This window comes from Haliotis rufescens, unplaced genomic scaffold (assembly GCF_023055435.1).
Source record: "Haliotis rufescens isolate VD_foot unplaced genomic scaffold, xgHalRufe1.0.p SCAF_41, whole genome shotgun sequence".
Lineage (NCBI taxonomy): Eukaryota > Metazoa > Mollusca > Gastropoda > Lepetellida > Haliotidae > Haliotis > Haliotis rufescens.
This window is the reverse complement of record NW_025964124.1, coordinates 2057463-2201641: the sequence shown is the minus strand read 5'-3', so window position 1 is coordinate 2201641 and position 144179 is coordinate 2057463. Positions and strand designations below refer to the sequence as shown.

Here is a 144179-nt window from a genome sequence, read left to right as displayed (position 1 = left end):
GAGACAATACAATCCTTACTTTAGGCTGAACCAATTAGATAGTCAAAATTACTAATTTAAAAGAATAACAAAACAACTTTATGACAAAATTGCTTACAACTACCAAAAGATTACTGAATTGAAGTTATAAACGTGTTGAACACTTGAGAGATAAAATAATATTAACATCGGCATTCAAAAATATGAGTTAACCAACATTTGTGTTGCTTTATACTTTGGAGAATGTAACAGTGGTCCTAATAAGATGGGGAATAGACTGATTATGTAGGGGAACATTTGCTTCTTAGATCATGTGACATGAAATGAAATTGAGGTTTAAACAAGTTATTAATTTATCTGCAAAAGTTTACTGAGAAATGGGGATTTGAACTCACAATCTCTAGGTTTCAAATGTCATGTGACATATTAGGACGAAAACACTTTATCCACCAAGCCAAACTGAGGAGGTTCAAATGAAAATGACTTTAAGTGGACCGAATATTTAACTAAGAAAACTGTTTTTTAAAAATAAATGAAACTCAAACCTTTACCAAAATAAGAAAATGAACTTTAAACAAAACTCTTGAAACAGATGAAAAACACCATTTCGGCATTAAAAAGTGAATCGTTTAAAACCTGTGATAAACTGTTAAATCTTTATGCTGAACAATGTGACAGACAAGATACTGCTTTGTGGGGCACCCTGATACTGATTATAATGGTCAGACAGGGTTGTACCCAAAGGAACTTGAAATTGTCTAACTTTCAAAAACTGACATATTAATAGATGCAAACGGCCCCTAAAACCAAAATCATGAAGATCTTTTAAAATAACATACTTCCATGTGGTATCATATGGCTTTTCAAAATCGAAAAAATAGATAAAGCATGTTGTTTATTCATCATGGAATTTTTTACTAAATGATCGATGGTACTACAATTGTTTAGGAAACCACATTGAATGTTAAAAATGAGATTGTTGGTTTTCAAGTACCAAACTAAACGATTATTTATCATACGTTCCATAGTCTTACAAACACAGCTAGTAAGGGATATTGGTCTGTAATTCGAGGGATCGGTATGATCACGACCAGGCTTAGGTGTAAAAATGACGGTAGCATTTCACCATAATGATACCAAAATACCAGAAGTCCAAAAATTGCCAAAGATATTTAGCATTGTTTCTAAACACGATACAGGTAAATGTTTAAGGAGCTGACCGTGAATATTACCAGGCTTCAATACAGTATCATGAGCTTGCCCAAGGGCGATGTGGAGATCATGAACGGAAAAGATTTCATTATAATCCTTAAAATTTCTTTTCTTTTTTTCTTGAAGTTCCTTAAATTTCTGAAAGTTGAGCACATAATTTGATAAATGTTTAGCTAATGTTTCACCTAATTTATCAGCAATATCAGATTTATCTGTCAGAAGAGTGTCACCCTCCTTCAGATGGCGAACACTGAATTTGGTTCCTTTTGCTTTAATTTTCTACACCATATTCCAAGAAAAAGTTTTTCGTGATTTGTTTTAGAAACGTACTTTTGCCATGACTGTCGTATATTTTGCTTAAATGTGCGACGAGCCTTGGCATTTGAAATTTTAAATTTATTTAAGTTATTGACTGGGGGATAACAATGAAAATATTTTTCTGCCTTCTTTCTAGCCCTTCAAGCGATATGGCTGAAATATTGCCGATGTGACGTAAAGCATAAACTCACTCACTCACTAGCCCTTCTAGCTTGTTTGCAGTCAATATTGAATCATGGTTTACGAATATGTCGAACTGTAGAGGACGTTGGGATGCATTCATCAGGAATTATATTTCATCAGATAAGGCTTGAATGGGATCATTTACGCTCAGAAATAATTCGGGTTTTAATCATTCTCTGCATCATGTGTGAAATAGAGACCAATTGGCCTTCGTAAAGCTCCATCTTGATGATGGTTGGGTATCAGTCGGGTTTACAGTTGAAATAACTGTGGGAAAATGGTCACTTCCACAAAGGTCATTGTGGACTAACCATTCGAATTCACTCGATATATTGGACAACGGACAAATCAACAAAAGAACTTGAGCCAGTTTCAAGTTGTAGATATGTGCTAGAGCCATCATTATAAATACATAAATCATTATTTGAGAAGAAATGCTCGAGTATCTTACCCTTTGCATTTGTGTTATTACTGCCCCAAAGTGGATTATGGAAATTGAAATCTCCCATGATAATGTAGGGCTTGAGGAGTTGGTCATTAAGGGCCTGAAGTTCAGACTGACGTAGAGAAGATGATGGCAGAATATATAGTGAACACAAAGTAAAAACAATGTGCATGGTCACTCGGACATCGGACAGCTACAGCTTGAAGTGTAGTATTCAGTGGAACAGGGCTGCTTCGCTAAGACTGACGGCCCTCCAGTGACAGTGAACCTCTTCTGACGCACTGGTGTTGCCTGGCAATACGCTGTCGACGACCTGTGTTGCGGACCTGAACCTGACGGATAAGTCTCTCTCCTCTTATGCACAGTAACACACTACTGTGTAGTCAGTTTACAGTTGTTTATCGCCACATTCAGCAATATTCAAGCTTGTGACCGCCGTCAGTAAATAATCGAATCTGGACCAGACAACCCAGTGATTGATATTATGAACTTTGATCTATGCAATGGGGATACGATGACAGGCATCAACTATATAATGTGGAACGAGATACCATATGACAGAATATACCGTATACATGACAGTGTGTGACCTGTGTAATATCATCAAACTGTACAAACATGTAATTTAGTTAATGTGGAACCCGATACCATATGACACAACATACGGTATACATGACAGTGTGTGACCTGTGTAATATCATCACCCTGTACAATATGTACGTTAGATAACGCGGACCGAGATATATAACTGATGTACGGTATACATGACAGTGTGTGACCTGTGTAATATCATCACCCTGTACAATATGTACGTTAGATAACGCGGACCGAGATATATAACTGATGTACGGTATACATGACAATGTGTGACCTGTGTAATATCATCACCCTGTACAATATGTACGTTTGATAGCGCGGACCGAGATATATAACTGATGTACGGTATACATGACAGTGTGTGACCTTTATAATATCATCAGACTGCACAATATGTACGTTTGATAGCGCGGACCGAGATATATAACTGAATATACGGTATACATGACAGTGTGTGACCTGTGTAATATCATCAAACTGTACAAACATATAATTCAGTTAATGTGGAATGCGATACCATATGACAGAATATACCGTATACATGACAGTGTGTGACCTGTGTAATATCATCAAACTGTACAAACATGTAATTTAGTTAATGTGGAACCCGATACCATATGACACAACATACGGTATACATGACAGTGTGTGACCTGTGTAATATCATCACCCTGTACAATATGTACGTTAGATAACGCGGACCGAGATATATAACTGATGTACGGTATACATGACAGTGTGTGACCTGTGTAATATCATCAGACTGCACAATATGTACGTTTGATAGCGCGGACAGAGATATACAACTGATGTACGGTATACATGACAGTGTGTGACCTGTGTAATATCATCAGACTGCACAATATGTACGTTTGATAGCGCGGACCGAGATATATAACTGATGTACGGTATACATGACAGTGTGTGACCTTTGTAATATCATCAGACTGCACAATATGTACGTTTGATAGCGCGGACCGAGATATATAACTGAATATACGGTATACATGACAGTGTGTGACCTGTGTAATATCATCAAACTGTACAATATGTACGTTTGATAGCGCGGACCGAGATATATAACTGATGTACGGTATACATGACAGTGTGTGACCTTTGTAATATCATCAGACTGCACAATATGTACGTTTGATAGCGCGGACCGAGATATATAACTGAATATACGGTATACATGACAGTGTGTGACCTGTGTAATATCATCACCCTGTACAAAATGTACGTTAGGTAACGTCGCCCGAGATATATAACTGATGTACGGTATACATGACAGTGTGTGACCTTTGTAATATCATCAGACTGCACAATATGTACGTTTGATAGCGCGGACCGAGATATATAACTGAATATACGGTATACATGACAGTGTGTGACCTGTGTAATATCATCAAACTGTACAATATGTACGTTTGATAGCGCGGACCGAGATATATAACTGATGTACGGTATACATGACAGTGTGTGACCTTTGTAATATCATCAGACTGCACAATATGTACGTTTGATAGCGCGGACCGAGATATATAACTGAATATACGGTATACATGACAGTGTGTGACCTGTGTAATATCATCACCCTGTACAAAATGTACGTTAGGTAACGTCGCCCGAGTTATATAACTGAATATACGGTATACATGACAGTGTGTGACCTGTGTAATATCATCACCCTGTACAATATGTACTTTAGGTAACGTCGCCCGAGATATATAACTGAATATACGGTATACATGACCGTGTGTGACCTGTGTAATATCATCAAACTGTACAAAATGTACGTTAGGTAACGTCGCCCGAGATATATAACTGAATATACCATATACATGACAGTGTGTGACCTGTGTAATATCATCACCCTGTACAATACGTACGTTAAATAAGGCGGACCGAGATATATAACTGGATATACGGTATACATGACAGTGTGTGACCTGTGTAATATCATCAAACTGTACACTGTCACCCATGTGTGTGACCCATTCAGCAACCAAGTCAGCGAGCCTGACCAGGAGGTCACATTACAATATACCAACATGTTGTTCGGATAACGTGGGTCAAGATGCCATACAGATGATATATACCGTATACATGACAGTGTGTGGCCACTGTACTATCATCACTCTCTGCCATCTCTTCGTCATGAGTCTCTGTGCCAGCATGTCACGTGGATGTTCGTACTATCATCACTCTGTACCATGTCTCCGTCATGAGTCTCTGTGCCAGCATGTCACGTGGATGTTTTTACTATCATCACTCTGTACCATGTCCTCGCCATGAGTCTCTGTGCCAGCATATCACGTGGATGTTTGTACTTTCATCACTCTGTACCATGTCTTCATCATAAGTCTCTGTGACAGCATGTCACGTGGATGTTTTTACTATCATCACTCTGTACCATGTCCTCGCCATGAGTCTCTGTGCCAGCATGTCACGTGGATGTTTGTACTATCATCACTCTGTACCATGTCTTCGTCATGAGTCTCTGTGCCAGCATGTCACGTGGATGTTTGTACTATCATCACTCTGTACCATGTCCTCGTCATGAGTCTCTGTGCCAGCATGTCACGTGGATGTTTGTACTATCATTACTCTGTACCATGTCTTCGTCATGAGTCTCTGTGCCAACATGTCACGTGGATGTTTGTACTATCATCACTCTGTACCATGTCTTTGTCATGATTCTCTGTACAAGCATTTCACGTGGATGTTTGTACTATCATTACTCTGTACCATGTCTTCGTCATGAGTTTCTGTGTCAGCATGTCACGTGGATGTTTGTACAATCATCACTCTGTACCATGTCTTCGTCATGAGTCTCTGTGCCAGCATGTCACGTGATGTTTGTACTATCATCACTCTGTACCATGTCTTTGTCATGAGTCTCTGTACAAGCATTTCACGTGGATGTTTGTACTATCATTACTCTGTACCATGTCTTCGTCATGAGTTTCTGTGTCAGCATGTCACGTGGATGTTTGTACTATCATCACTCTGTACCATGTCTTTGTCATGAGTCTCTGTACAAGCATGTCACGTGGATGTTTGTACTATCATCACTCTGTACCATGTCTTCGTCATGAGTCTCTGTGCCAGCATGTCACGTGGATGTTTGTACTGTCATCAGTCTGTACCATGTCTTCGTCATGAGTCTCTGTGCCAGCATGTCACGTGGATGTTTGTACTATCATCACTCTGTACCATGTCTTCGTCATGAGTCTCTGTGCCAGCATTTCACGTGGATGTTTGTACTATCATCACTCTGTACAAACATGGTATTTTAAAAGATTTACATGATTTTGGATTACGAGGCCGTTTGCCTCAATTTATATCAAAATTTTTATCAGATAGACAATTTCAAGTTCGTGTGGGTTCTACCCTGGCTGATCATTATAGTCAGGATCAGGGTGTCCCACAAGGCAGTATTTTGTCTGTCACTTTTTTTAGTATTAAAATAAATAGCCTTTCCAAGGTTTTAAATGATTCGATTGATGGATCACTTTTTGTTGATGATTTTAACATATCTTGTCGAGGTAAAAATATGCATACTATTGAAAGACAGTTGCAATTATGTCTAAATAAAATAAATAAATGGTCCTTAGAAAACGGTTTTAAATTTTCTAAATCAAAAACAAATTGTATTCATTTTTGTAGAAAATACAAACCCCATAACGACCCAGAACTAGTTTTAGATAACACTCCTATTAAAGTTGTGAAAGAGGCTAAGTTCTTGGGCATAATATTTGATCATCATCAAACACTTAAAACTATCCTTACAATACATTACGAAACTGTTTTCTAATCCATATAATCCAGCTTATCACTGCGTATTTAATCCACTGTATGAGGATCTCTATCTCAAGAAACAATCCGTTATTCCACCTCTTGGCATACGGATAAAGCCTCACGTTTCTGCTGCAGAAATTGAACTTTCTAACATATCACCCACCAAATTATTGTCGTCTCCCCCGTGGCAACTGGTAAAGCCAGAGGTTGATCTTGAATTAATAAAACAATTTGTCATATTTTCTGATTCTCTTTCCTGTCTTCAGGCCATTCAAAATAATGCATGTCATAATCCATTTTTATTAGAAATTGTCGAATTATATAATGATCTTGCTACTGGCCAATACGACATCGTTTTCTGTTGGTTACCCAGTCATGTTGGCATAACTGGTAACACGATGGCCGCTGCTGCTGCAAAAGCAGCACTCAACAAATCTGTGACACCACTTCAAATTCCATTCAGTGATTATATACCAGTGATCAGATGTTACATTCGAAATCTGATGCAAAAGAAGTGGGACACCCAAGTAGGTATCATTATGCGACGATGTCGTATTGGCCATTCAAGATATACTCATGAATATATATTGAAAGGTGAGGATCCTCCATTTTGTATCCCTTGTGATGAAGGAATCACAGTCAAGCATGTCTTGCTTGACTGTATTGATTTTTCCATCACAAGGGATAAATATTTCAAAGTTTCATCCTTAAAGGGTCTTTTTAATATCAGTGCTCATTTAATTATTGCCTTTTTAAAAGAAATTGAATTGTTACATAAATTTTGATTGATATGTTTTGTACATAATATAGTTTATATAATTGGTAAAGTAAATTTGATCACTGAGATTGTTAGTGGCTGTATCCTCGAAGGGGGTTGAAGTGATGTAAATTATTGTCCCACTGAGAGGGTATGTAAGACCACGTCTTTCAAAGTATTTTTATTTCTACCACGTTCTTAATAGTAGTATATATGTTCATTTAACTTTGGCTAAATTTGTCAAAATCGCCAACAGCTGAAGCGATGATGTAAATCCAGCTGGGGTCCATGCAGGTAGCAAAAGAACTGTAAGTCCCCATGGACCTTTGCATGGTGATCTACCTTCAGCTGCTGGCGATCTATAGCCTGCTATTCTCTTTTATAATTCCGTACTAGTTTTATATCTTTTTCTGTGATGAATCTAGTAATTTTACTTTCCTTCGTTGGCAGGTTTTTATACAAGTTTCAATGTATGTATTATATTTAACTATTGATAGTCACGATATGGCTAAAATATTGCCGATGTGACTTAAAATTTAACTCACTCACTCACTCATCAGTCTGTACCATGTCTTCGTCATGGGTCGTTGTGCCAGCATGTCACGTGATGTTTGTACTGTCATCACTCTGTGCCATGTCTTCGTCATGAGTCTCTGTGCCAGCATGTCACGTGGATGTTTGTATTATCATCACTCTGTGCCATGTCTTCGTCATGAGTCTCTGTGTCAGCATGTCACGTGGATGTTTGTACTGTCATCACTCTGTACCACGTCTTCGTCATGAGTCTCTGTGCCAGCATGTCACGTGGATGTTTGTACTATCATCACTCTGTACCATGTCTTCATCATGAGTCTCTGTGCCAGGCTGTCACGTGGATGTTCGTACTATCATCACTCTTTGCCATGTCTTCGTCCTGAGTCTCTGTGCCAGCATGTCACGTGGATGTTTGTACCTACGACAAGGTACATATGAGTCATAATTCCGCCATGTAGATAATCTTGGAGGTCAATAGAGAGGTCAATCCACATGATATTTGTGGGTAAAACAAATGTCCTGGAATATTATTGACAGTCTCATATTTTGGCACAGGGGGCCATTTGATATGATTAAGCCAGTGGTGACCAGCATTATTAGGTAATCAGCATCAACCCAACACTCGCTCATTGACAGAAAGTCGTTAAATAGCTGGAATAGTGCTGAATGCGGCGTTAAACAACAAACAAACAAAACTAAAGGGAAATAAATCTTGATAACTTTATCGGATGAATCAGCTTTGTTTTTGTACAGGGAGTATGAAACTTGTTAGACATACATAACTACTATAATACTGTCCAGGTTCATATGATTTACTTGTTAGTCAATACATAACACTGTTATACTGACCCGGCAGGTTCATATGATTTACTTGTTAGTCAATACATAACATTATTATACTGACCTGGCAGGTTCATATGATTTACTTGTTAGTCAATACATAACACTGTTATACTGACCCGGCAGGTTCATATGATTTACTTGTTAGTCAATACATAACACTATTATACTGACCACGCAGGTTCATATGATTTACTTGTTAGTCAATACATAACACTGTTATACTGACCACGCAGGTTCATATGATTTACTTGTTAGTCAATACATAACACTGTTATACTGACCCGGCAGGTTCATATGATTTACTTGTTAGTCAATACATAACACTGTTATACACACAGCAGCGGCTCATAGGACCTTGAGTCGTGGTTATGGTTACACGCATCTAGTTTATAGGGTGCAAGGGTTAGGGTTAGGGTTACACGTTTAGTTTATAGAGTGCAAGGGTTAGGGTTAGGGTTACATACATCTAGTTTATAGGGTGCCAGTAATATGCAAATATGTAGTAGTTATTTACTCAAGACAGAACTTATGTACAAGGCCGGGCAGTGTGGTATCTGAGATTTGTGTATGTACAAAGCTATTCACTTTAAGTTTCCAAACCTGACACTCAACAAAAATAGACCTTCAAATGGAAACTATTAATGCAATTTTCGATTCGCGGCAAAAAACAAAAGCAAACCTGTGAAACCAAGTTTCTAGAAATTGGTTGCAGAAATAGTAACAAACAAACTCTTAACTAATTTATATCTCAACAAACTTTATTTAGTAACAGTAGTAACAGTAGTTTAGTTATTTTGCAATTCTACTTGTGTCTCAGTGGGTAAGAAATTCTCCTGCATAAGTTCGGGCCGGGTTCGATTCCAGACATGGGTACAAATATTTCATGTTGCTTACATCGCGGGCACAGCTCACTACAGTCAGTGGCCGCCAAAGTAGTTATGCAAACGTTTTACCTTCGTCGGGTGTTGACATGTCACCATCAAACCAGTTGGGGTTGAGTGCTAAGAAGTTAATATCGTCGCCACAGAAAGTCAAATAAAATTCTGATATCGAACTGATAGATTTGTGATGGGCTGACGGCAGCCTGCTCTCTGCCGTCTGCTATGGGTTGAGATGTAGGCTATCTACTTCTTTATACGCGCTTCTTGTGAGAAAGGCAAACAGCCAAGATTGCCAACAAAGGCAATGCAACACCTCGCCATTGACTGCATGATGCGTGTCAACACTGGAATTAAGGATACGGCGCCATTGTTCCACATAATTATGGGTAAAACTATACGGTACCACGCTCCTTCAAAGTCTGCGGGAAGCTCCTGACAGTACGCAGATGTCTTCCCGGCGAAACAGAAAGGTGCTCAATTGGATTCTTGTCGAACAACCTGACATGTCGTAGATGCCCGCGTTCCTCAGTAACAATGTCGTGTAGAAATATTTAGACTGGAGCTTGAATGGATAACAAAAAGTTAAGAACGGCCATTCGCACAGAAACACCCCAAAGAATGACCCTTGCGCGTCCGAAATATTCATTTCCTGTACTCGACACAGCACGTGACGTCCACCACGCCGCCTGAAATCCCCAGAATGGATCCCAGTTATCCTCGTGCATGAAGGTGAGTGGTTCGAATTCCGTTCAGGATCCTTTGCACAGGCACCAGGCCTCTATAGTCTACCTGATCTGGGACGATCAGCTGTTGTGCACGTTTATTGAACTTCCTTCCACAGGTAATAAACTGTGCGTCCATGCAACCATCGCACTTGCAACGTCGGCTACACACGTTCCTGTTTGCAACATGCCGACGGCACGTTCACGTTTCACATTTGAGAGGTTTGACTTAGGAAGTGGTCGTGACGATTATCGTTTCAATGTTTGTTTGTAAAAGTTAAAGCACCTTGAACGTTTTCGCATTTATAATTCTCAAGTTTCTAGTTTGAAGAAGTACATATATGTGTGCAGGAATCAATCGGAACAATTGAAATAAGGATTCCAATAACCACGTGAAACATAACATATATTAGTTCATATATTGTTACTAGGTGTGTCCTACATTGTTACTGAGGTGTCCTACATTGTTACTGGGTGTGTCCTACATTGTTGATGGGTGTGTCCTACATTGTTGATGGATGTGTCCTACATTGTTGACGGGTGTGTCCTACATTGTTACTGGGTGTGTCCTACATTGTTACTGGGTGTGTCCTACATTGTTACTGGGTGTGTCCTACATTGTTACTTGGTGTGTCCTTCATTGTTACTGGGTGTGTCCTACATTGTTACTGAGTGTGTCCTACATTGTTACTGGCTGCGTCCTACGTTGTTACTGGGTGTGTCCTACATTGTTACTGGGTGTGTCCTGCATTGTTACTGGGTGTGTCCTACATTGTTACTAGGTGTGTCCTACATTGTTACTGGGTGTGTCCTACATTGTTACTGGATGTGTCCTACATTGTTACTGGGTGTGTCCTTCATTGTTACTGGATGTGTCCTACATCGTTACTGGATGTGTCCTACATTGTTACTTGCTGTGTCCTTCATTGTTGCTGGGTGTGTCCTACATTGTTGCAGGGTGTGTCCTACATTGTTACTGGATATGCCCTACATTGTAACTTGGTGTGTCCTTCATTGTTGCTGGGTGTGTCCTACATTGTTACTTGGTGTGTCCTTCATTGTTGCTGGGTGTGTCCTACATTGTTGCAGGGTGTGTCCTACATTGTTACTGGATGTGCCCTACATTGTTACTTGGTGTGTCCTTCATTGTTGCTGGGTGTGTCCTTCATTGTTGCAGGGTGTGTCCTACATTGTTACTGGATGTGCCCTACATTGTTACTTGGTGTGTCCTACATTGTTGCAGGGTGTGTCCTACATTGTTGCTGGGTGTGTCCTACATTGTTGCAGGGTATGTCCTACATTGTAACTGGGTGTGTCCTACATTGTTGCAGGGTGTGTCCTACATTGTAACTGGGTGTGTCCTACATTGTTACTGGGTGTGTCCTACATTGTCACTGGGTATGTCCTACATTGTTACTGGGTGTGTCCTACATTGTTACTGGGTGTGTCCTACATTGTTACTGGGTGTGTCCTACATTGTTACTGGGTGTGTCCTACATTGTTACTGGGTGTGTCCTACATTGTTACTGAGTGTGTCCTACATTGTTACTGAGTGTGTCCTACATTGTCACTGGGTGTGTCATACATTGTTACTGGGTGTGTCCTACATTGTTGATGGGTGTGTCCTACATTGTTCCTGGGTGTGTCATACATTGTTCCTGGGTGTGTCATACATTGTTACTGAGTGTGTCTTACATTGTTACTGGCTGTGTCCTACATTGTTACTGGGTGTGTCCTACATTGTTACTAGGTGTGTCCTTCATTGTTACTGGGTGTGTCCTACATTGTTGCTGGGTGTGTCCTACATTGTTGCAGGGTGTGTCCTACATTGTTACTGGATGTGTCCTACATTGTTACTTGGTGTGTCCTTCATTGTTACGGGGTGTGTCCTACATTGTTGCTGGATGTGTCCTTCATTGTTACTGGGTGTGTCCTACATTGTTACTTGGTGTGTCCTACATTGTTGCTGGATGTGTCCTACATTGTTGCTGGATGTGTCCTACAATGTTGACGGGTGTGTCCTGCATTGTTACTTGGTGTGTCCTACATTGTTACTGGATGTGTCCTACATTGTTGACGGGTGTGTCCTACATTCTTACTGGGTGTGTCCTACATTGTTGACGGGTGTGTCCTGCATTGTTACTTGGTGTGTCCTACATTGTTATTTGGTGTGTCCTACATTGTTACTGGGTGTGTCCTACATTGTTGACGGGTGTGTCCTACATTGTTACTTGGTGTGTCCTACATTGTTGACGGGTGTGTCCTGCATTGTTACTGTGTGTGTCCTACATTGTTACTGGGTGTGTCCTACATTGTTGACGGGTGTGTCCTGCATTGTTACTGGGTGTGCCCTACATTGTTACTGGGTGTGTCCTACATTGTTGACGGGTGTGTCCTGCATTGTTACTGGGTGTGTCCTACATTGTTACTGGGTGTGTCCTACATTGTTGACGGGTGTGTCCTGCATTGTTACTGGGTGTGTCCTACATTGTTACTGGGTGTGTCCTGCATTGTTACTTGGTGTGTCCTGCATTGTTACTGGGTGTGTCCTACATTGTTGCTGGATGTGTCCTACAATGTTGACGGGTCTGTCCTGCATTGTTACTTGGTGTGTCCTACATTGACACTGGGTGTGTCCTACATTGTTACAGGGTATGTCCTGCATTGTTGCTGGGTGTGTCCTACATTGTCACTGGGTGTGTCCTACATTGTTACAGGGTATGTCCTGCATTGTTGCTGGGTGTGTCCTACATTGTTACTGGGTGCGTCCTACATTGTTACTTGGTGTGTCCTGCATTGTTACTGGGTGTGTCCTGCATTGTTACTGGGTGTGTCCTGCATTGTTACTGGGTGTGTCCTGCATTGTTACTGGATGTGTCCTGCATTGTTACTGGGTGTGTCCTACATTGTTACTTGGTGTGTCCTGCATTGTTACTGGGTGTGTCCTGCATTGTTACTGGGTGTGTCCTGCATTGTTACTGGCTGCGTCCTACATTGTTACTGGATGTGTCCTACATCGTTACTGGGTGTGTCCTGCATTGTTACTGGATGTGTCCTACATTGTTACTGGATGTGTCCTGCATTGTTGTTGGTTGTGTCCTACATTGTTACTGGGTGCGTCCTACATTGTTACTGGGTGTGTCCTACATTGTTACTGGATGTGTCCTGCATTGTTACTGGGTGTGTCCTACATTGCTACTGGGTGTGTCCTACATTGTTACTGGGTGTGTCCTACATTGTTGCCGGGTGTGTCATACATTGTTGCTAGGTGTGTCCTGCATTGTTACTTGGTGTGTCCTGCATTGTTACTGGGTGTGTCCTACATTGTTACTGGATGTGTCCTACATCGTTACTGGGTGTGCCCTGCATTGTTACTGGATGTGTCCTACATTGTTACTGGATGTGTCCTGCATTGTTGTTGGTTGTGTCCTACATTGTTACTGGGTGTGTCCTACATTGTTACTGGGTGTGTCCTACATTGTTACTGGATGTGTCCTGCATTGTTGTTGGTTGTGTCCTACATTGTTACTGGGTGTGTCCTACATTGTTACTGGGTGTGTCCTACATTGTTACTGAATGTGTCCTGCATTGTTGTTGGTTGTGTCCTACATTGTTACTGGGTGTGTCCTACATTGTTACTGGATGTGTCCTACATTGTTACTGGGTGTGTCCTACATTGTTACTGGATGTGTCCTACATTGTTGACGGGTGTGTCCTGCATTGTTACTTGGTGTGTCCTACATTGTTATTTGGTGTGTCCTACATTGTTACTGGGTGTGTCCTACATTGTTGACGGGTGTGTCCTACATTGTTACTTGGTGTGTCCTACATTGTTGACGGGTGTGTCCTGCATTGTTACTGTGTGTGTCCTACATTGTTACTGGGTGTGTCCTACATTGTTGACGGGTGTGTCCTGCATTGTTACTGGGTGTGCCCTACATTGTTACTGGGTGTGTCCTACATTGTTGACGGGTGTGTCCTGCATTGTTACTGGGTGTGTCCTACATTGTTACTGGGTGTGTCCTACATTGTTGACGGGTGTGTCCTGCATTGTTACTGGGTGTGTCCTACATTGTTACTGGGTGTGTTCTGCATTGTTACTTGGTGTGTCCTGCATTGTTACTGGGTGTGTCCTACATTGTTGCTGGATGTGTCCTACAATGTTGACGGGTGTGTCCTGCATTGTTACTTGGTGTGTCCTGCATTGTTACTTGGTGTGTCCTACATTGACACTGGGTGTGTCCTACATTGTTACAGGGTATGTCCTGCATTGTCACTGGGTGTGTCCTACATTGTCACAGGGTATGTCCTGCATTGTTGCTGGGTGTGTCCTACATTGTTACTGGGTGCGTCCTACATTGTTACTTGGTGTGTCCTGCATTGTTACTGGGTGTGTCCTGCATTGTTACTGGGTGTGTCCTGCATTGTTACTGGGTGTGTCCTGCATTGTTACTGGATGTGTCCTGCATTGTTACTGGGTGTGTCCTACATTGTTACTTGGTGTGTCCTGCATTGTTACTGGGTGTGTCCTGCATTGTTACTGGGTGTGTCCTGCATTGTTACTGGCTGCGTCCTACATTGTTACTGGATGTGTCCTACATCGTTACTGGGTGTGTCCTGCATTGTTACTGGATGTGTCCTACATTGTTACTGGATGTGTCCTGCATTGTTGTTGGTTGTGTCCTACATTGTTACTGGGTGCGTCCTACATTGTTTCTGGGTGTGTCCTACATTGTTACTGGATGTGTCCTGCATTGTTACTGGGTGTGTCCTACATTGTTACTGGGTGTGTCCTACATTGTTACTGGGTGTGTCCTACATTGTTGCCGGGTGTGTCATACATTGTTGCTAGGTGTGTCCTGCATTGTTACTTGGTGTGTCCTGCATTGTTACTGGGTGTGTCCTACATTGTTACTGGATGTGTCCTACATCGTTACTGGGTGTGTCCTGCATTGTTACTGGATGTGTCCTACATTGTTACTGGATGTGTCCTGCATTGTTGTTGGTTGTGTCCTACATTGTTACTGGGTGTGTCCTACATTGTTACTGGGTGTGTCCTACATTGTTACTGGATGTGTCCTGCATTGTTGTTGGTTGTGTCCTACATTGTTACTGGGTGTGTCCTACATTGTTACTGGGTGTGTCCTACATTGTTACTGAATGTGTCCTGCATTGTTGTTGGTTGTGTCCTACATTGTTACTGGGTGTGTCCTACATTGTTACTGGATGTGTCCTACATTGTTACTGGATGTGTCCTGCATTGTTGTTGGTTGTGTCCTACATTGTTACTGGGTGTGTCCTACATTGTTACTGGATGTGTCCTACATTGTTACTGGGTGTGTCATACATTGTTACTGGGTGTGTCCTACATTGTTGATGGGTGTGCCCTACATTGTTACTGGATGTGTCGTACATTGTTACTGGGTGTGTCCTAAATTGTTACTGGGTGTGTCTTACATTGTTACTGGGTGTGTCATACATTGTTACGGGGTGTGTCCTACATTGTTACTGGGTGTGCCCTACATTGTTACTGGGTGTATCCTGCATTGTTACTGAGTGTGTCCTGCATTGTTACTGGATGTGTCCTACATTGTTACTGGGTGTGTCCTACATTGTTACTGGGTGTGTCATACATTGTTACTGGGTGTGTCCTACATTGTTGCTGGGTGTGTCCTACATTGTTACTAGGTGTGTCCTACATTGTTACTAGGTGTGTCGTACATTGTTACTAGATGTGTCCTACATTGTTACTGGGTGTGTCCTACATTGTTGTTGGTTGTGTCCTACATTGTTACTAGGTATGTCCTGCATTGTTACTTGGTGTGTCCTGCATTGTTACTGGGTGTGTCCTACATTGTTACTGGGTGTGTCCTACATTGTTACTGGGTGTGTCCTACATTGTTGCCGGGTGTGTCATACATTGTAACTAGGTGTGTCCTGCATTGTTACTGGATGTGTCCTACATTGTTACTGGGTGTGTCCTACATTGTTACTAGGTGTGTCCTACATTGTTACTAGGTATGTCCTGCATTGTTACTTGGTGTGTCCTGCATTGTTACTGGGTGTGTCCTACATTGTTACTGGGTGTGTCCTACATTGTTACTGGGCGTGTCCTACATTGTTGCCGGGTGTGTCATACATTGTTACTAGGTGTGTCCTAAATTGTTACTGGGTGTGTCTTACATTGTTACTGGGTGTGTCATACATTGTTACGGGGTGTGTCCTACATTGTTACTGGGTGTGCCCTACATTGTTACTGGGTGTATCCTGCATTGTTACTGAGTGTGTCCTGCATTGTTACTGGATGTGTCCTACATTGTTACTGGGTGTGTCCTACATTGTTACTGGGTGTGTCATACATTGTTACTGGGTGTGTCCTACATTGTTGCTGGGTGTGTCCTACATTGTTACTAGGTGTGTCCTACATTGTTACTAGGTGTGTCCTACATTGTTACTGGATGTGTCCTACATTGTTACTGGGTGTGTCCTACATTGTTGTTGGTTGTGTCCTACATTGTTACTAGGTATGTCCTGCATTGTTACTTGGTGTGTCCTGCATTGTTACTGGGTGTGTCCTACATTGTTACTGGGTGTGTCCTACATTGTTACTGGGTGTGTCCTACATTGTTGCCGGGTGTGTCATACATTGTTACTAGGTGTGTCCTGCATTGTTACTGGATGTGTCCTACATTGTTACTGGGTGTGTCCTACATTGTTACTAGGTGTGTCCTACATTGTTACTAGGTATGTCCTGCATTGTTACTTGGTGTGTCCTGCATTGTTACTGGGTGTGTCCTACATTGTTACTGGGTGTGTCCTACATTGTTACTGGGCGTGTCCTACATTGTTGCCGGGTGTGTCATACATTGTTACTAGGTGTGTCCTGCATTGTTACTTGGTGTGTCCTGCATTGTTACTGGGTGTGTCCTACATCGTTACTGGGTGTGTCCTACATTGTTACTGGATGTGTCCTACATCGTTACTGGGTGTGTCCTGCATTGTTACTGGATGTGTCCTACATCGTTACTGGATGTGTCCTACATTGTTACTGGATGTGTCCTACATTGTTACTGGGTGTGTCCTACATTGTTACTAGGTGTGTCCTGCATTGTTACTGGGTGTGTCCTACATTGTTACTGGGTGTGTCTTACATTGTTACTGGGTGTGTCCTACATTGTTACTGGGTGTGTCCTACATTGTTACTGGGTGTGTCCTGCATTGTTACTGGGTGTGTCCTACATCGTTACTGGGTGTGTCCTGCATTGTTACTGGGTGTGTCCTACATTGTTACTGGGTGTGTCATACATTGTTACTGGGTGTGTCCTACATTGTTACTGGGTGTGTCCTGCATTGTTACTTGGTGTGTCCTACATTGTTACTGGGTGTGTCTTACATTGTTACTGGGTGTGTCCTACATTATTTGTTGGTTGTGTCCTACATTGTTACTGGGTGTGTCCTACATTGTTACTGGGTGTGTCCTACATTGTTACTAGGTGTGTCCTACGTTGTTACTGGGTGTGTCCTACATTGTTACTGGGTGTGTCCTGCATTGTTACTGGGTGTGTCCTACATCGTTACTGCGTGTGTCCTGCATTGTTACTGGGTGTGTCCTACATTGTTACTGAGTGTGTCCTACATTGTTACTGGCTGTGTCCTACATTGTTACTTGGTGTGTCCTACATCGTTACTGGGTGTGTCCTGCATTGTTACTGGCTGTGTCCTACATTGTTACTAGGTGTGTCCTACATTGTTACTAGGTGTGTCCTACATTGTTACTGGATCTGTCCTACATTGTTACTGGGTGTGTCCTACATTGTTACTGGGTGTGTCCTACATTGTTGTTGGTTGTGTCCTACATTGTTACTAGGTATGTCCTGCATTGTTACTTGGTGTGTCCTGCATTGTTACTGGGTGTGTCCTACATTGTTACTGGATCTGTCCTACATTGTTACTGGGTGTGTCCTACATTGTTGTTGGTTGTGTCCTACATTGTTACTAGGTATGTCCTGCATTGTTACTTGGTGTGTCCTGCATTGTTACTGGGTGTGTCCTACATTGTTACTGGATCTGTCCTACATTGTTACTGGGTGTGTCCTACATTGTTGACGGGTGTGTCCTGCATTGTTACTGGGTGTGTCCTACATTGTTACTGGGTGTGTCCTACATTTTGGACGGGTGTGTCCTGCATTGTTACTGGGTGTGTCCTACATTGTTACTGGGTGTGTCCTGCATTGTTACTTGGTGTGTCCTGCATTGTTACTGGGTGTGTCCTACATTGTTGCTGGATGTGTCCTACAATGTTGACGGGTGTGTCCTGCATTGTTACTTGGTGTGTCCTACATTGTCACTGGGTGTGTCCTACATTGTTACAGGGTATGTCCTGCATTGTTGCTGGGTGTGTCCTACATTGTCACTGGGTGTGTCCTACATTGTTACAGGGTATGTCCTGCATTGTTGCTGGGTGTGTCCTACATTGTTACTGGGTGTGTCCTACATTGTTACTGGGTGTGTCATACATTGTTACTGGGTGTGTCCTACATTGTTACTGGGTGTGTCCTGCATTGTTACTTGGTGTGTCCTACATTGTTACTGGGTGTGTCTTACATTGTTACTGGGTGTGTCCTACATTATTTGTTGGTTGTGTCCTACATTGTTACTGGGTGTGTCCTACATTGTTACTGGGTGTGTCCTACATTGTTACTAGGTGTGTCCTACGTTGTTACTGGGTGTGTCCTACATTGTTACCGGGTGTGTCCTGCATTGTTACTGGGTGTGTCCTACATCGTTACTGCGTGTGTCCTGCATTGTTACTGGGTGTGTCCTACATTGTTACTGAGTGTGTCCTACATTGTTACTGGCTGTGTCCTACATTGTTACTTGGTGTGTCCTACATCGTTACTGGGTGTGTCCTGCATTGTTACTGGGTGTGTCCTACATTGTTACTAGGTGTGTCCTACATTGTTACTAGGTGTGTCCTACATTGTTACTGGATCTGTCCTACATTGTTACTGGGTGTGTCCTACATTGTTACTGGGTGTGTCCTACATTGTTGTTGGTTGTGTCCTTCATTGTTCCTAGGTATGTCCTGCATTGTTACTTGGTGTGTCCTGCATTGTTACTGGGTGTGTCCTACATTGTTACTGGATCTGTCCTACATTGTTACTGGGTGTGTCCTACATTGTTGACGGGTGTGTCCTGCATTGTTACTGGGTGTGTCCTACATTGTTACTGGGTGTGTCCTACATTGTTGACGGGTGTGTCCTGCATTGTTACTTGGTGTGTCCTGCATTGTTACTGGGTGTGTCCTACATTGTTACTGGGTGTGTCCTACATTGTTACTGGGTGTGTCCTGCATTGTTACTTGGTGTGTCCTGCATTGTTACTGGGTGTGTCCTACATTGTTGCTGGATGTGTCCTACAATGTTGACGGGTGTGTCCTGCATTGTTACTTGGTGTGTCCTACATTGTCACTGGGTGTGTCCTACATTGTTACAGGGTATGTCCTGCATTGTTGCTGGGTGTGTCCTACATTGTCACTGGGTGTGTCCTACATTGTTACAGGGTATGTCCTGCATTGTTGCTGGGTGTGTCCTACATTGTTACTGGGTGTGTCCTACATTGTTACTTGGTGTGTCCTGCATTGTTACTGGGTGTGTCCTGCATTGTTACTGGGTGTGTCCTGCATTGTTACTGGGTGTGTCCTGCATTGTTACTGGATGTGTCCTGCATTGTTACTGGATGTGTCCTACATTGTTACTTGGTGTGTCCTGCATTGTTACTGGGTGTGTCCTGCATTGTTACTGGGTGTGTCCTGCATTGTTACTGGGTGTGTCCTGCATTGTTACTGGCTGCGTCCTACATTGTTACTGGATGTGTCCTACATCGTTACTGGGTGTGTCCTGCATTGTTACTGGATGTGTCCTACATTGTTACTGGATGTGTCCTGCATTGTTGTTGGTTGTGTCCTACATTGTTACTGGGTGTGTCCTACATTGTTACTGGGTGTGTCCTACATTGTTACTGGATGTGTCCTGCATTGTTACTGGGTGTGTCCTACATTGTTACTGGGTGTGTCCTACATTGTTACTGGGTGTGTCCTACATTGTTGCCGGGTGTGTCATACATTGTTGCTAGGTGTGTCCTGCATTGTTACTTGGTGTGTCCTGCATTGTTACTGGGTGTGTCCTACATTGTTACTGGATGTGTCCTACATTGTTACTGGGTGTGTCCTGCATTGTTACTGGATGTGTCCTACATTGTTACTGGATGTGTCCTGCATTGTTGTTGGTTGTGTCCTACATTGTTACTGGGTGTGTCCTACATTGTTACTGGGTGTGTCCTACATTGTTACTGGATGTGTCCTGCATTGTTGTTGGTTGTGTCCTACATTGTTACTGGGTGTGTCCTACATTGTTACTGGGTGTGTCCTACATTGTTACTGAATGTGTCCTGCATTGTTGTTGGTTGTGTCCTACATTGTTACTGGGTGTGTCCTACATTGTTACTGGGTGTGTCCTACATTGTTACTTGGTGTGTCCTACATTGTTACTGGGTGTGTCTTACATTGTTACTGGGTGTGTCCTACATTATTTGTTGGTTGTGTCCTACATTGTTACTGGGTGTGTCCTACATTGTTACTGGGTGTGTCCTACATTGTTACTAGGTGTGTCCTACGTTGTTACTGGGTGTGTCCTACATTGTTACTGGGTGTGTCCTGCATTGTTACTGGGTGTGTCCTACATCGTTACTGCGTGTGTCCTGCATTGTTACTGGGTGTGTCCTACATTGTTACTGAGTGTGTCCTACATTGTTACTGGCTGTGTCCTACATTGTTACTTGGTGTGTCCTAAATCGTTACTGGGTGTGTCCTGCATTGTTACTGGCTGTGTCCTACATTGTTACTGGATGTGTCCTGCATTGTTGTTGGTTGTGTCCTACATTGTTACTGGGTGTGTCCTACATTGTTACTGGGTGTGTCCTACATTGTTACTGGGTGTGTCCTACATTGTTACTGGGTGTGTCCTACATTGTTGATGGGTGTGCCCTACATTGTTACTGGATGTGTCGTACATTGTTACTGGGTGTGTCCTAAATTGTTACTGGGTGTGTCTTACATTGTTACTGGGTGTGTCATACATTGTTACGGGGTGTGTCCTACATTGTTACTGGGTGTGCCCTACATTGTTACTGGGTGGATCCTGCATTGTTACTGAGTGTGTCCTGCATTGTTACTGGATGTGTCCTACATTGTTACTGGGTGTGTCCTACATTGTTACTGGGTGTGTCCTACATTGTTACTGGGTGTGTCCTACATTGTTGCTGGGTGTGTCCTACATTGTTACTAGGTGTGTCCTACATTGTTACTAGGTGTGTCCTACATTGTTACTGGATGTGTCCTACATTGTTACTGGGTGTGTCCTACATTGTTGTTGGTTGTGGCCTACATTGTTACTAGGTATGTCCTGCATTGTTACTTGGTGTGTCCTGCATTGTTACTGGGTGTGTCCTACATTGTTACTGGGTGTGTCCTACATTGTTACTGGGTGTGTCCTACATTGTTGCCGGGTGTGTCCTGCATTGTTACTAGGTGTGTCCTGCATTGTTACTGGATGTGTCCTACATTGTTACTGGGTGTGTCCTACATTGTTACTAGGTGTGTCCTACATTGTTACTAGGTATGTCCTGCATTGTTACTTGGTGTGTCCTGCATTGTTACTTGGTGTGTCCTACATTGTTACTGGATGTGTCCTACATTGTTACTGGGTGTGTCCTACATTGTTACTAGGTGTGTCCTGCATTGTTACTGGGTGTGTCCTACATTGTTACTGGGTGTGTCTTACATTGTTACTGGGTGTGTCCTACATTGTTACTGGGTGTGTCCTACATTGTTACTGGGTGTGTCCTGCATTGTTACTGGGTGTGTCCTACATCGTTACTGGGTGTGTCCTGCATTGTTACTGGGTGTGTCCTACATTGTTACTGGGTGTGTCATACATTGTTACTGGGTGTGTCCTACATTGTTACTAGGTGTGTCCTGCATTGTTACTTGGTGTGTCCTACATTGTTACTGGGTGTGTCTTACATTGTTACTGGGTGTGTCCTACATTATTTGTTGGTTGTGTCCTACATTGTTACTGGGTGTGTCCTACATTGTTACTGGGTGTGTCCTACATTGTTACTAGGTGTGTCCTACGTTGTTACTGGGTGTGTCCTACATTGTTACTGGGTGTGTCCTGCATTGTTACTGGGTGTGTCCTACAACGTTACTGCGTGTGTCCTGCATTGTTACTGGGTGTGTCCTACATTGTTACTGAGTGTGTCCTACATTGTTACTGGCTGTGTCCTACATTGTTACTTGATGTGTCCTACATCGTTACTGGGTGTGTCCTGCATTGTTACTGGCTGTGTCCTACATTGTTACTAGGTGTGTCCTACATTGTTACTAGGTGTGTCCTACATTGTTACTGGATCTGTCCTACATTGTTACTGGGTGTGTCCTACATTGTTACTGGGTGTGTCCTACATTGTTGTTGGTTGTGTCCTACATTGTTACTAGGTATGTCCTGCATTGTTACTTGGTGTGTCCTGCATTGTTACTGGGTGTGTCCTACATTGTTACTGGATCTGTCCTACATTGTTACTGGGTGTGTCCTACATTGTTGTTGGTTGTGTCCTACATTGTTACTAGGTATGTCCTGCATTGTTACTTGGTGTGTCCTGCATTGTTACTGGGTGTGTCCTACATTGTTACTGGATCTGTCCTACATTGTTACTGGGTGTGTCCTACATTGTTGTTGGTTGTGTCCTACATTGTTACTAGGTTTGTCCTGCATTGTTACTTGGTGTGTCCTGCATTGTTACTGGGTGTGTCCTACATTGTTACAGGGTGTGTCCTACATTGTTACTGGGTGTGTCCTACATTGTTGCCGGGTGTGTCATACATTGTTACTAGGTGTGTCCTGCATTGTTACTTGGTGTGTCCTGCATTGTTACTGGGTGTGTCCTACATTGTTACTGGGTGTGTCTTACATTGTTACTGGGTGTGTCCTACATTGTTACTGGGTGTGTCCTACATTGTTACTGGGTGTGTCCTGCATTGTTACTTGGTGTGTCCTACATCGTTACTGGGTGTGTCCTGCATTGTTACTGGGTGTGTCCTACATTGTTACTGGGTGTGTCCTGCATTGTTACTGGGTGTGTCCTACATTGTTACTGGGTGTGTCCTGCATTGTTACTGGGTGTGTCCTACATTGTTACTGGGTATGTCCTGCATTGTTACAGGGTGTGTCCTGCATTGTTACAGGGTGTGTCCTGCATTGTTACTGGGTGTGTCCTACATTGTTACTGGGTGTGTCCTACATTGTTACTGGGTGTGTCCTGCATTGTTACTGGGTGTGTCCTACATTGTTACTGGGTATGTCCTGCATTGTTACTGGGTGTGTCCTACATTGTTACCGGGTGTGTCCTACATTGTTACTGGATGTGTCCTACATTGTTACTGGGTGTGTCCTACATTGTTACTGGGTATGTCCTGCATTGTTACAGGGTGTGTCCTGCATTGTTACAGGGTGTGTCCTGCATTGTTACTGGGTGTGTCCTACATTGTTACTGGGTGTGTCCTACATTGTTACTGGGTGTGTCCTACATTGTTACTAGGTGTGTCCTGCATTGTTACTGGGTGTGTCCTACATTGTTACTGGATGTGTCCTACATTGTTACTGGGTGTGTCCTACATTGTTACTAGGTGTGTCCTGCATTGTTACTGGGTGTGTCCTACATTGTTACTGGGTGTGTCTTACATTGTTACTGGGTGTGTCCTACATTGTTACTGGGTGTGTCCTACATTGTTACTGGGTGTGTCCTGCATTGTTACTGGGTGTGTCCTACATCGTTACTGGGTGTGTCCTGCATTGTTACTGGGTGTGTCCTACATTGTTACTGGGTGTGTCATACATTGTTACTGGGTGTGTCCTACATTGTTACTAGGTGTGTCCTGCATTGTTACTTGGTGTGTCCTACATTGTTACTGGGTGTGTCTTACATTGTTACTGGGTGTGTCCTACATTATTTGTTGGTTGTGTCCTACATTGTTACTGGGTGTGTCCTACATTGTTACTGGGTGTGTCCTACATTGTTACTAGGTGTGTCCTACGTTGTTACTGGGTGTGTCCTACATTGTTACTGGGTGTGTCCTGCATTGTTACTGGGTGTGTCCTACAACGTTACTGCGTGTGTCCTGCATTGTTACTGGGTGTGTCCTACATTGTTACTGAGTGTGTCCTACATTGTTACTGGCTGTGTCCTACATTGTTACTTGATGTGTCCTACATCGTTACTGGGTGTGTCCTGCATTGTTACTGGCTGTGTCCTACATTGTTACTAGGTGTGTCCTACATTGTTACTAGGTGTGTCCTACATTGTTACTGGATCTGTCCTACATTGTTACTGGGTGTGTCCTACATTGTTACTGGGTGTGTCCTACATTGTTGTTGGTTGTGTCCTACATTGTTACTAGGTATGTCCTGCATTGTTACTTGGTGTGTCCTGCATTGTTACTGGGTGTGTCCTACATTGTTACTGGATCTGTCCTACATTGTAACTGGGTGTGTCCTACATTGTTGTTGGTTGTGTCCTACATTGTTACTAGGTATGTCCTGCATTGTTACTTGGTGTGTCCTGCATTGTTACTGGGTGTGTCCTACATTGTTACTGGATCTGTCCTACATTGTTACTGGGTGTGTCCTACATTGTTGTTGGTTGTGTCCTACATTGTTACTAGGTTTGTCCTGCATTGTTACTTGGTGTGTCCTGCATTGTTACTGGGTGTGTCCTACATTGTTACAGGGTGTGTCCTACATTGTTACTGGGTGTGTCCTACATTGTTGCCGGGTGTGTCATACATTGTTACTAGGTGTGTCCTGCATTGTTACTTGGTGTGTCCTGCATTGTTACTGGGTGTGTCCTACATTGTTACTGGGTGTGTCTTACATTGTTACTGGGTGTGTCCTACATTGTTACTGGGTGTGTCCTACATTGTTACTGGGTGTGTCCTGCATTGTTACTTGGTGTGTCCTACATCGTTACTGGGTGTGTCCTGCATTGTTACTGGGTGTGTCCTACATTGTTACTGGGTGTGTCCTGCATTGTTACTGGGTGTGTCCTACATTGTTACTGGGTGTGTCCTGCATTGTTACTGGGTGTGTCCTACATTGTTACTGGGTATGTCCTGCATTGTTACAGGGTGTGTCCTGCATTGTTACAGGGTGTGTCCTGCATTGTTACTGGGTGTGTCCTACATTGTTACTGGGTGTGTCCTACATTGTTACTGGGTGTGTCCTGCATTGTTACTGGGTGTGTCCTACATTGTTACTGGGTATGTCCTGCATTGTTACTGGGTGTGTCCTACATTGTTACCGGGTGTGTCCTACATTGTTACTGGATGTGTCCTACATTGTTACTGGGTGTGTCCTACATTGTTACTGGGTATGTCCTGCATTGTTACAGGGTGTGTCCTGCATTGTTACAGGGTGTGTCCTGCATTGTTACTGGGTGTGTCCTACATTGTTACTGGGTGTGTCCTACATTGTTACAGGGTATGTCCTACACCCACCCACACACACACACACACACACACACGGATAGAGAGACACACACACACTCACACAGACAGACACACACACACACACACACACACATACTGAAATGAAAAAAGATTGGCTTCATCCCCTTCTGTAGACGACGTATTCCCGCTCTTATCACAAGTACTGCATCAATGCTAGTGTAGAGGGCTTACGTGTTACTGTGGATATTGCAACTAAACAATACTAAGAGCGTGTCAGAGTGTCAACATCGAAATCAAGTAGGACCTCACGGGCATGGAGGAATTGCATGGTCCACGTGCAAAGTGTTTGGTGGGTTCGGGAGTTAGGTTTTGGTTCCGAAACCCTTCTCTCTGGCAGTCATTGTTCACATCAGATCTTTCTTCTGACGGCGATCATAACATTTAGATTTCAAGAAGCCCTACTTTGTCAGGATAGTATATAATATAACAGTAAAAAAGCAGTATGCAAAGGCTAAGTCGTTTTATTTTGCCAGGTGATCATCAACTTTCAAATATACTGATTCGCCAGCAACAATGATTCTTCTAAGGAATCCCTAACAATGTCGGACATTCTTTAAACTGCGACTCTGTTGACCGCCCGTGTACAGTTCTGCGCCACCTGGTGGCCGTATTGAACAGGGGCTTGACACCACTTGGTGGCCGTATTGAACAGGGGCTTGACACCACCTGGTGGCCGTATTGAACAGGGGCTTGACACCACCTGATGGCCGTATCGAACAGGGGCTTGACACCACCTGATGGCCGTATCGAACGGGGGCTTGACACCACCTGGTGGCCGTATTGAACAGGGGCTTGACACCACCTGGTCGCCGTATTGACCAGGGGCTTGACACCACCTGGTGGCCGTATTGAACAGGGGCTTGACACCACCTGGTGGCCGTATTGAACAGGGGCTTGACACCACCTGGTGGCCGTATTGAACAGGGGCTTGACACCACCTGATGGCCGTATCGAACAGGGGCTTGACACCACCTGATGGCCGTATCGAACAGGGGCTTGACACCACCTGATGGCCGTATCGAACAGGGGCTTGACACCACCTGATGGCCGTATCGAACAGGGGCTTGACACCACCTGATGGCCGTATCGAACAGGGGCTTGATACCATCTGAAGGCCGTATTGAACAGATGCTTGACACCACCTAATGGCTGTATTGAACAGGGGCTTGACACCACCTGATGGCCGTATCGAATAGGGGCTTCACGCCATCTTAGTTTTAACCTGTTTTTCAATCGCCTTTTGACAAATAAAGAGAAGTGCGAGGCCGACCCGTCACTGCGTGTATGCTGCCAAGATGACATTACATGTTTTGCGGGGAGGCCTAGACCTGGGTTAACTGGCAACTTCAGTCATATCAAGTAAATCCACGTTATCACTGCGTGTATGCTGCCAAGATGACATTAAATGTTTTACGGGGAGGCCTAGACCTGGGTTAACTGGCAACGTCAGTCATATCAAGTAAATCTACGTTATCCCTGCTTTTAATACTGGTAGGATGACATTACATGTTTTGCGGGGAGGCCTAGACCTGGGTTAACTGGCAACGTCAGTCATATCAAGTAAATCCACGTTATCCGTAAAATGTAAACACTTTAATATATCAAGCAATAAGCGCACACCTCAATTACACTTGGCATTAGTTACAACATGTAGTTCTAGACAAAATATCAACACCAGCCAAATTGTCTGGCACCAACAGTTTCGATATGTCGTCCTCCTCTAGCTCTTCCGACGTAACATGAGAGAAGTACTTTTACAATCGCATTAAAGCAACTTAGTCAATGTTTACTGGACATTTAGAACCTCAGGGAATGATCAGTCTCAGTAATAAGCCGACACAAATTCCGCAGGGTGCAAACGACAAAATAGTGATGAAAAATACATGAATGGATCACCGAAAACAGTGCTGACACCAGGTGTTCGTGCCAAGAGTAGGCAGGTCGTGCCAAGAGTAGGCAGGTCGTGACAAGAGTAGGCAGGTCGTGACAAGAGTAGGCAGGTCGTGACAAGAGTAGGCAGGTCCTGCTAACTGGAAGCACCTGCCACTTACATCATTTCAATTAAAAAGTAATTGTCTGTCTGTTGCCTGACGCCGTACCCAGCAACACCATTAATCTCATCCAGCAAGGAACACGCACCATCAACTGCGCATGCGTGTGAGGACCACGTGGCTTAAAGTGAGTTTATGTACAGTAGAGTGTGACGTCATGGCATGTATACACAATATGTACAGTGTCTATGTACAAGACTCGGGCACAGGTCTGTCGTTCACTCCAGCCTCATTCTGACAGCGATATCTTCCTCCCGGAAGCAGCTGACGTGGCAGCGACATCTATCGTGGTGTACTGTGTAGATGGAGCTGCTCTCCGGACATCAGCATCCGGGTTCTGCTGCTGCACCTCCACCTCGATGTAGTTGAGAGTCTTTGTCTGAAACAGCAACAGACTCAAACAACAACAGACCCAAACAACAATAGACACAAACAACAATAGACTCAAACAACAACAGACTCAAACAACAATAAACTCAAACAACAACAGACGGAAACAACAATAGACTCAAACAACAACAGACTCAAACAACAATAGACTCCAACAACAACAGACTCAAACAACAATAGACTCAAACAACAACAGACTCAAACAACAATAAACTCAAACAACAACAGACGGAAACAACAATAGACTCAAACAGCAACAGACTCCAACAACAACAGACTCAAACAACAACAGACTCCAACAACAATAGACGCAAACAACAACAGATTCAAACAACAATAGACGCAAACAACAACAGACTCAAACAACAATAGACTCAAACAACCACAGACGGAAACAACAATAGACTCAAACAGCAACAGACTCCAACAACAACAGAGGGAAACAACAATAGACTCAAACAACAATAGACTCAAACAACAACAGACGGAAACAACAATAGACTCAAACAGCAACAGACTCAAACAACAATAGACTCAAACAACAACAGACGGAAACAACAATAGACTCAAACAGCAACAGACTCGAACAACAACAGACTCAAACCACAACATACTCAAACAACAATAGACACAAACAATAATAGACACAAACAACAATAGACACAAACAACAGATTCAGGCCTGAAACTTGGTGAGATGGTTGGGTTGGGTTATAACATATTTGTTGATGACATTTTGATCAGAATTCAAATATGGCTGCCAGTGGCCATATTGGAAAAAAAAAGAAGTGCAAACTATGCATAGAGCCACTGCTGTGGGATTGGCTGTGCTTACGAGAACTATCGGCCTACCTTGGGAGCCGCCTACCTCTGGCTTTGCTGAAATCTCTGACACCATAGTTGGACCGGAAGCGTCGTCATCAATCTCGATCTCGTCATACTCTCGCGGCCGCCTCTTTGGTGGTGTTTGGTTGGGCTTGAGATCTTCCTCTTTCACCTCGTCGTACGGGTGAGTCCGCGGCGTCTTAGCTACAACACACAACAGGCCAGGTAAAAATCACAGGTAACAATTACAGGTAAAGTGAGATGCGAGTCGAGTTCCTTTGTTGTTAAACGCCGCACTAAGATGATCCAAGTTCCGACCTCTGATGCGCACGTACAATCTCTGTAAGGTGATCACTGTGCACACAGGTCGGTGCACATCGCTTTGAGGTAAATGTTCTACTCAGAACGAGTTAAAGTATATCCACAACTGAAAGGCCGGATGTTGCACTATCAACAAGCTGTGGGAGAGAGCTCAGCTATTCTCATATGGTAAACTCTAGAGTTCTTTAACTTCTTGCGAGTTGTGTATATTGTACAGTAAACTACGGTTATAACGAACACGCTTATAATGAACTGGCGGATATAGCGAACTTACTTTTTAGTCCAGACTATTTGCTGTAGTTATGCTGTTTTTATGCTTATAACGAACTACGGTTATAACGAATTAAAAATAGTAGTCCCTTTGAGTTCGTTATAACCGAAGCTTACTGTTATGTCAATGTTAGCAAGAGGATTCGGCACAGTTGTGTCACACTGATAGAGTGAGCGAGTATTGTTTTACGCCGCTTTTAGCAATATACCAGCAATATAACGACGGGGGATACCAGAAATGAGCTTCACACATTGTACCCATGTCGGGAATCGAACCCGGGCCTTCGAGCGAACGCTTCGAGCGAACGAGCTTGTGACGAGCGAACGCTTCAGCCACCAGGCTATAGCCCCACCACATTGAGTGAGTGAGTGTGGTTCTACGCCGCTTTTAGCAATACTCCAGCAAATATCAAGGCGGGTGAACCCAGAAATGAGCCCAGCCAGATTTATAGAAACTTGTACAAATAACACTCAATGCACAGTATGAGACCCGTGACGATCCGGGGTAGAAAAGGTCTTCAGCAACCCATGCTTGCCGTAAAAGGTGACTATGCTTGTTGTAGGAGGCGACTAACGCGATCGGCTGGTCAGGCTCGCTGACTTGGTTCATGCATGTCATCGTATCCTAATTACGTGGATCGATGCTCATGATACCAATCACTGGATTGCCAGGTCCAGACTCGATTATTTACAGACCGCCGTCATATAGCTGGAATATTGCTGGGTGCGGCGTTAAACACCAACAACAATAAATAAACAAACAAAACACAGTATGACCACTTTAGAAGAAGAAGAAGAAGAAGAAGAAGTATTATCTTTATGATAAGCATGGAAGTTGTGAGAATAATCTGTTAGATTTCATGTCCCGTTATTTATCAAGCCTGGAAGTTGGCCTCGGGAGACACGTGAAACTGAATCTAGGCAGTTGCGGAAGTTGCGGAAGTTCACGTGCCGTATTCCTGCCTGCATGTGAACGATGTATCCATGATTGCTATTACAAAACACAAGTATAGTAAACTACGGTTATAACGAACACGCTTATAACGAATTGACGGATATAACGAACTTACTTTTTGGTCCCGACTACTTGCTGTAGTTATGCTGTATATGTGCATATAACGAACTACGGTTATAACGAACTAAAAGTAGAAGTCCCTTTGAGTTCGTTATATCCGTATTTCGACAAGAAGAACAAACAACGGCTTGTCTCTCCCTGCAGGGGTTTGAGAGAGTTTTAAATACGACCGTTTATCTCTTGGTGCCATTACGCTAAGCATGTTAAATACATATAACATATGTCAACCTCTTTAAAGGGATCTACATTCACTAGATATTCTGTATATTTATTTCATTTTATCCACTGACATTATTAATAGATTTTATCCATCTTAGTTTGATTGCTGGGGGACTTGATTCCTTGTTCGTGTATTTTTTATCTATATCTGATCACATTATTGTCCTAGCGTTCCGGATATTTCAATAACAGTTGTTCTATAATTATTCCTCATATGGTCAGGACGAAATTCAGGAAGTTGTTTATAAGATCTCCTATTTTATATGATATAAATATTTTCTGTTATTTTGTTTTTATTTCCACTGATTTGAAACATTCCCCACGTTTATACTTTTCTCAGTAAATGTAGTAAATAATGTTTGAAGTAATATTTAAACGTCCATTGTACCCCCTGAATACACGTATCGCCCAATCTGGGTTTATAGTACATTCCTGGTGTCCCCTGCCGTGGCATTGCTGGAATATTGATAAAAGCGGCGTAAAACCATACTCACTCACTCACTCACTCACTGGGTATATAGTATGACACATTTTCATCTTCAGTAAAACGAGAGACGGGAGTGCACGTGCACCGTGACGATCTGAGAGAGATCAGGAAACAATGTCACGAGACGTGAACATACCATAGAAAATGAACCGGAAGTGACAACTTCGGAAAAGAAACGCAAGAGGCCGGATGCAAATGGAGGGGTGGGATCGTCCGGGAATATCTCTGTTAACGTTGAAACGGAGAAAACCACCCCGGCCCCTATCCCTGCTGCACCACGCCCGGTACAGAAGGCCAGGCCGCCCAAAGTGAAGAAGGCTCCACCAGTCGCCGCCATGGAGATCCAGGAGAGCCTACCCATCCACCCTCCGCCCCCAACAGCAGCATTGGAACTCGCTCCCCTCGAATCCAGAGGGGAGGAGCCCTTTCGCACGCCTGTAGGGACAGGACACGGAAGGAAGAAGAGAAAGAGGAAAAGTATCTTCTCCCCTGCCCCCCCCCCCCCCCCCCCCCCCTCCCATCACCACCTACAAGCAAGACAACGGAAACCCAGACCGCACAAGGTCCACCCTAACCCCGGCTTCTAGCATGAGAGCGGCAAGGTCTACCCAAGCAACTGCCCACGCCCACCCATGGTGTTGGTGCAGTACTGGGGAGAAGAAAGGTTTAAACATGAAATCCACATCTACCAGGATCTCTCGGATTTCCTGGTCGACTGCGATCTTCAAGTCAGCCCCCTCCTCATCACCCACGCCTGACCCCCCACCCCCACCCCCCACCACCTAAGCCAAGCTTTTCCATATTATTAATATTTTTTTTACCCCCCCCCCCCCCCTCTCCCCCCCAGCCAAACCCCCCCCCCCCCTAGATTATCATTTTAGGTTTACATAATTTCCATTTTTTGGGGTCGCACTTCTTATTTATTCATTACGCTTTTTTTCCCCCTATTTAGTATAAGTGCTTCCCCGTGTGCGAGATACGCTAAATGTAATTTATTACATGCGGAAAGTGCACGTTAAATCCCCGAATGAACGAACGAATGTAGTTGCTGTAGTTGTTGCAGTTGTTGTTGTCAGGTAGCGGTCTTCCTGATCCAGATACATAACTACTGACGAACTGACGGAGAGACAGTCATTTGACACACGTACTGACGGAGAGACACACACATTTGACACACATACTTACGGAGAGACAGATACATTTGACATACGTACTGACGGAGAGACAGATACATTTGACACACGTACTGACGGAGAGACAGATACATTTGACACACGTACTGACGGAGAGACAGATACATTTGACACACGTACTGACGGAGAGACAGATACATTTGACACGCATACTGACGGAGAGACAGATACATTTGACACACGTACTGACGGAGAGACAGATACATTTGACACACGTACTGACGGAGAGACAGATACATTTGACAAACATACTGACGGAGAGACAGATACTCACTGATGGAAAGACAGGCAGACTCGACACACGTACTGACAGAGAGACAGACATTTGACACACGTACTGACGGAGAGACACACACATTTGACACACATACTTACGGAGAGACAGATACATTTGACATCCGTACTGACGGAGAGACAGATACATTTGACATACGTACTGACGGAGAGACAGATACATTTGACATACGTACTGACGGAGAGACAGTCATTTGACACACGTACTGACGGAGAGACAGATACATTTGACACACATACTTACGGAGAGACAGATACATTTGACATACGTACTGACGGAGAGACAGATACATTTGACACACGTACTGACGGAGAGACAGATACATTTGACAAACATACTGACGGAGAGACAGATACATTTGACATACTCACTGATGGAAAGACAGGCAGACTCGACACACGTACTGACAGAGAGACAGACATTTGACACACGTACTGACAGAGAGACAGACATTTGACACAAGTACTGACGGAGAGACAGACATTTGACAGACGTACTGACGGAGAGACAGACATTTGACACACGTACTGACGGAGAGACAGACAGATTCCACACAGGTACTGACGGAGAGACAGGCAGATTCGACACACGTACTGACGGAGAAACAGACACATTTGACAGACGTACTGACGGAGAGACAGACATTTGACACACGTACTGACGGAGAGACACACACATTTGACACACGTACTGACGGAGAGACAGACACATTTGACACACGTACTTACGGGGGCACAGACACATTTGACACGCGTACTGACGGAGAGACAGACATTTGACACACGTACTGACGGAGAGACACACACATTTGACACACGTACTGACGGAGAGACAGACACATTTGACACACGTACTGACGGAGAGACACACACATTTGACACACGTACTGACGGAGAGACACACACATTTGACACAAGTACTGACGGAGAGACACACACATTTGACATACGTACTGACGGAGAGACACACACATTTGACACACGTACTGACGGAGAGACACACACATTTGACACACGTACTGACGGAGAGACACACACATTTGACACAAGTACTGACGGAGAGACACACACATTTGACACACGTGCTGACGGGGGGACAGACACGTTTGACACACGAACTGACGGAGAGACAGACACATTTGACACACGTACTGACGGAGAGACACACACATTTGACATACGTACTGACGGAGAAACAGATACATTTGACACACGTACTGACGGAGAGACACACACATTTGACATACGTACTGACGGAGAGACACACCCATTTGACACGCGTACTGACGGAGAGACAGATACATTTGACACGCGTACTGACGGAGAGACAGACACATTTGACACACGTACTGACGGAGAGACACACACATTTGACACACGTACTGACGGAGAGACACACACATTTGACACACGTCCTGACGGAGAGACAGACACATTTGACACACGTGCTGACGGGGGGACTAACTGATCAGACTAGTGAGCTGACACGCTCCGCCTAGCGCAGCTCGGCACTGACTCCCGTTAGTCCCTGTTCTTTGTATATCGAGGTGATATCTACTTGTAGTCACTAGCATAAATAACAGAGTGACACAGCTGTGAACACAGCAGGGGACGCACAAACCCGCCACCCCGTCTACTCCACGCACTGGCCTCTCAAGAGTGAGTTGTACACGCAGTGTAGCAGAGTTGCTCATTTCCATCAGAATCGGTCTTCAGCAACCAATGCTTGCCGTAAAAGGCGACTATGCTTGTCGTAAAAGGCGACTAATGGGATCGGGTGGTCAGGTTCGCTGACTTGGTTGATGCATGTCATCGATCTCAATTGCGTGGATCGATGTTCATGCTGTCAATCACTGGATTGTCTGGTCCAGACTCGATTATTTACAGACCGCCGTCATATAGCTGGAATATTGCTGAGTGCGGCGTAAAACAACAAACCAACCAACCAACCATATGCAGTGTTGACACGCATCAGGCAGTCAATGGCGAGGTGTTGCATTGCATTTGTTGGCGCTCAAAAGTTTATACACTTGGTTTATAAAGAACATATTCCCAGCACTTGGTTTATAAACAACGTATTCCCAGAACTTGGTTTACAAACTACATATACCCAACACATGGTTAACAAACTATACTGACCGCCAAAAGAAATTCAACCATAGAAACATATAGAGAAGTATGAACGTTAAGATGAGATGTGTCCAATGTGTACAGCGTAATGACAAAACTAACAATCAAGTCAAAGAAGTTTATTGTACAAAAGGCCACCGGCCCATATACAAGAAAGAGTTACGCATGTAGATACAATTACATTTGTTACACATTGGGATATACACGTTGTTTGATTAATTCATTTCTTTTGGCTAATGCATGCTTAATATAAAGAGAAAGATTTAATATATTTGATTCGTTCTTTGTCGTCAGCATAACTACAAAGGCGTTTATCGGTGACATTGCTATTAAATAATCTTTTATATATTTCTTTCGGAGATCATTGTAAAATGGACAGACAAACACAAAATGAATTTCATTTTCTATCTCTAGCTTACACAATGGACACATTCTTTTTAATTTTTCAATGGACAGTTTTCTTCCTTCATTTACAAATAGGTCTAGCAAACCAAGTCGATATCTAATTAACTGTTTTCTTAAGTTTTCCGTAGTGAGTACTGATAAATATATTTCTGGTTGAAGTAAAGTCTTGAAAGTTTTGTAATATTCATAACGCGAACTATCCTCTAAAGTGGAGTGCCATTCTTGGTAAAACATATTTATAGACCGATTCCGAAATTCATTAAGAAACATATTTACATTTCCAACTGACTGACATAACCATATAAAACCAAAACCATGCGAAAATAAAAGATTTCTTATATGCGATGTCCAAGTATTCTTTCCCGTGTTATCTAAATGTAGAAGCATGTTATAGGCTAATTTGGGGAGACGTTGTTCATGCATATGAAGAATTTTAAACCAGTATTTTAAACATCTGATCTGAGAATTAATATATAATGGGTATCTACCACATTCACCATAAACCATGCAATTTGGTGTAGAAGATCCGACACAAAGAAACTTTTTACATGCTAATAAATGAACCTTCTCTAAACAGTCATAACGTTGAAATCCCCATACTTCAGAACCATACAATAAAATTGGTTGTATCTGGGTATCGAAAAGCTTAAAGAAGATATTAGGTGACATCGATCCCACTTTATGAGAAATAGACATTACACTTATTAAAGCTTTCTTTGCACGCAAGGACAAGTCAAGGGCACATTTTTTCCAATTCATTGTGTGTGAGAACCAGATTCCTAAATATGTGTAGTGATCTACTATATTGACTAACTGACCATCGAATGACCATCTCTCTTTCGACGCTATTGGACCACCTTTTCTGAAGATCACAATTTTAGTTTTTTCCAAGTTTACGAATAATTTCCATTCTTTGGTGTACGTACTTAAAATATTTAATTGCCTTTGAAGACCGACAACAGTATCTGACACTAAAATGACATCATCTGCGAAAAGTAGCATTAGTATTTCTATCCAATCTGGGAACATTTGGATACCATGTTTACCACTGGCAGCTATTTCATAATATAATTCATTAATGAAAAATGAAAATAAGATCGGACTCAAAATACAGCCTTGTCTTAAGCCCAAAGGACAATCAAAGAAATCTGTTAAACTATCCCCACAACGAACACATGATCTCACATTAGAATACATTGATTTTAGAATAGTAAACATTTTCCCACGTAAACCAGCTTTTCGTAGACATGTCCATAGCTTAAAGCGATTGACAGAATCAAAAGCCTTTTTAAAATCTACAAATGCTACATACAGTTTATGCTTACGCCGTGACAAGGTTTTTTGAATAAGTGCATATAGTGTAAATACATGATCTACGGTGGAATAACTTTTTCTGAAGCCAGCTTGAAATTCAGGAATCTTATCACGCATGGTCGCCCATTTAGAAATTCTATTGTTTAATATTGTAGTAAATACTTTTCCTAAAATGCTCATTAATGAAATGCCTCTATAGTTATCTGGGTCACTCCTGTCTCCTTTTTTATGCAGGGGGATTATTATAGAACATGACCAATTGCTTGGGAAAACACCATTTTCAAATAGCTTATTAAAACATTTGCAAAGAAAAGGCATAACTTCAAACTTAGAACACTTCAACATTTCGATAACTACATCATCAGGACCAGCTGCTTTTCCCTTCTTGAGGTGATTTATCGCATCTAATATTTCGTTTTCAACAATGGGTGAATCTAGCAGAACTTCATCAACATCCGTGTAGCTTTCACTAAAATCATTTTGCATATCATCAGTTGCCATAGTGAATATTGCATCATTTGAAAAAACCTTCTTAAAATGACTAAGCCACTGCGACTTTGTTATGTCATCTGTAGCAGAAGATCTATTCTTAAGAGATCGTACTTGTTTCCAGAACGCTGAAGGGTCGTTAATAGACTTTTTCAGTTTGTTTTGTCTATGTCTACGCATATCGAATTTGTATTTCCGACAGCAACCTTTATATTTATTCCTGCTTTCGCAATATTTTTTTCTGTCAAGACTAGTACGGGTTGTTCTAAATCTTCGCAGCGCTTTGCGGGCGTTACGCCTTGCGATTCTACATCCAGTATTAAAAGTTTTAGTTTTATCCATGTTCAGTTTAAATTCTTTTCTCATACAAGCTGCTGAAGTTAGCATAATTTCAACAAAGTTATCAATTGCCCCCTCAATATTGTTATCAAGTTCTTTGACTTGACAAAACTAACAATCAGTCAAGTGTTACCCAGGAGTGCCTTTATACTTATCACGATATGCTGCAAAGATTTCCAAAGTTTACACACTAATCCTGCACGAGACATATGGTGCATGTCGAGCTATGGGTCTATGACGTCACATGTGATGCGTTCATGAGCATCGGTTCACACAACATACCAGTATGTTCGTTTGTGCATCGAACCAATCTAATATCTCTTGAATATGAGTCAGACTTCATATATTAACCAACATGTATGGTATTCGCGTATCTCTTGGTGGTGAGTGTACATAGTCCCAACACCTGGTTCACAAACTAGATATTCACAGCACCAGGATCACAAACTACAAATTCCTGGCACTTTTCCGCCACAATTACTCCTACCTTTCTTTTTCCGGAAACACGCGAGAAGCGACGTAGTAATTTTCCTGGGCATGGTCACTAGGTCCACCCTACTGGAGGTGTGCGGTCAGTGTGAGGTCCGGCCACTCTCACAGTGGTCACTTCCGGGTCTCGTGCCACGTGCCGTGTTCCCAGCCCGCGGGCGGTGATCAATATCCCAGGTATGTACAACACCGAGGTGTCAGTCACACTTCCTGACGTGACGTCATCGCCCCGGGATGTATACGGTATATTTACCTACCTACGTCACGTGTCTGTAGATAACATTGTGCGGCAGTGATCCAAACACAGGTCACAAGTTTGTCAATACAATAATAATGTCATTGTGTATCGACTTGTTCACTCAACATACTCCACCCACCCATACCTTACCCGGACTGCTCGACGTCACGTCACAGGTTGTGTGTGGGGTAGTATGCTCTGCGTATGTCGATATGACATGAGGCACAAGTTCCAGACGGACATATAGTATGTGTTAGGTTTTGTTTAACGCCGCAACCATCTTCTTGTTGGTTTTTTTACGCCGCACTCACCAAAATTCCAACTATATGACGGCGGTTTGTAAATAATCGAGCCTTGACCAGCCAATCCAGTGGTTGACATCATGAGCATCAATCTACGCCATTGGGATGCGATGACATGTTCAACCAAGTCAGCGAGCCTGACCACCGGATCACATTGAGTGAGTGAGTGAGTGAGTATGGTTTTACGCCGCTTTTAGCAATATTCCAGCAATATCACGGCGGGGGACACCAGAAATGGGCTTCACACATTGTACCCATGTCGGGAATCGAACCCGGGTCTTCGGCGTGACAAGCGAACGCTTTAACCACTAGGCTACCCGACCGCCCCCGGATCACATTGGACGCCTCCTATGACACGCATGGGTTGGTGAAGACCTATTTTAACCCGGATCTTCACGGATCCGCCGCAGTCTGGACCAGACAAACCAAGGATTGATATTATGAGCTAATACATATGCCGCTGGGGTACGTTGATACGTCATCAACCAAGTTACCGAGTCTGACAAGACCGACCCCTTCAGTCGCTTCTCCCGACTGGGAAACCCGGAAACAAAACGGTGCATGTGTTTTAGATAGATGACAGATGCACATGGAAATGCATGTTTGATGGCATATTTATCCGACTAGGCGATACAGCACGTGGTTCCTGCGGGGGACGAGATGATGCATGGTTTATTGGAGATCGTAGACACACTTTTCGATACACAGATAATCTCACCAAGTGTCTTTTAATATCGCTTACTTCAACATGACTAGATACATGAGTTCTGTCAGTAGCATTGGAAGTTGGTGTGATGAAGTAAGACAAGTTCTATGGATGAATAACTTCTTTATTACAATTAGTGCGACGTTTCGGGGTAGATCCTAACATCTTCATCAAGCAAGTGAGGCTTGATAAAGGTCACTTACTTGATAAAGGTGATAGGATCTACACCGAAACGTCGCACTAATTGTAATAAAGAAGTTGTTCATCCATCGAACTTGTCTCACTAGATACATGAGGCTTAAACATGTATTGACAACTGTTGGTATATTTCATATCAAAAGACACGTGGTGGCCAACATTTTCAGTTTGTTAATAGCAGTAACGGTCTTGAGGGATTTCGATGGCTGATGTAATTTTATTGTGACGTCACAATCATCTGAAAAACATTGTGATTTTATTTCATTGTAGTGAGATCTAGGGAATATTGTTTGATCACACCCAGGCCATACCTCCTGTGGAAACCAGTTTGGGAGATAACATTATATCTACCTATACCGTCACCAAGCAGTGAATGGGTGCACGGTAGGGTGAGATGGTAATATGACTGATAACCCTCTAGCGCCTCACAGGCAGCTTGGGTTGTATACCTCCCAAGGAGCTGAGATAGGTAATCGAGTTCACACTGACCCATTGTCCGGGGTAATAATGGTGTTAGAACCTTGAGCAGGATTCAACTGATGTAGCCATTTATCATCATCATCCTCATCCTCATCCTCATCCTCATCATCTTCATCATCATCATCATCATCATCGTCGTCGTCGTCGTCGTCGTCGTCGTCATTTTTATTATTACCATCATCATCATTATTATTATTGTTATTAAGTACAGATTAAAAAAGAAAATGCAACAAAGAGGGTTTGGGTGATCCTGTCGGTCAGTCAGTCATGCTGGTTAGGCTCATCATCAGCTCAGGGCCCTTGCCCCCTCTACACGCAGCCCAGACAGCGAATGGGACTTCTCCCAGGAAGCGCTGCCTAGTCAAACCCACCCAGAACTTGTCGGAGAATGTGAAGACTCCCCAACACTGAAGCCTTCTGCATTACCCAGATTGTCAGAAGGGCAGTATTCCTGGTAGCAAACCCGGGTACTCTCCCAATGTCAGTCAACAGATGTGAGGTGAAATTTGGTTTAACGTCGCGTCCAAGATTATTGCACTTATATAGCTGCATGCACGTGTATGTGTGTGTGTGTGGCTGCTTGTACTAGTCCGGACTGATGCCGATGTATAGTGCTAGCTCACTGAGATACCATGCAGCAGTTTAACATGAATACCCCACTCAGACACAGTATACTGACTCCGAGCCGATCAGTCCTTGTTTTAGCCCCTTAATGCCGAGCTCCAGACAGGGTAACAACAAGAACCATATTTTAACGTCATTTGGTATGACGCGGCTGGGGATGGAACCCCGGACCTTCCGCTCTCCGGGTGGACGCTCTACCGTCAGTCAACAGATTTGGAGGTACCAAACCAAAGGCACCGAGAACAATGGGGAGTCGGACAACTTGCTACTTGGTCTTTGGGAGTAATAACTTGTGTTTATTCATCTGTAAAGTCATGTAATGAGTGCCGAGGACACACTCCCTGATTGACGAGGACAGATGGAGAGCCGCTGGCTACATTCCTCTACTGACATTACATGCATCAGCGCTCTCACCACCTGAATGACATGCTGGAGCTGACTGCATCAGTGACCAGATGTAGATGTATTGGTATATACCATATTCGACGTAATATGCGCCCCGCTCTAATAAGCACCCACGGCGGTATTTGCTTATATATTGGCTAGTGAACAATCCCAATAAGCACCCCTTCCGATTGATCAATATTCACAAGACGTATTAATTCGCGTACAATACGCACTCGTGTGTTATATGCATCCTTAATTATGGGCAATTAAATTCTAGAAAAATATATCTGTCATACATGAACATTTCAGGCTGTCAGCATAAACCTCGAAATGTATCTTTCAACTCTGTTTTTTTCACCAAAATAATATTCTAATAAGACCCCCTTTTTCTAATTTTGAGATCGCCCTGGGCGCTTATTACGTCGATTACGGTATTTGTTTTTAATTTCATTTCAGGTTTTTACGCACATAGTTGTTAGTTTCACCAGTCAGCTATAACAAAGTGGGGGGCACGGGTGGCCCAGTCGTCTAAGGCGCCTCGATTCGCTGTGCAGAGTTGCGTCCCTTGGCCACGCCAGAAACCTATGATTGTGGGTTCGAATCCCGGTTCTCCCCGATTATGTTTCTAGGTTTGTCAGCACCATACCCGTGCTCGTGGGTTTCACCGAAGTGGTAAACGTCTGAGACCTGCATCACTTCAGGCTTTCCTCCCACATTAAGCTGACACGCCGCGATATAACTGGAGTACTGTTTAAAGCGGCGTAAAACCCAACTCACTCACTCACTCACTATAACAAAGTGTATATGGCCTGTTTTACCTACTAACTGCCCCGAGATGTATATGCTGATTGACCAAGCTTACAGTTATTGTTAAACGGCATGCCTTGGTTTCACTGCATTCTTTCTGAGCACATGAGTGAGTGAGAATGGTTTTACAGCGCTTTTGACAATATTCCAGCAATATCACGGCGGGGGACACCAGAAATGGGCTTCACACATTGTACCCATTTCGGGAATCGAATCCGGGTCTTCGGCGTGACGAGCGAACGCTGTAACCACTAGGCTACCCGACCGCCCCTGAGCACATAAACTGATAGAACTGATCAGACCAGCAAGGAATAACGTCTACATTTCTTGGCGTGGTTGAGTAACAGACATTGAGAAACCTGACCAATCACGGCCACCCTTCCATATATGTAACCAGGGGAGGTAACTGGGTACCGCCGATCACGGCCACCCTTCCATATATGTAACCAGGGGAGGTAACCGGGTACCTCCGATCACGGCCACCCTTCCATATATGTAACCAGGGGAGGTAACCGGGTACCGTCGATCACGGCCACCCTTCCATATATGTAACCAGGGGAGGTAACCGGGTACCAGCGATCACGGCCACCCTTCCATATATGTAACCAGGGGAGGTAACCGGATACCGCCGATCACGGCCACCCTTCCATATATGTAACCAGGGGAGGTAACCGGATACCGCCGATCACGGCCACCCTTCAATATATGTAACCAGGGGAGGTAACCGGGTACCGCCGATCACGGCCACCCTTCCATATATGTAACCAGGGGAGGTAACCGGGTACCGCCGATCACGGCCACCCTTCCATATATGTAACCAGGGGAGGTAACCGGATACCGCCGATCACGGCCACCCTTCCATATATGTAACCAGGGGAGGTAACCGGGTACCGCCGATCACGGCCACCCTTCCATATATGTAACCAGGGGAGGTAACCGGGTACCGCCGATCAGGATGACATTCTAGACCTTCATTCCCACTCACTCATACGTGACGTTGAATCTGATGCCGAGGTGATCATTCGTCACCAACTCGTGTTATTCCGGGACAAGCCGAATAGCGACTCGTGCCCATCTCGTGGCCATTTTTGCAATCGGGTTTCGCAAACGGGCACACCTAAAACAATTGTCAATTCGTTGCGTAATGGTTCACATATATTTCACCATATATTACATATATTTTAGATGCAATTTAAAGCACGTCAGGACATGCGGAATTTACAGTATGATTGAACACATTGAACTGTGTCTTGGATATATTTTTAGGTGCAAGACATATGTAAAATCAAAAATTATTTCTGAGGGATTCTTTGACGAAGAACTTGAAATCATACGCGCATTCATAACATTCATCGATAATGGATGAGTCTTCTTGCAGGTTACGGAAAGGGGCGAGTGGTGACGAATGTGAGGCGTTGTATCCCATGCCTGGTAAACTCCAGATTTGTCCTGAGGAATTTTGACGTATTTTGCGACCGATAATGTCCCAAATACCCTAAGTGGGATTACGATCAGCAATATTTCAGCAATATTTCAGCAATATTTACGTGCTGCTGCCCTATAATTATTATACGTCCCGGCCTAAACATGAGGCAGAAAAGGTCAAAATTATCCTTGAAACAGAGATCATAACTGTATCAATATCAAAGTGCAAATATGGGTGCAAATACTACACACTGTAGAGGGGGTGGGGATGGGGGAGAGTGGGGGTAACACTACACACTGTAGAGGGGGTGGGGGAGAGTGGGGTAACACTACACACTGTAGAGGGGGTGGGGGTGGGGGAGAGTGGGGGTAACACTACACACTGTAGAGGGGATGAGGGAGAGTGGGGTAACACTACACACTGTAGAGGGGATGAGGGAGAGTGGGGTAACACTACACACTGTAGAGGGGGTGGGGGAGAGTGGGGTAACACTACACACTGTAGAGGGGGTGGGGGAGAGTGGGGGTAACACTACACACTGTAGAGGGGGTGGGGGAGAGTGGGGGTAACACTACACACTGTAGAGGGGGTGGGGGAGAGTGGGGGTAACACTACACACTGTAGAGGGGGTGGGGGAGAGTGGGGTAACACTACACACTGTAGAGGGGATGAGGGAGAGTGGGGTAACACTACACACTGTAGAGGGGGTGGGGGAGAGTGGGGGTAACACTACACACTGTAGAGGGGGTGGGGGAGAGTGGGGTAACACTACACACTGTAGAGGGGATGAGGGAGAGTGGGGTAACACTACACACTGTAGAGAGGGTGGGGGAGAGTGGGGTAACACTACACACTGTAGAGGGGGTGGGGATGAGGGAGAGTGGGGTAACACTACACACTGTAGAGGGGGTGGGGGAGAGTGGGGTAACACTACACACTGTAGAGGGGGTGGGGATGAGGGAGAGTGGGGTAACACTACACACTGTAGAGGGGATGAGGGAGAGTGGGGTAACACTACACACTGTAGAGGGGATGAGGGAGAGTAGGGTAACACTACACACTGTAGAGGGGATGAGGGAGAGTGGGGTAACACTACACACTGTAGAGGGGATGAGGGAGAGTGGGGTAACACTACACACTGTAGAGGGGATGAGGGAGAGTGGGGTAACACTACACACTGTAGAGGGGGTGGGGGAGAGTGGGGGTAACACTACACACTGTAGAGGGGGTGGGGGAGAGTGGGGTAACACCACACACTGTAGAGGGGTGGGGGAGAGGGAGATTTGGGGTAACACTACACACTGTAGAGGGGGTGGGGGAGAGTGGGGGTAACACCACACACTGTAGAGGGGTGGGGGAGAGGGAGATTTGGGGTAACACTACACACTGTAGAGGGGGTGGGGGTGAGTGGGGGTAACACTACACACTGTAGAGGGGGTGGGGGAGAGTGGGGTAACACTACACACTGTAGAGGGGGTGGGGGAGAGTGGGGGTAACACTACACACTGTAGAGGGGGTGGGGGAGAGTGGGGTAACACTACACACTGTAGAGGGGGAGAGGGAGAGTTGGGGTAACATTACACACTGTAGAGGGGGTGGGGGAGAGTGGGGTAACACTACACACTGTAGAGAGGGTGGGGGAGAGTGGGGTAACACTACACACTGTAGAGAGGGTGGGGGAGAGGGAGAGTGGGGTAACACTACACACTGTAGAGGGGGTGGGGGAGAGTGGGGTTAACACTACACACTGTAGAGGGGGTGGGGGAGAGTGGGGTAACACTACACACTGTAGAGGGGGGGGGGAGAGTGGGGTAACACTACACACTGTAGAGGGGGTAGGGGAGAGGGAGAGTTGGGGTAACACTACACACTGTAGAGGGGGGGGGGGGAGAGTGGGGTAACACTACACACTGTAGAGGGGGTGGGGGAGAGTGGGGGTAACACTACACACTGTAGAGGGGGTGGGGGAGAGTGGGGGTAACACTACACACTGTAGAGGGGGTGGGGGAGAGTGGGGGTAACACTACACACTGTAGAGGGGGTGGGGAGAGTGGGGTAACACTACACACTGTAGAGGGGGTAGGGGAGAGGGAGAGTGGGGGTAACACTACACACTGTAGAGGGGGTGGGGGTGGGGGAGAGTGGGGGTAACACTACACACTGTAGAGGGGGTGGGGGAGAGTGGGGTAACACTACACACTGTAGAGGGGGGGGGGAGAGTGGGGTAACACTACACACTGTAGAGGGGGTAGGGGAGAGGGAGAGTTGGGGTAACATTACACACTGTAGAGGGGGTGGGGGAGAGTGGGGTAATACTATACACTGTAGAGGGGGTGGGGGAGAGTGGGGGTAACACTACACACTGTAGAGGGGATGAGGGAGAGTGGGGTAATACTACACACTGTAGAGGGGGTGGGGGAGAGTGGGGTAATACTACACACTGTAGAGGGGGTGGGGGAGAGTGGGGGTAACACTACACACTGTAGAGGGGGTGGGGGAGAGTGGGGTAATACTACACACTGTAGAGGGGGTGGGGGAGAGTGGGGGTAACACTACACACTGTAGAGGGGGTGGGGGAGAGGGAGAGTTGGGGTAACATTACACACTGTAGAGGGGGTGGGGGAGAGTGGGGTAATACTATACACTGTAGAAACGAGGAGAGGGGGTGGTGGAGGGTGTAGGTAACACTATACACTGTAGAAACGAGGAGAGGGGGTGGGGGAGACTTTGGGTAACACTACACACTGTAGAAACGAAGGGAGGGGTAGGGTGGTGGAGGGTGGGGGCAACACCACACACTGTAGTAACAAGAAAAGGGGTTGGGGTGGGGAAGACTGGGAGCAACAGCACACACTGTAGTAACAAGAAGAGGGGGTGGGGTGGGGAAGAGTGGGGGCAACACCACACACTGTAGTAACAAGAAAAGGGGTTGGGGTGGGGAAGAGTGGGGGCAACACCACACACCGTAGTAACAAGAAGAGGGGGTGGGGTGAGGAAGAGTGGGGGCAACACCACACACTGTAGTAAGGAGAAGAGGGTGTGGAGTGGGGAAGAGTGGGGGCAACGCCACACACTGTAGTAAGGAGAAGAGGGGGTGGGGTGGGGAAGAGTGGGGGCAACGCCACACACTGTAGTAAGGAGAAGAGGGGGTGGGGTGGGGTGGGGAAGAGTGGGGGCAACGCCACACACTGTAGTAAGGAGAAGAGGGTGTGGAGTGGGGAAGATTGGGGGCAACACCACACACTGTAGTAAGGAGAAGAGGGGGGTGGGGTGGGGAAGAGTGGGGGCAACGCCACACACTGTAGTAAGGAGAAGAGGGGGTGGGGTGGGGAAGAGTGAGGGCAACGCCACACACTGTAGTAAGGAGAAGAGGGTGTGGGGTGGGGAAGAGTGGGGGCAACACCACACTGTAGTAAGGAGAAGAGGGGGTGCTGTGGGGAAGAGTGGGGGCAACAGCACACACCGTAGTAACGAGAAGTGGGGTAGGGGTGGGGAAGAGTGGGGGCAACACCACACACTGTAGTAACAAGAAAAGGGGTTGGGGTGGGGAAGAGTGGGGGTAACACTACACACTGTAGAGGGGGTGGGGGAGAGTGGGGGTAACACTACACACTGTAGAGGGGGTGGGGGTGGGGGAGAGTGGGGGTAACACTACACACTGTAGAGAAGGGGGGGGGGAGAGTGGGGGTAACACTACACACTGTAGAGGGGGTTGGGGAGAGTGGGGGTAACACTACACACTGTAGAGGGGGTGGGGGTGGGGGAGAGTGGGGTAATACTGTACACTGTAGAGGGGGTAGGGTATGGGGGAGAGTGGGATAATACTATACACTGTAGAAACGAGGAGAGGGGGTGGTGGAGGGTGTAGGTAACACTATACACTGTAGAAACGAGGAGAGGGGGTGGGGGAGACTTTGGGTAACACTATACACTGTAGAAACGAGGTGAGGGGGTGGGGGAGACTTTGGGTAACACTACACACTGTAGAAACGAAGGGAGGGGTAGGGTGGTGGAGGGTGGGGGCAACACCACACACTGTAGTAGCAAGAAGAGGGGGTGGGGTGGGGAAGAGTGGGGGCAACACCACACTGTAGTAAGGAGAAGAGGGGGTGGGGTGGGGAAGAGTGGGGGCAACACCACACACTGTAGTAAGGAGAAGAGGGGGTGGGGTGGGGAAGAGTGGGGGCAACACCACACACTGTAGTAAGGAGAAGAGGGGGTGGGGTGGGGAAGAGTGAGGGCAACACCACACACTGTAGTAAGGAGAAGAGGGGGTGGGGTGGGGAAGAGTGGGGGCAACACCACACACTGTAGTAAGGAGAAGAGGGGGTGGGGTGGGGAAGAGTGGGGGCAACACCACACACTGTAGTAAGGAGAAGAGGGGGTGGGGTGGGGAAGAGTGGGGGCAACACCACACACTGTAGTAAGGAGAAGAGGGGGTGGGGTGGGGAAGAGTGGGGGTAACACCACACACTGTAGTAAGGAGAAGAGGGGGTGGGGTGGGGAAGAGTGGGGGCAACGCCACACACTGTAGTAAGGAGAAGAGGGGGTGGGGTGGGGAAGATTGGGAGCAACACCACACACTGTAGTATGGAGAAGAGGGGGTGGGGTGGGGAAGAGTGGGGGCAACACCACACACTGTAGTAAGGAGAAGAGGGGGTGGGGTGGGGAAGAGTGGGGGCAACGCCACACACTGTAGGAACGAGAAGAGTCACACGGCGGGGTCACACGACGACTCTGTGTATGTAGTGCGCCCTTGTCTCCCCTTCCCGTCGGGCCGCACAAGGAAGCTGAATCAGCCATGTTATAGTTCGTTACTATGGGGATTAACTGCTATAAATGACGGCTGCTGTCGGCACTGTACGGCCACAATGTATCTTCATGGTATATTTACTATCACGGTTTACTTCCCTACCTGTATGTTGTATATTCACAGTTCACCGAGCCGATAAGTGTCTGTACGGCCACAATGTATCTTCATGGTATATTTACTATCACGGTTTACTTCCCTACCTGTATGTTGTATATTCACAGGTCACCGAGCCGATAAGTGTCTGTACGGCCACAATGTATATTCATGGTATATTTACTATCACGGTTTACTTCCCTACCTGTATGTTGTATATTCACAGGTCACCGAGCCGATAAGTGTCTGTACGGCCACAATGTATCTTCATGGTATATTTACTATCACGGTTTACTTCCCTACCTGTATGTTGTATATTCACAGGTCACCGAGCCGATAAGTGTCTGTACGGCCACAATGTATCTTCATGGTATATTTACTATCACGGTTTACTTCCCTACCTGTATGTTGTATATTCACGGGTCACCGAGCCGATAAGTGTCTGTACGGCCACAATGTATCTTCATGGTATATTTACTATCACGGTTTACTTCCCTACCTGTATGTTGTATATTCACAGTTCACCGAGCCGATAAGTGTCTGTACGGCCACAATGTATCTTCATGGTATATTTACTATCACGGTTTACTTCCCTACCTGTATGTTGTATATTCACAGTTCACCGAGCCGATAAGTGTCTGTACGGCCACAATGTATCTTCATGGTATATTTACTATCACGGTTTACTTCCCTACCTGAATGTTGTATATTCACAGTTCACCGAGCCGATAAGTGTCTGTACGGCCACAATGTATCTTCATGGTATATTTACTATCACGGTTTACTTCCCTACCTGTATGTTATATATTCACAGTTCACCGAGCCGATAAGTGTCTGTACGGCCACAATGTATCTTCATGGTATATTTACTATCACGGTTTACTTCCCTACCTGTATGTTGTATATTCACAGTTCACCGAGCCGATAAGTGTCTGTACGGCCACAATGTATCTTCATGGTATATTTACTATCACGGTTTACTTCCCTACCTGTATGTTGTATATTCACAGTTCACCGAGCCGATAAGTGTCTGTACGGCCACAATGTATCTTCATGGTATATTTACTATCACGGTTTACTTCCCTACCTGTATGTTGTATATTCACAGTTCACCGAGCCGATAAGTGTCTGTACGGCCACAATGTATCTTCATGGTATATTTACTATCACGGTTTACTTCCCTACCTGTATGTTGTATATTCACAGTTCACCGAGCCGATAAGTGTCTGTACGGCCACAATGTATCTTCATGGTATATTTACTATCACGGTTTACTTCCCTACCTGTATGTTGTATATTCACAGGTCACCGAGCCGATAAGTGTCTGTACGGCCACAGTGTATCTTCATGGTATATTTACTATCACGGTTTACTTCCCTACCTGTATGTTGTATATTCACAGTTCACCGAGCCGATAAGTGTCTGTACGGCCACAATGTATCTTCATGGTATATTTACTATCACGGTTTACTTCCCTACCTGTATGTTGTATATTCACAGTTCACCGAGCCGATAAGTGTCTGTACGGCCACAATGTATCTTCATGGTATATTTACTATCACGGTTTACTTCCCTACCTGTATGTTGTATATTCACAGTTCACCGAGCCGATAAGTGTCTGTACGGCCACAATGTATCTTCATGGTATATTTACTATCACGGTTTACTTCCCTACCTGTATGTTGTATATTCACAGGTCACCGAGCCGATAAGTGTCTGTACGGCCACAGTGTATCTTCATGGTATATTTACTATCACGGTTTACTTCCCTACCTGTATGTTGTATATTCACAGTTCACCGAGCCGATAAGTGTCTGTACGGCCACAATGTATCTTCATGGTATATTTACTATCACGGTTTACTTCCCTACCTGTATGTTGTATATTCACAGTTCACCGAGCCGATAAGTGTCTGTACGGCCACAATGTATCTTCATGGTATATTTACTATCACGGTTTACTTCCCTACCTGTATGTTGTATATTCACAGTTCACCGAGCCGATAAGTGTCTGTACGGCCACAATGTATCTTCATGGTATATTTACTATCACGGTTTACTTCCCTACCTGTATGTTGTATATTCACAGTTCACCGAGCCGATAAGTGTCTGTACGGCCACAATGTATCTTCATGGTATATTTACTATCACGGTTTACTTCCCTACCTGTATGTTGTATATTCACAGTTCACCGAGCCGATAAGTGTCTGTACGGCCACAATGTATCTTCATGGTATATTTACTATCACGGTTTACTTCCCTACCTGTATGTTGTATATTCACAGTTCACCGAGCCGATAAGTGTCTGTACGGCCACAATGTATCTTCATGGTATATTTACTATCACGGTTTACTTCCCAACCTGTATGTTGTATATTCACAGTTCACCGAGCCGATAAGTGTCTGTACGGCCACAATGTATCTTCATGGTATATTTACTATCACGGTTTACTTCCCTACCTGTATGTTGTATATTCACAGGTCACCGAGCCGATAAGTGTCTGTACGGCCACAATGTATCTTCATGGTATATTTACTATCACGGTTTACTTCCCTACCTGTATGTTGTATATTCACAGGTCACCGAGCCGATAAGTGTCTGTACGGCCACAATGTATCTTCATGGTATATTTACTATCACGGTTTACTTCCCTACCTGTATGTTGTATATTCACAGGTCACCGAGCCGATAAGTGTCTGTACGGCCACAATGTATCTTCATGGTATATTTACTATCACGGTTTACTTCCCTACCTGTATGTTGTATATTCACAGTTCACCGAGCCGATAAGTGTCTGTACGGCCACAATGTATCTTCATGGTATATTTACTATCACGGTTTACTTCCCTACCTGTATGTTGTATATTCACAGTTCACCGAGCCGATAAGTGTCTGTACGGCCACAATGTATCTTCATGGTATATTTACTATCACGGTTTACTTCCCTACCTGTATGTTGTATATTCACAGGTCACCGAGCCGATAAGTGTCTGTACGGTTTATTTACTCTAGCTGGGAACAAAACCAACACCCAAACTCGCTTCAAACCTGGCACGATTTCCTCTCACGCCACGTGCTTTAAATATTCTCGTAGTTGTGTATAGTAGTAATAGAAGTATCAGTAGTAGTAGTAGAAGTAGTAGTAGTTGTTGTAGTAGTGGTAAAGTAAACGTGGTAGTTTGTCTGTTCCAGACTCGACTTGATGGAATACTGATAGATAGATAGATAGATAGATAGATAGATAGATAGATAGATGTTGACTAGTATTTCCGGTGATTGCGGTGATCAGTTGATAATGTTTTCTGAGATAGGGAAAGCATCGTGTCATTTGAAAACTTGAGGTTATTAAAAATGTTAGTAAATTTTGGGAGCCATGCTTTACCGCGCTCTACAACCTAGTTACCGTTATATTGGGAGCCATGCTTTACCGCGCGCTACAACCTAGTTACCGTTATATTGGGAGCCATGCTTTACCGCGCGCTACAACTAGTTACCGTTATATTGGGAGCCATGCTTTACCGCGCTCTACAACCTAGTTACCGTTATATTGGGAGCCATGCTTTACCGCGCGCTACAACCTAGTTACCGTTATATTGGGAGCCATGCTTTACCGCGCGCTACAACCTAGTTACCGTTATACTGGGAGCCATGCTTTACCGCGCGCTACAACCTAGTTACCGTTATATTGGGAGCCATGCTTTACCGCGCGCTACAACCTAGTTACCGTTATATTGGAGTGCGCAGTAAGGGGAAAACTGTAGCTTGTACACTGGTATGGCGGTTAGAGTTATTTGCCCCTCCTGTCTCCTAGCAACCTTTCCATCTTGGCGGCAGACAAAGTTGAATTTGTCTCAAATCCGTCCGCAAAATCAAAAGTGTGGACGAACTTTGGCTTCGCTAAAGAGACAAACAGTGTCGACAAAAAGCGCATTGGTTGTAGAATTTGTGGACCAATTCTTAGATATAGTGGAAACACGACAAATTTGTACGATCACATGCGAAGAAAGCACTGTTCCACTGGTGCGACAAGGGGTGTCGGCGCCAGCGGCGAAACAGGTGGTAAGACATCGCCACCGAAGAAAAAACAAATAAAATTGACATACACAATGAACTCTAAGAAACTTCCTGCAAATTCACATCGTGCCCTTTCAATATCCGATGCCATTCTTGACTTCCTCATCATGGATTTGCGGCCCTTCAGTGTCAAGAGTAACAGGTTTCAGAAAACTTATTCAAGACTTAGTGTTGGAACTGACCTATACGACACCCTCACGTCAGTATTTTTCTGAGATAGCTTTGAAAAGGAAATACGAACAAACCAAGAAGCAAGTGACATCTGAGTCGGCAACGTTCACAGCTACGTCTACAACTGTCTTTCTCTTCCTCCGGATCCCCTACTTCCGGTATCTATATATGACGCATGTCCATTGTGATGAACACTCCTCGTGTGAAGTGTCGCGCGCCGTGGTGTGGGAGGGTAATGTGAGACATCCCCGGTTGTACTCGACCACCAGGAACACCAGGAGGAACAGACACTGGCCCTGTCGAATCATTTGTTTATCACCACTTAATGCCTGCCAGCTAGACCCGGCTAGGTTAAAACTCGAGATAACCCTTACATTCAGACATGGCAGATCTCGTAACAGGGGGTTGGTGTGACGGTCGCTATTGGCTGCGACTCATCAACACACAAAACTCCCTGCTGATCAAGGAATATCAACGTCGGAATTTCTTTTTTGATTTCTCAACATTTTGGTAATTTTGCAAAGGGTTGTAGAAAATCCTCGATAATTTCGCGATCTTTAAACAGCAATTAAACTGTTCGTTATAAATGAAGGTGAGCTACACATGTGTTTTATTAGTGCGTGTCAGTCATTCCCAGTTAAATGGAACAATTAGATCAGCAAAGTATAGAAAAAAATGTGAATTTTCATCCAAATTTTTAATTTCCTAAAGTAGAAACTTCAACAATACTAACCTGATATAACAGTGTAATTTACATAACAAAACCTGGTTAAACATTACAGATTCTACCGCAATTCCTACAGATCCTTTGATGGACAATGCAGCATATTTTAGATGCTAAAAGGAAACTAGATATTTTACGCACAATAACTTTTAAAGATGTCTACTTTATACTTAAAGTTTTTATTTGCATTTGCAAGAAATTAAACCCGAGGACAACAGATAAGCCTCATCACGGATCCCGTGAAGGCAAGTCTTCTTACATCAAAATATTTTGATAAATGGCACTGGGAAGTCATGTAATGTAGCCATATGAAAATATATAAAAAATCACTTTGAAAATTCCTCATTGACGAACAAGTTCTTTCCAAATATAACTTTTGTTGTATTTTACAAGGTATATACTTTTTGGTTGTTTCTTCCAGCTTTAAATAAACCTGATATAAACAATTGAGCTAAACATCATGAAAGTTAGCATAACGTTACATTCACAACATCTGCCGACAAAATATTTAAGTATTTTTGACAATTCAATTCTGGCTCACATGCAGGATTTTTGGCATTGGAATAAGAGGACTATACTGAAGTTTTCAGAATGCTTCTTAGTATTTCTGACATTGTCACATATATCTTATTTTAACATTTTCTTGATGGAAATGTTATTCACGACAATTGAAACATGGCACCCCAAGCTAGGAAATTACATCTGTGAATAATTTGCACATGTATTATGTGTTATTTTGTTTCCAATTAAGTTTCTGGTATACGTAACTAATTAATGCGCAGAAATGTATCTTAAAATACAGTACCATTTAGGAAAGAGTCCGTGTCATATCTGAGCGACTGCATTTGTACCATTTAACTGAGAATGACTGGTGTGTGTCTGTGTGTGTGTGTGTGTGTGTGTGTGTGAGAGAGAGAGAGAGAGAGAGAGAGAGAGAGAGAGAGAGAATGGATGGGCGGCTGTTTGAGTGAGAGAGTGGGTGAGTAGGGTAAGTGAGTGATGTTTGTTTGCCCCACTTGTAGAATTCCAGTTATATGACGGCGATCTGTAAATAATCAGACCAGACAATGCAGTGATCAACCAGGTCAGCGAGCCTGACCACCCGATCCTGTTTCTTGCCTTTTACGACAAGCATGGGCTGCTGGGATCCCCCTGAAGTGAAGCATCACCTATTTAATTAAGCATAAGAATCAACAAGAACAATGCGCGGGCTTCAAGCATATGCACAGTAAGCAGGCGGATCTCACATCACATGGTTCAGTATCAGAATCTTTGGCATCGATGTGACCCATGTGTAGACCTTTGAACTTGCTCTAGAGGAGCGGGACATTCACTTCATCCCAAACTACACACTACGACATTCAGCTGCCACGCTGTTATCGAAACTACATTCACATAAAACCTTGTTCCAATACAACTCATTCTTAATGCACTGCACAGATGTACGTGTGACCTATTATTCAAATGTGTTGCATTGTTGTCAAGTTCTAGCTTGTATTCTTTTGCCCGGAAACACTTCCCCGGAAAAATGAATTCTGATAATGAGACTTGAAACAGGAAGATGATATCTGTTTATGCCATATGAGAAACACAAACACCCTTGACTCTGAGTGGGGGCCATACTGAAGCACGTGGGAATCATAAACATGTTGTTTTACGCCGCACGCTGCAATAGTCCAGCTGTATAAGGGGGCAGGCGTGGTCCCATCGCCTGACGCGACGCAACCCACGTGAAGCTTACACCGTGATATAACTGGATTACTGTTAAACACGGTGTATTTCACACTCACTCACTCACTCACTCACACACACACACTCACTCACTCACTCACACTCACTCACTCACTCACTCACACTCACTCACTCACTCACTCACTCACTCACTCACTCACTCACACACACACACTCACTCACTCACTCACTCACTCACTCACTCACTCACTCACACTCACTCACTCACTCACTCACTCCAGCTGTATGAATAAATAAATTATCGAGTCTGGACCGAACAATCCAGTCATTGATATTATAAGCAAACTCCCACTATGTCTTGGTTTGATGACGGGGGGGGGGGGCTTCGGGGTAGTCTTGTGGTTAAAGCGTTCGCTCGCCACGCCGTAGATTGGCCATTGGTTCAAAGTTTGAAGCCCAATTCTGGTGTACCCAGCCGTGGTACTGCTGGAATATATCTACATGCGGCGTAAAAAACCATGCTCACTCACTGGTATGACGACACACAAGCTGAGATTCAAAACCGGAGAAAAGATAAATCGTGCACAATTAACACCGAGTGTTAGACTGCTACTGACAGACACTGACCGCCATCAGGCCTTGTGTTACCCCAACCCAGTGTTCAACCCATCACACTAGGACAACTCTAGGACACTAGGACAACTCTAGGACACTAGGACAACTCTAAAATCGGTGTATAGTCCTTGTGAGTAGAGCTGAATATACCAAGTTAAAATATCCTCGAATATTAACTGTGGACCCGCATTACACTATAATTTCTAAATATATTAAATGTTGATGTATCACCATGTTCAAGGTTGAACATTCACAGTGAACAAGTGTGATTGTATGGCATTGTACGGGTCTGCCGTGTAATCTATACACTGTACACACATATCTATGTCAATTGAATTGTGAAAACCTCTACCAGGTGAAGCTCTGAGTATCCTGGAGTGTGTGACAGATACAGTTGTGAATAAACCTCACTTGACCCCGGAGGATACCTGGAGACTCCGCTATACTCTATCACTCCGAAAACATATCTCACTTCCGCAGACTAGATCGTGATCTCCGAGTATACACATTGTACACAACATATCTCACTTCCACAGACTAGATCGAGATCTCCGAGTATACACATTGTACACAACATATCTCACTTCCACAGACTAAATCGTGATCTCCGAGTATACACATTGTACACAACATATCTCACTTCCACAGACTAGATCGTGATCTCCGAGTATACACATTGTACACAACATATCTCACTTCCGCGGACTAGATCGTGATCTCCGAGTATACACATTGTACAGAACATATCTCACTTCCACAGACTAGATCGAGATCTCCGAGTATACACACTGTACACAACATATCTCACTTCCACAGACTAGATCGAGATCTCCGAGTATACACACTGTACACAACATATCTCACTTCCACAGACTAAATCGTGATCTCCGAGTATACACATTGTACACAACATATCTCACTTCCACAGACTAGATCGTGATCTCCGAGTATACACATTGTACACAACATATCTCACTTCCACAGACTAGATCGAGATCTCCGAGTATACACACTGTACACAACATATCTCACTTCCACAGACTAGATCGTGATCTCCGAGTATACACACTGTACGCAACAGATCTCACTTCCACAGACTAGATCGTGATCTCCGAGTATACACATTGTACACAACATATCTCACTTCCACAGACTAGATCGTGATCTCCGAGTATACACACTGTACACAACATATCTCACTTCCACAGACTAGATCGTGATCTCCGAGTGTACACATTGTACACAACATATCTCACTTCCACAGACTAGATCGTGATCTCCGAGTGTACACATTGTACACAACATATCTCTAATGCCAGCACGCGTATATGACGAACAATATATGTGATATTACTAGACATATATAACGGAGATTATATCGAATATCAATATGCGAGATATGCAATCAACATGACTATAATGGTAAACATACCTGCTGTCAACACGTGTAAAGTTAATGGCCAATATACCTGCTATCAACATGACAAGTATGGTCAATATACCTTCTATCAACACGTGTAAAGATAATGGCCAATATACCTGCTATCAAAATGACTATTATGGCCAATAAACCTGCTATCAACACGTGTAAAGATAATGGCCAATATACCTGCTATCAACACGTGTAAAGATAATGGCCAATATACCTGCTCTCAACACATGTAAAGATAACGGTCAATATACCTGCTATCAACACGTGTAAAGATAATGGCCAATATACCTGCTATCAACATGTGTAAAGATAACGGTCAATATACCTGCTATCAACATGTGTAAAGATAATGGCCAATATACCTGCTATCAACATGTGTAAAGATAATGGCCAATATACCTGCTATCAACATGTGTAAAGATAATGGTCAATATACCTGCTATCAACACGTGTAGAGATAACGGTCAATATACCTGCTATCAACACATGTAAAGATAACGGTCAATATACCTGCTATCAACATGTGTAAAGATAACGGTCAATATACCTGCTATCAACATGTGTAAAGATAATGGCCAATATACCTGCTATCAACATGTGTAAAGATAATGGCCAATATACCTGCTATCAACATGTGTAAAGATAAAAATACATTGCTGCAAGGTGTATTCCTTTATATAAAAGTCTGACTCGTAGTTTTGTAGCTCTATGTGTGGAGACATGCAGGGATACAGGTGGCAGATACCCGTCAACACGGGTCAGGGTGCATTCTACCCTTATGACCAGGCCGACCCCGACGTAGACAGGGGGCCCGGCAGTCTGAGTGAGTGAGTATGATTTTACGCCGCTTTTAGCAATATTCCAGCAATATCACAGCAGGGGACACTAGAAAGAGGCTTCACACTTTGTACCCATGTGGGGAATCGAACCTGGGTACTCGGCGTGACGAGCGAACACTTTAACCACCATTTCCCGACCACCCTGCAGTCTGGGGGTGACCACGCAGCCCGGGTGGTCAGTCAGACTCAGGGACTTGGTTGATGGGGTATTCTCCCGCCCCGACGGTGGGGATCGCTGCTCCCGATTCGAATATTTACACACCGCCGTCACATACTAAAAGTAATTTGCTGTAGGCGGCGTTTAACAACAATTCAAATCCAGTCCAAGTGTTGCTATTCGTGTTAATATATGTGACTCAGTGTCTCAGCGTGACAGACTCACAACAGGACATTATTCGACAGTGACATTACGAAACTACCCCCGCAGTACCCCAGATCACGAAAAACAAAAGCCACCTACCCGTGTCCTTATTTTTCTTGAAGCCAAAAAGTTTGAAGAATCCCTTAAACGGCATGATGTTATTTGCGGTGTAGGTCGGGCCGTGTCGCTGATAGTTCTACTGTGGCTTGTCGATGTCACGCATTTCACTTCCGCGTTGACGGCGGTCTGTCAACTGCGCTGTCACAATCTTTCTTCCTCGTTTACTTCTGCGTTATAGCGCTCAACGCCTCGTTATAGCGCTGCGAGTGAGTATGTTATCGGACCCGTTCCTACTGAGTACTGAATAACAGGAGAACAACGCGCCGTATGAATAGATCTTGTATTGGTCTTGTGTGTTCTCTTGCTGTGTACACGGTATACATGCACGTTGTACGACTGTGAATGTGGTGTGATATATTCATTACCGCCCGGGTCACAGTGTGTATCATCACCATGGCAACGGGCGTGTGAATGTTGTGTAACGAAGCTGTCAGCAGTATTCCCGCTACATAAGTGAGTGAGTGAGTAAGTGAGTGAGTGAGTGAGTGAGTGAGTGAGTGAGTGAGTGAGTATTGTCTTAGGCCGCTTTTAGCAATATTCCAGCAATATCACGGCGGGGGTCATCAGGAATATTGTGAAAAAAGATCCGTGTCGGGTCGGTACGAGGACAAGCTATCACCACATCCATCAGCTAGTCTCTCATTGCCAGAGGATGACAGCATGAGTAATGACCAAAGCCGTCGGAAGATGATGACAAACAGGGGTTGATAGAATGATTGATCCACAATGTCGGTGTGGGATGACAAACAGGGGTTGATAGAATGATTGATCCACAATGTCGGTGTGGGATGACAAACAGGGATTGATAGAATGATTGATCCACAATGTCGGTGTGGGATGACAAACAGGGATTGATAGAATGATTGATCCACAATGTCGGTGTGGGATGACAAACAGGGGTTGATAGAATGATTGATCCACAATGTCGGTGTGGGATGACAAACAGGGGTTGATAGAATGATTGATCCACAATGTCGGTGTGGGATGACAAACAGGGATTGATAGAATGATTGATCCACAATGTCGGTGTGGGATGACAAACAGGGATTGATAGAATGATTGACCCACAATGTCGGTGTGGGATGACAAACAGGGATTGATAGAATGATTGACCCACAATGTCGGTGTGGGATGACAAACAGGGGTTGATAGAATGATTGATCCACAATGTCGGTGTGGGATGACAAACAGGGGTTGATAGAATGATTGATCCACAATGTCGGTGTGGGATGACAAACAGGGGTTGATAGAATGATTGATCCACAATGTCGGTGTGGGATGACAAACAGGGGTTGATAGAATGATTGATCCACAATGTCGGTGTGGGATGACAAACAGGGGTTGATAGAATGATTGATCCACAATGTCGGTGTGGGATGACAAACAGGGGTTGATAGAATGATTGATCCACAATGTCGGTGTGGGATGACAAACAGGGATTGATAGAATGATTGATCCACAATGTCGGTGTGGGATGACAAACAGGGGTTGATAGAATGATTGATCCACAATGTCGGTGTGGGATGACAAACAGGGGTTGATAGAATGATTGATCCACAATGTCGGTGTGGGATGACAAACAGAGATTGATAGAATGATTGATCCACAATGTCAGAGGTTGACAGCATGATTGACCAACAAACAAAAAACAAGTGGTATACAATCAACAATTACAAAATTTATTAGGTTTATAAATCAATACAAATTACTGCACAACAAGTACAACAGTAGTACACAATAGAGTGATGGTACAACATTCAATGGCAGTACACAATAGAGTGGTGGTACAACGTTCAATGGCAGTACACAATAGAGTGGCGGTACAACATTCAATGGCAGTACACAATAGAGTGGTGGTACAACATTCAATTGCAGTACACAACAGAGTGGCGGTACAACATTCAATGGCAGTACACAATAGAGTGGTGGTACAACGTTCAATGGCAGGACAGAATGCGAGAGCAGTGGAAATGACAAAGACAAGAATAATAATCACCTCGTCGCAACACTGGTCAAGCTTCCGAGATAGGCCTAGGCTGAAAACCAGGTGAAAAGTGATCTTCACACGAAAGCTGGTCTTGATGTTATATCAGATGAAATGTGAGATGACACAGGGACGCGCCCGTCCCACTCTATAGTCTAACCAGCCTCCAGCTCTTTCTACACAGTGCCAGACCAGTCCAGTCCACTTGAACATTACAGACCATTCCACATGTTTCTGTAACTCTTGACAACCACCAATGCTATTCCGAAGGTTTGAATATAATTCGAACATTTAAATATTACATCTTCCTCACCACTGTTTACATTAATTAGTTCTACACCCTAACAACTAATCATTGTCCAAATACGAGCTTCGACTGAAGCGCAACAGATACAATGTAATACTGTTACAATCATTGTTTAACATAAATTACACTGCCAAATAACAATAGTTAAATGAATACAAATTTTGTTATTCTGTTGTTGGCCATGTGAGTATAAAATATTTGAACAGTTTATTGGCTAAAATAAAGTAAGTCACAAAGATACACTCTTCAAAAAAAGAAACGCATAGGTAGTGTGCAGTTCACTGAATCTGACTACTCAAAACAATCCGGTATATAAACTGGATGTATGTTATTGGAAACTTTTGATGGCCTGATATTCGACAAACGGTGCGTCAAAACGCAGCCATTGTCGATTTGCAATGTCTTAAACGACATTGTTTTCACACTTAACTCGTGGTAGTGCCTATAAAAAGGCAACCATTAGCCAATAATTTGTAATTTGTCATTCAATTGTCAACATTTCTCAAGTATGAAAATGCCGAAACTCCAAAGAGGGGAATCGCCACTTCAACGTCCACCACAACACCATTTGCTGCCTTTGGGACCGATACACACAGTTCAATTCCCCTGCAGACCGTCCGAGAACCGGCCGATCAAGAGTTACCACCCCTGCACAGGATCGCTACATTTCACCTACATCATCGCAATACCACAGCTACGGAGACTGCAGAACGCATTCCTGCTTTGTGAAGGATATCGGACCAGACTGTCAGGAACCATCTTCGCGAGGCTGGAATCTCACCCAGAAGACCAGTTATCGTCCCTGTTTTGCAACAGATCCATCGACAGCAGGCTTGCGTTGGTGCTATACCTTACAGCCTTGGAACTTGAGAAAATGGAGACGAGTGTGGTTTGGTGATGAATCACGATTTCTTCTTCACCGGCGATATAAAAGACAACGTGTTTATCGTCGTCGAAATGAGAATTTTGCCCCACATTGTGTACGTGAATTCGACAATTTCGCTGGCGGTAGTGTCATGATGTAGGGGGCCATATCATACACCGCGAGATATGACTTGGTTGTGCTTCAGGAAAGTTTGACAGCAAATCGCTACATGAATCAAATTCTTCAACCTCACCTTCTTCCAATCATTGCCCGCCACATGGAGCTGTTTCAGCTCGTGTCACGGGAGACTACCCTCATAATGCCAACATCAACGGTTTGCCCTGGCCGTCGACATCTCCAGATCTCAACCCAATCGAACACCTCTGGGATGAACTCGATCGACGTGTACGTCAACGTCAGAACACGCCGCAGACACTCCCACAACTGGCCAACGCATTACAAGCAGAATGACACTGAGGAGATGCAGAGCCGTGATTGCTGCCCGGGGCGGTCACACGAGATACTGAGTTTAGCGCACACATGTGGCCTTGAAATGACAATGTGACATGTGACATGACAATGTACAGTTTTCAATGCCTTTGTGAGTATCGAGCTCCAAATTTTCGTGTGTATCTATGATATTACATTTAAAATATACTTTACCAGGTACAATACTAATGTACCTGTGCGTTTCTTTTTTCAAGGAGTGTATGCCGAAGAAGAAATAAATGCATATTTGCTTTCAATTTTCACACTTTAGATTACCTACATCAAAATAAATAGTCAATTATGAAACAGTTATGTTCTCTACAGATGTGGTGAGAGGGTAAATATATTTCAAAATGTTCATTTTTCACAACCTATTTAGGTGGTTGGCCAGTTTTATAAGAGATATACAAGAATTTCATTCCTCCACGGCGGCCATAGTGTATTGGTTTAGTTTGTTTGTTTGTTTGTTTGTTTGTTGTTTAACGCCGCACTCAGCAATATTCCAGCTATAGGACGGCGGTCTGTAAATAATCGAGTCTGGACCAGACAATCCAGTGATTGACATCAATTGTGATACGATGAGATGCATCAACCTAGTCACCGCGCCTTGACCACTCAAACCCGCATGACAATCATAGTCGCCTCAAATTACGGCAAGCATGGGATGCTGAATACCTATTCTACCCCGGAACTTCATGGGGCGTACATTATTTTTGGTAGCCCCCATAGCTTACACTATCTGGAATATCACGACCTACAATTGTGCCAAATTTCATGCCTTTATCCCAAAGTGCACAATTTATCACGAAACGGCTGGACAAAATAAGGCAGTGTTGATACCAAAATGAATCCTGTTTCGTTTCAGAAAAACTTGCCATTCCGCATTTTATACATACATTGTTTACGCACGTGTGGCAGTGTAGTGGTGATTGTTATGTCAAATGCTGGGGAATGTGAACCGCAATGGGGAGATACTTGCGTATAATGAATTAAAGCTGACAGAGGGGTGTGTGGAGAACATGTGCTTCGTGTCTATGGTGTTGTCATGATCTAGACTGTCGCGACTCGGGCGTTTCCGTAACGGAGCTCGACTGTTACAGAACCACGGTGAGTATCCTAAGTTCGTGATGTCATAACAACAAGTTTGGCAGGACTGCCGTGTATCGGGCGCTGCAGGATAGAGCTGATTAGCCCAGGCTGTGGCTAAAGCTTCCCTTATATTGTGTGAATCTTCGACACTTAGTGTGTGCTAGGTTCGTATGTCCGTGTGTGTTAGGTTAATGTTACTGCTACTACTACTGCTGGATCGTCAGACCAGGATCCCCCTTCAAACGCCCCGTGATTCCCGTTAAGCATCTCTTTACCATCCAAAGGTTTGGGCATCGTTTCCCCGTCAAACGTCTGTTTGCAGTATCGAGTGAGCACCATGGATGCGGACATTATGCTTGTGCCTTAATCGGGTGCAAGTGAGTGTCTTGGCATCCAAATTATGAACTCTTCAAGTCCTAATGTACACAGGTGAATGGGCGGATACAGAGGGGGGATGCGGGGGTGCGCACCCCCCCCCCCCCCCCTTTTTATTTCAAAAAAAATCTTTATTCTGTATAAATCACCACCAAAGACAATAAATAGATCTTAATTGTGCACCCCCCCCCCCCTTTTCAAAAAAGCTGTTTGTTTGCCCCACTTATAGCATTCCAGTTATATGATGGCGATCTGTAAATAATCAGACCAGACAATCCAGTGATCAACCAGGTCAGCGAGCCTGACCACCCGATCCTGTTTCTTGCCTTTTACGACAAGCATGGGCTGCTGTGATCCCCCTGAAGTGAAGCATCACCTATTTTATTAAGTATTTGAATCAACAAGAACAATGCGCGGGCTTCAAGCATATGCACAGTAAGCAGGCGGATCTCACATCACATGGTTCAGTATCAGAATCATTGGCATCGATGCGACCCATGTGTAGACCTTTGAACTTGCTCTAGAGGAGCAGGACATTCACTTCATCCCAAACTAGTGTGAGTGTGTATGCTAAAAGAGGTGTAAGCCTGTGCACTTTAAATTATGTTCAAGCCTATGGAATGCCAAACTGCTTTGTGTTCTTGGCCTGACAAAAGAAATGCAAATAACATACATGTTGGTTAATATATGAAGAATTACTCCTATTAAATTGTTTTTAAGACTGGTTGGATGCACAAACGAACATGCTTTTATGTTGCTTGAACCGAAGCTCATGGACACATCACATGTGACATCATAGATCCATGACTCGAGATGCACAATTTGTCTCATGCAGGATTAGAGTGTAGTTTGGAAACCACGTGCAGCATATTGTGATAAGAATATAGAAACTGGTAACACTTGCCTGACTGTTTTAGTTTTGTCATTAAGTGTTACACATTGGAAACATCTCTTCTTAACGTACATACTTCTCTCTATATGTTTCTATGGTTCGTGTTTTTTTGGCGGTGAGTGTTAAAGATGTTGCACTTCCTGTTGCAGACCCGGCTGCTGTGCACCGGGCGACATACACCTGTGTGCTCGCTTCACCCACTGGGATGGCGCTGAACGTGGTCGGCCTTATCATCATCATCTTGTTCTACCTCCTGATATTGGTGGTGGGTGTGGTCGCTGCATGGAAGATCAGGGTCAAGGGTCAGCAGGAGGGGAGAACCCTGGAGGCGAGTCTGGTGGCGGGGCGAGACTTGCCCACAGCAGTGGGGGTGTTCACCATGATCGGTAGGTCAGTGCTGTGGGGGTGTTCACCATGATCGGTAGGTCAGTGCTGTGGGGGTGTTCACATTGATTGGTAGGTTGGTGCAGTTGGGGTGTTCACCATGATCGGTAGGTCGGTGCAGTGGGGTGTTCACCATCATCAGTAGGTCGGTGCAGTGGGGGTGTTCACCATGGTCGGTGCAGTGGGTTTGTTCATGATTGGTAGGTCGGTGCAGTGGGGGTGTTCACCATGATCGGTAGGTCGGTGCAGTGGGGGTGTTCACCATGATTGATAGGTCGGTGCAGTGGGGGTGTTCACCATCATCGGTAGGTCGCTGCAGTGGGGGTGTTCACCATGATCGGTGGGTCGGTGCAGTGGGGGTGTTCACCATGATTGGTAGGTCGGTGCAGTGGGGGTGTTCACCATGGTCGGTGCAGTGGGGGTGTTCACCATGATTGGTAGGTGGGTGCAGTGGGGGTGTTCACCATGATTGGTAGGTGGGTGCAGTGGGGGTGTTCACCATGATTGGTAGGTGGGTGCAGTGGGGGTGTTCACCGTGATCGGTAGGTGGGTGCAGTGGGGGTGTTCACCATGATTGGTAGGTGGGTGCAGTGGGGGTGTTCACCATGATCGGTAGGTGGGTGCAGTGGGGGTGTTCACCATGATCGGTAGGTGGGTGCAGTGGGGGTGTTCACCGTGATCGGTAGGTGGGTGCAGTGGGGGTGTTCACCATGATCGGTAGGTGGGTGCAGTGGGGGTGTTCACCATGATCGGTAGGTCGGTGAAGTGGGGGTGTTCACCATTATCGGTAGGTGGGTGCAGTGGGGGTGTTCACCATGATCGGTAGGTGGGTGCAGTGGGGGTGTTCACCATGATCGGTAGGTCGGTGAAGTGGGGGTGTTCACCATTATCGGTAGGTCGGTGAAGTGGGGGTGTTCACCATGATCGGTAGGTCGGTGCAGTTGGGGTGTTCACCATGATTGGTAGGTCGGGGTGTTCACCATTATCGGTAGGTGGGTGCAGTGGGGGTGTTCACCATGATTGGTAGGTCGGTGCAGTGGGGGTGTTCACCATGATCGGTAGGTCGGTGCACTGGGGCTGATGGAGCAGTTGGTCTTGTATTAGGAATACCAGGGCAGAGTAGGTCCTCAGTGGGTTCATGGGTCAGAATAGGTCCTCAGCGGGTTCACAGGGCAGAATAGGTCCTCAGTGGGTTCATGGGTCAGAATAGGTCCTCAATGGGTTCATGGGGCAGAATAGGTCCTCAGCGGGTTCACGGGGCAGAATAGGTCCTCAGTGGGTTCATGGGTCAGAATAGGTCCTCAGTGGGTTCATGGGTCAGAATAGGTCCTCAGTGGGTTCATGGGTCAGAATAGGTCCTCAGTGGGTTCACAGGGCAGAATAGGTCCTCAGCGGGTCTACAGGGCAGAATAGGTCCTCAGCGGGTTCACAGGGCAGAATAGGTCCTCAGCGGGTTCACAGGGCAGAATAGGTCCTCAGCGGGTTCACAGGGCAGAATAGGTCCTCAGCCGGTTCACAGGGCAGAATAGGTCCTCAGTGGGTTCACAGGGCAGAATAGGTCCTCAGCAGGTTCACAGGGCAGAATAGGTCCTCAGCGGGTTCACAGGGCAGAATAGGTCCTCAGCGGGTTCACAGGGCAGAATAGGTCCTCAGTTGGTTCACGGGACAGAATAGGTCCTCAGCGGGTACACGGGGCGAATAGGTCCTCAGCGGGTTCACAGGGCAGAATAGGTCCTCAGTGGGTTCACGGGGCAGAGTAGGTCATCAGTGGGTTCGCAGGGCAGAATAAGTCCTCAGTGGGTGCACGGGGCAGAATAGGTCCTCAGTGGGTTAATGGGGCAGAATAGGTCCTCAGTTGGTTCACGGGACAGATTTGGTCCTCAGTGAATTGAACGGGGCAGATGTGTCACATGAGTCATAAATAAAAGACTTCATCTGTTTCAGCAACAACAGTAGGAGGCGGTTACATCAACGGCACGGCGGAATCGGTGGCAAGCTATGGGCTGGTCTGGACTGTTGCGCCCCTCGGTATCTTCTGTGGACTCTCTCTGGGTGGGTGGTCCTTGAATGTATACACAACTCTAGAAGGTCATAGTTGTCAACACGTGGGTGGTCCTTAAATGTATACACAACTGTAGAAGGTCGTAGTTGGCTGCACGTTGGTGGTCCTTGAATGTATACATATCTGCAGAAGGGCGTAGTTGGCTGCACGTGGGTGGTCCTTGAATGTATACACAACTGTAGAAGGTCGTAGTTGGCTGCACGTTGGTGGTCCTTGAATGTATACACAACTGTAGAAGGTCGTAGTTGGCAACACATGGGTGGTCCTTGAATGTATACACAACTGTAGAAGGTCGTAGTTGGCTGCACGTTGGTGGTCCTTGAATGTATACACAACTGTAGAAGGTCATAGTTGGCAACACATGGGTGGTCCTTGAATGTATACACAACTGTAGAAGGTCGTAGTTGGCTGCACGTTGGTGGTCCTTGAATGTATACACAACTGTAGAAGGTCGTAGTTGGCAACACATGGGTGGTCCTTGAATGTATACATATCTGCAGAAGGTCGTAGTTGGCTGCACGTTGGTGGTCCTTGAATGTATACACAACTGTAGAAGGTCGTAGTTGGCTGCACGTGGGTGGTCCTTGAATGTATACACAACTGTAGAAGGTCGTAGTTGGCAACACGTGGGTGGTCCTTCAATGTATACACAAGTGTAGAAGGTTGTAGTTGACTGGACGTGGGTGGTCCTTGAATGTGTACACAACTGTAGAAGGGCATAGTTGGCTGCAGGTGGATGGTCCTTGAATGTATGCACAACTGTAGAAGGTCGTAGCTGGCAACACGTTGGTGGTCCTTGAATGTGTACACAACTGTAGAAGGTCGTAGTTGGCTGGACGTGGGTGGTCCTTGAATGTATACACAACTGTAGAAGGTCGTAGTTGGCAACACGTGGGTGGTCCTTCAATGTATACACAAGTGTAGAAGGTTGTAGTTGACTGGACGTGGGTGGTCCTTGAATGTATACACAACTGTAGAAGGTCGTAGTTGGCAACACGTGGGTGGTCCTTCAATGTATACATATCTGTAGAAGGTCGTAGTGTGCTACACGTGGGTGGTCCTTGAATGTATGCACAACTGTAGAAGGTCATAGTTGGCTGCAGGTGGGTGGTCCTTGAATGTATTCACAACTGTAGAAGGTCGTAGTTGGCAACACGTGGGTGGTCCTTCAATGTATACACAAGTGTAGAAGGTCGTAGTTGACTGGACGTGGGTGGTCCTTGAATGTATACACAACTGTAGAAGGTCGTAGTTGGCAACACGTGGGTGGTCCTTCAATGTATACATATCTGTAGAAGGTCGTAGTGTGCTACACGTGGGTAGTCCTTGAATGTATGCACAACTGTAGAAGGTCATAGTTGACTGCACGTGGGTTGTCCTTGAATGTATACACAACTGTAGAAGGTCGTAGTTGGCAACACGTGGGTGGTCCTTCAATGTATACACAAGTGTAGAAGGTCGTAGTTGACTGGACGTGGGTGGTCCTTGAATGTATACACAACTGTAGAAGGTCGTAGTTGGCAACACGTGGGTGGTCCTTCAATGTATACACAACTGTAGATGGTCATTGTTGGCAACACGTGGGTGGCCCTTGAATGTATGCACAACTGTAGAAGGTCGTAGTTGGCAACACGTGGGTGGTCCTTGAATGTATGCACAACTGTTGATGGTCATTGTTGGCAACATGTGGGTGGTCCTTGAATGTATGCACAACTGTAGAAGGTCGTAGTTGGCTGCACGTGGGTTGTCCTTGAATGTATGCACAACTGTAGAAGGTCGTAGTTGGCTGCACATGGGTGGTCTTTGAATGTATACACAACTGTAGAAGGTCGTAGTTGGCTGCACGTGGCTGGTCCTTGAATGGGCTGTAATTGTTCCTTGAATGTCAACAGAATGACGTCACTATTGGGGATTTTGAGCTCAAGCTTGGTCTATCGGGAGTGCCTGACAGCTAATGTTTACAGAGTTACCTCCCATTAGTACATTACAGTTCATGAGTCTTGCAGGAGCCCATGATAGTTGATGTTTACCCCGTTCTAATAGTGCTGAGTTACCTCCCTTCTGATAGTACATTGGACCCTCAACTTGTCTGATCACTTGTCTACAGAGTTACCTCCCTTCTGATAGTACATTGGACCCTGAACTTGTCTGATCACTTGTCTACGGAGTTACCTCCCTTCTAATAGTACATTGGACCCTGAAGTTGTCTGATCACTTGTCTACGGAGTAACCTCCCTTCTGATAGTACATTGGACCCTGAACTTGTCTGATCACTTGTCTACGGAGTTACCTCCCTTCTAATAGTACATTGGACCCTGAAGTTGTCTGATCACTTGTCTACGGAGTAACCTCCCTTCTGATAGTACATTGGACCCTGAACTTGTCTGATCACTTGTCTACGGAGTTACCTCCCTTCTAATAGTACATTGGACCCTGAAGTTGTCTGATCACTTGTCTACGGAGTAACCTCCCTTCTGATAGTACATTGGACCCTGAACTTGTCTGATCACTTGTCTACAGAGTTACCTCCCTTCTGATAGTACATTGCAAGCTCCTTCCCAGCGCGTGACACCTTCGTTACACTCTCGGTAACATCGCTGCCACCAGTGTGGGCGCGGCCATTACAAGAATCTTGAAATTTGCCCTCCAACCCTATATGTAGTAACGTTCATACTTTTGTTTATGTCTTTGGGAATGCCATCATATTTCAATTTGAAAAGGTTTACGACTGACCATGTTTTCGAGATGAATTTACTTTGTTGTTTTGATAATCAGATTGGTTCGAGATTGCAGACTAACGGAAAATCAACCAACTTCTCCCTTACATTCTTACTATGTCAATAACACGATAGTTTTAATGAAACAGAGATTCAAAGTGACAAACTAAGAAAGTAATTTAGCAGCGACAAGTGTATTCGGCGTCACGACAGTCGTCACTTGTTTGTAAACATAACGGTTATTCGGTTGCGAGTTCAACTCCAAGCATGGTTGTTGCCACTTATTCACAGTGGGGAGTTTTGACTGGTGGCAGCGATAGTATAGAGAGCTCCGGGAACGTACTATCGCTGTGAGGAGCTTGAGTACATTGGACCCTGAACTTGACTGATCACTTGTCTACGGAGTTACCTCCCTTCTAATAGTACATTGGACCCTGAACTTGTCTGATCACTTGTCTACGGAGTTACCTCCCTTCTAATAGTACATTGGACCCTGAACTTGTCTGATCACTTGTCTACGGAGTTACCTCCCTTCTAATAGTACATTGGACCCTGAACTTGTCTGATCACTTGTCTACAGAGTTACCTCCCTTCTAATAGTACATTGGACCCTGAACTTGTCTGATCACTTGTCTACAGAGTTACCTCCCTTCTGATAGTACATTGGACCCTGAACTTGACTGATCACTTGTCTACGGAGGTACCTCCCTTCTAATAGTACATTGGACCCTGAACTTGTCTGATCACTTGTCTACGGAGTTACCTCCCTTCTAATAGTACATTGGACCCTGAACTTGTCTGATCACTTGTCTACGGAGTTACCTCCCTTCTAATAGTACATTGGACCCTGAACTTGTCTGATCACTTGTCTACAGAGTTACCTCCCTTCTAATAGTACATTGGACCCTAAACTTGTCTGATCAATTGTCTAAAGAGTTACCTCCCTTCTGATAGTACATTGGACCCTCAACTTGTCTGATCACTTGTCTACGGAGTTAGCTCCCTTCTGATAGTACATTGGACCCTCAACTTTTCTGATCACTTGTCTACGGAGTTACCTCCCTTCTGATAGTACATTGGACCCTGAACTTGTCTGATCACTTGTCTACGGAGTTACCTCCCTTCTAATAGTACATTGGACCCTGAACTTGTCTGATCACTTGTCTACAGAGTTACCTCCCTTCTAATAGTACATTGGACCCTGAACTTGTCTGATCACTTGTCTACGGAGTTCCCCTCTTCTGATAGAACATTGGACCCTCAACTTGTCTGATCACTTGTCTACGGAGTTACCTCCCTTCTGATAGTACATTGGACCCTCAACTTGTCTGATCATGCTTTTACGGAGTTACCTCCCTTCTGATAGTACATTGGACCCTGAACTTGTCTGATCACTTGTCTACGGAGTTACCTCCCTTCTAATAGTACATTGGACCCTGAACTTGTCTGATCACTCGTCTACAGAGTTACCTCCCTTCTAATAGTACATTGGACCCTGAACTTGTCTGATCACTTGTCTACGGAGTTACCTCCCTTCTGATAGTACATTGGACCCTGAACTTGTCTGATCACTTGTCTACGGAGTTACCTCCCTTCTAATAGTACATTGGACCCTCAACTTGTCTGATCACTTGTCTACGGAGTTACCTCCCTTCTGATAGTACACTGGACCCTCAACTTGTCTGATCATGCGTCTACAGAGTTACCTCCCTTCTGATAGTACATTGGACCCTCAACTTGTCTGATCATGCGTCTACGGAGTTACCTCCCTTCTGATAGTACATTGGACCCTGAACTTGTCTGATCACTTGTCTACAGAGTTACCTCCCTTCTAATAGTACATTGGACCCTGAACTTGTCTGATCACTCGTCTACAGAGTTACCTCCCTTCTGATAGTACATTGGACCCTGAACTTGTCTGATCACTTGTCTACGGAGTTACCTCCCTTCTGATAGTACATTGGACCCTGAACTTGTCTGATCACTTGTCTACGGAGTTAGCTCCCTTCTGATAGTACATTGGACCCTCAACTTGTCTGATCACTTGTCTACGGAGTTACCTCCCTTCTGATAGTACATTGGACCCTCAACTTGTCTGATCACTTGTCTACGGAGTTACCTCCCTTCTGATAGTACATTGGACCCTAAACTTGTCTGATCACTTGTCTACGGAATTACCTCCCTTCTAATAGTACATTGGACCCTGAACTTGTCTGATCACTTGTCTACGGAGTTACCTCCCTTCTAATAGTACATTGGACCCTGAACTTGTCTGATCACTTGTCTACAGAGTTACCTCCCTTCAGATGTTTCCTCACTAATGCTACTCTCGTAGACTTGCCCGTGAATGTCTTGTTATTCACTTATTAGAATTATACATTTCAATGAACACTAATGAAAGTGATCTTGACTTTGGTCTATTCAGAGGCCATTATTGAGCCCAAGATGTTCGAACTAGAAGCAATATCTTCCTGATTGCGGTTATCCTGGTGTCAATGCTGTGTCCAAATTGATGTTATCCTGCTGTCGATGCTGTATCCAAATTGATGTTATCCGCGTGTCGATGATGTGTCCAAATTGATGTTATCCTGGTGTCGATGCTGTGTCCAAATTTGATGTTATCCTGGTGTTGATGCTGTGTCCAAATTGATGTTATCCTGCTGTTAATGCTGTGTCCAAATTGAGGTTATCCTGGTGTCGATGATGTGTCCAAATTGATGTTATCCTGGTGTCAATGCTGTGTTTCAGGGGGCATTATCTTTGCCCGCGTGATGCGAGACAGGAAGTACGTGACGATGCTCGACCCGTTCCAGGATCAGTACGGCCACCTCCAGGTGCTGCTGGTGTACCTGGCCACCCTGTGTGGAGACCTCTTCTGGACAGCCTCCATACTGTCTGCATTGGGTGAGTGTTGGACAAGCTCCATACTGTCTGCATTGGGTGAGTGTTGGACAAGCTCCATACTGTCTGCATTGGGTGAGTGTTGGACAGGCAGGTGCCTCCAGATGTACTTTGCTGACCACTGAGTTAAGCATCATTCACTCTCTCTCTTGTGAAGTAAATGTTGAAACATAGGACCTGCCATTCAGAAACTTCCACACATGCTCATTGGAAATAAGACCTGCAAAGTTTCGGGTTAGAATTGGTCTTCAGTAATCCATTCTTGTCATAAGAGACGACTAACAGGATCAGGTGCCCAGGTTTGCTGACTTGGTTGATGCATGTTGCCATGTCCTAATTGCGTGGAGCCATGCTCATATCAGTTGCTGGATTGTCTGGTCCAGACTTGATTATTTACAGAGTGTGGCGTTAAACAACAGACACACAAACAAATATTGGAAAGTTTGGCTTATTAAAGGTTAGAGTTGTTGTGTTGTGTTGACATGTTCTTGAATGGTGCTCTGTCCGTGTCCGGTCACTGACGCTTGTCACTCACCCACTCACTCTTCTTCAGGGACAAGTCTGAGTGTCATCATTGACCTGCCGCTGACAGCGACGATCTGTGTGTCATCAGCAGTCACAGTCTCCTATACTATGATTGGTCAGCTCATTGCTGTTGCCTACACAGACATAGCCCAACTGGCACTCATCACGTTCGGCCTGGTGAGTATTTGGTGTGTCCTGATCAGTAGGAGGGTGTGGCCTGATAAGTGGGAGGGTATGGCTTGATCATTAGGAAGGTGTGGCGTGATCAGTAGGAGGGTGTGGCCTGATATGTGGGAGGGTGTGGCTTGATCATTAGGAAGATGTGGCCTGATCAGTAGGAGGGTGTGGCCTGATAAGTGGGAAGGTGTGGCTTGATCATTAGGAAGGTGTGACAGTAGGAGGGTGACAGTGTCGGCGTGTAGTCGGGGTGTAGCCGGATAATTAGGAGAGTGTGGTCAAAAGTTTGGTAATTTTTATATGGTTGTCATTTCAGGTGTTGTCTGTGCCATTTGTTTTGACCAATGAAAACGTTGGAGACATTACAGCCAATTCCAGCCAATGGATGGGCAGCTTAGACAGGACAAGTAGCCTCACATGGGTCGATTTGTTCATAGCAATGGTAAGCTGTTGATCTGTGTTACTTGGACTTGCCATAGAATTCGGGGAATACTTTTGAGTTGTGACAATACCCACCACAGCTTTCATACTGTGTTACAGTGTTGTTTCCATATCTGTCATTATATATCTGCTCAAGTAATGAAATACAGTGTTACCACTAAGAAGTATGAGTCATGAACCAACCTCTAGGAAGTACTTCACCGATATGTTCACATCTGAATGTTGCCAATCTTGTGTGTTTTCCTAGACCTTCGGCACGATCCCGTGGCAGGCGTACTTCCAGCGAGTGCTGGCCGTCCGCAGCGGCACTCAGGCCCGTGTGTTGTCCATCATTGGCGGCTGCGGCGCCCTGGTCCTCGTCATCCCCTCAATCCTCATTGGAGCCGCCTCCGTCTCTGCTGGTACGTAAGTCTGTCCTCATTGGAGCCGCCTCCGTCTCTGCTGGTACGTAAGTCTGTCCTCATTGGAGCCGCCTCCGTCTCTGCTGGTACGTAAGTCTGCCCTCATTGGAGCCGCCTCCGTCTCTGCTGGTACGTAGGTCTGCCCTCATTGGAGCCACCTCCGTCTCTGCTGGTACGTAGGTCTGCCCTCATTGGAGCCGCCTCCGTCTCTGCTGGTACGTAGGTCTGCCCTCATTGGAGCCACCTCCGTCTCTGCTGGTACGTAGGTCTGCCCTCATTGGAGCCGCCTCCGTCTCTGCTGGTACGTAGGTCTGCCCTCATTGGAGCCACCTCTGTCTCTGCTGGTACGTAAGTCTGTCCTCATTGGAGCCGCCTCTGTCTCTGCTGGTACGTAGGTCTGTCCTCATCTCGATGTTTGCCTGTACAATCCAGATGTGGAAGTTCCGGGGTTCAATCCCTGCGACGTCTTCCAAAAGATGTTAAAAGATGGTACTTGTTACCCTGTCTGGCGCTCGGCATGAAGGGGCTTAAACAAGGACTGGTCGGCCTGGAGTCAGTATACTGTGTCTGAGTGGGGTATTCATGTTAAACTGCGGCATGGTATCTCAGTGGGCTAGCACTATAAATCGGCATCAGTCCGGACAAGTACAAGCAGCCACACACACACACACACGTACATGCAAGTCGCTATATAAGTGCAATAATCTTGGACATGATGTTAAACCCCATTTCACCTCACCTGACCTTGTGATGTATTCCATGCCTGTTGTTGATGTATTCCATGCCTGTTGTTAATGGGTTCCATGCCTGTTGTTGATGTATTCCATGCCTGTTGTTGATGTATTCCATGCCTGTTGTTGATGTATTCCATGCCTGTTGTTGATGTTGTAGACTGGAATGTCACATCCCTGAAGGTGTCGCCGCTGGAGATAGGCGAGTCGAGGATGGTGTTGCCGCTGGTGTTGAAGGAGTTCACGCCGACACCGGTGGCTTTACTAGGTGAGTGATGTTTTGTTCATGTCTCTGTGAGTTTAGCAAAACTTGACAACGTGGTTGTGAACTTTCGGCTTTCATCCATTATCCCTCAGTCTGTTTGTTCCCATCCCTTCTTCTCCTGATCTACGGTACATGTCAATACTAGTGTCACATATCTTGTTCTACATGGCATTGAGTAAGGATAAGATATATGGATGAACAACTTCTTTATTACAATTAAGAGCGACGTTTCGGTGTAGGTTCTAACACCGTTGTCAAGCAAGTGATGTACAGAGTATGGTTGACAAGTATATATACAAGTAGGAGGCAGTGTTTATACAGTTAAGTAGGATTAAGATGCAGTTACACTGCTGGAGTAGAGAAGCCTGTTATGTTCTGACAGGGCTTCTTAGCTGTAGGCCTTTAGGTACGAGTTTGTTGCTTGAAAACGTCACTCCTAATTGTAATAAAGAAGTTGTTCATCCGTATGTCATATCCTTACTTATAACTCCAACTTCTTAATGCCTCTCAAAGAAGTTACTTGGCATTGGCTTTGGCTACGTAAGCTTTTTTCAGTTTGTGATGTGGCTGCGACAGCTATCAAGTACCGTATTCGATGTAATAAGCGCCCCGCTCTAATAAGCGCCCACAGCGACATTTGCTAAGTTATTGGCTGGTGAACAACCCCAATTAGCACACCTTCCGATTGATCAATGTGCACCAGACTTATTTATTCGCGTATAATACGCACTCATGTTTTATATGCACCCTTAATTATGGGCAATTAAATTCTGGAAAAATATATCTGTCGTACATAAACACTTCAGGCTGTCAGCATAAACCACGAAATTTATCTTTCAACTCTGTTTTTTTCACCAAAATAATATTCTAATAAGAGCCCCCTATTTCTAATTTTGAGAGCGCACTGGGCGCTTATTACGTCGAATACGGTATATGTTTTGAAAAATCGAAGCCACACGACTGTTACAGGTCTCGGTGCAATATCGGCGGCAGTGATGTCATCGATGGACAGCTCCATCCTCGGTTCCAGCAGCATGTTCACACACAACATCTACAACAACATCATCAGGCCTCAGGTAGGCTGTCATCACTGTCAAACCATGTGAAATAGTTTTATTTTTGTGTTTAACTGAATATGATAAGTAATACATCAACTGCTGACTTCGTGAATAAATATTCATATTTGTTACCCTATATTTGTGATAGGAAGCATATTCACCTCATAGTGTATTCGTTGCAGCCGTGCAAAGTGATCAGATACTACATAACTAAGCCTGTTCCCACTCATCCGTCCTGTGATAAGTGACCGCCTCCGTGGTCTAGTGGTAGAGCGTCCGCCTGAAGAGCGGAAGGTCCTGGGTTCGATCCCCGACCGCGTCATACCAAAAGACATTAAAAGATGGTACCCCGCTCGGCATTAAGGGGCTAAAACAAGGACTGGTTGGCTCGGAGTCAGTATACTGTGTCTGAGTTGGGTATTCATGTTAAACTGCGGCATGGTACCTCATTGAGCTAGCACTATAAATCGGCATCATTCCGGACTAGTACAAGCAGCCACACACACACACATACATGCATGTCGCTATATAAGTGCAATAATCTTGGACGCGATGTTAAACCCCATTTCACCTGACCTTGTGATAAGTGAAATACAGGTTATTTCTACAAAGCCAGGAAATAAGATATTGGTTATTAACATGAATTGAGAAACTTAGGTCCATTGTGGGAATTGTTTGTCACATTTTGCTGCAGACTTAGGCCCGAATATCAGCCCCTAGGCAGGTCCAGATAAATCACTGTGCATCACAGCAGACTTAGGCCTGAATATCAGCCCCTAGGCAGGTCCAGATAAAACTCTGTGCATCACAGCAGACTTAGGCCTGAATATCAGCCCCTAGGCAGGTCCAGATAAAACTCTGTGCATCACAGCAGACTTAGGCCCGAATATCAGCCCCTAGGCAGGTCCAGATAAAACTCTGTGCATCACAGCAGACTTAGGCCCGAATATCAGCCCCTAGGCAGGTCCAGATAAAACTCTGTGCATCACAGCAGACTTAGGCCTGAATATCAGCCCCTAGGCAGGTCCAGATAAAACTCTGTGCATCACAGCAGACTTAGGCCTGAATATCAGCCCCTAGGCAGGTCCAGATAAAACTCTGTGCATCACAGCAGACTTAGGCCTGAATATCAGCCCCTAGGCAGGTCCAGATAAAACTCTGTGCATCACAGCAGACTTAGGCCTGAATATCAGCCCCTAGGCAGGTCCAGATAAAACTCTGTGCATCACAGCAGACTTAGGCCTGAATATCAGCCCCTAGGCAGGTCCAGATAAATCTCTGTGCATCACAGCAGACTTAGGCCTGAATATCAGCCCCTAGGCAGGTCCAGATAAAACTCTGTGCATCACAGCAGACTTTCCTCCCCAAATACCTTGAAAAACTGGGATATGAAGTGTTCAAACAGTGTTACACCCAACTCGCTGCTAACTATATGCATGGTCTTTATTCCTATCATTTCCGGGGCTGTCGGGTAGCCTCGTGGTTAAAGCATTCGCTCGTCACGCCGAAGACCCGGGTTCGATTCCCGACATGGGTAAAATGTGTGAAGCCCATTTCTGGTGTCCCCCGCCGTGATATTGCTGGAATATTGCTAAAAGCGGCGTAAAACCATACTCACTCACTCACTCATATCATTTCCAATCACAAAGTTTCCAAAGTCACCAGAAACGCGATACTTTGCTCGGATGTAAAACCTTTACTCTGTCAGTTGTGGAAAAGCAGATGGTGTGTGAGGTTTGTGACTGTCTGGTGGTGGTGGCTGAGCAGAATATTACTTTAAGGAACACTGATAGCAGAGCGTAGTTACGTCTCCAGGTGCTGGCTTTAACCATGGCGACTGTCAGTTACAAGTTGGTACAGTTTAAAACGTTTGTACATGAAAACAAAAACACCTTGAAACAAAAAGGGGAGAGGTTGTGATAGAGTAGAATAAAACTTGAATGAACACTCACGTCTACTGACAATAACTACTTTGTCTGTTTTAGGCCAAGAACTGGGAGCTGCTGGTGGTCCAGCGTGTTGCCGTGGTTACAGTGGGCGTGTTGGCCACAGTTATCTCCCTTCATGTGCGGATCATCTACGGACTGTTCATCCTGGCAGCCGACATTGTGTTTGTGATTGTGTTGCCGCAGCTGTCGTGTGCCCTCTTCCTTCCTCGCACCAACGCCTACGGCGCCCTCATCGGCTACGGCGTGGGATTGCTCCTCAGACTGGGTGCAGGCGACAGAGATCTTCATCTGGTGCCATTTATTCCCTACCCGTATTACACACCAGCTCATGGACAACTGTTTCCCTTCAGAACCTTTGCAATGATCTGCTCAGCTTTGACTATTTTCATCATATCCGAATTGTTCCGGAGTTTGTTCAGTTTAGGTATCATACCCAGGAAGCTGGATGTGCTGAAAGCATTCAGTCCAAGTACTGTCACCTTGCCCTCCCAGAGCACGACGGAGCAAAGTATAGCTCTGGTGGGCCACAGTGCAGAGCCAGTGTTCGGACCTCAGGCGGAGCAGAGTAACTGTGTTAGAAGGGCCGAAGTTAGAGACTTGTAGGTTCCTCCTGTTAATGTTGTACCATGTTGTTATATGCTTGTGTTATACAATGTGTAGCTGTGTTATATGCTTGTGTTATACAATGTGTAGCTGGGTTATATGCTTGTGTTATACCATGTGTAGCTGGGTTATATGCTTGTGTTATATCATGTATAACTGGGTCATGCTTGTGTTATACCATGTGCATCTAGGTCATGCTTGTGTTATTCCATGTGTAACTGGGTCATGCTTGTGTCATACCATGTGTAACTGGGTTATATGCTTGTGTTATCCGATGCATGACTGGGTTATATGCTTGTGTTATCCCATGCATGACTGGGTTATATGCTTGTGTTATCCCATGCATGACTGGGTTAAATGCTTGTGTTATACCATGTGTAACTGGTTTATACGCTTGTGTTATACCATGTGTAACTGGGTCATGCCTGTGTTATACCATGTGTAACTGGGTCATGCCTGTGTTATACCATGTGTAACTGGATCATGCCTGTGTTATACCATGTGTATCTGGGTCATGCTTGTGTCACACCATGTGTAACTGGGTCATGCCTGTGTTATACCATGTGTAGCTGGGTTATATGCTTGTGTTATACCATGTGTAACTGGATGATGCCTGTGTTATACCATGTGTATCTGGGTCATGCCTGTGTTATTACAGGTGTAACTGGGTCATGCCTGTGTTATTACAGGTGTAACTGGGTCATGCCTGTGTCATTCCATGTAGGGGGCACGGGTGGCCCAGTCGTCTAAGGCGCCGTGATTCGCTGTGCAGAATCCGTCCCTTGGGCACGCCAGAAACCGATGATTGTGGGTTTGAATCCTGGTTCGCCCTGATTATGTTTCTAGGTTTGTCAGCACCATACCCGTGCTCGTGGGTTTCACCGAAGTGTTAAACGTCTGAGACCTGCATCACTTCGGGCTTTCCTCCCACATTAAGCTGACACGCCGTGATATAACTGAAATAATGTTTAAAGCGGCGTTAAACCCAACTCACTCACTCACTCATTCCATGTATGACTGGGTTATATCCTTGTGTTGTAACAAGCATTACTGGGTTATATCATTGTGTTGTAACAAGCGTGACTGGGTTATATGCTTGTGTTGTAACAAGCATTACTGGGTTATATCCTTGTGTTAGGGCATTTATACTGAAGGCATCTGCTATTATTTTCCTCATATTTGTTTTCGTACGTTGTAGGCCATGACATATAATATTTCTAATATTGTTATGGATGTTATGTTGGGCGTATGCAAGCAAACATTTTAAAATGTAACATATGGTTTTCTTATCATCAGCTGACAGCTGCTCCAGAATCTTTAACAATGTGATTTTATGCGTTCTGATGGGACCAGTGACTTTTACTTTTTAGAGATGTTGTAATGTGCGAGCTGTCAGTTATTTTTCTGAAGGTCTCAAGGATGCGAATCTAGCCTGAATTATCTAAAAAAAGCTGATTTATAATTGAGCGCCAAGACTTATGTTAGTGTTGCACCAAAGAGGGTAACAAGCATTACTGGGTTATATCCTTGTGTTGTAACAAGCATGACTGGGTTATATCATGGTGTTAGGGCATTTATACTGAAGACATTTTTTCTTATCATCAGCTGACAGCTGCTCCAGACTCTTTAACACTGTGGCTTTATGCGCTCTGATGGGACCAGTGACATTTATATTTTTAGAGATGTTTTAATGTGTGAGCTGTCAATTATTTTACTGAATGTGAATCTAGCCTGAATCATCTAAAGATAAGCTGATTTACAACTGAGCGCCAAGACTTATGTTAGTGTTGCACCAAAGAGGGTGCGGCCATCACTTACACTGGAGTAGACACAAGTTCATGCTGGGTGTTTTAGACGGGAGAAGTGAAGAGGGTACGAGATTTTGTCACATTGTGTGACACCCAGAAGAGGATGCTCCATGTAGATGGATGCTGTGTCACTTATGTCAGATATAGTGGAAAAACACTCACCACCAAAAGAAACGCCAACCCAAGAACCAAATAGAGAAGTCTGTACGTAAAGAAGTGATGTGTACTTCTTGTGTGTCCCACTTCAGCCAAGTGTTAACCCATAGTGGCTTTATTATTATCACGATATGCTGCACATGATTTCCAAACTTTACACGCTAATAATGCACGAAACAAATTGTGCGATTCGAGTCATGGGTCTGTGACGTCACATGCGATGTGTTCATGAACATCGGGTCACACAACATACCGGTATGTTGTTTATACATCGAACCAGTCTAATATCTCTTGAATGTGAGTCAGGCTTAACAATTACTAGAATTGGTTCTCTGGCAGTGTTTTTTAAAATTATTGGACGGGTAGGTGGGTTTTTTATTTATTTGGTTGTTCAAGTTAGTATGTAATCAAATTTTGTTTACAATGATTTTGGAGAAATCATGTTGTTCTTAAGTATTGTGGCATTAAACTGCCAGGGTAACTTGTTGGAGATGCGGATTAGTTAAAGATTTTGGGTGGGAAAATGGAAATAAAAACGAAACATGGAGCAGACTTTATGATGATATAGATGTTGCCTGAGACTTTCTTTAGCCTAAGGGGGCGGTCGGGTAGCCTGGTGGTTAAAGTGTTTGCTCGTCACGCCGAAGACCCGGGTTCGATTCCCGACATGGGTACAATGTGTGAAGCCCATTTCTGGTGTCCCCCCGCCGTGATATTGCTGGAATATTGCTAAAAGCGGCGTAAAACCAAACTCACTCACTCATTCTTTAGCCTAAGTCTTCATGTTAAACATGTATGGTAATCGCGTTTCTTTTGGTGGTGAGTATTGTTGCTGTTTTGTTTAAGTTTGTGCCATATTTCTCTTTTATTTATGATGTTGTTGATGGTGGTCAGAGTAAGAAATGATGCAGACATGACAGCATGTGTGAGGGAATGAGACTCCAGGGGAAATAATGTAAATCGTGACAGAGACTGCGAGACCCTCCTGTGTTGGGGGGGAAGTCAGGTAGCCTAGTGGTTAAAGCATTCGCTCGTCACGCCGAAGACCCGGGTTCGATTCCCGACATGGGTACAATGTGTGAAGCCCATATCTGGTGTTCCCCGCTGTGATATTGCTGGAATATTGCTAAAAGCGGCGTAAAACTAAACTCACTCCTGTGTTGGGGAGGAGGCATGGTGTGAATCTCAACTCACTTCATGTTGTGTTTGTGTTCTTGATTTGTTTTTTTATTTCAGTCAGTGGACTCCTGCAAGTTTGGTTGGCTAGTCTTAATATACTTTATTTGCCCTCCAACAATCAGCTTGTATCTTTGTTGGAGGACCTACGTACTAGTGGGTTTCTCATCTTTATTTCTGTAATTTGACTTCTAATGCATTGTCAATCATATCATTATTTATGAAATATAAAAATATATTTCCTATCTTCGTTGTTTGGCATCATGTTATACAACAGTGTTTTGTTTGTTGTTTAACGCGGCACTCTGCAATATTACAGCTATATGACAGCGGAACAACGGTTTTGACCAGCTATCACTAAAAAATATTAATAATAGTATTAATAATAACATTTGGAGAGTACCCGGGTTTGCTACCAGCAATACAGCCCTTCTGACAATCTGGGTAATGCAGAAGGCTGCAGTGTTGGGGAGTCTCATATTCTCCGAAAAGCTCTCGGTGGGTTTGATGAGGCAGCGCTTGCTGGGAGAAGTCCCATTCGCTGTCTGGACTGCGTGTAGAGGGGACATGGGCCCTGAGCTGGCCTGACTGTGCCAGGATCACGCAAACCCTCATTGCTGCATTATGTTATTTTAATTTTAATGTATATAATAATAATGATAACAATAATCATAAGTATAATGGAATCATTAGGTGCCTGTGGGCATGGGTGGCCAGTCGTTTAAGGCGCCGCGATTTGCGGTGCAGTGTTGCGTATCTTGGACACGCCACAAGCCTATGATTGTGGGTGTTCGAATCCCGGTTCGCCCCAATTATATTTATAGGTTTATACCAGTACCAAACCTCGTGGGTTTCACTGAAGTGCTTAAAGTCGGGACACCTGGATCACTTCGGGCTCTCCTCCTCGTGATATAACTGGAATACTGTTAAGAGCGGTGTTGAACCCAACTCACTCACTCACTCTGACACTGAGTGCCTGGGTTTATCTTCTTCCGAGTGAAGGGAGGTAACTCACTGTAAAAGTCAAGTTTTTACCCTTGCAGACCTTGGCTGGAATTTCGGGGCTCTATGGTAGCGCCACCAGTGGCTATTACGAGTTATGTCCCTTCTATGCCTCTCCTATGGACCAATCAGATTCCACCTCTCATGTCACTCACTCACTCACTCAAACCAAATGGCGGCGCCCAGTCAAGATGATCTGATCGATAATCAAGATATACATTGTATTAAAACAGGTCTTACCTCGCGAAGTGCATCAAATCACGTGAGCACCTTGATTAAAAACATGAAAAGATTTGTAAAATATCTGTCGACGACCAGTTGACGGTACACATCTTTTGCAAATCCTGCTGTCGACCAAAATTTGCAGGTTGAAATCCATGTTGTTTTCGAACCGGATGTCGATTTCGTTACGCGATTTTGATTAAACTATGTTAGACTCGTTAGTCCAGGGAAAATATAAACCGTAATTGCAGCCTAGTACAGCAAGGGTGGAAACTGGACTTTTAGAGTCAGTTAACGCCCTTGCCTCGGGGAGATGTTGCTTTACCAGCGCCAGGGTAATCGCGTCTAAGACCTGCATCGCTGCGGGCTTTCTTTCCACCTCAAGCCGACTTTCTCTGATATAACTGGAATACTGTTCAAGGCAGCATTAAACCAAACTCACTCACTCACTCACTCACTCACTCACTCACTCACTCACTCACTCACTCACTCACTCACACACGGAATACACATATCAACATACATATACAACAGAGACATTGGCTGGCTTTAATAAGTGGAAGCTCATTCATATCTGCGAGGCATCAACTCCTAAAGATCCTGTCGGTGGTGGTAGACACGACATGCAACCTTCAGGGATGTGAAATCTCCGCGGAAACGCGGACAATCCCCCACCCCCCCCCCCCCCCCCCCCTAGACATTTCCTCTTTTTTTTCGGGAAAACCTGTTCACATCCCTGAACCTTTTGTTTTGTTTGTTGTTTAACGCCGCACTCAGCAATATTCCAGCTACATGACGACGGTCTGTAAATAATCGAGTCTGGACCAGACAATCCAGTGACATCATGAGCATCGAAACACGCAATTGTGATACGATGACATGTTGGTGTAGGTGGTCAGGCTTGCTGACTTCGCTGATACATATCATCGTATCCCAATTGCGTGGATCGATGCTCATGATGTCAATCACTGGGTTGTCCGGTCCAGACTCGATTATTTACAGACCGCCGTCGTATAGCTGCAAAACTGCTGGGTGCGGCGTTAAACAACAAACCAACAGCTATTGCCAGCGTCTGAATGCAAGCTGGTTTCAGAGGCTGTACATCTCACAGCATTGATGTACCCGTGGGTTATGCCGGCCTAGAATATAGTATAGGTCCCAGCAAGCACTGGCCGTTGCACTAATAGAAGTTTGAAAAAAGACTTTAAAAAGTATACTGTGTTACGGTTCCATTATCGTTGGTTCCTGTACAGCTTGGCGACACGTTTAACGATGAGGCCCGTGAAGATCCGGGGTAGAATAGGTCTTCAGCAACCCATACTTGCCTAACAGGCGACTAACGGGACTGGGTGGTCAGTCTCGCTGACTTGGCTGATGCATGTCATCGTATCCCAAAATTGTGGATGGATGCTCACTGGATTGTCTGGTCCAGACTCGATTATTTACGTCATATAGCTGGAATATTGCTGAATGCGGCGTTAAACAACAAACAACCAAACAAATATTCACGATGTCTGAGTTTGATCAAAACGATCCAACTGCCCAACACTTACTCTGCAAGCCATCAAGGCTATTTCATCCCATCAGCCTCCTATGAACTCATTAAGCAACAATCGCTTATCCTGTTTAATTGGTTTCATGTCCCATTGGCTTCCACCTATGTGTTTTCTGTCCATCGTGTTGTGACAGTATTATCCTTCTGTTGTCAACACTTACTCATGATATCCCACTCATGTATGCAATTGTTGTTACTGTTAATCCTCTACTGTAAACCCTCCACCTACTATATATATATTCTGTACAATGTCCCTCATTCAGTCTAGCTGTATAAGGATCTATACCGAAACGTCGCTTTTTTACAGTTTTAAAGAAGTTGTTATCCATACAATTGTGTCTACCTTGTCATCCGCCAACTTCCAAGTGATGTCTATCAAACAATGCTTGGATAATGGTTAGCATGGGTTTGAGCAAATCTCGGTGAGTATGTCAGTGAAGAAATTTAAATATACTTCTTTGCCAAAACATACACGTTAGTGTAGGTGAGTCGAGCAGAGAGTTCCAGCGTTGGGTGGAATGTCTTTACAAAATAAATAAATAAAATAAAACCACACACTTAATTGATGCCGATCACTGAATAGAATACAGAAAGTGTTGGGAGAATAACAAGTCCGCGGGTATATTCCCGTCCACTATCTGTGAAGTGTTATCATTGCTGAAAGTAGCGGAGATGTTAGAATTAAATATCTTCCTATTAGCATGCAACAGCAGAACACTTCCTCTAGTAACTTAACAAAACCCAAATAGCACAATTTAGTTTCTTTGATTTTCAGTTCTTGTAAACAAGCCACCCGCCAGAAGGTAGTAAACCAGTACAGATTAATGAGATGCATGTCTTTTCCAGTACCGCATCGCTCCTTGACAAATCACCGGAATAAGATATGTCGCATACCCCATATACCCAGTATACATAACATACACAATAAATTGTGAGTGAGTATGGTTTTACGCCGCTTTTAGCAATATTCCAGCAATATCACGGCGGGGGACACCAGAAATGGGCTTCACACATTGTACCCATGTCGGGAATCGAACCCGGGTCTTCGGCGTGACGAGCAAACGCTTTAACCACTAGGCTACCCGACCGCCCCACACAATACAATAAACACAGATGCCTGTATTATATGTAATAATCAAGGCACAAAATCTTAAAATTGCTTAAGGTTTATGACGCCGTTCGAAACATTTGACCCACTTTATCTGTAGGACTAATTACAGTGAAGCTAGATCTACCCTGTTAGATTCGTGAAGATAGAGGAACAAACTGGTAGTCTTTACAAGTTCATATATTTAGAGAATTATTTCATCGGCGCTAAATTGTGCCATCTTTCAGAACATATATACGGAAACTTTTTAAGGCAATTTGGTTTTTTATTTCTTTCTTGAAATTTCAAGATAAAAAGTTGAAATTTCAAGATAGCATCGAAAAGAAAAATGGCCCTAAAAGGCTTCCGTACACACACAAAATATATACAGATTTGAAAAATAATCGATGATTCCCAATCCCAACCCTTCTGAAAGCCAGGTAAACTTTTCACAGAAACCAGGGAAGGGAGATAACTCTTAGTCTGTAGCAGTGACAGCATTTGCAGCCGACAGTCACAATGTCGAAGAGTCGAGGTCCTCTCGTGGGTGCCATCGACCAGGGCACGAGTAGCACAAGGTTCCTCGTGAGTATTTTCCTATATTCCTTCTGTCCCATCTGTCTCCCAACTCTTACAATAACGATGGCTGCATGAGAACGCTCACATTGTTCGTAAACTTGAAAAAGAAATGTTGCTATGTTAGGCCTAACGCCCACAACGCGGACGTATTTTTGTTTTAACCTTCGGCAAGTGATTGCAACTTAAGTAAGAGGATTTAAATAAGTTATTTCAATGAATAATGTTACTGAAGACATTGTCATTATTGAAGTTTATTCATGGTAGAAACTAGGGCTGGGACGAGACCATATTTACTACCCGGGTACCCACCCCACGATTACCGGACCCTACCCGGGTACCCGCTGTAGGTCTCAAGAGACAGGTCCTAATGCCCGACTGGGAAGAGTTTGACTGTAGCCCTGGCAAATTGTATTTAGATACATGTTATATGCATAAAACGAAGTTGACTTAAGTTTTATCTTTATTCATACATTATAAAGTCAGAAGGAATGTGTGTATAGTCAAAAAGAAATGCAAACATTAGTCACTGAAAGTGTCAACTTATAGAGTTCCAGAAACTTTTTTGTCATTAAACCATATATGACGTGACTAACCACGGATCCGGGTAGTGCAATTCCCTCTCCGGGTCCTACTCAGTACCCACCCGACCAGAGTACCCGCATTACCCGTCCAAGCCCTTGTAGAAACATTTGGGAGTCTTGAGTGTGTCAAGAATTAGCCTAGCTATGGCAGTCGTGGGGATAATTCTGGGATGGGACCTTCTGCTTTTAGCACCTAAATTTGAAAAAAAGGCCCACATTTTCCAATACAATGGGGCATTTTAACATTTTGTTGTATGGGTGTGTGTACCTCTGGAATATTTGAAAGTTTCATATAAAGGGCCCATGTCAGAAAATTCCTAGAGTGAACCCTACAGTCAGGTAGGTGCATGGTCAGGTAAGCAGCGTCTTATCATTAACCTTCGAACCAAGTTCCAGTGATAGGCTAGTGAGTATTGATCCTTCCAGTCACAAAAGTAATACGTTCAGCAAACAAACCGGAGTAGTCTCTCAGCTTGGTGAATGCTAATATGTTGTGACAGGCTGGGATATTGCCCCACCCGGGGCTCCTGTTGCCTGTTATCTGTGTGGTGCATGGCCAGACAGGTGCCCATCTGTTGTCCCCGACCCTCCAGGTGTTGACTTACCATACAGAGGTGTCAGTGTCTCCTCACACACCGCCAGATCAGGTGTAAAACATGGTGGTGAATATGCATTGCATGTTGATCCTAAACGACACTTGTTGCACTCCGGATATTGTGGTTCATGAATCAGACATTGGTAGGTAGGGTTACTGGACAGAATAATGATGGGCTGTGAGCAGAGGAAAGGCTTGTATCAGATCACAGGCGGATCCAAAGGGGTGGTCCAGAGGGTCCAGACCCCCTTTTTGAAGACCAAATGTAGAAATTATCTATTTCTTGTTTATTGATATATTGGACCCTTCCCTTTTAAAAATGGATCAGCCCTTGCAGATTCAATCTACATGTTTGATATTATATGAAAGGAGGCGTACAAATTTGGTGGTTAAGATTGATGTCTCTCCGTGACAGCTGTGCCACATGCAGTGTTAGAACATTGAAGACGTTCCTGGAGGAGCCTTCAGGTTATCTAGTCGCGACAGTATTTTAATATAGGAATCTATAAGTCTCGCTCACATCACACATATCATCTCCATGTCTTAATTCTGAAGACTCATGGTACAACTCTTCATAGGATCAAAGTACATTTTGCCCAAAATGAATTCTATATTAGCATTCAAAATTTTTGATGATGCCCAGTCACAGATCATGAAGTTGTCGGCCATTTTCAAAAGAAAAAGCCAAAGGAGTAGGTGTAGATAGGATATAATTCTGATGACTCACAGCACAAGTCTACATAGGATCAAAGTACATTTTTTCATTGAAGTGTTGACAGGACAAAGGCCAAGGCTAAGAAATCAATACAGGCTGCGTGACACAGAAACTATTCGATTGACTTGAGTTTCTGCTGAAATAGACACTGCACATGCTGCATGTCGGCAAGGTGTTAGGTAATCCAATGCAGTAGTGCACTGTGTGGAAGAAATGGGACATGAATGTTAATACTCAACATTAGTTAAGGAAAATCAGATAATGTCATTCTGTTTAAATATACCCAGGGGTAGAAACTAACAGATTCAGTCCACTAGTCCTTATAATGATAACATATAGCAAAACCCCTAAAAATGGCAAATTTCTACTGGCCCCTATGATACCTTTACTATTGGGCAGATTGGCAAGGACTACAGGCCAATTTCTAACGCTGTATACCCAAGACTTATTATAAGAATCAGAATTTTTTCAGTTATTTTTAGCAAGGCGATAAAAATGTCATCTGAAAAACTTAGAAGTTGTTAATTTACTATGGACTGAGCCCATCCTTTACCAAAATGGCAGAAGGAGAGGTGTGTCAGTGGAATATTTAAACACTGGCCCAATGTTCAACTCCCCAGCAAACTGACAGCAGTGTTCTATTGTTGAAGATGTATTATTTTGACAACACTTTTGATCGACTTACCACAGTACAGAGTACACACCTCGGATAATTTCATTCGGTTTTAATATACCCTAGACATTTTATGAGAATCAGAATTACAGAGTACAGCACTTCAAGCAGCCAGACACGCCCCTCTAACCCTGCAGTGACAGCCCACCCTGTCTGTGACTGATGTTGATGATGTCAAGTTGCAAGTCCCTTGGGTAGACTGACTTAGGCTACTGACCCCAGGGCCATTTGAATGTCAGACATTTTGGAGAGTGTTTCCTGGTATTGTCATGTTTTACGTGTTATCTCTGCATGACACATGGACATGCCAGGTTGTTTGCTGGTGGTGAGTTATGACTCCAGACATGCTCCCTGACTCAGCCTACTTATCAATATCATGCTCTGAGTGTGGTTGGTCGTGAGTTATGACTCCAGACATGCTCCCTGACTCGGCCTACTTATCATGCTCTAAGTGGGGGAAGCCAAAGTCCATTCTGGACTTGAGAAAAGGTCATCTTCTGAAGGCAAGGACGTTAACTGACTATTATGGTCCAGTTTCCACTCTTGCTGAAATAGGCTGCAATTATGGGGGTTTATTTTGGCGGGATTAAGAAGTCTCTGATTGGTCGGAAGTACAGTCAAGTCTCATTAATCCAACACTCGTTAATCCGTCAATGCAACACTAATCATGGGAACCGATTAAGTCAGTGCTATTTAGAACAGTTAGTTCCAAACTGGCTACTTCCATTCCAGACGATGATTTTTAACCGTAATTTTGTGTTAAGCTTTAGAGTTAACATGCTAAGCAATTGACAGAAATAAAAAAAATATATTCAAAGTGTAGTTTACATGAGAGAATTGCAAGATGTTTTAGAGTTAAATATTGTCTTTTTCATCATGTTCATAGTGCCTGGTAAACATGGCAGTGGTAGAAACTAACAGATTCAGTCCCCTTATCCTTATAATGATAACATATAGCAAAACCCCTGAAAATGGCAAATTTCTACTAGTCCTTATGATACCTTTACTATTGGGCAGTTTGGCAAGGACTACAGGACTAGTGCCAATTTCTAACGCTGCATGGTAATATAAGTATTATAATCTGATGTGCAAAAACTATTCTTTGCTGACAGTTTCAGTGACAGATGTTCAGAGCTCTGAGATATTTGATATCCAGATGAAATTGTACACCTGGCCTGTAATACTCTCGTTCTGCCATCCCGTTTGCAATTGAATTAATGTTGTGGAAACAGGTTGCTGATGTGTCCCTTTCATCATCATGTCCATGACACACAATAGAGCCGGGGAATATATGTCATATCACCCTTGTGCAACAATGATCACTGACAAATATTGACTACATGACAATATAGCAGCCTGCCTCCTCGGATGATAATAGGGACAGGGGATATATGTCATATCACCCTTGTGCAGCAATGATCACCAACAAATATTGACAGCATCACAACATACAGAGACAATACAGCAGCGGGCCTCCTCGGATGGTAATAGAGACAGGGGATATATCTCATATCACCCTTGTGTAGCAATGATCACCAACAAATATTGACAGCATCACAGCATACAGAGACAATATAGTAGCCTGCCTCCTCAGATGAAGAATCAAGAAGGAAGACTATATCAATGTAGTGACTACTTTGACAAATCTAAATCTGCCTGATGTCTTTACATTATTTTTGGGTGTGCATTTTCCCCCACTGTCTTCAGATACATTGGGGATAGAAGTCACAAGTTTAATAATAATATAAGTAATAAGAACAAGTCGTACCCACACTGTGTGCTTATCTAGACTTGCATCTTATAAGGATAGAATTACTACACATCCATGTACTTATCTTTCCTTAGAGCCTTGGAGCAAGTCTAGATTCTTCTCTGTCTGGCTAGTTGTCAAAACAAAGGGGGAACTGCAGTTGGCGACCCCTGTCTGACCCTGACCCTACCTCTCACTGACAGTGTAGTCTGGGTGGCCATGGACCTCTGTGAGTGATGGCACAGGGAGGTCACTGCCCTGTATATCAGAGTGGAACAGGACACCACTGACTGTCAGAGATAGACTAACATCTAGTCTCTGAAATGAACATATTTTACAGAAAAAAACAGTTGTTAAATTATAGTTATAAAATATAATAAAAAGGAGCCCAGAGACTATTTTCATTTTCAGATACTGCAGTAATCTAGACTTGCCAAACATTATGGCAGACTTGCATGGGCTGTATTGGATATATTTGTTTCTGGGTCTGTATGACAGACTATGTCAGAGAGAGCAGTCTCTCACCCAGGCTACTTATGTCATCCGAACCTCCACTAGAGATAGTTTTACATTTTGGTGATAATAGAGAAGAATGGCATCACAAGGTAATTAAATCATAAAACAACATCTGTTTCTGGCAATTTAACCGGTGCTGTATATGTTTTTTTCATTTATTATGATGGTGGGTGGTTCATGGATGTGGTGGGTAGAGCAGCATAGGAAACTTATTGGGCACATATTGTTGGTCGTAAAAGGCGACTAACGGGATCAGGTGGTCAGGCTCGCTGACTTGGTTGATGCATGTCATCGATCCCAATTGCGTGGATCGATGCTCATGATGTTAATCACTGGATTGTCTGGTCCAGACTCGATTATTTACATACAGCTGTCATATAGCTGGAATATTGCTGAGTGCGGCGTAAAACAACAAACCAACCAACCAACTTCCCCAGTCTAATAAGTTCTGCTGCATGGATGGCATATATAACAAATAACAAATATGTCCAATACTGCCCATGCAAGTCTATAATATTAAGCAAGTCAAGGTTACTGCACAGACCCAGAACCAAATATATCAAATATAGCCCATGCAAGTCTATAATATTTAGCAAGGGTAGGTTTCTGCGCAAGTCCTGAAACAAATATATCCAATACAGCCCATGCAAGTCTATAATATTTAGCAAGTGTAGGTTACTGCACAGGTCCTGAAACAAATATATCCAATATCCAAGTCTAGGTTACAGCAGAACCAGGGTCTGTACAAATCTGCTGACTTGACAAGGGAGGACACATTATCAGTAATCTCTAGCTGTCATTAGTTGTAGTATTAGCACATGTCAACCTGGCCCCACCACTCCCCCACACTGAGCCAAGACCTGCTCCTTCCCCTGCAGCTGTGGCCAGACAACATGTGGGATAACACTGGACATGTGCTGACATCAGTTGTAGTATTAGCACATGTCAAGCCTGCCCTCACCACTCCCCCACCACTCCCCCACACTGAGCCAAGACCTGCTCCTTCCCCTGCAGCTGTGGCCAGACAACATGTGGGATAACACTGGACATGTGCTGACATCAGTTGTAGTATTAGCACATGTCAACCTGCCCCCACCACTCCCCCACCACTCCCCCACACTGAGCCAAGACCTGCTCCTTCCCCTGCAGCTGTGGCCAGACAACATGTGGGATAACACTGGACATGTGCTGACATCAGTTGTAGTATTAGCACATGTCAAGCCTGCCCTCACCACTCCCCCACCACTCCCCCACACTGAGCCAAGACCTGCTTCTTCCCCTGCAGCTGTGGCCAGACAACATGTGGGATAACACTGGACATGTGCTGACATCAGTTGTAGTATTAGCACATGTCAACCTGCCCCCACCACTCCCCCACACTGAGCCAAGACCTGCTCCTTCCCCTGCAGCTGTGGCCAGACAACATGTGGGATAACACTGGACATGTGGTGACAAATAAAATCTCTGTTCATCTTTGGTTGTTTTATCCTTACCAAGGTGAGGAGAGGGGAGGATTTCTAAAAATTATTAATTTCTGGGAAAATATGAACAGGAACATTGATGAGCTAATTGCTTCATCACTGATGAAAGCAAGTATATACAGAGCATCTGTCCTCAGTTCCATTGGATTACAGGGTGGTCGGGTAGCCTAGTGGAAGACCCGGGTTTCGATTTCCGACATGGGTACAATGTGTGAAGCCCATTTTTGGTGTCCCCCGTCGCGATATTGCTGGAATATTGCTAAAAGCGGCGTAAAACCATACTCACTCAATCACTCCATTGGATGACAAATAAATAAAAGTCTTGTCACATGTCGGCTTAAAGTATTGTGCGCTTGAGTTCCTCACCTAGACATTTTTGACACACAGTGTGTGAAGAACATTCCTGATGTACATAAACGTTTAAGACCTTTTCAATCAGAAGTCATGGCTCTGGGTAGATTTTCTCCTGTTTGAGTCTACATCAATCAAACAGTGCCACATACAGTGCAAACAGAACAATAGATTTTGGAGAAATATTAAGTCACTTTGAAATCTTTGAAGGAATTTGAGAGATCAAGTTGTCTAGCCATAGGAATCACACCAGACTAACATCTAGTCTCTGACATGAACACATTTCCTAAAAAACAGTTGTTAAATTATGGTTTTGAAATATAATAAACAGAGACTTTCTTCCTGATACTGCAGTAATCTAGACTTGCCAGATATTATAGACTTGCATGTGCAGTTGGATATGTTTGTTTCAGGATCTGTATGACAGGCTAGAATCATACTGCATGCTGCCCCTAAGGTGGTACCTATAGATTTCTGGACATTCCACACTTTCAGGCCTGTAATCTGCCCACTACTGGCAGTGGGAGGGGGTGTGTTTAGGGAGAGGGAGTAGGGGCAGTTAATATTCCTGTCACACCCACTTTCAGCCCTGTAATCTGCCCTCTACTGGCAGTGGGAGGGGGTGTGTTTAGGGAGAGGGAGTAGGGGCAGTTAATATTCCTGTCACACCCACTTTCAGCCCTGTGACCTGCCCAATACCAGCAGTGGGAGGGGGTGTGTTTAGGGAGAGGGAGTAGGGAAGGTTAATATTCCTGTCACACCCACTTTAAGCCCTGTAATCTGCCCACTACTGGCAGTGGGAGGGGGTGAGTTCAGGGAGAGGGAGTAGGGGCAGTTAATATTTCTGTCACACCCACTTTCAGCCCTGTGATCTGCCCTCTACTGGCAGTGGGAGGGGTGTGTTCAGGGAGAGGGAGTAGGGAAGGTAAATAATCCTGTCACACCCACTTTCAGCCCTGTAATCTGCCCACTACTGGCAGTGGGAGGGGGTGTGTTTAGGGAGAGGGAGTAGGGGCAGTTGATATTCCTGTCACACCCACTTTCTGTGGCATGTCAGTGATGGGCGATAGCATTCTGGACATGTAGGGGAGATTCCAAGCAGATTGGTCTGAAAATGAAGAAAGTTTCTGGGCTTCATTTTATTATATTTTATATCTATATGTTAACAACTTGTTTTTTTCTGTAAAATACCGTATTCGACGTAATAAGCGCCCAGGGCGCTCTCAAAATTAGAAATAGGGGGTTCTTATTAGAACGTTATTTTGGTGTTGAAAGAATAAATTTTGTGGACAGCCTGAAATGTTTATGTACGACATTGTACGTTATATATTTCCAGTATTAAATGCCCATAATTAAGGGTGCATATAACACACGAGTGCGTATTATACGTGAATAAATAAGTCTTGTGTACATTGATAAATCGGAAGGGGTGCTAACTGGGATTGTTCACTAGCCAATAACTTAGCAAATGTCGCCGTTTGCGCTTATTAGAGGCGGGGCGCTTATTATGTCGAATACGGTAGTTCATTTCAGAGACTAGATGTTGTTAGTCTAGATCCCAGCATCACCAAGGCCCACTGACTGAATTCTGTTCTTGCATTTAATGGGAAGGCATGAGAAGTCATAGACTTGCACAAGTCTCTAGTCAATAATTATTAGTTAAAATCATAATTTCTAGATTATGTAAATTATAAGAACAGTTGACCCTATAAGAGACTGTAGTCCACATATCTAGACTTGCCCCTCAGGAGGATAGAATAACTACACATCCATGGATCTTTCTTTCAGTACAGCCTTGGAGCAAGGCTAGGCAAGTCCATATTGAACACATCAGTTTGTCATTACAATGTTGGAACAGTTATGGCTGTCACCAGGTGGTAGCACATTGTTGCACTCTTTATGCAGAGATGCCAGAAACACATGGGTTAACTACAGAAACACATGGGTTAACTACAGAAACACATGGGTTAACTACAGAAACACATGGGTTAACTACAGAAAAACATGGGTTAACTACAGAAACACATGGGTTAACTACAGAAACACATGGGTTAACTACAGAAACACATGGGTTAACTACAGAAACACATGGGTTAACTACAGAAACACATGGGTTAACTACAGAAACATGGGTTAACTACAGAAACACATGGGTTAACTACAGAAACACTTGGGTTAACTACAGAAACACATGGGTTAACTACAGAAACACATGGGTTAACTACAGAAACACATGGGTTAACTACAGAAACACATGGGTTAACTACAGAAACACATGGGTTAACTACAGAAACACATGGGTTAACTACAGAAACACATGGGTTAACTACAGAAACACATGGGTTAACTACAGAAACACATGGGTTAACTACAGAAACACATGGGTTAACTACAGAAACACATGGGTTAACTACAGAAACACATGGGTTGACTACAGAAACACATGGGTTGACTACAGAAACACATGGGTTAACTACAGAAACACATGGGTTAACTACAGAAACACTTGGGTTAACTACAGAAACACTTGGGTTAACTACAGAAACACATGGGTTAACTACAGAAACACATGGGTTAACTACAGAAACACATGGGTTAACTACAGAAACACATGGGTTAACTACAGAAACATGGGTTAACTACAGAAACACATGGGTTAACTACAGAAACACATGGGTTAACTACAGAAACACTTGGGTTAACTACAGAAACACTTGGGTTAACTACAGAAACACATGGGTTAACTACAGAAACACATGGGTTAACTACAGAAACACTTGGGTTAACTACAGAAACACATGGGTTAACTACAGAAACACATGGGTTAACTACAGAAACACATGGGTTAACTACAGAAACACATGGGTTAACTACAGAAACACATGGGTTAACTACAGAAACACATGGGTTAACTACAGAAACACATGGGTTAACTACAGAAACACATGGGTTAACTACAGAAACACTTGGGTTAACTACAGAAACACATGGGTTAACTACAGAAACACATGGGTTAACTACAGAAACACATGGGTTGACTACAGAAACACATGGGTTGACTACAGAAACACATGGGTTAACTACAGAAACACATGGGTTAACTACAGAAACACATGGGTTAACTACAGAAACACATGGGTTAACTACAGAAACACATGGGTTAACTACAGAAACACTTGGGTTAACTACAGAAACACATGGGTTAACTACAGAAACACATGGGTTAACTACAGAAACACATGGGTTAACTACAGAAACACATGGGTTAACTACAGAAACACATGGGTTAACTACAGAAACACATGGGTTAACTACAGAAACACATGGGTTAACTACAGAAACACTTGGGTTAACTACAGAAACACATGGGTTAACTACAGAAACACATGGGTTAACTACAGAAACACATGGGTTGACTACAGAAACACATGGGTTGACTACAGAAACACATGGGTTAACTACAGAAACACATGGGTTAACTACAGAAACACATGGGTTAACTACAGAAACACATGGGTTAACTACAGAAACACTTGGGTTAACTACAGAAACACATGGGTTAACTACAGAAACACATGGGTTAACTACAGAAACACATGGGTTAACTACAGAAACACATGGGTTAACTACAGAAACACATGGGTTAACTACAGAAACACATGGGTTAACTACAGAAACACATGGGTTAACTACAGAAACACATGGGTTAACTACAGAAACACTTGGGTTAACTACAGAAACACTTGGGTTAACTACAGAAACACTTGGGTTAACTACAGAAACACATGGGTTAACTACAGAAACACTTGGGTTAACTACAGAAACACATGGGTTAACTACAGAAACACATGGGTTAACTACAGAAACACATGGGTTAACTACAGAAACACATGGGTTAACTACAGAAACACATGGGTTAACTACAGAAACACATGGGTTAACTACAGAAACACTTGGGTTAACTACAGAAACACTTGGGTTAACTACAGAAACACATGGGTTAACTACAGAAACACATGGGTTAACTACAGAAACACTTGGGTTAACTACAGAAACACTTGGGTTAACTACAGAAACACTTGGGTTAACTACAGAAACACATGGGTTAACTACAGAAACACATGGGTTAACTACAGAAACATGGGTTAACTACAGAAACACATGGGTTAACTACAGAAACACATGGGTTAACTACAGAAACACATGGGTTAACTACAGAAACACATGGGTTAACTACAGAAACACATGGGTTAACTACAGAAACACATGGGTTAACTACAGAAACACATGGGTTAACTACAGAAACACATGGGTTAACTACAGAAACACATGGGTTAACTACAGAAACACATGGGTTGACTACAGAAACACATGGGTTAACTACAGAAACACATGGGTTAACTACAGAAACACATGGGTTAACTACAGAAACACTTGGGTTAACTACAGAAACACTTGGGTTAACTACAGAAACACTTGGGTTAACTACAGAAACACATGGGTTAACTACAGAAACACATGGGTTAACTACAGAAACATGGGTTAACTACAGAAACACATGGGTTAACTACAGAAACACATGGGTTAACTACAGAAACACATGGGTTAACTACAGAAACACTTGGGTTAACTACAGAAACACATGGGTTAACTACAGAAACACATGGGTTAACTACAGAAACACATGGGTTAACTACAGAAACACATGGGTTAACTACAGAAACACTTGGGTTAACTACAGAAACACATGGGTTAACTACAGAAACACATGGGTTAACTACAGAAACACATGGGTTAACTACAGAAACACTTGGGTTAACTACAGAAACACATGGGTTAACTACAGAAACACATGGGTTAACTACAGAAACACATGGGTTGACTACAGAAACACATGGGTTAACTACAGAAACACATGGGTTAACTACAGAAACACATGGGTTAACTACAGAAACACATGGGTTAACTACAGAAACACATGGGTTAACTACAGAAACACATGGGTTAACTACAGAAACACATGGGTTAACTACAGAAACACATGGGTTAACTACAGAAACACATGGGTTAACTACAGAAACACATGGGTTAACTACAGAAACACATGGGTTGACTACAGAAACACATGGGTTAACTACAGAAACACATGGGTTAACTACAGAAACACATGGGTTAACTACAGAAACACATGGGTTAACTACAGAAACACATGGGTTAACTACAGAAACACTTGGGTTAACTACAGAAACACATGGGTTAACTACAGAAACATGGGTTGACTACAGAAACATATGGGTTAACTACAGAAACACATGGGTTAACTACAGAAACACATGGGTTAACTACAGAAACACATGGGTTAACTACAGAAACATGGGTTAACTACAGAAACATATGGGTTAACTACAGAGCCATGTGGCTGTTTTGTTGGTTTAAACTTATGTGAAGTAACAGCGTTAGAAATTGTCCTGTAGTCATCAATAGAAACTACCAGTTTTAGTCCACTAGTCCTTCTTATGATAAAATGATATAGAGAAACACGTAAAAAATTCTATTAGTCCTTATGATACCTTAACTATTGGGCTAATGTCAAGGACTATAGGACTAGTGCCAATTTCTAACTCTGTGTAGTCCTTGCCAAAGAACCAAATAGTTAAGGTATCATGAGGACCAGTAGAGAATTGCCATTTTTAAGGGTTTTTCTAATGCCAGTGTCTGATAATAAAATCAAGAAAGTCATGAAACAAACAAGCAAACAAACAAACTCAGAGTTGAACGATGAGGATGTTTATCCTTTGCCCTCAGAAAATGTCCATTTTTCAGAATGGAAGCTGTCTTGAAATGTACATATGCATGCTATATTGTGAAACTTGAATCTTTTTTTCCCCATGAATTTTAAGTATTAACCTTGATTGACTTTTGCTCCCAGTATCTCAAAAGGCCATGACTTACACTGTAGACATCTTCTCCTTCAGACTGAGGAAGCTAAATGTTGTGTTTCTTCTTCTGTTGGCATATTTTGGTTTGCTGTTTAAAGCTGCAGTCAGCAATATTCCTATATGATGGCAGTCTGTAAATAATCGAGTCTGGACCAGACAATCCAGTGATTAATATCATGAGCATCTATCCACGCAATTTAGATCAATGACATGTATCAGCCAAGTCAGCAAGCCTGACCACCTGATCCCGTCAGTCGCCTCTTGTGACAAGCATAGTCGCCTTTTACGGCAAGCATGGGTTGCTGAAGACCTATTCTACCCCAGATGGTATATTTTGTGCAGACCTGGATATTTAATCATTGCTTTCACAATTTTCAACTTCCAGATTTTCTCCAGTAAGACGGCAGAGCTTGTTACGTACCACCAGACTGAGATCAAACACCACCTGCCTCGAGAAGGGTAAGTAATAAGACTCCTGTATCCCATGGCAACTAGATGTTGTTTGTTTCCATGGTAACCATGTAATGTCATTCCAGATGGGTTGAGGAAGATCCGCTCGAGATCTTGGAGACCGTGAGAACCTGTATGGCAGCGGCCATTGACAACCTGAAGCGCCTCGACATTCCCGTCACTGACATCAAATGTGAGTCGTGTAGAACACACCTGTCTCTGACATCAAAGTCAATTGGAACCTGAATGTGTACCCGGTTCTATGACATCCAAATCAATTGGACCATGTAGAACACACTGGTCTCAGACATCAAAGTCAATTGCATCCTGAATGTGTAACTGGTTCTATGACAACCAAATCAATTAAACCATGTAAAACACACTGGTCTCAGACATCAAAGTCAGTTGAACCATGTAGAACACACTGGTCTCAGACATCAGTCAGTTGAACCATGTAGAACACACTGGTCTCAGACATGTCAGTTGAGTCATGAATGTGTAGGCTGCCCCTTAAGATGTGTGTCACTTGTAGGATGTCTGTAGGTTGAAGTCAAAGTACATTCAGCACCTCAGTCTTAGGCATGGCAGGGAAGTTACATATACACAATTCTGGGGGCGGTCGGGTAGCCTAGTGGTTAAAGCGTTCGCTCGTCACGCCGAAGACCCGAGTTCAATTCCCGACATGGGTACAATGTGTAAAGCCCATTTCTGGTGTCCCCCGCAGTGATATTGCTGGAATATTGCTAAAAGCGGGGTAAAACCATACTCACTCACTGTACATAATTCTACAATTAACAGTTTTGAGTCAGCTCATACAAGCCTAAATATTTCAGGTCTTGGGATCACCAATCAAAGGGAGACAACTGTTGTGTGGGACAAGACAACTGGAGAACCCCTGTACAATGCCATCGGTAGGTCAGAGCAGCAATGTAGGCTCTTGTTGGCTTTACTGTAGAAATAAGAATTGTTGTTTGATTTTATGTTGTAACCATGGTTACAGTCTTACAATTAGCCTGAAGCTCGAGTCAGGTTAGGTCAGCTTATAGCAGACAAGGATATTGACACTCAAGTCTACTGGAACTGCTTGAAAGACACAAGTTAGAGCTAGTAGATTATAATCACATTATGTTCAGATCTTGTACCATGACACCTGTTAAGATCTGAGGACATCTCTGTACAAGGTCAGGTGAAGTGCTCATTCTAAATGAAGGATGGTGGGTTTTTAAGCCAATGGGATGTCAGCTTTCTAAAAGGAAGGATTGGGGGATCTGTAGCCAATGGGATGTCAGCTTTCTAAAATGAAGGATGGGGGGATCTGTAGCCAATGAGATGTCAGCTTTCTAAAATGAAGGATGGGGGGATCTGTAGCCAATGAGATGTCAGCTTTCTAAAATGACTTGGCATCCTTTTTTTACCATGTCCATTGGGCACAGAAATAACAAGGCAGATAAATAGTCTATAATAATGTAACGTGCAGCCTTTGTTATTTACATTCAGAACTGTCAGTTTATGTTGTTTTTAAGATACAGATATCAGATAGGATGCTGTGAATGCTTTGCTCACTAGTTCCGTCGAATTAGGAGCCTCAAAGCTGATTGTCAGATTTCCTGTGACAACATGTCCTGTGGGGGGTTGTCAGGTCTTCATGCAGACAGGTATAGTTTTGGGTGAGTAGGTCTCATTTTGATTGAGAGTCAGGGCTAGTAGATTCAAAATGTTTAAGCACAGACTGCGGTACCCCAAGTCAGGGGTAGAAGCAGATCTGTGCCGTGGACTGTGTGTCAACTGCCTCCACCTGTCTTGCAGTGTGGCTGGATCTCCGAACAGCATCAACGGTGGACAGTCTGGTGGAGAAGACACCGCAGCGTAGCAAGGACTACCTTAGGGTGAGTACACAGGGAGACACAACCCATCACCATGTGCTTTAGTCGTGGGTGCACAGAGGTGCTTGAAGTTGCTGTGCAGAGTTGCGTCCCTTGGGCCTTAAGATGAGCATCACTCTAGGTTCCTCCCACATCAAGCTGACAGCCAGGATATCACTGAAACAATGCTCAAAGCAGGACTAAACCCAACTCACTCATTACTTCTCTGTTACATACTTAGGCTGTTCCAATCTCCTCCCTCTGTTGCAGCCCAAGTGTGGTCTACCCCATTCGTCACCACTCGCCCCTTTCCATAAGCTGCAAGAAAACTCGTCCCCCTATCGATGAGTGAGTGAGTGAGTTGGGTTTAACGCCTCTTTTAACAGTATTCCAGTTATATCGTGGCGTGGCAGCTTAATGTGGGAGGAAAGCCCGAAGTGATGCAGGTCTCAGACGTTTACCACTTTGGTGAAACCCACGAGCAGGGGTATGGTGCTGACAAACCTAGAAACATAATCGGGGCAAACTTGGATTCGATCCCACAATCATAGGTTTCTGGCGTGCCCAAGGGACGCAACTCTGCACAACGAATCGCGGCGCCTTAGACAACTTGGCCACCCGTGCCCCCCCACTATCGATGAATGTTATGTGCGAAAATGTGACAAATCAATCAGAATGCAGGTATGATTTCAAGTTCTTCGTCAAAGAATCCCTCAGGAATAATTTTTGATTTTACATATGTCTTGCATCTAAAACTATACCCAAGACACAGTTAAATGTGTTCAATCATACTGTCTAATTCCGCATGTACAGATGTGCTTCAAATTGCATCTGAAATATATATAATATATGGGGAAATATATGTAAACAGTTACGAAACGAGTAACTTGTTATGTTGTTTCTAGGTATGCCCGTTTGCGCTAAGACGGAAACCGGTCGCAAAAATGGCCATGAGAGGGGCACGAGTCCCTAATCGGCATGTCCCGAAATAACATGAATTGGTCACGAAGGGGTCTGCCCATCACCACATACTTAGGCTGTTCCAATATCCTCCCTATGTTACAGTCCGCATACTTCAGGTTGTTCCAATCTCCCCCCTCTGTTACAGCCCAAGTGTGGCCTCCCCATCACCACCTACTTCAGCGCAGTGAAACTCCGCTGGCTGTTGGACCACAGTGAGAAGGTGAAGGTCGCGGTCAAGGAAGGTCGATGTCTGTTTGGCACAGTTGACTCCTGGTTACTATGGGTACGTGGTTCTTAACGATTGAGTAACCGACACACTGCACTGTCTGTATCTTCCACCTTTGGTAAAGTGTTTGTGTCTCAAAATATCTAATCTCGATGCAAAATCCCTGCCCCAAATGGTTGGTCCCTAATGATATGGACATTCATACACTTTAATACACTCCACATGTAATATAATAAAACAGCATTCACTTGCTCTCCTGACTGTAACTGAGATCACCTGACTAACTGAGGTCACCTGACTGTAACTAAGGTTACCTGACTGTAACTAAGGTCACATCCTGACTGTAACTAAGGTTACCTGACTGTAACTAAGGTCACATCCTGACTGTAACTGAGGTCATCTCCTGACTGTAACTGAGGTCACATCCTGACTGTAACTGAGATCACCTGACTAACTGAGAGCACCTGACTGTAACTGAGGTCACCTGACATTAACTAAGGTCATCTCCTGACCGTAACTGAGATCACCTGACTGTAACTGAGGTCATCTCCTGACTGTTACTGAGATCACCTGACTGTAACTGAGGTCACATCTTAACTGTAGCCATTTCCTGACTGTAACTGAGGTCACCTGACTATAACTGAGGTCACCTCCTGACTGTAACTGAGGTCACCTCCTGACTGTAACTGAGATCACCTGTGGTCACCTTCTGATTGTAACTGAGGTCACCTACTCACGTGTCAGGGATCTCAAGTGACACTCTCTGTAACCGTTCAGTGTTTGTATCCTGACAGAACATGACAGGAGGGCCAAATGGCGGCAAACACTACACCGACGTCACCAACGCCAGCCGCACCATGCTGATGAGCCTCCACACACTCGAGTGGGACGACAGTCTGTGCAGGTAGGTGTCTGTGTGGGTAGGTGTCTGTGTAGGTAGGTGTCTGTGTAGGTAGGTGTCTGTGTAGGTAGGTATCTGTAGGTAGGTGTCTGTTCAGGTAGGTGTCTGTGTAGGTAGGTGTCTGTGTAGGTAGGTGTCTGTGTAGGTAGGTATCTGTAGGTAGGTGTCTGTTCAGGTAGGTGTCTGTGTGGGTAGGTGTCTGTGTGGGTAGGTGTCTGTGTGGGTAGGTGTCTGTGGGGGTAGGTGTCTGTGGGGGTAGGTGTCTGTGTAGGTAGGTGTCTGTTCAGGTAGGTGTATGTGTGGGTAGGTGTCTGTGTAGGTAGGTGTCTGTGTGGGTAGGTGTCTGTGTGGGTAGGTGTCTGTGTAGGTAGGTGTCTGTCTGGGTAGGTGTCTGTGTGGGTAGGTGTCTGTGTGGGTAGGTGTCTGTGTGGGTAGGTGTCTGTGTGGGTAGGTGTCTCTGTGTTGGTAGGTGTCTGTGTAGGTAGGTGTCTGTGTAGGTAGGTGTCTCTGTTGGTAGGTGTCTGTGTAGGAAGGTGTCTATTGATGGTCTCTGTAGGTAGGTGTCTGTTGATGGTCTCTGTAGCGTGGTGTCTGTCGATGGTCTCTGTAGCGTGGTGTCTGTTGATGGTCTCTGAAGCGTGGTGTCTGTTGACAGTCTCTGTAGTAGGCATCTGTTGACGGCCTGTGTAGCTAGGTGTCTCTGTAGGTAGGTGTCTATTGATGGTTTCTGTAGGTAGGTGTCTGTTGATGGTCTCTGTAGCGTGGTGTCTGTCGATGGTCTCTGTAGCGTGGTGTCTGTTGATGGTCTCTGAAGCGTGGTGTCTGTTGACAGTCTCTGTAGTAGGCATCTGTTGACGGCCTGTGTAGCTAGGTGTCTCTGTAGGTAGGTGTCTATTGATGGTTTCTGTAGGTAGGTGTCTGTTGATGGTCTCTGTAGGAAGGTGTCTGTTGATGGTCTCTGAAGCGTGGTGTCTGTTGATGGTCTCTGTAGTAGGCATCTGTTGACAGCCTGTGTAGCTAGGTGTCTCTGTAGGTAGGTCTGTTCATGGTGTCTGTTGATGGTCTCTGTAGCATGGTGTCTGTTGACAGCCTTTGTAGCATGGTGTCTGTTGATGGTCTCTGTAGCTGGCTGTCTATTGATGGTCTCTGTAGCGTGGTGTCTGTTGATGGTCTCTATAGCATGGTGTCTGTTGATGGTCTCTGTAGGAAGGTGTCTGTTGGTGGTCTCTGTAGCATGGTGTCTGTCGCCTTGTCTTTTGCCTTGTGCCTTGTAACAAGAATGTCTTTCTTCTTTTTCCAAGATTCTTTGACATTCCCAAGGAGATCCTGCCGGAGATCCACAGCTCCTCGGAGATCTACGGCCATGCTGTTGACGGACCGCTCAAAGGCCTGCCTATATCAGGGGTAGGTGTCATCACTCTCCAACAAATCGGGCAGCGAAATTTTGAGAAAAGGTGGTTATTTTGTCTCCAAATGGAAAATATCTAGACCTCCTTATTTGCTCATATGCAGAGGTTATATTACTTCAGTGTAATACTATGAGTTCATATAGAAAAGTCATTTTGAGGTTTCTTTTATCAAAGCTTTAAAAAAGTTCAATTCTGCCTAAAACAATGTTAAAAATGGACCGCAGAAAGCCAACAAAAAATCTTTTTTCGCCTAAGATTCTTTCTGAATAAGAAATAAATTAAGTCTCATTTCTCTTTTTTGGTCCTGGTATAGGCTGAATGCAAGTCACTATGCAGAAATGACAACAAAGCTGACAGAGTAGTTAACAATTAAGCATTGGCTCAAGATCCCACTGTCCTTCAGTTTAGAAAGCTGACATCACATTGGCTCGAGATCTCACATCCTTCATCTTACTAACTGCTTATGAAACGGCCAACAACACCGCTAACAAGAAAGCTAAGGGCAGTTCCATGTTGTTTCAGATCCTGGGGGACCAGCAGGCTGCACTGGTTGGACAGACCTGCTTCAAGCTCGGCCAGGCCAAGAACACGTGAGTCAGAACAAGCACCTGCTATGAAGCTATCTCGAGTGTACAGTGATCGCTCGCTATTGCGCTACCAATGGGGTCCAAATAATTGGTGGGCGTTATAGACAATGAGCCGTTTAACCGAGGCCGAGGCGGGGGAGCGCGCTCGGCAAATCTCAAATCATCAATAGGCCTATGTGTTTATCTCACATCACGTCAAAATAGTATATATTTTTATGGACCTAGATCTACCTGTAATATCATTCATTTATTAAATCTGTCATATTTCACAATGTCTGAAATACGTATTCCATTCTAATTTATCATTTTTTATCAATAAATTAAAAAATTATTCACTATTTCCCGCGATGTTATTGAAAATAAAATTCTCGGACACACATTTCGACAACGGGTCCGCATCGAACATGTCAAAGAGCAAAATAAAGACTTTTTTAAGCAAATCTTTAAATATATTATACAAAGTGATAAATAAAATCAACAAAAATATATCTAAAAGTAATCAAACTTACATCTAAGTTATTATTTCCATCGTTTCGTGCGATCGCGTGTAATGTAAGTCAAATGACATCTCGGCTTTCGTCGCCTTGAATTCTCGGCTCGGACACAACGTTTAATGCAAAAATATATGCATGAAAAAGCTTTGTCACAGCTCTTAACCTAGCACGATACATTCGCGAAGTTCCATATTTTTAATATATATCGTGATTTCCTGCTTAAAACGTTCAGAATAACACGATTTAACAAAAAATCTTTCGCTAACTTCTGAAATTTATCAAACACGAGCTTTGTATCAAAGCTTGATTGGCTGCCTGAGGTCACGTGCTCAAAATTGACCAATCACGAAACTTGTAGCAGATTTCGGCAAGAAAGCGTCATTAGAAACAAATTTTAATCCAATGAAATCGCTTGTTATAACTATGGGGAAAAAACAGGCGATGTTACGAAAGCGCGATTACGAAATGAATGACCGCCGTGTTGTGACAGCAACTACATTTGTGTGACAGTTTAGCCTTAAATTGGATTGCCCACTAATTAAGAATATAAACTTCACTTGTGGTTCTCTTTTATTGCATGCATGCGCTTCTAAGATCAAAGGATGTATAGTGTGAAAAACCGTTGATTATGCAATGAGAAGCGTTATGTGCAAATAAACAACGAACAACAATACAATCATGTCTGTGTAAAACTCTCAGTGTACATAAATTTTGGGAGCCATGCATTACCGCGCGTAATAACCGAAGTAGCGCTTTATCGAAGAGCGCAATAGTGAGCGATCACTGTATAACAGTCCAGCTTGTACAATGAGCAGGAGCAGGAGGCTGTCTGTCCTGACCCTCTGTGTCCTGACCCTCTGTGTGTTGCAGGCATGGGACAGGGTGCTTCTTGCTGTACAAAGAGCAGGAGGCTGTCTGTCCTGACCCTCTGTGTCCTGACCCTCTGTGTGTTGCAGGTATGGGACTGGGTGCTTCTTGCTGTACAATGAGCAGGAGGCTGTCTGTCCTGACCCTCTCTGTCTGTCCTGACCCTCTCTGTGTCCTGACTCTGTGTGTTGCAGGTATGGCACGGGGTGCTTCTTGCTGTACAAAGGGCAGGAGCAGGAGACTGTCTGTCCTGACCCTCTCTGTGTCCTGACTCTCTCTGTCAGTCCTGACCCTCTCTGTGTCCTGACTCTCTCTGTGTCCTGACCCTCTCTGTGTGTTGCAGGTATGGCACGGGGTGCTTCTTACTGTACAACACTGGGACCAGCCCTGTGGAGTCCAAGACTGGACTGCTCACTACTGTTGCCTACAAACTCGGCAAGTCCAAGCCAGTCGTGTACGCCCTGGAGGTAAGAGAACACTCAGCACCTCAGATTGATGATGGAATATTTTCTTCCAGGGTGGCAACATGCAGATGTGATCTTGAGTTTGTCAGTAGTGATGATGCATCTGAATGTTGCAGGGCTCCATTGCTATAGCTGGGGCATGCGTCCGGTGGCTGCGCGACAACATGGGCATCATCAAGACATCCCCAGAAGTTGGTAGGTACCCACGGTAACACAGTTACCTTCTTACCATCTGCAACCAGGTGCCAGGGTTCTTAGAGATACTCCTATGTAAGCACAATGCTGAGCAGGGTTAGAATAGGACTTCCTCAGTGTTGGCACAGTGCAGACTGGGGTTCATCTTCCCGAGGCAAGAGAGTTAACTGACTTTATAAGTCCAGTTTCCACCCTTGCCGAACTAGGCTTGAATTACTGGGCTCAATCGTAGCGCCACCAGTGGCTATTACCAGTTATGTTCCTTCTAAGCCTCTCCTATGGACCAATCAGATTCCATCTCTCGTATCACTTGTGTTTGCTTCACACAAAATGGTGGCGCCCAGTCAGGACGATATGATCCATAATCAAGATCTATATTGTGATAAATGGGTCTTACATCGCGAAATGCATCAAATCACGTGAGCACCTTCATTAAAAACATGAAAAGATTTCGAATAATATCTGTTGACAACGAGATGGCGGTGAACATGCTTTGCAAATACTGCAGTCAAAACGAAATCTGTACGACAGTTTACGAACCAGATTTCGATTTCGGTGCACGATTTTGATTGGACTATGCATAGACTCGTTAGTCCAGCCAAAATGTAACTCCATAATACCAGCCTACGTCGACAAGTGTGGAAACTGGACTTCTATAGTCAGTTAACTCCTTTGCCTCGGGAAGATTGACTGGGGTTAGAATGGGACTTCCTCAGTGTTGGCACAGTGCAGACCGGGGTTAGAATAGGACTTCCTCATTGTTGGCACAGTGCAGACTTGGGTTAGAATAGGACTTCCTCAGTGTTGGCACAGTGCAGACTTGGGTTAGAATAGGACTTCCTCATTGTTGGCACAGTGCAGACTTGGGTTAGAATAGGACTTCCTCAGTGTTGGCACAGTGCCGACCGGGGTTAGAATAGGACTTCCTCCGTGTTGGCACAGTGCAGACTTTGGTTAGAATAGGACTTCCTCAGTGTTGGCACAGTGCAGACTTGGGTTAGAATAGGACTTCCTCATTGTTGGCACAGTGCAGACTTGGGTTAGAATAGGACTTCCTCAGTGTTGGCACAGTGCCGACCGGGGTTAGAATAGGACTTCCTCCGTGTTGGCACAGTGCAGACTTGGGTTAGAATAGGACTTCCTCATTGTTGGCACAGTGCAGACTGGAGTTAAAATAGGACTTCCTCATTGTTGGCACAGTGCAGACTGGGGTTAGAATAGGACTTCCTCCGTGTTGGCACAGTGGAGACTTGGGTTAGAATAGGACTTCCTCAGTGTTGGCACAGTGCCGACCGGGGTTAGAATAGGACTTCCTCCGTGTTGGCACAGTGCAGACTTGGGTTAGAATAGGACTTCCTCATTGTTGGCACAGTGCAGACTGGAGTTAAAATAGGACTTCCTCATTGTTGGCACAGTGCAGACTTGGGTTAGAATAGGACTTCCTCCGTGTTGGCACAGTGCAGACTTGGGTTAGAATAGGACTTCCTCAGTGTTGGCACAGTGCCGACCGGGGTTAGAATAGGACTTCCTCCGTGTTGGCACAGTGCAGACTGGGGTTAGAATAGGACTTCCTCAGTGTTGGCACAGTGTAGACCAGGGTTAGAATAGGACTTCCTCAGTGTTGGCACAGTGCAGACCGGGGTTAGAATAGTACTTCCTCAGTGTTGGCACAGTGGAGACTGGGGTTAGAATAGGACTTCCTCATTGTTGGCACAGTGCAGACTGGGGTTAGAATAGGACTTCCTCAGTATTGGCACAGTGCAGACCGGGGTTAGAATAGGACTTCCTCAGTGTTGGCACAGTGCAGACCGGGGTTAGAATAGTACTTCCTCAGTGTTGGCACAGTGCAGACTGGGGTTAGAATAGGACTTCCTCATTGTTGGCACAGTGCAGACTGGGGTTAGAATAGGACTTCCTCCGTGTTGGCACAGTGCAGACCGGGGTTAGAATAGGACTTCCTCCGTGTTGGCACAGTGCAGACCGGGGTTAGAATAGGACTTCCTCAGTGTTGGCACAGTGTAGACCGGGGTTAGAATAGGACTTCCTCAGTGTTGGCACAGTGCAGACCGGGGTTAGAGTAGGACTTCCTCATTGTTGGCACAGTGCAGACTGGGGTTAGAATAGGACTTCCTCAGTGTTGGCACAGTGCAGACTGGGGTTAGAGTAGGACTTCCTCCGTGTTGGCACAGTGCAGACCGGGGTTAGAGTAGGACTTCCTCAGTGTTGGCACAGTGCATACCGGGGTTAGAATAGGACTTCCTCCGTGTTGGCACAGTGCAGACTGGGGTTAGAATAGGACTTCCTCAGTGTTGCCACAGTGCAGACTGGAGTTAGAGTAGGACTTCCTCCGTGTTGGCACAGTGCAGACCGGGGTTAGAGTAGGACTTCCTCAGTGTTGGCACAGTGCATACTGGGGTTAGAATAGGACTTCCTCAGTATTGGCACAGTGCAGACCGGGGTTAGAATAGGACTTCCTCAGTATTGGCACAGTGCAGACCGGGGTTAGAATAGGACTTCCTCAGTATTGGCACAGTGCAGACCGGGGTTAGAATAGGACTTCCTCATTGTTGGCACAGTGCAGACTGGGGTTAGAATAGGACTTCCTCCGTGTTGGCACAGTGCAGACTGGGGTTAGAATAGGACTTTCTCACTGTTGTTGGTGTCGCTGAGGCTTATGGAGGGACACAAAAGCATGCTGTTTTTACAACCGGATTTATTCCAATGATGGTCCACAATCAGTGGTTATGATGATGATGAAGAAACCCTAAAACACAAAATTTACAAAATGTAGGCAAACATCATAACCAATAGATCATTAAAAGAATACTGCCATTATACATCTATTACATGTGTTTGATATACCAATCAATAAGATATAATGTGAACACTTACTTTACATTTAGTACGGTCAAGCATGTTATGGAGGATATCTCCTCAGTGAGGATGATATCACTGAATACACTACAAAGCAATTAAATAATACTATATTAAGTAATATAACATTACAATAGTATAGACAATTATGCCATGACATGTTGACATAAATATACGTATAACTAAGGGAAGTAACCCTCACCTCGTCTAAGGGACGGAGGCCAAACCACCAGATGTCATCAAAACTGGTCATGCAGTATCTTACGTGACCTGATAAATGATATATAACTACATGAATCTTACTGGTATGGTAAACATCACATACATTGTATACATACAAAATCAACATTTTTAGGTATTTCATATGTATGATAAAATCAACAAATACATGTATACTGTTTTTGTTTTTTAGACTTTCATGATAAAATAGTACCAATACATGCTTAAATCTAGTACATTCATTATGCATACACCTCAATGGTAACATCTTACAATATTTAAATATATATTGCACTAACATGAATATACTGATAATTCATGTTTATAACATATACATGATACACTGTTCTTATGGAACATAAATGACTTAATATGAGTGTACTAAAATACATAATATATATTAGAAACCTAAGTACAATGATAATAAATATATTTAACTCACCCCAAACTGAACTGTCCTTTCCCAGTGAGAGTTGTGACTAGAAATGGTGCACATAGTAGAGGTGTGAAGTACATGACCAAGGTGGTCATGTGACGCGAGAAATACAAAGCCAGGCCAAGCTGACCGGCAGAGAACAATAGGCTAGGCTGAGACCGCAGTAGCCTTAGCACAAAGAATCAATCACCACATGTTAGATTATGTTACTGAGGTGTGAGTTAGTGGACTAAGTAAGCTAATTTATTCAATAAATACACTAATCCTAAAATACTATGTTTTGGATAAGTTTATACTAAACTACTTTTAAAATAATCCCAAATTTATACATCCTGCCACATTGGCACAGTGCAGACCGGGGTTAGAATAGTACTTCCTCAGTATTGGCACAGTGCATACCGGGGTTAGAATAGGACTTCCTCCGTGTTGGCACAGTGCAGACTGGGGTTAGAATAGGACTTCCTCAGTGTCGGCACAGTGCAGACCAGGGTAAGAATAGGACTTCCTCAGTGTTGGCACAGTGCAGACCGGGGTTAGAGTAGGACTTCCTCAGTGTTGGCACAGGGCAGACCAGGGTTAGAATAGGACTTCCTCAGTGTTGGCACAGTGCAGACCGGGGTTAGAGTAGGACTTCCTCATTGTTGGCACAGTGCAGACTGGGGTTAGAATAGGACTTCCTCCGTGTTGGCACAGTGCAGACTGGGGTTAGAGTAGGACTTCCTCCGTGTTGGCACAGTGCAGACCGGGGTTAGAGTAGGACTTCCTCAGTGTTGGCACAGTGCATACCGGGGTTAGAATAGGACTTCCTCCGTGTTGGCACAGTGCAGACTGGGGTTAGAATAGGACTTCCTCAGTGTTGCCACAGTGCAGACTGGAGTTAGAGTAGGACTTCCTCCGTGTTGGCACAGTGCAGACCGGGGTTAGAGTAGGACTTCCTCCGTGTTGGCACAGTGCAGACTGGGGTTAGAGTAGGACTTCCTCCGTGTTGGCACCGTGCAGACCGGGGTTAGAGTAGGACTTCCTCAGTGTTGGCACAGTGCATACTGGGGTTAGAGTAGGACTTCCTCCGTGTTGGCACAGTGCAGACCGGGGTTAGAATAGGACTTCCTCATTGTTGGCACAGTGCAGACTGGGGTTAGAATAGGACTTCTTCATTGTTGGCACAGTGCAGACTGGAGTTAAAATAGGACTTCCTCATTGTTGGCACAGTGCAGACTGGGGTTAGAATAGGACTTCCTCATTGTTGGCACAGTGCAGACTTGGGTTAGAATAGGACTTCCTCAGTGTTGGCACAGTGCAGACCGGGGTTAGAATAGGACTTCCTCAGTGTTGGCACAGTGCAGACCGGGGTTAGAATAGGACTTCCTCATTGTTGGCACAGTGCAGACTGGGGTTAGAATAGGACTTCCTCAGTGTTGGCACAGTGTAGACCAGGGTTAGAATAGGACTTCCTCAGTGTTGGCACAGTGCAGACCCGGGTTAGAATAGTACTTCCTCAGTGTTGGCACAGTGCAGACTGGGGTTAGAATAGGACTTCCTCATTGTTGGCACAGTGCAGACTGGGGTTAGAATAGGACTTCCTCAGTATTGGCACAGTGCAGACTGGGGTTAGAATAGGACTTCCTCAGTGTTGGCACAGTGCAGACCGGGGTTAGAATAGTACTTCCTCAGTGTTGGCACAGTGCAGACTGGGGTTAGAATAGGACTTCCTCATTGTTGGCACAGTGCAGACTGGGGTTAGAATAGGACTTCCTCCGTGTTGGCACAGTGCCGACCGGGGTTAGAATAGGACTTCCTCCGTGTTGGGACAGTGCAGACCGGGGTTAGAATAGGACTTCCTCAGTGTTGGCACAGTGTAGACCGGGGGTTAGAATAGGACTTCCACAGTGTTGGCACAGTGCAGACTGGGGTTAGAATAGGACTTCCTCAGTGTTGGCACAGTGCGGACTGGGGTTAGAATAGGACTTCCTCAGTATTGGCACAGTGCAGACCGGGGTTAGAATAGGACTTCCTCATTGTTGGCACAGTGCAGACTGGGGTTAGAATAGGACTTCCTCATTGTTGGCACAGTGCAGACTGGGGTTAGAATAGGACTTCCTCAGTGTTGGCACAGTGCAGACCGGGGTTAGAATAGTACTTCCTCAGTGTTGGCACAGTGCAGACCAGGGTTAGAATAGGACTTCCTCCGTGTTGGCACCGTGCAGACCAGGGTTAGAATAGGACTTCCTCCGTGTTGTCACAGTGCAGACCGGGGTTAGAGTAGGACTTCCTCATTGTTGGCACAGTGCAGACTGGGGTTAGAATAGGACTTCCTCAGTGTTGGCACAGTGCAGACCAGGGTTAGAATAGGACTTCCTCCGTGTTGGCACCGTGCAGACCAGGGTTAGAATAGGACTTCCTCCGTGTTGTCACAGTGCAGACCGGGGTTAGAGTAGGACTTCCTCAGTGTTGGCACAGTGCAGACTGGGGTTAGAATAGGACTTCCTAAGTGTTGGCACAGTGCAGATTGGGGTTAGAATAGGACTTCCTCATTGTTGGCACAGTGGAGACTGGGGTTAGATTAGGACTTCCTCATTGTTAGCACAGTGCAGACTGGGGTTAGAGTAGGACTTCCTCAGTGTTGGCACAGTGCAGACCAGGGTTTGAATAGGACTTCCTCCGTGTTGGCACAGTGCAGACTGGAGTTAAAATAGGACTTGCTCATTGTTGGCACAGTGCAGACTGGGGTTAGAATAGGACTTCCTCAGTGTTGGGACAGTGCAGACCGGTCCTTCTGTAACTGTTTGTTTCTCTTCAGATGAGCTGGCAGCTCGGGTTGACAGCACTCACGGCTGCTACTTTGTTCCGGCGTTCTCTGGGTTGTTTTGTCCGTACTGGCAGTCGGACGCCAGGGGGTGAGTACTCTAGATGTCTGATCACCAGCACGTAGCAGGTCTGTCTTGTCTGATCACCAGCACGTAGCACATCTGTCTTGTCTGATCACCAGCATGTAGCACATCTGTGATGTCTGATCACCAGCACGTAGCAGGTCTGTCTTGTCTGATCACCAGCACGTAGCACATCTGTCTTGTCTGATCACCAGCATGTAGCACGTCTGTCTTGTCTGATCACCAGCACGTAGCACATCTGTCTTGTCTGATCACCAGCATGTAGCACGTCTGTCTTGTCTGATCACCAGCACGTAGCACATCTGTGATGTCTGATCACCAGCACGTAGCACATCTGTCTTGTCTGATCACCAGCATGTAGCACGTCTGTCTTGTCTGATCACCAGCATGTAGCACATCAGTCTTGTCTGATCACCAGCACGTAGCACATCTATGATGTCTGATCACCAGCACGTAGCACGTCTGTCTTGTCTGATCACCAGCACGTAGCACGTCTGTCTGTGTCTGATCACCAGCACGTAGCACATCTGTCTTGTCTGATCACCAGCACCTAGCACGTCTGTCTTGTCTGATCACCAGCACGTAGCACATCTGTGATGTCTGATCACCAGCACGTAGCACGTCTGTCTTGTCTGATCACCAGCACGTAGCACGTCTGTCTTGTCTGATCACCAGCACCTAGCACGTCTGCGATGTTTGATCACCAGCACGTAGCATGTCTGTCTTGTCTGATCACCAGCACGTAGCACGTCTGTCTTGTCTGATCACCAGCACGTAGCACATCTGTGATGTCTGATCACCAGCACGTAGCACATCTGTCTTGTCTGATCACCAGCACGTAGCACATCTGTCTTGTCTGATCACCAGCACGTAGCACGTCTGTCTTGTCTGATCAACAGCACGTAGCACATCTGTCTGTCTGTTGTGGTGCAGGGTCATCTGTGATGTGTTTCAGGGTCATCTGTGATGTCTGTTGTGTTTCAGGGTCATCTGTGATGCGTGTTGTGTTTCAGGGTCATCTGTGATGTCTGTTGTGTTTCAGGGTCATCTGTGATGCGTGTTGTGTTTCAGGGTCATCTGTGATGTGTGTTGTGTTTCTGGGTCATCTGTGATGTCTGTTGTGTTTCAGGGTCATCTGTGATGTCTGTTGTGTTTCAGGGTCATCTGTGATGCGTGTTGTGTTTCAGGGTCATCTGTGATGTGTGTTGTGTTTCAGGGTCATCTGTGATGCGTGTTGTGTTTCAGGGTCATCTGTGATGCGTGTTGTGTTTCAGGGTCATCTGTGATGCGTGTTGTGTTTCAGGGTCATCTGTGATGTGTGTTGTGTTTCAGGGTCATCTGTGATGCGTGTTGTGTTTCAGGGTCATCTGTGATGTCTGTTGTGTTTCAGGGTCATCTGTGATGTGTGTTGTGTTTCAGGGTCATCTGTGATGTGTGTTGTGTTTCAGGGTCATCTGTGATGTGTGTTGTGTTTCTGGGTCATCTGTGATGTCTGTTGTGTTTCAGGGTCATCTGTGATGCGTGTTGTTTCAGGGTCATCTGTGATGCGTGTTGTGTTTCAGGGTCATCTGTGATGTGTGTTGTGTTTCAGGGTCATCTGTGATGCGTGTTGTGTTTCTGGGTCATCTGTGATGTGTGTTGTGTTTCAGGGTCATCCGTGATGTCTGTTGTGTTTCAGGGTCATCTGTGATGTCTGTTGTGTTTCAGGGTCATCTGTGATGTGTGTTGTGTTTCAGGATCATCTGTGATGTGTGTTGTGTTTCAGGGTCATCTGTGATGTGTGTTGTGTTTCAGGGTCATCTGTGGGTTGAGTCAGTTCACCAGCAGAGAGCACATCTGTCGTGCTGCTCTAGAGGCTGTTTGCTTCCAGACAAGGGAGGTAAGTTGGTCCGACACCTCTGTGTGTGATAGAGAGGTGGTATATGAATCAAGCGTGTTTCAGACTAGGGTTTAAGTGTGCCTGACACCTGTGTGTGTAATAAAGGGAGGTAATACATAAGAATCAAGTATGTTACAGACAAGGGGGGTAAAATAAGTATGTTGAACACCTGTGAGTGTGATAAAGGGAGGTTATATAGGAATCAAGCATGTTACAGACAAGGGAGGTAAGTATGTTGAACACTTGTGTGTGTGATAAAGGGAGGTTATATATGAATCAAACATGTAACAGACTAGGGTTTAAGTGTGCCTGACACCTGTGTGTGTAATAAAGGGAGGTAATACATAAGAATCAAGCATGTTACAGACAAGGGAGGTAAGTATGTTGAACACCTGTGAGTGTGATAAAGGGAGGTTATATAAGAATCAAGCATGTTACAGACAAGGGAGGTAAGTATGTTGAACACCTGTGAGTGTGATAAAGGGAGGTTATATAAGAACCAAACATGTTACAGACAAGGGAGGTAAAATAAGTATGTTGAACACCTGTGAGTGTGATAAAGGGAGGTTATATAAGAATCAAACATGTTACAGACAAGGGGGGTAAAATAAGTATGTTGAAAACCTGTGAGTGTGATAAAGGGAGGTTATATAAGAATCAAACATGTTACAGACAAGGGAGGTAAAATAAGTATGTTGAACACCTGTGAGTGTGATAAAGGGAGGTAATATAAGAATCAAGCGTGTTACAGACAAGGGAGGTAAAATAAGTACGTTGAACACCTGTGAGTGTGATAAAGGGAGGTAATATAAGAATCAAGCATGTTACAGACAAGGGAGGTAAGTGTGTTGAACACCTGTGAGTGTGATAAAGGGAGGTAATACATAAGAATCAAGTATGTTACAGACAAGGGAGGTAAAATAAGTATGTTGAACACCTGTGAGTGTGATAAAGGGAGGTTATATAAGAATCAAACATGTTACAGACAAGGGGGGTAAGTATGTTGAACACTTGTGTGTGTGATAAAGGGAGGTTATATATGAATCAAACATGTAACAGACTAGGGTTTAAGTGTGCCTGACACCTGTGTGTGTAATAAAGGGAGGTAATACATAAGAATCAAGCATGTTACAGACAAGGGAGGTAAGTATGTTGAACACCTGTGAGTGTGATAAAGGGAGGTTATATAAGAATCAAGCATGTTACAGACAAGGGAGGTAAGTATGTTGAACACCTGTGAGTGTGATAAAGGGAGGTAATATAAGAATCAAGCATGTTACAGACAAGGGAGGTAAGTGTGTTGAACACCTGTGAGTGTGATAAAGGGAGGTAATACATAAGAATCAAGTATGTTACAGACAAGGGAGGTAAAATAAGTATGTTGAACACCTGTGAGTGTGATAAAGGGAGGTTATATAAGAATCAAACATGTTACAGACAAGGGGGGTAAAATAAGTATGTTGAACACCTGTGAGTGTGATAAAGGGAGGTAATATAAGAATCAAGCGTGTTACAGACAAGGGAGGTAAAATAAGTATGTTGAACACCTGTGAGTGTGATAAAGGGAGGTAATATAAGAATCAAGCGTGTTACAGACAAGGGAGGTAAAATAAGTATGTTGAAAACCTGTGAGTGTGATAAAGGGAGGTTATATAAGAATCAAACATGTTACAGACAAGGGAGGTAAAATAAGTATGTTGAAAACCTGTGAGTGTGATAAAGGGAGGTAATTTAAGAATCAAGCGTGTTCGTACAAGGGAGGTAAAATAAGTATGTTGAACACCTGTGAGTGTGATAAAGGGAGGTAATATAAGAATCAAGCATGTTACAGACAAGGGAGGTAAGTGTGTTGAACACCTGTGAGTGTGATAAAGGGAGGTAATACATAAGAATCAAATATGTTACAGACAAGGGAGGTAAAATAAGTATGTTGAACACCTGTGAGTGTGATAAAGGGAGGTTATATAAGAATCAAACATGTTACAGACAAGGGGGGTAAAATAAGTATGTTGAACACCTGTGAGTGTGATAAAGGGAGGTAATATAAGAATCAAGCGTGTTACAGACAAGGGAGGTAAAATAAGTATGTTGAAAACCTGTGAGTGTGATAAAGGGAGGTTATATAAGAATCAAACATGTTACAGACAAGGGAGGTAAAATAAGTATGTTGAAAACCTGTGAGTGTGATAAAGGGAGGTAATTTAAGAATCAAGTGTGTTACAGACAAGGGAGGTAAAATAAGTATGTTGAACACCTGTGAGTGTGATAAAGGGAGGTAATATAAGAATCAAGCATGTTACAGACAAGGGAGGTAAGTGTGTTGAACACCTGTGAGTGTGATAAAGGGAGGTAATACATAAGGATCAAGCATGTTTCAGACAAGGTAGGTAAGTGTTAAAAACGCGTGTGTGATCAATGGAGGTAAAATAAGAATCAAGCATGCTGCAGACAAGGGAGGTAAGTGTGTGTGACACCTGTGTGATACAGGGATATTATATAAGGATCATGTGGAGCGAGTGTGACAGACCAAGTTTTGTTGTCAGATCCTGTGTATGTGATACAGGGAGGTTATATAAGAATCATGTGGAGCGAGCGTGACAGACCATGTTTTGTTGTCAGATCCTGTGTGTGTGATACAGGGAGGTTATATAAGGATCAAGTGGAGGGAGCGCGACAGACCGAGTTTTGTTGTCAGATCCTGTGTATGTGATACAGGGAGGTTATATAAGGATCATGTGGAGCGAGCGTGACAGACCGAGTTTTGTTGTCAGATCCTGGAGGCAATGGACAAGGACAGTGGAATCCCCCTGTCGTCCCTCCAGGTGGACGGCGGCATGACCATCAGCAACATCTGCATGCAGCTGCAGGCCGACATCCTCGGCATGAAAGTTGGTAAGTTGGGAGATTTAGCTGTAACATTGAGCAGCGCATGCAATGATTGCTATTGGCCAGTGAATGTAAGTGAATGTAATAATGTATCTTAGTGAGTGAGTTAAGTCATATCGGTAATATTTCAGCCATATCGTGACTAATGCAATTTATACATCATAAAAAACAACAACATTAATTTAGACTATACAAAAAACCTGTCAGGACAGTAAAATTACTAGACTTATCACAGATGTCAATTATTAAAACTAGTATGTGACCATAAAAAGCTATTACTAAACAGAACAATACAATGTAAAAACGGGCTATAGATCGCCAGTAATTGAAGGTAGATCACCATACTAGGGGCCATGAGGACTTATAGTACCTTTGCTACCTACATGGGCCCCAGCAGGATTTACACCATCCCCTCAGTCGCTGGCGATTGTAAGTTTAGCCATTGATTAAAACTGACAAATATACTTAGATTTCAAACCGATGTAAGAATAAATGTACTTTGAATGATGTGGACTCACATATCCTCTCAGGGGGACAATAATTTTAGGCTACTTCAAACCCCTTTGAAGATATTGCCACGAACAATCTAAGTTACATATTATACATTATTATACACAATTCAAAATGTATCAAAAAGTTCAATTTCTTTTAAAAAGCCTATAATTAAATGAGAACTGATTCTATTAAAAAGATCCGTCAATGATGATGATTTGAAATATTTATCCCTTGTAATGGAAAAATAATAATGTATATTAAATGTTACATTGTCCAGTGAATGTAAGTGAATGTAATAATGTATATTAAATGTTACATTGTCCAGTGAATGTAAGTGAATGTAATAATGTATATTAAATGGTACATTGACCAGATGATTGATACTTTGCAAAATAAGTAGGGGATATTTTGTTTTGAGGTGAAACGAAAGGAAAATTTGACAATGTCTGGCAATGAAAGTAAGTGATTTATTTGTCAAGAACATTTCCGAAGAAATCAAGCTCCCAAACACGACATTAAGTCATAAAGCATGTGACCTCGGACCACACATGCAAAGGGCATTTCCTTTTGCCAGTACCAATCTGAAGATATGTCATAATGATTCCCACTATCCCCTACTATTTTTGCATTCTGTACTTATGAGTATTGAATGTTTCATTGACCAGCTCATGTAATGATTACTGGTGAATGTTACATTGACCAGCTAATGTAATGATTACTGGTGAATGTTACATTGACCAGCCAACGTACGTAATGATTACTGGTGAATGTTACATTGACCAGCCAACGTACGTAATGATTACTGGTGAATGTTACATTGACCAGCTAATGTAATGATTATGGGTTAATGTTACATTGACCAGCATGTGTAATACTCATGGGTGACTTATGCATGTGAATTTGACAGTACGACCATCGATGCCAGAGACCACGGCGCTAGGGGCAGCAATGGCTGCCGGTGCAGCAGAGGGGATTGAAATTTGGAGTCTCGACCCAAAGGACCTGACCACAATCACCACTGATGTGTTTGAACCCTCGGTGTCCAAGCAGGGTAAGCTGTCTGTCTTTGTGTCCATCTCAACTCTACTTGTCCTAGGTGGGAGTCTCTGAACTTCTCAGTAACTTCTGTTCCTGTCTGTTTCAAAGATGTTCAGACCACCTCCGTGGTCTAGTGGTAGAGCGTCTGCCCGGAGAGCGTAAGGTCCGGGGTTCGATCCCTGGCCGCATTATACCAAAAGACGTTAAAAGATGGTACTTGTTGTTACCCTGTCTGGCGCTCAGCATTAAGGGGCTAAAACAAGGACTGGTCGGCTCGGAGTCAGTATACTGTGTCTGAGTGGGGTATTCATGTTAAACTGCGGCATGGTATCTCAGTAGGCTAGCACTATAAATCGGCATCAGTCCTGACTAGTACAAGCAGCCACACAAACACACACACGTACATGCACGTTGCTATATAAGTGCAATAATCCTGGACGAGACGTTAAACCCCATTTCACCTCACCTCATAGATGTTCAATGTAAAAGATGTGACATATCAATGTGTTGAATGTGTGGTGTGGCAGATCGTGACAAGCGGTTCCTGCGCTGGAAGATTGCCGTGGAGAAGAGTATGCACTGGGCGACGGAGGAGCAGCAGACAGGTGAGTGTCAGTTTGGGATGTAACCATTCACCCAACATTTGATTCATTGTGATACTCTCAGATTACAGCCTGTGTGTCGATAGGAGACACAGTAAATACTAAAGGGATCGGGTGGTGTGGCTCGCTCACTTGGTTGATGTACCCATTTGCGTGGATCGATGCTCAGGATATCAATCACTGGATTCTCTGATCCAGATTTCATTATTTATAGCCCACCATTATATTGCTGGAATATTGCTAAATGGGGCGTTAAATAACAAACAAATAAACAAACAAACAAACAAAACATATATGGGTCTCTATCAAGCACAGCATGGACATCCTACATGCAGCTTTCCTGGTGACCTGGTCACATAGCTGGAATATTGCTGAGTGCAGCGTTAAACAGCATGAAAGTGAAACTGTGAATCCTGGTAGACTATATATTGTATGTTAATGTTCTAATGTTCCATGGGGCTGTGGGGTAGCCTTCTGGTTAAAGCTTTCACTCGTCAAGCTGAAGACCAGGCTTCAATTCCCCACATGGGTACAATGTGTGAATCCCATTTTTGGTGTCCCCTGCGTTGCTGGAATATTGCTAAAAGTGGCGTAAAACCATACTCACTGTAATGTCCTGCAACATGTCTGTCAATAACTTGTGTCTCTCTGTCAAGCATAGCGGGGAGATCCTACATGCAGCGTGCGATTCCTGGCGGACTTTACTTCTGGGGGTCGTTTGGGCTGCTGATCCTTGCTGAGATTGTTGGTAACAGATGACAACGTCCTTCTATATAGGCAGCATAACCAGTCATATACTCACTCTAGTGTCCACCTCATGGTCGCTGAAGGCAGCTGTTTGCACCCTGGTGGAGTGGCAGACAGTGTGGAACTTCATTCATCTTCCACAGTTCGACGATCATCAACAGCAGTAAACTGATGTCATGATGAAGTGTGAAGTAATCTGATATCCACAGTAGTTGTTTTTTGTGTGAATGTTGTCCTGATGTGCTGGACACAAGTGTCCCAGTTTGCCCGCCGTCAGGCAGTGTGAGAGAAATACAGACAGTAAACATCATGGTATCCCACCCCCCACCTCAGAGTCCAGCAGTATTGCACACAGTTTACCTCATGGTAAACCCCTCCTTTCTCCCATCTTCCCACAGTCCAGCAGTATTACAGACAGTAAATTCCATGGTTACCCCATCCCCAATCTCCCATCTCCACACAGTCCGGCAGTATCACAGACACCGTAACCTTCATGGTAACCCCCTCCCCAGTCTGCCATCTCCCCACAGTCCGGCAGTATCACAGACACCGTAACCCTCATGGTAACCCCCTCCCGAATCTCCCATCTCCCCACAGTCCGGCAGTAATACAGACACTGTAACCCTCATGGTAACCTTGTCCCCAATCTCCCCACAATCCAGCAGTATCACAGACACTGTAACCGTCATGGTAAACCCCTCCCCAATCTGCCATCTCCCCACAGTCCGGCAGTATCACAGACACCGTAACCCTCATGGTAACCCCCTCCCCAATCTCCCATCTCCCCACAGTCCAGCAGTAAAACAGACACTGTAACCCTCATGGTAACCTTGTCCCCAATCTCCCCACAATCCAGCAGTATCACAGACACTGTAACCGTCATGGTAAACCCCTCCCCAATCTGCCATCTCCCCACAGTCCGGCAGTATCACAGACACTGTAACCCTCATGGTAACCCCCTCCCCAATCTCCCATCTCCCCACAGTCCAGCAGTAATACAGACACTGTAACCCTCATGGTAACCTTGTCCCCAATCTCCCCACAATCCAGCAGTATCACAGACACTGTAACCGTCATGGTAAACCCCTCCCCAATCTGCCATCTCCCCACAGTCCGGCAGTATCACAGACACCGTAACCCTCATGGTAACCCCCTCCCCAATCTCCCATCTCCCCACAGTCCAGCAGTAATACAGACACTGTAACCCTCATGGCAACCTTGTCCCCAATCTCCCCACAATCCAGCAGTATCACAGACACCGTAACCCTCATGGTAACCCCCTCCCCAATCTCCCATCTCCCCACAGTCCAGCAGTAATACAGACACTGTAACCCTCATGGTAACCTTGTCCCCAATCCCCCCACAATCCAGCAGTATCACAGACACTGTAACCGTCATGGTAAACCCCTCCCCAATCTGCCATCTCCCCACAGTCCGGCAGTATCACAGACACCATAACCTTCATGGTAACCCCCTCCCCAATCTCCCATCTCCCCACAGTCCAGCAGTAATACAGACACTGTAACCCTCATGGTAACCTTGTCCCCAATCTCCCCCTAATCCAGCAGTATCACAGACACTGTAACCGTCATGGTAAACCCCTCCCCAATCTGCCATCTCCCCACAGTCCGGCAGTATCACAGACACTGTAACCGTCATGGTAAACCCCTCCCCAATCTGCCATCTCCCCACAGTCCGGCAGTATCACAGACACCATAACCTTCATGGTAACCCCCTCCCGAATCTCCCATCTCCCCACAGTCCGGCAGTATCACAGACACCGTTAGTCTTCCATGATATCCCTCCAGGGCCCTGTTCAACAAAGTGATCTAAGCGCTAAGATGATCATAACTCCCATACTTTAACATAGACTTACAACAATCATAGCCCTACGATTGCTTTGTGGAACAGGGCCCAGGGCTGCTTCACTGAGTCAAATTACAGTTGTAGGAATAGCATGATATTGCACAGCTACTCAAGGCTACTCAAGGTTTTAATGTGCAGCCTTAGCCAAAGCAGCCTATCAGACACCACAACACCCTGTTCACATGTCCTGAGATGTGGTGTTGTCAGCAACTGTCAGCAACCTGTCAGCAAATCACATTCCTGCCCTTGAAACACAAGGCACATCAGGTGACTCAACTGAGAGGTTGTGTGCTGTACCCTCACTATAGGCCTACAACTTATACCCACTTGTTATACCTTGTTTTGTTAGCTTTTGCATATTTTTGTCAGTTATGTATACCTCACATGTGAAAAGGATTGTCTGCATAAACACATTTACCCCATGTGTGTCATGTACTCAGTGGAAGGATGATTGTGAAGACCTCCTACTTGTAAAGACAGATGGTGTTTTCACAAATATAACATACTCAGTTGTATATGGGTTGTAACATCAAGAAAGGTGGTCACTTACTGTACCCATCAGTGTATCAACATTGATTTAAGTTCATGGAACAATGTTTGTATACACTGTACTTGGTTCCACTATTTCTTGTGCAGAGTTGTGTCCCTTTGTCATCCCAGGATCTGCTGATTGTGGCATCGAATAGCAGATGCCACTCATTATGGTCCTTGATTTGTCGGATCATTTCTATTCTCTGTCGTAAAGAGATGAAGATTTCTATGTATGAAGACCATCTCTTGTAATATATTCAAAGATCATGAATATATTTTATGATAGAATTATTTATTCTGTAACAAACTGTACTTAAGCAGGGTCTATACTTAAACCTTGGTACCTTCATTGATGGTACTTAACTGCTTGGAGACCTTTTCCAATATGAACTTGATACAGATGTCAAGAAAGTTTTGAAAGCAGTAAACAGTACATTTGTCGGGTAAATATATCAGTGTTCTGTGTAGACCAACGAAGCCAGGTTTATGTCTCCTCAACTGACACGTAGACACTGCCATTGATCTGCACCGGGTGTGTCTGTCAGTTTTGTTCCAAGAATTATTCCATCTCACATTCTCCAGACAATTGAGTGACCTTGGTGTTCAATAACTGGATACACTTCAACATCATGTGACCTTCATGCATATATGTGTAAAGTCCATGTATTTCAGCGTTATAAAAAGAACATCTGCAATAATAACATGTTTTCTATTGAACTTTGTACTGTTGTGTTTTATGGTTGGTCATTTCTGAATGAAGGATGTCCTCAACATTTCCCACTTTATAATAATCATTAGTTATAGATTTATATGGCACATCTTATCCAGATAGTCCTTGCTCAAAGAAGAAGAATCTCCATGAAGAGAATCCAGGTAGAGCATATGTGTCCAGCAACCCATTCTTACCGTTAAAGGAGACTATGTTTGTCCAAAAAGGCGACTGACAGGATCGGGTGGTCAGCCTGCCAGAACTGGTGGTTGCATGTAATCGTAGATCGATGCTCATGTTGTCAATCCCTGGATTGTCTGGTCCTGACCTGATTATGGTTGGGATATTGGTGAGTGTGGCGTTAAACATAAAACAAACAAGCCCCCCCCCCCCCCCCTCAAATGCCCATGCTCTAGTCTTCTGCCCCTTTTAAAAAGTATGATCTTAGGGTTGGCTGGAAGCTACTCACATCAACTGGTAGTTCATTCCATGCCAGCACTGCTAAAGTTTGACATGCACACCACAATACCAGGTTAGTGAAGCATTGTAAGTTTTTTAGTGTACACTGGATCCAGACCATGGAGTGGTTAGTGGACAAATACCAGCAGTTTGAACATGATTAACTGTCTGACAATTAGGCAATTCAGATTGTTGGGGACTGATGTCATGTGGTTGCACATTTAACATCTAGTGATGAGACCCTGCATCTGATGCTTGCCGGGGGGGTAAATGTGCTGAATGACATGATAGCTGCTGGAATAGTCTCGTCTTGACATATGACTTGTTTGATATTCCGCATCTGATTGTGTGGACTTTGTAGATGTTATTCACATGATTTGTTAAACTGAATGTTGAATCAGTGATTGGCCTAGATTTCTTCTGTGACAGGTTGGTTGAACAGTATTGTCCACGACCTGTATATTGGGAAGTTGAAGCTGTATTTTTTAAAACTGATAATCAGTTTTGTCATCTTTTGGTTTGAGGAAGTTGTCATCATCCTACTTTTGCAGTCAGTATTGCAGGCCATAGAGTTATGAGCATGTATTTGTGTGACACACTATACATCTGCAGGTTCCACCTTATAAGTGCAGCATAGCTTACTGTTGTGAAGTCATTCCAAATTAAAACACAAATGTTAACCCAGAAGTTGATATGTACAGTGCTACATTGTGAAGTGGGTAAATCACCACACAAGATCAATGCATAATCTATAAAATCCACCATCATATTCGGTACTTCTAAATCACTTTACAGTACACTCAATTTTTTAAATCTGTGGAAGTGGTTTCCATCAAGCTCCAGAAATAGACACTGTTTTTACCAGAAATTCTTGGGTATACGAACTTCATTGTGTGCATCAATTTTGGAAAGTTTCGTGGATGTCAGTTCAGTGATTTTCGTGTATCTCGTCTTATTCTTGAAGGACTCTGACCTGCTGGTTCGGCTATGGGTCGTGTTGAACCAAATGTCGACCCCACATGCGTCAGACTGTCAGTCAGCTTGGCAGAAATGGTAATTCGCTTCAAGAGAACATTTTTGAATTAGCTATCAATTTCATAGACAGATTGACTTCGACTCTTCCCCCACCGGCAGTCGCCAAAACTCCAAAAATGTTGGGAAAAAAAACGTTTGGAAGTCCCGGCAAGGCAGAGAAAACTTACTAATTGGGCAAGCCCTCTAGGATATGCGATGATGACCAGCTTGCTCCAAACGCAGAATGTGCACGGAATGGAAGGACAGTCTGCATAAACACATTTACCCCATGTGAAGTAAACAAACATGGGATACTGGATACGAAGATAGTCCAGTGGATATATAACCTCGGGTGAAGAAGATCCCTTTGATTTGTAACTGACAAAATGTAACAAGATAATAAACGACAATCAATCGCAAGACGAAGATGATATCTCTGTCATTCACCAAATGGTCGGTGAATTTAGGTATTTTGAGGAAAATGAAGAAACTGCTGGTAATGTGCGTGATGATCTTGCCAAAACAATGAGGGGCAAACAACCTAGCATGTTTAAGTTGAAGGCTGTTGAGGAGCACTATAAGAGGTCTAAAAACTGAGGTTTAACATAACTCTTGTAAATGAAGAAATCTGGAACCAAGTCCCACACACGTACGGGAGATCTCAAGGAACAGCAATTACATGGTCTGCTGATGAAGGCTGTGATTCCACTTGCTCAGATCACTGATTTGCTGATGTCAGTAGACCCGTGAAGATCCAGGTTAGAATAGGTCTTCAGCAACCCATACTGGCCGTGAAAAGCAACTGCTGGTCGTAAAAGGCGACTAAAGGGATCGGGTTGTCAGGTTGTTGACCTGGTTGATACAGGTCATCGATCCCAATTGCTTGGATCGATGCTCATGATGTCAATCACTGGTTTTTCTAGTCCAGACTCGATTATTTTACAGACCGCCTCCATATAGCTTGAATATAGCTGAGTGCGGCATAAAACAAAACAAAACAAAAAAAAAGCTGATGTCAGTGTTTTTTTAAAAGAAGGAACTGGACACAGATTATCAGGTTATAAGCTGGGGCCAAAACAGACATCAACACAAAGCAACGAGAGTGTTTCAAACAAGATCAAAGTGGGTAAAATGTATGTCTGCTTGCGCCCAACACTGCGACACAAGTACTTGACATGAGCTGAAACTTGTATTGCATCATGCCCTTTGTGTATTCTAAATCTTCTCATTAGCATGTTCTAAGCTACTTCCGGGTCAAATTCCGAATCAATTATACACCAGTAATCATGTTTTTATTGAATGTGGTCAAGTCCATCAAGATGTAACTTGTGATGCTTACAAGGTGAACCACCAGGTCCTGGTGTCGATAGGAGGAAGGCCCTGTGCAGCAATAACAGGTTTTGATTTTTCAGCATTCCTATTTTGTTTTCGAAATACAGCTGTTGGTCAGTAGGTAAGGTCTTGGTGTATTATGTTTTCACATCTGAGACAAAATAGTCTGAAGCCCCTGAATTACTGTGATAGTAGAATCTGGGATATGCCCCAACATTTTAGACCACAACAGTACATTGTGTACAGTATTTAATGTGTTATCGATACTGTTAAAGTTCACCATTGTGAATGCAGCATTCTGATCAAAGTTACTATCCAACAATGCAAACGATATTACAGTGTAAAAGTTTGTGGCATGGATTTCCTTTCGTCCACCAAAAAGAATGACGAACATTTTCTGAACTGACAATTTAGAATTATTCAATCACAGCATTTGTTTTGTGTCCTTTTACAACTATGGCACCAGAGACGTTCATCAGGGATAAATCTGGTATTAGAACCAGTTGAATTGTTCTCCCTGCATCAGTTTTCCATTTCTGGAGCAGAACTCCTAAACCATTAAATAATTCTTGTTGAAACTTTCTATACAGATCAGTCTCGTGGTGAACTGGTTCCTTTTTTTTGATGATTTGGGATATTTAAAAAAAATAAATTTTGTTTTCATGAAGACAAGTGGACATGTACTGAAAATGAGGCTAGTGCTCGTTTCTGGAACGGAACTCCCAAAACGTTAAAAATTCTTTGATGAAACTTGGGTCACAGATCAGTCTTGTGGTGAACTGCTGCCTTTTGATGATTTGGAATGTTGGTTTTTATTTATAATTATTTTTCAACACAAGTTGGACTTTACTGAAAATGTGGGTAGTGCTCGTTTTTGAGCAGAACTCACAAACCATTGACTATTTCTTGATAAAACTTGCTATACTGATCAGCCTTGTGGTGAACTGGTGCCTTTTGATCATTTCGGGTATGGAAAAATACTGAACAGCCTTATTGTTTTCCTAAGTTAACTGAAGGTATCCAATGGCAATGAACCAAAAGTGGGGTAAAAGTAGCCAAACTCCATTTCTGAATTGCACCTGACCAGGGGCATCTGATAACTCTGATTTCGTCCTCACACAAGATCCACAAGGTGCGCTTTTCTGAACTTCAGTAAAAAATAGAAATGCCCTCTTGAAATACCTATACTAATTGACCCATGGTGAACAAATCCTTTTACCGAGACCTGCGAGAGTCAATCACCGTAACCCCCTGTGAAGATCCAGGGGAGAATAGGTCTTCAGCAACCCATGCAACCAACTTTTGTGCAACGTAATTGTTCAAACACATTTTCAATAAAGCAACTAATATATTGGAATTTAAAGAGTTATTTCACATACCACGACTAAAACAGGACTACCAAAGGACATAGACGAAAGACCAATTAAAAAATCATTTTATTTTGAAACTCTTCTAAAATCGCAACTTAAAATGATTTAATAAAAGAGCCATGCTACAATGAATATAATCTTCATGATGGGGAGTTACCCAGTAACGAGCACTGAGGCTGATTCTGGCGTGGGTGAAAATGATGCAGCTTTATCAAGCAAGTACTCTCCAACGTCCTGATAAAATCTAAGTCAACGCAAACCGTTCTCTATTGTTCATCCTGAAACTCAAAGCTGGAATATTACTGACAGTGACATTGAATAGCACTCGCTCACACAAACGTCTCGAGCTGTTTTACAAGACAGGTCTGTGTTTCCTGAGTATTTTACTCAACGTACAGACGGTGTTCAAAATATTTAATCGCCCTTAATATGCATTCTATATTGTGAATGAAAATATGGGGTTGCATGTGCTGTGAATGGCTGAGCCTTTAGAGAAAGAACTGATTCAACCTACTACATCTCAACAGAAACACGCACATATGAAGTCGGTCGACACTCGTCAACCAAAATGTCTAATGTCAACCTTGAAGATCAGGATTTGAATTGGTCTTAAATGCTCATGATGTCAATCACTGGATTCTCCGGGGCCAGACTTTATTATTTACAGACTACCGTCGTATAGCTGGATCATTGCTGAGTGTTGTGTTTAACAACAAACAAACGTCAACTGAAATGGCCAACAATGCACTGGTTAAATGGTTTCTAAGATGGTTGGTTGGTTGGTTTGCTGTTTCACGCCGCATTCAGCAAGATTCCAGCTATATGACGGCGGTCTGTAAATAATCGAGGCTGGACCAGACAATCAAGTGATAAATATCATGAGCATCGATCCACGCAATTGGGATCGATGACATGCATCAACCAAGTCAGTGAGCCTGACCACCAAATCCCGTTAGTCTCCTTTTACGACAAGCGTAGTCACCTTTTACGGCAAGCATGGGTTGCTGAAGACCTATTCTACCCCGGAATCTTCATGGGTCTTTTAAGATGAAAATGATGCTTGTTCACTCCTGAATCTGAGAATGTCTAACTGCTTTTATTTCTTCCATAGGACGTCAAATGGCCAGCTTTGGTACTGATTCGGGTCTAATTTCCTGCCGCCGATACGTGGTTCATATGCAGAATACTTCAGTCCAGATAACAAATCAACCAGGTTCTTACCATTAATGTCGGATTTCATGAGTACCCATTCCATTAAAATTCCAGGAACTTCTATCTCTTTGAAAAATCTGTCTGTACCGTTGAGAACATAATATTCATACTCTTGTATGTCCACTTTAAGAAATGCTTTCTTGAAAGGCAGGTAGGGCAACGTATCATCTAGGGTTATAGTATAGGAGTCAGTGGACTCGTCACAGGGGGATTGAGAAGAAGACCCGTTGGGTGCTACAACACTTGTCCCTCCAACGTTGCCATCTTCGCGCTTGAAACTCACGAGGGAATGGTTAGCCCCAAGTGGATTGAATAGGATTGTCATCCTGTCTGTGAAGCCTCCTTTCTGGATGGACTTACACAGCCTCTGGACATTCTCTATGAGCGGATCCACAGACACCACCTTCCTCCCAAACTTGGCCACAGACAGGGAGAAGGCACCGACATGAGATCCTAGATCCAGGAAGCCAAGTTCAGGGTCCTTCTTTAATTCTGACAGAACGAGGTGGATGTTGCCAGGTTCCCACGCTCCCTTCAGTTTTATGTCTTTCGAAACCCAGTGATCAACCATTATGTCGTGTATATGGATCGGTGTCTCCCCTGATTGTGACTTCAGAGGAACACAATCAAAATTAACTGACCATGTGCAGAAATCATGAAGTTGTTCTATTTTCCTTCCATTGAATCTATACACCAAGGTTTTACCAGTACTGGGGGTGGTCTTGGAAGAGGATGACCGGCTAGTATCAGCTGTCCTGTATAAGAAGTGAGGAAGGACCACATGTTCAAAGAACAGCATTAAGAAGGCACCGGCGACCACGAGAAGCAACGGAGACCATCTACGGAATGATACCATGGTGGTCAGGGGATCACAGGAGGCAACAGATGAATTCTGAAATAAAAATAGATTTCGGTTACATAGCAGAATGTTAGTTATTGTGGTTTGGACTGGATAGGACTTACAAGAATATTTTGGATTAGTTTTTTTCCCATGTGTAGATGTTAAAACCAGTAGATAGTAGTTTTATTGGGGCATTCAGGAGTGATAACGAGATAGTACATCCCATGGCCTAGTTGTATTTGGGCGTCTTTAAATTAAAGATTTATATACTCACACGCAAAAGAAACGCAAGTCAAGTATGCAGTATACATGTTATTTATTTTCAACTGTAAAGACAAGAAATACTAATAGGGCAAGATTGACAAAGATTTGACTGAAGATAGTTTAATGGATTAAAAGGCAGATGACATAATTGTTTTTTTCAAATGTTAAGGGCTTACACAGTTTCGGGTCCATACCCAAAATGTCAGTCAATACCTGGTGTGACCAACATTAGCATTGATCACATATCTCCTGTACATTGAGTGGATCAGACGATTTGTGAAGGCCCTAGGGATCCTCCTGCACACATCCAGAGCAGCTGTGCGTAATTCATCGGCAGTTGTAGGGACTGGGCGCACATTGTGCAGACGCCTTTGAACCTCATCCCACAAGTGTTCGATGGGGTTCAGATTAGGGCTGAGGGCTGGCCACGGTAGAATACGGATGTTGTGTTGTTGCAGAAAGGCCATGGTAGCTCTTGCAACATGGGGACGAGTGTTGTCCTGTTGGAAAATGTGTTGTTGATGTTGTGCAAAAAATGTAAAAACGTGGGGTCTGATCACTTGGTCGATATACCGCTGAGCAGTGACGCCGTGTCCCCGACCTTGACCAACATTCAGAAAGCACATGGGTCCAAGTCTCGCATTAAGTCCAATCCCTGCCCATATCATGACGCTAGGTCCACCCCATGGATCCCTTTCCACAATGTTTCTGTCAGCGAAACGATCACCTCGACGCCGCCAAATTCTGACTCTTCCGTCTGCATGGGAGACACAAAAGCGACTTTCATCAGAGAAAATGACACGCCTCCACTCACGATGACGCCAATTGTGATGACCCTGTGCCCACTGAAGTCGTGCTTGTCGATGCCGTGGTTGGAGAACAGGACGACAAGCTGGTCGGCGACATCTGAGGTTGTCGGATCACAGTGTTCCTTGAGGGAAATTCAGTTTAACTTTAATGAGGAAAGTATAGATTGTCTCAATAAAATTCTGGGAGATATCCAATCTTCACGTCTGGAGAAAGCAGAAGTTTCTGTAACGTTAATTGGAGCACGACAGGATCAACAGAAGGAACAAGCTTATCAAAATAGCAGATACATCTGAAGGTGAGTGAGAAACGGTTAAGAACTGTTTCACATGAGCTGACGGATGATTCCGATGACGACAAACGTATCAACAGAGCTGAAAGCAAAGCTGTCCGAAAACTCAAACAGAAACGTGCCAGGCAAGCGCCGTACTCTACAAATAGGTCAAGACGATCGGCGACTGTCACCCATCCCGTGCACGTTGCTGTTCAGCCTGGTTCTACTTTACATCATATGCAACCAATCACCAACCAGCTTTTTCGTGGAAAAGGGCAAAGATCAGGGGCCTGTTTCGCATGCGGCGAATTCTCTCACTTTGTGAAAGACTGCCCTTACTTCGGAACAGGTCAAGGGGCGACAGCCGGCGGACAGGTTGCCTCAAGTCAGCAACGCCAGTAGTTCTGGTCAAGATTTGTCAGTTAAGTATTTCAATGATAACTTTGTCATCAATGATAGCAAGCTCACAGATAGTTTTTTTGAGTATGAACAAGGTACAACTGAATTCTTAGTCAGGGGCCGTCTCAAAAGTAAAAAACAGTATTGGCGTCAGATAGGTGCATCTCAGTGTGTTAATGATTGGATTGCTAATCGATATATAATTCCGTTCATTACGCCGCCGCCTAATTTTCATAATAACAATTCCGCTATTAAACACTGAGATTGTGTCTCGCAGGCTATTGGTGAGCATCTGATGTACCAATGTGTTGCTCCTCCTTGTATTGTTAGTCCTTTGTCTGTTTCAGTACAGTCGTCAGGACAAAACACGTTTAATCCTTGATCTTAGCAGAGTGAATAAATATATCTTCAATCCGTGAAGATTCCGGGGTAGAAAAGGTCTTCAGTAACCCATGCTTGCCGTAAAAAGTGACTATGCTTGTCGTAAAAGGCGACTAACGGGATCGGGTGGTCAGGCTCGCTGACTTGGTGGATGCATGTCATCGATCCCAATTGCGTGGATCGATGCTCATGATATTAATCACCGGATTGTCTGGTCCAGACTCGATTATTTACAGACCGCCGTCATATAGCTGGAATATTGCTGAGTGCGGCGTTAAACAACAAACCAACCAACCAACCAACCAAATATATCTTCAAGCAGAGTATTAAACATGAAGATTGGTAGACCACATTAGCATATATTAATATGAAAGATTGGTTGATAAAATTTGATATCCATCATATCAATCAGCATACCATCATATAGACATCATTACATCTCAAACTGATTGTTATGGTTTTGCTTGGCTTAACGAAGCAGGTAGAATATGCTGCTACAAGTTCTTGGTTTTGCCTTTCGGTTTGACGTATGCTCCATATGTTTTTACGAAAGTCATGAGACAGCTAGTCAAAAAGTGGAGGTTTGATGGCCATAAGATGAGTTACCTTCCTAGACGACGGCATTCTATCTGTATCTATGGATATTGGAGCGCAGACAGCAGGGTGTGATATAAAGAGTGATCTGCTTTGTTCAGGATTTGTTCCTAAAGTTGAGAAATAGCTTTCGCTACCGTCGCAATCTCTTGAATGGCTTGGTTTCGCTACTACTTCCATGATTATCACTGTACCTCTCAGGAAGGTTGACAAGGTCAAACAAGCTATTACTAAACTTTGGGGGCGGTCGGGTAGCCTAGTGGTTAAAGCATTCGCTCGTCACGCCGAAGACCCGGGTTCGATTCCCGACATGGGTACAATGTGTGAAGCCCATTTCTGGTGTCCCCCGCCGTGATATTGCTGGAATATTGCTAAAAGCGGCGTAAAACCATACTAACTCACTCACTAAACTTTGACAATACAAGACTAAACGTGTATCGGTTAGATCTGTAGTATCAATTGTTGGTCAATTAATTTCTATGAAATTAGTGATAGGACAAGTTGTACAACTTCTATATACAGATGCTAGCATCAAGCAGTTGACATTTTGGCGTCGCAATATACATAGGTATATTTCTAGAACGATTGTGCAGACAGCAGTGACAAAAAGATTGGTGTATTGGTGGATACAAGCCAATGTTTATGGTTTTCCAAAGCTTCGTTGCAACCCTAGGTCATCAGAGAGTCAAATGGTATACTGACAGTCAACATGTTGTATCTGTTATTGAGAAAGGTAGTATGAAGTTCCAATCACAATCGCTTGCTTTGCAGCTCTTTGATCTATGTTTACAGGACAGTGTTGAGCTCCATCTCCAGTGGATTGCTCGCTATGAGAACATGCAAGCTGACTATCTTAGCAAGCTAATTGATGGTTGGGGTATTTCCAAAAATAAGATTTCAGGAACTAGATGAGAAATGGGAACCCCATCAAGTTGATAGGCTCGCTTCATATCATAACACAAAAGTTGTCCAGTTTAACTCTCGTTTCAGTAATCCTGGATGGCAGGAAGTGGACTGTTTCACCGTCAACTGGAGAGGTACAATTAGTTGGGGTGTTCCCCCTATTTGTTTGCTACTGCGAGTAATCAAACACATGGAAGAGTGTCGTGCGGTTTGAACGTTGGTCGTCCCAGAGAGGCATTCAGCGGGCTTTTGGCCACTGTTATATGTGAATTCTGAGTGTGTTTTGCAAATCAAAGATCAAATATATTTCCCTAGGGCCAAAGTAGCTTATGTTGCAAGCAGAATCAAAGGCGGTTTGTTCGGTGAACACGATTTGCATTTTTATGTGTATTTTATGTTATATTTTGTTGTGTGTTTATATATCCTTCTGAATGCCCATAGTGATGAACTTGATAAACTCCCTTTGAATGGTTAAGCTGGACATCTGTATACCAGGGTTGTTGGTGCGGGCCAGGGCAGATTCTACTTATAAAAAAATAGCTGGATTTGCTGGTAGGAAAAGTGAGTGAGTGAGTTGGGTTTAACGCCGCTTTTAACAGTATTCCAGTTATATCTCGGCGTGTCAGCTTAATGTGGAACGAAAACCCGAAGTGATGCAGGTCTCGGACTTTTACCACATCGGTGAAACCCACGAGCACGGGTATGGTGCTGACAAACCTAGAAACATAATCGGGGCGAACCGTGATTCGAACCCAAAATCATAGGTTTCTGGCGTGCCAAAGGGACGCAACTCTGCACAACAAATCGAGGCGCCTTAGACGACTGGGCCACCCGTGCCCCCTGGTTGGAAAAGGTGGGAAAACGCAAATAATATGTGTGATCAGTTACCTGTCTTGCATTTCCATTGTGCTATTTGTTTGTTGTCTGTTGTGCAACAGAGTGAAACATTATCACAAGTGTTAACGGCATTTTGTAGTTTCAGGCATGCTCATTGTAACATTGGACTAGAGAGTCCCACTGAAAATAGCCTTGTCAAGAATGTTCTGGAAGGAGCTAGGCGCAAATTGTCTAAGCCAGTGGTTAAAAAGGAGCCAATCACAGTTGATATACTTGAACGTTTGTTTGATAAAAAAAATGATAAATGCATCTTTAATGGATTTTTAAGATCTGCAGAACTAATTCATATATCTCGATCTGATATTTTGTTTCATAAGTCACACATGGTCGTATTATTTACAAGCTGATTGTGATCAGTACATATTCAGGAATGCAAGCAAATGTCGTTCAGGCTATGTTCTTAGAACGGACAATGTTCCACTGTCTTATACCAGGTTAGGGAACAATTTATTGATGCTTTAACTCCCTTTGTTGACAATATCAAGAAGTATGGTCTGCATAGCTTACGCAGTGGTGATGTTACTACAGCTGCAAATATTTGTATACCAGATCGAATGTTTAAACGACATGGGCGTGGGAGAAGCGAAAACGCTGAAGATGGTTACGTCAAAGATAGTATTGATAACAGAATGAAAGTTTCATTTTCCTTAGGCCTGCAACTGTCTTTGTACATCTCGGCCGTGTGTCACACAGCGTATTCCAATGTTAATGGTGTTGTGTCTTAATTAAGTGAGTGAGTGAGTATGGTTTTACCCCGCTTTTAGCAATATTCCAGCAATATCACGGCGGAGGACACCAGAAATGGGCTTCACACATTGTAACCATGTCGGGAATCGAACCCGGGTCTTCGGCGTGACGAGCGAAGACTTTAACCACTCGGCTACCCGACCGCCCCGCCTTGATTAAGTATGTACACATGTAGGAGGCAAGGAGAAATAATATTTCCCTCGTTTAAAGAATGAATGAGATAGAAATAATTTTCTCCTAGCGGTATGTCGACAATCAAGGTGATTATGTGCCCCTTGGTGGCGTGATTAAGGGAGTATTTTAAGGGTGGTACAACTTTGAATTGCCATCTCTCGCTATCTGTGCATGCACGGCCTCACACTTGTTTCTTATAGGTTTTCTATGTACATCTATATAGTATAAGCAATATATTCTTTTCTCATTTTATGATTTATTGACTTCATGTGTCATGTGGAAATGAAATGCACATTTGGGGGTAATGTGTACTGTTGTAAGTGATGCTATTGCTTGGCTGGTGACTATTTACAGTACAGAGTTGCTTCATTGAGAAAGTGTGCATTGTTGGATGCAGTTTTATTGCTTGGCTGGCGAGTATTTACAATACAGAGTTGCTTCATTGAGAAAGTGTGCATTGTTGGATGCAGTTTTATTGCTTGGCTGGCGAGTCTTTACAATACAGCGCTGTTGCTTGGCCGGCGGGCCTTTATAATGCAGCGTTGTTTTATTGTGAAAGTGTGCATTGTTGGATACAGTCGCGTTTCTTGGCTGTCAAGCCTTTATAATACAGCGTTTTTTTATTAAGAAAGTGTGCATTGTTGGATGCAGTGATATTGCTTGGCCGGCGGGCCTTTATAATACAGCATTGTTTTATTGTGAAAGTGTGCATTGTTGGATGCAATTATATTGCTTGGCCGGCGGGCCTTTATAATACAGTGTTGCTTTATGCATGATGTGTTATTTGTAAATCTGTTAAAACTATCATTCTGCTGCAGAGCCCTTATATCACATATCTTCAAAATAAGACCATATATACTAAGCGGAAGAGCTTTGACAATACTGCATATACTATGCGAGTTGCACTGTATATAATAAATTATAACATTCTTTTGTAGCATGATGTTCATGAATTGTTAGTATTTCTGTTAGAACTTGCATATACATGTCATGAGTATACTGTATACCCTCCAGTATCTGTGCTGCATCCGTTGAGGGAACACGGTTCAAGGGTGTTCTTATAAAAGTTTTTATATGTGCTTCTACGTGTCGGGCTTCAGCAAAATATAAATATTTATAGCAGATTGCTTACCATGTATATACAAATGTGTATAAATGTATATCGTTGTCTTTGACTATATGCAAATCGGCCGTGTATCACACAGCGTATTCCAATGTTAATGGTGTTGTGTCTTGATTAAGTATGTAGGGGGCAAGGAGAACGTGGCTTAAATATCAGGCAGTTGCAGGCTTTGTCCCTGCACTGAGCTCATTGACTTCTGTAATTTGGGACGGTCGGGTAGCCGAGTGGTTAAAGCGTTCGCTCGTCACGCCGAAGACCCGGGTTCGATTCCCGACATGGGTACAATGTGTGAAGCCCATTTCTTGTATCCCCCGGCGTGATATTGCTGGAATATTGCTAAAAGCGGCGTAAAACCATACTCACTCACTCACTCACTTCTGTGAGTTATACATGGCCCCCTGTCATCAGCTGACTGCAATAGATACGTCACCACGACACCACATACCGGCCCATGGGAGTCACGGAGGAAGTTGGATTTTTACGGCACTTTTAACAGTATTCCAGTATACCACGGCGTATCAGCTTTATATGGGAAGCAACCCCAAAGTGATGCAGATTTCAGACGTTCGCCGCTTTGGTGAAACCCATTGGAACGGGATGGTGCCAACAAAACAAATGTGGACGACACGGGGTGACGGGGTACAAACCCATGACCTACTCACAATGAGTTCATGTTCAACATTCAGTTCTAATAAGGTTATTAATTATGTTTAAACTTGCCTTTTATATTCACACTAGCCTGCTGAAACTCATTTCACGTAGCTCCTGGAAAATGTCCGTATACAACCAATGTTCCCCCACGTGGTTAAAAACACCGAGGCCGGATGAACCACTCCCTATCAAAGTGATGACTTCGTGCACAGCCCTAGGTCATGTAATCTGGCATCTTGTCAGCGCTCATTCCACCTGTTACATGTTCATAACAGGAAGCGGTGTCAGTGTTGAAATGGGTTATCAGTAGCCGGTTATGTATTTCAAATTATGTCCCCGTTATAGAGACGGACCCGTAAAGATCCGGGTTAAAATAGGTCTTCAGCAACCCACGTTCGCGGTCAGAAGTGACTGAGCTTGTCGTAAGAGGCGAGTGGCGGGATTTGGTGGTTAGGCTCTCTGACTTGGTTGATGCATGCGATCGTATCCCAATTGGGTGCATCGATGCTCATGATATCAATCACTGGATTGTCTGGTCCAGACTCGATTATTTACAGACCGCCGTCATATAGCTGGAATATTGCTGAGTGCTGAGTGTGGCGTTAAACACAAAAAAACATGAACAAAAAGGACACAACTCTTCCCATAACCATAAGAAAGCTCTGCTTAAATCAGCGAGTAAATGTATTTTTTGTTTCCTATCTGTTTCTTACTTTCTTGTTCTTTCATTCCTTTCTTGCTGCAAAATAGACCGTGTAAACAACATATTCTCATCTATCGAGTTCACATGCAAAGTTATGACAATGCAAGATCAGATAATGGTTGACAATATAAAAACAATCAGCACAAACTGCCAAGACCTGAACAACAACAAAAAACGTTCAGATGTTTTTCAAAATTTTAAAAAGCAAAAAGCAAATATTGCCTGCAGGTCACCCATTTCACTGAGAACATAGAAGATAAAATTAAACATGAATGGGGATCAAAACATTGTATATTTAGTTGTTATAAAAGTGACGCCCGAGGGGTAGCTATTATGTTTGAAGAAAACTTTGAATTTAGAATATCAAAAGAAGTTCATGATAATGAATTTAGTAATTTTCTTGCTCTTAAAACGCAATTAAGAGAAAAAAACCATTTACTCTAATCAACCTGTACGGTCCAGATACCGACACGCCAGCAGTCTTCGAAAAATAATAGATATTGTCAATGAGTTTGAGTCGGACTACTGTTCCATCTGCGGAGATTGGAATTTTATCCAAAACCCAGACATTGATTTGTATAACTATAAAAACGTCAACAACCCAAACGCCAGAAAATATTAGACTTCGTAGTAGAACAATCCTTGAACTATTTTTGACCCTTGGAGAGATATGAACCCAGACGAGAGACGAGGAGACAAACCAAACCCATAAAACAAGCCAGATTAGATTACTTCTTGTTGTCAAGAGACCTTGACAAATCCGTAGATAAAGTTGGTATAGACCCTGCTAACAGACCAGATCACTCTACACATTGGATCTCGTTAAAATTTAATAGTATCGAGAGAGGAAGAGGCTATTGGAAGTTTAATAATTCCCTACTAAACGACAAAACTTTTGTCGAAAAAACTAAAGACGTAATAAAAAAACAATAGAACAATATAAAACAGGTGTTGATGAACAAGGGAATGACAGATTTAATATAGACTACCAACTTTTTTTTCGAAACACTAATGTTGATGATAAGAGGTCAAACTATAAAATACTCCTCGGAAAGGAAACGAGAGCGAGAACAGAGTGAGTGAGTGAGTATGGTTTTACGCCGCTTTTAGCAATATTCCAGCAATATCACGGCGGGGGACACCAGAAATGGGCTTCACACATTGTACCCATGTCGGGAATCGAACCCGGGTCTTCGGCGTGACGAGCCAACGCTTTAACCACTAGGCTACCCGACCGCCCCGAGCGAGAACAGAAAGAAAACGACTTACAAAAGCGTATCGAATAATTGCAAATCAATCTAGACACCTAAAAGGATATAGAAATTAAAAACGAAATACGAAAGAAACTTCAAGAGGCAAACACTGAACTGGAGGGGCGGTCGGGTAGCCAAGTGGTTAAAGCGTTCGCTCGTCACGCCGAAGACACGGGTTCGAATCCCGATATGGGTACAATGTGTGAAGCCCATTTCTGGTGTCCCCCGCCGTGGTATTGCTGGAATATTGCTAAATGCGGCGTAAAACCAAACTCACTCACTCACTCACTCACTCACTCACTGAACTGCAAGAAATGAATAACATAAAAACAGAAGGAATAATCATGCGATCTCGGGCGATCGTGGAGAGAAACGGACGTAAAACCAGCAAAATACTTCCTATCCTTAGAAAATAGGAACTATATAAATAAGTCTATAGCTAAGCTAGAAACAAAGAATGGACATACCTTGACTGAAACAAAAACTCAGAGATATAACCAACAGTTGTACACGAAACAGACATGTAAAAACGTAGACCTAGATGATATGTTTAAAGACCTTAATATTCTAAAACTAAGCACACCACAACAATTTGGCCTTGAAGGTGAGTTACAAAATGACGAAGTTTTAACATATTTGAAAAATATGAAAAATGATAAAAGTCCGGGTCTTGGTGGATTTACAGCAGAATTCTACAATTTTTTCTGGCTAGATCTGCATAAATATCTGATACGATCATTGAACCTAGGTTTCCAAAGAGGAGAATTATCAGTCAGTCAAAAGCAGGGTCAAATAACATGCATTCCTAAACAAGAAGAACTTAAAACATTGGAGAACAAATTCACCATTAAATGTCACCTATAAGATAGCATCAGCAACAATAGCAAATAGAATAAAAAAAGTTCTGCCAACAATAATTAACGAAGATCCAAGAGATTTTATGTCAAAACGGTACATTGGAGAATGCACTAGATTAATTTATGATATTATGGACTTTACTGAATGCATTGAAATCACAGGGTTATTGTTACTTATAGACTTTGAAAAGGCGTTCGATTCAGTTAATTGGGTTTTCGTACGTGAAGCTTTGACCTTTTTAAATTTTGGGACTTCAGTTAAGCACTGGATATCAACATTATATCACGATATAAAATCTAGTGTTTTAGTTAACGGTTTTGGTTCAGATTTTTGTAAAATTAACAAGAGGATGTAGACAAGGTGACCCGTTATCTCCTTATATATTCTTGTTATGCGCTTGAAGTTTGGCAATTATTCTACACACTAATTAAAATATAAACGGAATTAAGATCGATGAGATACAATATCTAAGTTCCCAATTCGCAGACGACACATATCTCACTTAAGATGGAACTGAAAATTGCCTCCAAAACACCATGAAAACTCTTCAAACATATCCGTCTTTTTCAGCCCTGAAAATTAACACAAGCAAAACGCAAGTGTTGTGGATTGGCTCACAACGCTTCTCTGATAAAACTGTGCAAAAGTTGGAATTTAGATTGGTCAAGAAAATGTTTTACTCTTCTCGGTGTTATTTTTACACACAATTTGGCAGACATGGTAGAAAGAAATTACAAAGACAAACTTAAAAGTTTACAAATCATCACGAACCCTTGGTTAGCACGTGACCTGACCCCATTTGGTAGAATAACTGTATTAAAAAGTCTTATTTTACCTAAACTAACCCACCTTTTATCAACTCTACCAAATCTAAGTGAAAGATTTATAAAAAAACTCGAAACACTGTGTTTTCGTTTTATATGGAAAAATAAACCAGACAAAATCAGTAGAAATATTATTATGATACCTCATGAAGAGGGGGGTATAAGAGTGCCTGATATTAAAAATACAACGGGGTGGGTGTGGTGATGGGTGGGTGTGGGTGTCAGGATGTGTCTACATGACCAGTGTGTGTCAGGATGTGTCTTCATGACCAGTGTATCAGGATGTGTGTGATGATGTGTCTACATGACCAGTGTGTCAGGATGTGTGTGATGATGTGTCTACATGACCAGTGTGTCAGGATGTGTCTACATGACCAGTGTGTCAGGATGTGTCTACATGACCAGTGTGTCAGGATGTGTCTACATGACCAGTGTGTCAGGATGTGTCTACATGACCAGTGTGTGTCAGGATGTGTCTACATGACCAGTGTGTGTCAGGATGTGTCTACATGACCAGTGTCTCAGGACGTGTGTGTCAGGTTGTGTCTACATGACCAGTGTGTCAGGATGTATGTGATAGAGTGTGTCTACATGACCAGTGTGTCAGGATGTGTCTACATGACCAGTGTGTGTCAGGATGTGTCTACATGACCAGTGTCTCAGGACGTGTGTGTCAGGTTGTGTCTACATGACCAGTGTGTGTCAGGATGTGTCTACATGACCAGTGTGTGTCAGGATGTGTCTACATGACCAGTGTCTCAGGACGTGTGTGTCAGGTTGTGTCTACATGACCAGTGTGTCAGGATGTATGTGATAAAGTGTGTCTACATGACCAGTGTGTCAGGATGTGTCTACATGACCAGTGTGTGTCAGGATGTGTCTACATGACCAGTGTCTCAGGACGTGTGTGTCAGGTTGTGTCTACATGACCTGTGTGTCAGGATGTGTGAGTCAGTTTGTGTCTACATGACCAGTGTGTCAGGTTGTGTCTACATGACCAGTGTGTCAGGATGTGTCTACATGTGATGTGAGTGAGAGAGTATGGTTTTACGCCGATTTTAGCAATATTCCAGCAATATCACGGCGTGACGAGCGAAGGCTTTAACCACCAGGCTACCCGACCGCCCCTTTTACGTCTGGAACAAAACAAACGTTCGCTTCAGCTAATGCAGTTTTAGATTCTATGGTAGCTCTAAATCTGCCTATTACAGTCCACATGGAAACAATTTTGTTCTGCATTAATCTAACTGAGGCTTTGGAATCAGCGTATTGTATGCACTTTCTGATATTGTGTTGAATGACGCACCCGAATCAGCAAGCATGACGATTGATTGTCCATTTACTTTCATCTCGAATTTTGGACATTTGTTTTCTTCTTGCAATAAGAACATAAAGTCATCATCTTCAGACTAGTTTTTTACCATGTGCACAGACTTTGAGTGTCCACGATTTGGTGCACTATCTTCACTACTGCTTTTACACACACTTAATGCATAAGTGAGGTAAAAAGGAACTCAATACTTGGCAGTTGGTGTTAGAATGTAAACTTAAGTTACTGTGTATTGATATTTTATGGACGTTTTATTTGCACTATTATATGCTTCACCTCACCTGTTAGGGTGGGGGTGAGGGTGAGGGTGAGGGTTAGGGTTAGGGTGCGGGTGAGGGTGAGGACGAGGGTGAGGGTGAGGGTGAGGGTGAGGGTGAGGGTGAGGGTTAGGGTGGGGGTTAGGGTGAGGGTGACGGTGAGGGTGAGGACGAGGGTGAGGGTGAGGGTGAGGGTGAGGGTGAGGGTGAGGGTTAGGGTGGGGGTTAGGGTGAGGGTGAGGGTTAGGGTGGGGGTTAGGGTTAGGGTGCGGGTGAGGGTGAGGACGAGGGTGAGGGTGAGGGTGAGGGTGAGGGTGAGGGTGAGGGTGAGGGTTAGGGTGGGGGTTAGGGTGAGGGTGACGGTGAGGGTTAGGGTTAGGGTTAGAGTTAGGGTAAGGGTTAGGGTGCAGGTGAGGGTGAGGGTGAGGGTCAGAGTCAGGGTTAGGGTTAGGGTTGTATGTAAACCGGAAATGATTATTAGAATAACCTGCCCCTGATGTCACCAGTAAATAACTCCTGATACACATTCAAGGGGTGGAGCTACAGGTATTATTACATGTCCAGCCACTGGTCAACACAGGAGGCAGGTTGTCTCTTAAAGTGAGTGATGTCACCCGTAGATAACTCCTGCTACACAATCAAGGGGTGGAGCCACAGGTGTTATTTCATGTCCAGCCACTGGTCAACATAGCAGGCAGATTGTCTCTTATAGTGGGTGATGTCACCCGTAGATAACTCCCGATACACAATCAAGGGGTGGAGCTGCAGGTGTTGTTACATGTCCAGCCACTGGTCAACGCAGGAGGCAGGTTTAGGGGTTATAGAATGAAGTTTTAATCAGGTAATGAGAGGGAAGCTTTAAAGAATAGTGCACAACGATATAATTTAACTTCAGCCTAAAGGAGAACTCTAACAATGTGTATGGGGCAGCACATGAAAGGAGCCACTTTATGTAACAAAATGTGTAAGCAGGCTAATATTTAGAATATATATTAAACAGTATTGTAATAAGATATCTTTTACTTTGATGAAAATGTGTCATACCCTTTCTATAAACTCAGCCTTTCACTAAAATAAAATGTTTGATCACTCGATGTAATTATAGACACATGAAATAATTACAAAAACCTCTAAACGATGGCACACATTCGGATGGATAACTTACAGTAAATTGACTATTACCCTGTAATGTGTTCACACAACAATAATCATAATAATAAATTTTCCCCGAGCCTCT

The 144179-nt window shown here is 43.9% G+C and overlaps 4 protein-coding genes across 10 annotated transcripts; 2 read left to right on the top strand and 2 right to left on the bottom strand.

Moving 5' to 3' along the window:
* Positions 1-26339: 26339 nt before the first annotated feature.
* On the bottom strand, positions 26340-58594 carry LOC124125294. 4 transcript variants are annotated; one of them, XR_007218168.1, is made up of 4 exons: positions 58266-58594; positions 29187-29363; positions 26561-28324; positions 26340-26492 (listed from the first exon to the last, which is right to left on the bottom strand). XR_007218168.1 is itself a non-coding variant. In XM_048382763.1 (3 exons), the coding sequence occupies exons 1-3, from the start codon at positions 58318-58320 to the stop codon at positions 28269-28271; spliced, it is 288 nt and encodes a 95-aa protein (XP_048238720.1). In that variant the 5' UTR covers positions 58321-58539; the 3' UTR covers positions 26340-28268. The 4 variants fall into 4 exon arrangements, 3 of the variants coding, with proteins under 3 accessions (XP_048238720.1, XP_048238718.1, XP_048238719.1); XM_048382763.1 differs by having other exon boundaries at positions 26340-28324; positions 58266-58539; XM_048382761.1 differs by having other exon boundaries at positions 26340-28324; positions 29203-29363; positions 58266-58523.
* Positions 58595-62832: 4238 nt separating this feature from the next.
* On the top strand, positions 62833-79339 carry LOC124125305 (high affinity choline transporter 1-like). Of its 2 annotated transcripts, XM_048382826.1 has the most exons (10): positions 62833-63038; positions 64437-64673; positions 66616-66723; positions 72199-72354; positions 72905-73053; positions 73370-73495; positions 73742-73895; positions 74787-74894; positions 75861-75967; positions 77935-79339. In XM_048382826.1, the coding sequence occupies exons 2-10, from the start codon at positions 64493-64495 to the stop codon at positions 78499-78501; spliced, it is 1656 nt and encodes a 551-aa protein (XP_048238783.1). In that variant the 5' UTR covers positions 62833-63038; positions 64437-64492; the 3' UTR covers positions 78502-79339. The 2 variants fall into 2 exon arrangements, with proteins under 2 accessions (XP_048238783.1, XP_048238784.1); XM_048382827.1 differs by lacking the exons at positions 62833-63038; positions 64437-64673 and adding an exon at positions 65711-65729.
* Positions 79340-85973: 6634 nt separating this feature from the next.
* Positions 85974-124283, top strand: LOC124125307 (glycerol kinase 3-like). 2 transcript variants are annotated; one of them, XM_048382734.1, is made up of 17 exons: positions 85974-86092; positions 99073-99146; positions 99224-99330; positions 99971-100048; positions 100944-101023; positions 102108-102245; positions 102983-103092; positions 104391-104493; positions 105021-105088; positions 106790-106913; positions 107027-107105; positions 113432-113528; positions 115317-115401; positions 118173-118293; positions 119690-119833; positions 120348-120425; positions 121084-124283. In XM_048382734.1, the coding sequence occupies exons 1-17, from the start codon at positions 86027-86029 to the stop codon at positions 121179-121181; spliced, it is 1650 nt and encodes a 549-aa protein (XP_048238691.1). In that variant the 5' UTR covers positions 85974-86026; the 3' UTR covers positions 121182-124283. The 2 variants fall into 2 exon arrangements, with proteins under 2 accessions (XP_048238691.1, XP_048238692.1); XM_048382735.1 differs by having other exon boundaries at positions 121079-124283.
* Positions 124284-129370: 5087 nt separating this feature from the next.
* LOC124125304 lies at positions 129371-137935 on the bottom strand. 2 transcript variants are annotated; one of them, XM_046488587.2, is made up of 2 exons: positions 137787-137935; positions 129371-130554 (listed from the first exon to the last, which is right to left on the bottom strand). In XM_046488587.2, exon 2 carries the CDS (start codon positions 130516-130518, stop codon positions 129547-129549), a length of 972 nt encoding a protein of 323 aa, XP_046344543.2. In that variant the 5' UTR covers positions 130519-130554; positions 137787-137935; the 3' UTR covers positions 129371-129546. The 2 variants fall into 2 exon arrangements, with proteins under 2 accessions (XP_046344543.2, XP_048238768.1); XM_048382811.1 differs by having other exon boundaries at positions 137800-137916.
* Between the last annotated feature and the right edge of the window lie 6244 nt (positions 137936-144179).

Excerpts from the sequence above, each read along its gene's own strand:
- LOC124125294 (XM_048382761.1), bottom strand. The coding sequence starts at position 58,320 with ATGCCGTTTAAGGGATTCTTCAAACTTTTTGGCTTCAAGAAAAATAAG. Across the intron at positions 29,364-58,265 it reads CAAGAAAAATAAGGACACGG|CTAAGACGCCGCGGACTCAC; the intron begins GTAGGTGGCTTT and ends TGTGTGTTGTAG. Across the intron at positions 28,325-29,202 it reads AGATTTCAGCAAAGCCAGAG|ACAAAGACTCTCAACTACAT; the intron begins GTAGGCGGCTCC and ends TTGCTGTTTCAG.
- LOC124125305 (XM_048382826.1), top strand. The coding sequence starts at position 64,493 with ATGGCGCTGAACGTGGTCGGCCTTATCATCATCATCTTGTTCTACCTC. Across the intron at positions 72,355-72,904 it reads CTCCATACTGTCTGCATTGG|GGACAAGTCTGAGTGTCATC; the intron begins GTGAGTGTTGGA and ends ACTCTTCTTCAG. Across the intron at positions 73,054-73,369 it reads CACTCATCACGTTCGGCCTG|GTGTTGTCTGTGCCATTTGT; the intron begins GTGAGTATTTGG and ends TTGTCATTTCAG.
- LOC124125307 (XM_048382734.1), top strand. The coding sequence starts at position 86,027 with ATGTCGAAGAGTCGAGGTCCTCTCGTGGGTGCCATCGACCAGGGCACG. Across the intron at positions 104,494-105,020 it reads AAGGCCTGCCTATATCAGGG|ATCCTGGGGGACCAGCAGGC; the intron begins GTAGGTGTCATC and ends ATGTTGTTTCAG. Across the intron at positions 107,106-113,431 it reads CAAGACATCCCCAGAAGTTG|ATGAGCTGGCAGCTCGGGTT; the intron begins GTAGGTACCCAC and ends GTTTCTCTTCAG.
- LOC124125304 (XM_046488587.2), bottom strand. The coding sequence starts at position 130,518 with ATGGTATCATTCCGTAGATGGTCTCCGTTGCTTCTCGTGGTCGCCGGT.